The sequence below is a fragment of the Somniosus microcephalus genome, unplaced genomic scaffold (assembly GCF_052327205.1).
Source record: "Somniosus microcephalus isolate GS21.2 unplaced genomic scaffold, FLI_Smic_1.0 unresolved_chr1, whole genome shotgun sequence".
NCBI lineage: Eukaryota > Metazoa > Chordata > Chondrichthyes > Squaliformes > Somniosidae > Somniosus > Somniosus microcephalus.
The window spans coordinates 173343596-173487774 of record NW_028225179.1 but is presented as its reverse complement, the minus strand read 5'-3'; the positions used below and the strand labels follow the sequence as shown (position 1 = coordinate 173487774).

Genomic DNA, 144179 nt, shown 5'->3' with positions numbered 1-144179 from the left:
CTCATCTCAGTTTTGAATGAGCAGCCCCTTATTTTAAGATTATGCCCCCTAGTTCTAGTTTCACCCATCATTGGGAACATCCTCACCGCATCCACCCGATCAAGCCCCTTCACAATCTTATATGTTTCAATAAGATCGCCTCTCATTCTTCTGAACTCCAATGAGTAGAGTCCCAATCTACTCAACCTCTCCTCATATGACCACCCCCTCATCCCCGGGATTAACCGAGTGAACCTTCTTTGTACTGACTGAAGAGCAAGTATGTCTTTTCTTAAGTATGGACACCAAAACTGTACGCAGTATTCCAGGTGCGGTCTCACCAATACCTTGTACAACTGCAGGAATACCTCCCTGTTTTTATATTCCATCCCCCTAGCAATAAAAGCCAACATTCCATTGGCCTTCTTAATCACTTGCTGCACCTGCATACTAACTTTTTGAGTTTCGTGCACCAGGACCCCCAGATCCCTTTGTACTACAGTACTTTCCAGTTTCTTGCCATTAAGATAATAACTTGCTCTATGATTTTTCCTGCCAAAGTGCATAACCTCACACTTTCCAGTATTGTATTCCATCTGCCAAATCTCTGCCCACTTACTTAGCCTGTCTATGTCACTTTGCAGGTTTTTTTTGTCCTCCTCACTCACTACTTTCCGTCCCATCTTTGTATCATCTGCAAACTTTGATATGTTGCACTCGGTCCCCTCCTCCAAATCATTAATATAGATTGTAAAGAGTTGGGGACCCAGCACTGACCCCTGCGGAACACCACTAGTTACTGGTTGCCAATCTGAGAACGAGCCATTTATCCCAACTCTCTGCTTTCTGTTAGAGAGCCAATCCTCCACCCACGCCAGAATATTACCCCCAATCCCGTGATTTTTTATCTTGAGCAATAATCTTTCGTGTGGCACCTTGTCAAATGCCTTTTGGAAGTCTAAATACACTACGTCCATTGGTTCCCCTTTATCCACCCTGTATGTTACTTCTTCAAAAAACTCAAGCAAATTTGTCAAACATGACTTCCCCTTCATGAAACCATGCTGAGTTTGTCCTATTAAATTATGTTTATCCAAATGTCCCGTTACTGTCTCCTTAATAATGGACTCTAACATTTTACCAACCACAGATGTTAGGCTAACAGGTCTATAGTTTCCAGCCTTCTGCCTACTACCCTTTTTAAATAAGGGTGTTACATTAGCAGTTTTCCAATCTGCTGGGACCTTTGCTGAGTCCAGTGAGTTTTGGAAAATTATTACCAATGCATCCACAATCCCTACCGCTACTTCCCTCAAGACCCTAGGATGCAAGCCATCAGGTCCCGGGGATTTATCTGCCTTGAGTCCCATTATTTTACCAAGTACCACTTCCTTAGTGATTTTAATCGTATTTAGTTCCTCCCCCCCTAGAGCCCCCTGTTTGTCCAGTGTTGGGATATTCTTAGTGTCCTCTACTGTAAAGACTGATACAAAATAATTGTTCAGTGTTTTTGCCATCTCCATGTTTCCCACCATTAATTTCCCGGTCTCATCCTCTAAGGGACCAACATTTACTTTAGCCACCCTTTTTCTTTTTATATAACTATAGAAACTTTTACTGTCTCTTTTTATATTTTTTGCTAATTTACTTTCATAATCTATCTTCCCTTTCTTAATCAATCTTTTAGCTATTTTTGCTGTCTTTTAAAGACTTCCCAATCTTCCATCCTCCCATTAGATTTGGCTACCTTATATGCCCTTGTTTTTAGTCGGATACTATCCTTAATTACTTTACTTAGCCACGGATGGCTATCTTTTCTTTTACACCCTTTTTTCCTCAGTGGAATATATTTTTTTTGGAAGTTGTTAAATAACTCCTTAAATGTACACCACTGATCATGTACCGTCTTACCCTTTAATCTATTTTCCCAGTCCACTCTAATTAATTCCGCTCTCATACCTTCATAGTCTCCTTTATTCAAGCTCAGCACGCTTGTTTGAGATCCAACCTTCTCACCTTCCAATTGAATATGGAACTCAACCATGTTATGGTCACTCATTCCAAGGGGATCCTTTACTAGGACATTTTTAATTAATCCTGTCTCATTACACAGGACCAAATCTAAGGTTGCTTGCCCCCTGGTCGGTTCAGTTACATACTGCTCAAGAAACCCATCCCTAATACACTCAATGAACTCTTCCTCAAGGCTGCTCTGCCCAATTTGATTTGTCCAGCTAATATGATAATTAAAATCCCCCATAATTATAGATGTTCCCTTATTACAAGCCTCAACTATTTCCTGATTAATACTCCGCCCAACAGAGTTGCAATTGTTCGGAGGCCTATAGACTACACCCACTAGTGTTTTTTTCCCCTTATTATTCCTTATTTCCACCCAAACTGTTTCACTATCCTGCTCCTTTGACCCAATATCATTTCTCTGTATTATAGTGATTCCTTTCTTTATTAACATAGCCACCCCACCTCCTCTCCCTTCCTGCCTGTCCTTCCTGATTGTTAAATAACCTGGTATGTTTAATTCCCAGTCATGGTCACCCTGCAGCCATGTTTCTGTAATGGCCACAAGATCATACCCATATGTCATTATTTGTGCCATTAACTCATTCATTTTGTTACGAATGCTACGTGCATTCAGATAAAGAACTTTCAAATATGTTTTGTAACACTTAGTTCCTGTTTTTTCCCTTTTTAGTACTTTACTTTTTACTCCATACCTTCTGTCCCTTCCTGACACATTCTGTTTGTTAATTCCCCCACTGCTACCTAAGTCTATGACCTTCTCTGTTGTCATTTCTATTATTTGCTCTCTAGAAACCTTCCCCCCACTAATTAGCTTAAAGCCCTCTCTACAGCCCTAGTTATATGATTCGCCAGGACTCTAGTCCCAGCACTGGCCAAGTGGAGTCCGTCCCAACAGAACAGCTCCCTCCTGTCCCAGTACTGGTGCCAGTGTCCCAAGAAGCAAAACCCATTTCTCCCACACCAGTCTATGAGCCACGCATTTAACTCTTTAATTTTATTTATCCTAGCCAAATTCGCTCGTGGCTCAGGTAATAACCCAGAGATTATTACCCTTGAGGTTCTGTTTTTTAATTTGACCCCTAGCTGCTCATACTCCTTTAACAGAACCGTCTTCCTTGTCCTATCTACGTCGTTTGTACCAACATGGACCACGACAACTGGATCCTCCCCCTCCCACTCCAAGTTTCTTTCCAGCCCAGAAGAGATGTCCTTAACCCTGGCACCGGGCAGGCAACACAGCCTTCGGGACTCCCGCTCTTGACTGCAGAGAACCCTATCTATCCCCCTAATGATACTATCCCCTACCACTACAACATTTCTTTTTACTCCCTCCACTTGAATGGCCCCCTGTACCACGGTGCTGTGGCCAGGTTGCTCATCCTCCCTGCAGTCCCCGCTCCCGCCCTCACAGGGAGTAAGAACCTCGATCCTGCTGGACAAGAACAAGGGCTGCGTCTCCTTCAACACTACATCCTGGATCCCTGTACCTTCCTCACTCGTAGTCACACTGTCCTGTACCTGACCACGGACTACATCTGCAGTAATTAACTTCATAGGTGTGACCATCTCCTGAAACATAGAGTCCAGGAACTTCTCCCCCTCCCTGATGTGTCGCAGTGTCTGAAGCTCGGTCTCAAGCTCCATAACATGGAACTTGAGTTCCTCTAGCAGCAAACACTTGTCGCAGATGTAATCACCGTGAACCTCAATGGGGTTCACCGGCTCCCACATCTCGCAACAGTAACACATCACCTGCTCCATTCTATATAATTAATTAAATTTCTTATTATTAGTTATGAAGACCCAGCCCGATATATATGATAATATCACACGACTATTCAAAGGACTTACCAACTTAAAGGTATAAATGAGAAGAGAAGGAAGAAAACCAAGAAAACCAACCAACCAGCTGATCACCAACCTCCTCCTTGAATACTGTCTGTGGGGCCTGTTTGGTTGACTCATCTCGCTGCTCTGTCTCCGCAGTGCTGTCTAAGCCTGGGAGTGGGGAACAAAACAGAGCAAAAAACACACCCTCACCTCCCACTTATCCGAACTCTCCCACTTAGCAAAACTCCAGCTGCACTCAATGCACAAGGCAGTCCATGCACCACACTAGCCCCTCCCCTTTTATACCCGGATTCTACTTCCGGTTTAAACTGCCCAAGAGTTTAAAAAACCCTTAAAAAATTAAACTTACTTCGAATAATTGACTTCTTAATACACTAAAATTCACAAAATATACTTAAATGATTTTTCTCCCACTTAGCAAAACTCCAGCTGCACTCAATGCACAAGGCACTCCCTACACCACTGCTGATAGCAGAGAGATTCAAGTTCCATAAAAGAAACCAGCACAAAGATGAGAGCAATGCTGACTATCTTACAGAACTACACAAGTTATCGAAGCACTGCCAGTTCGGAGCAGGACTGGCAGACACCTTACGGGATAAGGTTGCCTGTGGGCTCCAGAGTGAAGGAACCCATAAACGACTACTTTCAAAAAAAGGACCTGACGCTAGAACAGGCTTTCAGCATGGCAGTACCCTACGAAGCAGCAGCATGGGGAGCTGTGGAAATACAACAGAAACCACAAGAATACAGCACTAACGAAATGGCGTATGGAGCCGGAAAGTGCTATCACTGCGGCAGAACAACCCATGAGCAGAAGGACTGCTGGGTTAAAGACAAAATATGCAGGCAATGCAGGAAAATGGGACATATAGCAAGAGTCTGCAGGTCGGGAAAGAAGACCAACACGACAAGAACTACTAAGGAACAGTACAGGAAAGTAAAGAAACTGACAGATAGTAGTTCAAAAGATCAGGAGAGTGATAAGGACTCTGGGAGCAGGTGACTAAGTTGTTTAAAGTTACACAACGTGATCGCAAAAGAAGATCACCGAACCATTTGAGTCACCCTCATGATAGCAGGGTCTCCAGTGAAGATGGAATTGGACACAGGATCAGCCCTAACTGTCATGAATCGACGAGACTATGAGCGGCTATTCTCACACATACCCTTAAAGGACACGTTCATTGTATTGACGACATACACGGGGCAGAAGGTCTACCCCAGAGGAAAAATAAGGGTGCCAGTTGAATATAACGGAAAGGAAACACAGAAACTATACATGTATATACTACGAGATGGAGGACCACCATTATTGGGATGTCAATGGATCTGAAGACTACAATTGGATTGGCATTCCATTCTGGCACTAACTGTGACTGACAAAAAAGATGATGACGTCGCACCTGGACGTCTGTCACGAATTCTATCTGACGTGGAAGAGGTGTTCCAACAAGGACTTGGGACTCTAAAAGGAGTAAAGGCAAACATCAAGATTGAGGATAACGCAACCCCAAAATTTTTCATTGCCAGACCGGTGCCATACGCAATACACCCAGCTGTGGAAGCTGAACTGGAGAGTCTGGAGCATTCGGGGGTGCTTTCTAAGGTGGACTGGAGCGAATGGGCCACACCCATCGTTCCTGTAATGAAGAAAGCATTGAGCAGCATGCCTGGGGAGCCAAGGAAGGTTCGCATCTGTGGGGACTTCAAGGTGACTGTGAACCCAGTCCTGCACACAGTACAGTATCTGCTTCCGCGGATAGAAGATATTTTCACCTCACTATCTGAAGGGAAATGTTTTACAAAGATTGACCTGGCTCAAGCGTATCTACAAATGGAGGTGGAAGAAGCATCTAGGAAATACCTCACGATAAACACTCACAAAGGCCTTTACCAGTACAATCGACTGGTATTTGGGGTAGCATCGGCCCCGGCTATGTGGCAGAGGGCAATGGAACAAGTCCTGCAAGGGATCCCGGGGACCCAGTGTTATTGGGACAACATCCTGGTTACGGGCAAAAATGACAATGAACACCTTGCCAACCTGGAACAGGTGCTCACGAGGTTGCAGGAATATGGGCTACGAGCCAACCGTCCCAAATGCGAGTTCTTCAGGAGACAAATCTCGTATTGTGGCCACATAATTGATGAGGAAGGGTTGCATAAGTCGCTGGACAAGATTGAGGCTATAGTCAAGGCTCCAGCACCAGAAAATGTGTCGCAACTGAGGTCGTTCCTCGGGTTGGTGAGCTACTACCATAAGTTCTTGCCGAATTTATCTACAATTCTGCACCCACTGAACGCCCTCCTTCAAACTGGTGTAACGAGGAAATGGAGTGATGAGTGTAAGCGTGCCTTTCAGGAATGTAAATGCCAAATCACTTCAAAAGAAGTATTGCCTACTACAACCCAACACTACCGATTCGGTTGGCATGTGATGCGTCACCTTACGGCATTGGAGCGGTGCTGTCACACAAATTCCGTGATGTTTCAGAGAGGCCAATAGCCTTTGCATCGCACTCGCTAACCTCAGCCGAGTGTAACTATGCTCAGATTGACAGTGCGGCCCTCAGCCTGGTGTGGGGGGTGAAGAAGTTCAATCACTATCTGCACGGGCAGAAATTCACCCTACTGACTGATCATCAACCCCTGGTCTCAATTTTTAACCCAAAGAATGGCGTTCCGGTGATGGCGGCGCAACGGCTGCAAAGATGGTCACTTTTTCTAGGAGCACATCAGTATGACATAGAGTACAAAGGTACAAAACAACATGGAAACGCTGATGGGCTGTCACGCCTACCGTTGCCTATGGTGGAAGAAGCACCTGCAGTGGACCCGCTGGAGATATTCCATGCGACCATTGTCGAATGTTTGCCTGTTACAAATGCAAGTATTGAGAAGGAAACCCGAAATGATCTGATGCTCTCTCGGGTCTATGATTTGACGGTGAAGGGATGGCCAGCATATGGCGACTCACTGTTGCCAGCATTCTCGCCAAGGAGGGAACAGCGTCAGTGTGCTGGGGAACCTTGATGTGTGGATCCCGAGTGGTAATTCCACCCAAGTTGAGAGATAGAGTACTCAATGAGCTTCACGAGGGTCATCTGGGAGGGGTAAAATGAAGAGCCTAGCCAGTGCATTTGTGTGGTGGCCGGGAATCGATAAAGAAATCGAGGATATGACCAAGAGATGCACAGGATGCCAGAAGGTCCAAAACGCTCCACCACAGGCCCCGCTACATCCATGGGCGTGGCCCACATCTCCATGGCAACGGGTACACATTGATTTCGCTGGTCCATTTATGGACTCAATGTTTCTAATTTCTGTGGACGCCCATTCGAAATGGCCAGAGGTCATTAAAATGTCCTCCTCCACCATGGAGAAAACTACTGCAGTCCTAAGAACCATCTTCGCCAGTAATGGGTTGCCAGAACAGATCTGTTCCGACAATGGCCCACAGTTTGTGTCTGAGGATTCCCGGAGGTTCCTGAAGAATAATGGGGTGAAACATTACACATCTGCCCCATATCATCCAGCCACAAATGGATTGGCTGAGAGGTTTGTTCAGACCTTTAAAAAGGCCATAAAGGCAATGTATAATGACGACATACCACTGCAACACAAGGTGGATAACTTCCTGTTTGCTTACCGGAATGCAACACATGCAGTCACCAACCAACCTCCAGCCATACTGTTTTTCATCCGGAGACTAAGATGTCGCTTGGATTTGCTCAAACCAAACATAAGATGAGATGTTGAGGATAAGCAGTTCCAGCACATAAATGAGAAGCCAACCAGGAGCTTCAAGATAGGGCAACCAGTCTTGGCCCGCGACTACTGAACAGATAAATGGCAGCCAGGCATGATATGCACACAGCAGGGACCACTAATGTACACAGTGGACGTTGGAGAGAGCATCGTGAGACGCCATGCTGACCAGATTCTAGAGTCACAGGAACAAGCCAAACCTGTATCACAAGCATGTGCACCTGGTAATGAGCCTAAAGTACAGATTGCATCTACCTCAGAAGCAGGGGCATTGGAAGCTGATGAACCAACCAATGACAATGAGCCAGAATTGACTCCACCGCCAGAACAAGATACTCGAGAAAGGCGCTATCCAGTCCAGATCAGGAAGCCTCCTCAAAGACTGAACTTATAAATGACTATTCCAGTTGATGTATATATTACTGAGAAAATTGTAATTGTAATTAGTTATTATTTAGTCGTTAAATGAATGTTATGTACTGTTTATCTAAAACGGGAGGAATTGTTGTGTATGTCCCTTTAAGGGAATAACTGGTCTTAGACTGCGGTACCGGCAGTGACCACTCCTGTATGGAAGACCCTGGCAGGCTTCTGTGGTTTCAGTTTCAAGCTGCCTCTTGTTCAGTAAAGTAACTGTTAAACTGTTCTCCCGAAGTCCGTGTATTATTGAGGCACGGACTTTACAATTTCTGTATTGTATTTCAGTTTCACAATAAGAATCTTTCAGTAAAGTTTACAAGAAAAGTCAAGCCTTGTGATTTTTATGGGAAGATATCAAGTTGTTAGCTATCTGTCTAGCTCTGCATAGGAACACGCTGCAAGGGCAGAATAGTGAAAAGACAACAGCACAGCGGGCTCAAGCAGAAGAAGATACAACTCAGCTACCATGAGTCTATGCTCAGGAAGACAATATACCATAGAGGACGTCGACCAGCCAACCGAGAAGCATGAGCCTCTTCAAGCAAATGATGCCAACTCACAGTCCTCTAAAGCATCCTCTAGATCATCTCGGCGGTCCAGCAGACCATCGTCATCGACAGCTTCTGCAGCCGCCAAAGCACATGCCAAGGCAAAAGCTGCCCAGACTCAATTGTCCTTCGCTGAAAAAGAAGCTAGTGTGATGAAGCAGAGAGCTGACCTCGACGCCAGTCTCCACATTCTCCAAAGCCAGAGAGCTGCCGCTGCCACTGCCGCTGAAGCTGAAGCTGCAGCTTATGAAGAAGGTGAGGAGAATGAAGGCGGGGAGCACAGCCATGGAGCATACGTTCTAGAACAGCCTCTCAGTCCAGTGCAACGTACAAGTGAGTATGTCCAACAACACTCCAAATTGTTCTTCAAGGAAACATCGAGGTATCTCGATGCAGAACCAGCTACTCACCACAATAACAAACACCCTGTTTTCGGAGACACTGAGCTTAAAAGAGAAGAAACAAGTAAGACTTACCTGCAGAGACCTCCACAGCACTCGGCCAATCCAGCCAAGCAGTCCTCACCCGAGCCACAAGGTGCACAAGACCTCGCTAGGTACCTCATCCGCCGAGAATTGTTAAGTTCAGGTCTTCTAGAATTTGATGACCGCCCTGAAAATTATTGGTCATGGAAAGCGTCCTTCCTGAGTACCACCAAGGACTTGAATATGTCAGCCGGAGAAGAGCTAGATTTGATGACAAAGTGGCTCGGAGCTGAGTCGTCAGAACAGGCGAAGAGAATTCACTCAGCGCACGTCCGCAATCCCACAGCAGGCCTCAACCTGGTTTGGAAACGTCTCGAAGACTGTTATGGGACACCAGAAGTCATTGAACATGCACTGCTTAAGAAGATTGAGGACTTTCCAAAGCTAACCAACAAAGATAATGTCGAGCTTCGAGAACTGGGTGACATTCTCCTCGAACTGGAGTGTGCTAAGGGAGAAGGTTACCTGACAGGCCTCTCGTATTTGGATACAGCTCGTGGGGTAAACCCAATAGTGGAAAAGCTCCCTACAACCTTCAAGAGAAATGGATAGCTAAGGGATCCAAGTACAAGGAGGACTACGGAGTGGCATTTCCCTCCTTCTCTCTCTTCTCCAGGTTCGTCCAACAACAGGCAAAGGTGAGGAATGATCCAAGTTTCACTTTCTCCACCTCCAGCAGTTACGCTCCTTCAAGAACCGAAAAACCCACAAAGTACAGCAACAAAGCCTCTGTGAGCGTGCACAAAACAGATGTTCCAGCCGAACCCTCAGTCAACCAATCCAGTTCTGCTGGGATTAAAGTGGATGACCCAGATTGTCAGTGTCCAATACACAAGAAGCCCCACCCACTCAAAAAGTGTCGAAGCTTTAGAGGCAAGCCTATTGATGAGCGCAAATCATACCTGGAAGAGAATCGCATCTGCTTCAGGTGTTGTGGGTCGACTATGCACATGGCAAAAGGCTGCAAGGCGACAATCAAGTGCTTCGAGTGCAACAGTGAAAAACACATCGCAGCCCTGCATCCAGGTCCTCCTCCTTCGACCACCAAGAGTGCTGCGGTTGACAAAGAGGATAGCGGGGAGCAAAGTGAAAGCACATCTTCTTCAGTCACCTCCAAGTGTACAGAGGTTTGTGGAAATGCAAGCAGCCCACGCTCATGCTCCAAAATCTGCTTGGTTAAAGCATATCCTGCAGGGAGAAAGGAGAAAGCAATCAACAGGTATGCAGTGCTCGATGAGCAAAGCAACAAGTCTCTAGCGAAGACAGAATTCTTCAATCTCTTTGAAGTCAAGGCCAGCACAGCTCCGTACACGCTAAAAACCTGTTCAGGGACAACAGAGACTACGGGTAGGAGAGTTGGCAACTTCATGATCGAGTCCATGGATGGGAAACTACAGCTTCCCCTCCCCACCTTAATTGAGTGTGACATGATGCCAGATGATAGGACGGAAATTCCCTCCCCAGAGGTCACATGCCATCAGCCCCACCTACAGCCAGTTGCCTACAAGATTCCAGCTGTGAGCCCGGACGCTCCAAACCTCCTGCTCTTTAGAAGAGACATCTTAAGGGTGCACAAGGTGCATGAGCAAATCAACAGGCCCCACAATGCTGCTTATGTGCAGCGGCTTGACCTGGGATGGGTCCTCGTGTGTGGAGTTTGCCTGGGAACAGTCCACATACCAGCGGATGTCAACATCTATAAAGCAAACGTGTTGCACAATGGACGCACATCCTTTCTCAGCCCATGCCCAAACAGGATCCAGGTAAAGGAAGACTATGATGGCATGAAGCAGCTTCATAGGTCAACCTCCTCTGCCTGTGAGGAAGAGGCGGGCCTCACTGTGAGCACAGACAGCCTAGAATGCTCAGTGTTTGAAAGGTCCAAGGATGCTGACAAACCAGCACTATCCATGGATGACAAAGCTTTCCTAACCATCATGGGTGAGGAGGTTTACCAGGACGATGGACACAGCTGGGTGGCACCCTTACCATTTCGCTCTCCTAGACGCCGTCTTCCGAGCAACAGGGAACAAGCTATGAAGTGCTTCTGCTCACTCAGGAGAACACTGGAGAAAAGGCTAGAAATGAAGGGCCATTACATAGAGTTCATGCAGAAGATGCTGGACAACGTCCAAGCCGAGCCTGCTCCACCTCTGGAGGAAGGTAAAGAACACTGGTACCTGCCAACATTCGGTGTGTATCACCCAAAAAAGCCAGACCAGTTACGAGTTGTGTTCGATTCAATTGCTGAATGTGAAGGAGTGTCTCTGAACGATGTAGTCCTCAGCGGCCCAGACTTGAACAACACCTTGTTGGGAGTTCTTCTGCGGTTCAGGAAAGAACCTGTAGCCCTGACAGCAGATGTGCAGCAAATGTTTTATTGCTTTCTCGTCCGAGAAGACCACAGGGACTATCTCTGCTACCTCTGGCATGAGGACAACGACATCAACAAGAATGTGGTGGAGTTCAGGATGAAGGTCTACGTGTTTGGAAACAGCCCTTCACCTGCTGTGGCCATCTACTGCATGAGGCGAGCCGCTCAGAAAGGTGAGCAAGAATATGGCTCCGATGCAAAGCATTTTGTTGAGAGACAGATCTATGTTGACGATGGTCTCACCTCGGTTACCACACCTGAAGAAGCAATAGATCTCCTGACAAGAACCAGAGAGATGTTGGCAGAGTCCAACCTGAGACTACACAAGGTAGCATCGAACAGTGGACAGGTGATGGAAGCCTTCCCTGCAGAGGACCGTGCTAATGATCTGAAGGATTTGCACCTTGGAGTGGATCCTCTCCCCCTTCAATGGAGTCTGGGGCTCTCCTGGAACCTGGTAACAGACAGCTTCACATTCCTGGTGTCCCGTGAAGAAAGGCCATTCACACGGAGAGGTGTCCTGTCCACAGTCAACAGTTTGTATGACCCTCTGGACTTCGTAGCTCCCATAACAATGCAAGGGTTTGAAAGGTCCAAGGATGCTGACAAACCAGCACTACCCATCGATGACAAAGCTTTCCTAACCATCATGGATGCAGTTCTGGTCGCCTCACTATAGGAAGGATGTGATTGCTTTGGAGAGGGTGCAGAGAAGATTCACCAGGGTGTTACCTGGGATGGAGCGCCTCAGCTATGAAGAAAGACTAAACAGGCTGGGGTTGTTTTCCTTGGAGCAAAGAAGGCTGAGGGGGGACCTGATTGAGGTGTACAAAATGATGAGGGGCACAGATAGGGTAGATAAAGAGGAACTTTTCCCCTTAGTAGGGGGGTCAATAACAAGGGGGCATAGATTCAAGTTAAGTGGCAGGAGGTTTAGAGGGGATTTGAGGAGGAACTTTTTCACCCAGAGGGTGGATGGAGTCTGGAACTCACTGCCTGAAAGGGTGGTAGAGGCAGGAACCCTCACAACATTCAAGAAGCATTTGGGTGAGCACTTGAAATGCCATTGCATACAAGGCTATGGACCAAATGCTGGAAAATGGGATTAGATTGGACAGGGCTTGATGGATGGCGCAGACACGATGGGCCGAAGGGCCTCTTTCTGTGCTGTATAACTCTATGACTCTATGACTCTATGATTAGTGTGGGAACTCTCATCTGATCAGAGTGAGTGGGATGCTCCACTCCTCTCAGAAAAAGAAGCAAAATGGAACCTATGGAAGAAGTCCATGAAGGCTCTCGAAGACCTGCACATAGAGAGGTGCTACATTCCAGTCTCGCTGTCTTCAACACAGAGAAGAGAGCTGTGCATCTTCTTGGATGCTTCCACAGTAGCAATAGGAGCTGTGGCCTACTTGAGAGCAGCTGACACCGGCGGGAAATACCATGTTGGATTCGTTATGGGGAAGCCCAAGTTGGCCCCTCGGCCTGCCCACACCATTCCACGTCTCGAGCTCTGTGCAGTTGTGCTGGCTGTTCAGCTGTACGAGTTGATCAGAGACGAGATTGACATCGATGTGGGCACTGTCAAATTCTTCACGGACAGCAAGATTGTACTTGGTTACATCCACAACTCCACAAGAAGGTTTTATGTGTATGTTTCCAACCGGGTGACTCATATCAGACGATCCACTCACCCTGACCAGTGGTGCTATGTCTCCACAGATCTGAACCCTGCAGACCATGCTACCAGGTCTATACCAGCAGCACACCTACAGCAAAGCAGTTGGTTCTCGGGCCCCTCTTTCCTGTCTCATGTCAACACAGAGGAGACTCCTGAGTGCAATCTCTTCACCCTTGTGGAGCCTCAAGCTGATACTGAGATTCGGCCTGAAGCTACGACCCTGGCCACCAAAGCCTCAGAATCTCAGTTGGGCTCACAACGCTTCGAGCGATTCTCAAGCTGGAGAACACTCTGTCGAATCACAGCCCGACTCATTCATGTTGCAGCATCCTTCAAGGGGAATTCGGACAACGTAGAATGCAAAGGATGGAAATGTCCTAAAGAAGTATCCAGCACAAGTGAGCTTTCACAAGCCAAAGGTGTGACCATTCGCTCTGTCCAGCATGACGTCTTCAAGGAGGAACTCAAATGTCTTGAAGAGTGATAAACATTCCCCAAGCAAAGCCCACTTAAAAAGCTCAACCCAGTTACAGATGAAGATGGTTTGCTTTGGGTCGCAGGTCGCATATCATCCGCAGACTTGTCAAGAGAAGAAAAGCACCCTCTGATCATCCCACACACCCATCACATTGCCACACTACTCGTGAGATACTATCATGAGCAAGTGGTTCACCAAAGGACGTTTTCTTTAGGTTTTATTTTGTATCTGTAGTGGTACAATGGAATTATACCAAGTGGGAAGTGTGCTGCCTTCCTTTAGGAATTTATGTTTGTTTTCAAGTTAATTAAGGGGTTTATTAAATTTGGGTCGATTCCCATTGTGTGCCGCCACCTAGTGGATATTTGGTACCTAGCAAGTGCAGTAAAGCGCAGTAAAGTGCAGTAAAGTGCTGTAAAGTAAATTGCTGTAGCTCACAAGACATGCAGCTAGACACATGGTGTTGGAAGTTATTTTCCTGTTATGTTTCGGCCTTGGAAACTATTTGTCTGTAAGTACTTGAGAATGTTATAGATGATTAGTGTACACTATATTTTGCAGAAAATGTTTAGTTTTGCAACCTTTCTCTGTAAGCAAACCTACACATCTAGCCATGAATTCCTCGCTCTCTGTATCTAACTTGGTAACTTGTAGCTGTATTTTGATGCACTATGTACAGGGCTAATTTAAAGTGAATGTAAGAGAATGCCTTTCAGTTTGCTAAATGTATATTCACAGTAAGCTGTGTTTTCACGTGTTTTGGTAAGTTACATGACAAATGTACTGTGTTGCTCATGCTTACCTATGTTTGTGTATGCATATCAGTGATGTGCTTGTGTACTAATGTATGCTTCCACTTCTGTATTGTATTTCAGTTTCACAATAAGAATCTTTCAGTAAAGATTACAAGAAAAGTCAAGCCTTGTGATTTTTAAGGGAAGATATCAAGTTGTTAGCTACCTGTCTAGCTCTGCATAGGAACGTGCTGCAAGGGCAGTAAAACTACACAAACCACTCTGGGTCCAGGTGTATTGTGTATCATTAAAACAGTCCGTGACTACACAAACCGCTCTGGGTACAGGTTTATTGTGTATCAGTAAAACAGTCCGTGACTACACAAACGACTCTGGGTCCCGGTGTATTGTGTATCAGTAAAACAGTCCGTGACTACACAAACCACTCTGGGTCCAGGTGTATTGTGTATCAGTAAAACAGTCCGTGACTACACAAACCACTCTGGGTCCAGGTATATTATGTATCAGTAAAACAGTCCGTGACTACACAAACCACTTTGGGTCCAGGTATATTGTGTATCAGTAAAACAGTCCATGACTACACAAACCACTCTGGGTCCAGGTGTATTGTGTATCAGTAAAACAGTCCGTGACTACACAAACCACTCTGGGTCCAGGTATATTATGTATCAGTAAAACAGTCCGTGACTACACAAACCACTTTGGGTCCAGGTATATTGTGTATCAGTAAAACAGTCCATGACTACACAAACCACTCTGGGTGCAGGTGTATTGTGTATGAGTAAAACAGTCCGTGACTACACAAACCACTCTGGGTCCAGGTGTATTGTGTATCAGTAAAACAGTCTGTGACTACACAAACCACTCTGGGTACAGTATATTGTGTATCAGTAAAACAGGTTTATTAAACATTAAACATCCGGTACAAAGAAGTAGTACTTAACAAGAAGATAGTCGCAGTCTCTTCGTTCAAACCCCTGCGTTCCTTCCGAGTGAGCATGGTGCAAGTCTCCTGATGTATCTTGCTCTGTTCCGTTGACCCATGCACGCTTCCTTGGGATCTGGCTGTGTTCTGTTGACCGAAGCTCCTATCAACCTTTGGTTACACGGTGCGCTGCTTTCAATGTTCAAAACCTGTACCTTTATACACTATTCCCTCTCGTTTTGCCGACGTGGCAGTAATTAACCCTCTAACACCTGGTAAAAAGTCTTGCTTCCTCGATACCCATCTTATGACCTTGTTTCATCCTTCTGACTTTTTCTCCATGCATTACAAATTACCCTAATCTCAGATTTTTTGCATCTGTGTTCACTAGGGAGAAGGATGAGGTAGACATAGAAATCGGGCAGGGGGACTGTGATATACTTGAACATATTAGCGTCGAGAGGGAGGAGGTACTAGCAGTTTTAGCAGGCTTAAAGGTGGATAAATCCCCAGGCCCAGACGAGATGAATCTCAGGCTACTATGTGAGGCAAAGGAGGAGATTGCAAAGGCTCTGACAAAAATTTTCAGAAACTCTCTGGCCACAGGGGATGTGCCAGAGGACTGGAGGACAGCTAACGTAGTACCATTATTGAAGAAGGGTAGTAGGGATAAACCAGGGAATTAAAGGCCAGTGAGCCTAACATCAGTGGTAGGGAAATTATTGGAAAACATTCTGAGGGACAGAAATAGTCACCACTTGGTGAGGCAAGGATTAATCAGGGATAGTCAGCATGGCTTTGTCAAGGGAAGATCGTGTCTGCCCAATTTGATTGAATTTTTCGAGGGGGTGACTAGGTGTGTGGATGAGGGTAGTGCAGTGGATGTGGCATACATGGATTTCAGTAAGGCTTTCGATAAAGTCCCGCATAGGAGACTGGTCAAGAAGGTAAAAGCCCATGGGATCCAGGGTGCCTTGGCACGTTGGATCCAAAACTGGCTTAGTGGCAGAAGGCAGAGGGTGATGGTCGAAGGTTGTTTTGTGACTGGAAGCCTGTGTCCAGTGGGGTACCGCAGGGATCGGTGCTGGATCCCTTGCTGTTTGTGGTCTACATGAATGATTTGGATGTGAATGTAAAAGGTATGATCAGTAAGTTCGCAGATGATGCAAAGATTGGTGGGGTGGTAAATAGAGAGGAGGGTAGCCTCAGTCTGCAGGACGATATAGATGGGTTGGTCAGATGGGCAGAACAGTGCCAAATGGAATTTAACCCTGAAAAGTGTGAGGGAGTGCACTTTGGAGTGACTAACAAGGCAAGGGAATACACAATGAATGGTAAGACCCTAGGAAAGACAGAGGATCAAAAGGGCCTTGGTGTGCATGTACATAGATCCCTGAAGGCAGCAGAACAGGCGGATAAGGTGGTTAAAAAGGCATATGAGATACTTGCCTTCATTAGCCGAGGCATAGAATAAAAGAGCAGGGAGGCTATGATGGAGCTGTACAAAACGCTGGTTAGGCCACAGCTGGAATACTGAGTGTAGTTCTGGTCGCCACACTATAGGAAGGATGTGATTGCTTTGGACAGGGTGCAGAGGAGATTCACCAGGATGTTACCTGTGCTGGAGTGCTTCACCTATGAAGAAAGACTGGACAGGCTGGGGTTGTTTTCCATGGAGCAGAGAAGGCTGAGGGGGGACCTGATTGAGGTGTACAAAATTATGAGGGGCATAGATAGGGTCGATAGAAAAGAACTTTTTTCCTTAGTAGAGGGGTCAAAATCAAGGGGGCATAGATTCAATGTAAGGGGCAGGAGGGTTAGAGGGGATTTGAGGAAGAACTTATTCACCCAGAGGGTGGTTGGAATCTGGAACTCACTGCCTGAAAGGATGGTAGAGGCAGGAACCCACACAACATTCAAGAAGTATTTGGATGAGCACTTGAAATGCCATAGCAAACAAGGCTACGGACCAAATGCTCGAAAATGGGATTAGACATGGTTGATGGCCGGCGTGGACGCGATGGGCCGAAGGGCATCTTTCTGTGCTGTATAACCCTATGTTCACTTTTCACAGAGCACTTCCTAGAATGTTGACAAAACAGTCTGTCCATCCGATAGCTGGACCAATGAAGGACATCTCCAACTCTTATTGTAGTGTATGTACCTTTAAGAGCCCCTGTGTACTGTAATACTGGTAGTGACCACTCGGGTATATAAACCTGTATAGTGTCTTGTATCTTTTAGTTCACCTCCAGACTTTGTTCAGTAAACACCTGTTAAACCAACTCCTGCATTCCGTGTCTCCATTAACACACGGATACAACAGTGGCGACGAATTGGAAATGGACTTACCTGCAATTCGGCAGCACCTCAAGGAGATCGATTCCTCAGACGAAGGTCGAAGAAAAAAAAAAAGAAAAAACAAACAAACTGTGGTTTCACCAGCTAGCCAGGCTGGTGGCAGGTACTGCACTAATCCTTCCTGGGTGGCGGGCTGGGGCTCGATCGGGTGGCTCTGCAGCGGGGCCGAGCAGCAAGTCGGAAGGTGGAGGCAAACAGAGATGGAGGGTGGAGCACTCGGGAGACGGCCGGCGCTGCAAAGCAGGTCGGCATTCGGTCAAAGCAGAGGGAGGGAAAAGTCCCAGAGAGTCCCGCGGGAATGAGTCTCCAACTATTAAAAATATCTGTGTAAATAAAAACCACGGAGAACAGCGTTGTCAGCAGCAGCAGCGGCGGGAAAGCGAGGGAGGCGCCATTTTTTCTCAGCAGGGAAGAAAGGAAAGCGCGGGAGGCGCCATTTTTGATTTTCAGGATGCCTAAGACTGGCAATATTACTGCTTTCGATAGTGATATAGAGGATTGGACCACATATGTGGAAAGAGTGGAGGTATATTGCACAGCGAATGAAGTAGAGGATGATAAAAAGGCATCAGTACTTCTAAATCTGATGGGCGCAAGGACATACGGGCTGTTATGAAATTTAATCACTCCAGCCAAACCGATGGCCAAGAATTTTAAGGAGATTGTTGATACCCTACAGGAGCACTTAAACCAAACACCGCTGCTGATAGCGGAACAATTTAAATTCTTCAGGAGGAATCAGCACAAGAATGAAAGTAACACTGATTACCTCACCAAATTAAGGAAGCTGTCAAAGCACAGCCAATTCGGGGCAGGACTGGCAGATTCTCTACGAGACAAATTCGTCTACGGTCTCCTAAGTGAAGGAACACAGAAAAGGCTACTTTCTGAGAAAGATGTGACACTGGACAAGGCTTTCAGTGTGGCTGTATCATATGAAGCAGCAGCAAGAGGAGCTGCAGAGATACAGCAAAAGCCACAGGACTTCGGCACCCATGAAATGACACGGGGTTTCGAGAGATGTAATCGCTGCGGCAGATCCACCCATGACCAGAGGGACTGCTGGTTCAAGGACAAATCATGCAGGCAATGCGGAAAGATGGGACACATTGCACGTGTATGCCGATCTGGACACAAAAAATCCACTGACAGAAAAAAAATCAATAAGGAAAAGTACAGAAAGGTACAAATGATGATGGACAGTAGTTCCGAAGACCAGAAGAGCGATAGCAACTCCGGAAACAAGAGACTAAGCTGTCTCAAATTACATAATGTAATTGCCAAAGAAGATTAACAGACCATTTGGGTTACCGTCACGATAGCGGGGTCCCCAGTTACAATGGAGCTAGATACAGGATCAGCTCTGACCGTTATAAGTCGACGGGATTACGAGCGGCTATTTCCGCATATACCTTTGAAAGACACATCCATTATCTTGAAGACATATACGGGGCAGGAAGTATACCCCAGAGGGAAAATAAGGGTGCCTGTTGTATACAACGGCAAGGAAATACAGAAGTTATATTTATACGTTCTGCAAGATGGTGGTCCACCGCTGTTGGGACGTGAATGGATCAGGAAGATACGTTTGGACTGGCACTCCATTCAGGCACTGACGGTGACCAGTAAGAAAAAAAATGATGATGACGTCATACCTGAACGATTAAAAGACATCTTGGCCAACGCCAAAGAATTGTTTCAACAGGAACCAGGAACCTTGAAAGGCGTCAGCCCCTCAATAAAAGTGGAAGATGTGGCAATTCCCAAGTTTTTTAAGGCAAGGCCGGTGCCATACGCAATTCGACCAGCAGTCGAGGCAGAGCTGGAGAATTTGGAAAAGGCAGGCATGTTATCCAAGGTAGATTGGAGAAAGTGGGCAACACCCATCATCCCGGTCATGAAGAAAACGTTGAATAACGATAAATCTGAAGAACAGAGAAAAATTTGCATCTGTGGGGAACTCAAGGTGACTGTAAACCCGGTCCTTCACATGGTACAGTGTCCTCTTCTGAGGATAGAAGATATTTTCGCCTCACTATCCGGAGGGAAACGTTTCACCAAAATTGACATGGCACAGGCATATCGACAGATGGAGGTTGAGGAGGCCTCTAAAAAGTATCTCATGATAAACACACACAAAGGCCTGTGCCAGTACAATCGATTGGTTTTCGGAGTAGCATCAGCTCCAGCTATCTGGCAAAGAGCTATGGAGCAAGTCCTGCAAGGGATTCCGGGGACTCAATGCTACCTAGATGACATCCTTGTAACAGGAGAAAACGACAACGAGCACCTTGCCAATTTGGAGCAGGTGCTCACTCGGCTGAGAGAACAGGGCCTACGAGCAAATCGCCCCAAGTGCAAATTTTTCCAGAAACAAATTTCATATTGTGGCCATATAATTAACGAAGAAGGGTTGCATAAGTCACATGAAAAAATTGAAGCGGTCATAAAAGCCCCAGCACCTGAAAATGTCTCACAATTAAGGTCGTTCCTGGGATTGATAAATTACTATCATAAATTTTTACGGAACTTGTCAACTGTTCTGCACCCTCTTAATGCACTGCTACAAACGGGAGTAATTTGGAAATGGAGCGAAGACTGTAAACGTGCCTTCCATAAATGCAAAGGCTTGATCACGTCCAAGGAAGAGTTGGCTCATTACAACCCATCACTGCCAATCAGACTGGCGTGCGATGCATCCCCTTACGGCGTAGGAGCGGTATTATTGCATAGATTCCCTGATGGCTCGGAGCGGCCGATAGCTTTTGCGTCATGCTCATTGAACTCAGCTGAGTGTAACTATGCCCAGATCGACAGGGAAGCACTCAGCCTGGTATGGGGAGTGAAGAAATTCAACCATTACCTACACGGACAAAAATTTACCTTGTTGACTGACCATCAACCCCTCGTCTCCATATTCAACCTTAAAAAGGGCGTTCCCATTATGACAGCGCAAAGGCTACAGAGGTTGTCACTTTTCCTAGGGGCACACCAATATGACATAGAACACAAATGATCAAAACAGCATGGGAATGGTGACGGTTTATCACACCTACCATTGCCAATGGTAGAAGAGGCACCTACAGTGCAGATGTTCCACTCAACCATAGTGGAATGTCTACCAGTAACAAATTCTACCATTGAAAAGGAAACGAGAAATGACCCGACTCTCTCACAAGTCTACGATTTAACGGTGAAGAGATGGCCAGCACATGGTGAACCACTGTTGCCAGCATTCTCGCAAAGAAGAGAACAGCTGTCAGTGTGCTGAGGAACCTTGATGTGTGGATCCAGATTGGTGATTCCACCCAAACTCCAGGATAAAGTGCTAAAGGAGCTTCATGAGGGGCATCTGGGAGGAGAGAAAATGAAGAACCTGGCCAGAGCGTTTGTCTGGTGGCCAAGTATCGATGGAGACATCAAAGAAATGACCAAGAGCTGGCTCGGATGCCAGAAGGTCCAAAACGCCCCACCACAAGCCCCTCTACATCCATGGGAGTGGCCCTCATCTCCATGGCAAAGGGTACACATCGACTTTGCTGGTCCATTTATGGACTCAATGTTCTTAATCACGGTTGATGCACACTCCAAGTGGCCGGAGGTAATAAAGATGTCCACCACCACCACGGAAAAAACCATCACAGTATTAAGGACCATATTTGCCAGGAATGGGCTGCCTGAACAGATCTGTTCTGATAATGGACCGCAATTTGTGTCCGAAGAATTCAGGAAGTTCTTAAAAAACAATGGGGTTAAGCACTACATGTCTGCCCCATACCATCCCGCCACCAATGGATTAGCTGAAAGGTTTGTCCAGACCTTCAAGAAGGCCATAAAGGCCATGGGTAATGAAGACATAAATCTACAACATAAGGTAGGTAACTTCTTGTTTGCATACAGGAATGCAACACATGTGGTTACAAACCAAACTCACGCCATGATGTTTTTCAATAGAAGACTAAGATGCTGGATGGATTTGATCAAGCCAAACATCAGAAGGGACGTAGAGAACTGGCAATTTCAAGGCATGAATGAAAGGCCAACGAGAACCTTCCAGATAGGTCAACAAGTTTTGGCCCGGGACTACCGTACCGAAAAATGGCAGCCTGGAACTATTTGCACATGACTAGGACCGCTGATGTATACTGTGGGCATTGGAGAAAGCGTAATAAGGCGCCATGCTGACCAGATCATAGAGTCATCCAAAAAGGGACAACCTACACCACAACTCTATACACCTAATGATGAAGCAGAGATACCCATAGTATCTACCTCCGATCCGGTGATACTGGAACCAGATGAACCCAACACTGGCATTCAAGCCGAATCAACCTTGCCAAAAGAACCTACTACACCACCGAAAACTACTACACCACCGGGCATTATCCGGACCGAGTCAGGAAGCCTCCAGAGAGACTGACTTATAATTGATTAACTGCAGCAAATGTGTAGATTATTGTTCTTGTAAACATGTTAATTAATGATTACTTAAAATGTTATGTACTAATTATCTAAAAGGGGAGGAATTGTACTATATGTACCTTTAAGAGCCCCTGTGTACTGTAATACCGGTAGTGACCACTCGGGTATGTAAGCCTGTATAGTGTCTTGTGTCTTTTAGTTCACCTCCAGACTTTGTTCAGCAAACAGCTGTTAAACCAACTCCTGCATTCCGTGTCTCCATTAACACACGGATACAACACTTATCTATCTCTCTAGTTTTTATCTCTTTAAGCATAATATTGCTGAATTCCTCGTCTCCATAAACTTAGCACAACATTCCGTTACTTCAGTAATTTTAAACAGAGGTTTTTAGTCAGGTTGGCATAATCCCATCCTGCTTTGCTCTCAGCCGTTCTCCATTTTATACAGGCTTTTAGGATCTTAACATACAATTTCACATATTATAGTTATATAAAAATGGTTATCGAATCTTAATAATGTTTACTAAATCCTACAGGTACACCCTATCCTACATATCCCTACCTTGAGGGCGAGGCATTTGCTGACCCCTCAAAACTAAATTCTTACATATGGATTATTTTTCTTCCGTTTTTTGTAACTCTAACATGTTCTGGGCTGTGATCATATTTAAATGTGATTGGGCATTGGACTTTAGGTGTTTCAGGTAGCAGGTGTAGAATAGTAAGCACATCATTACTACAAGTTGGGATATGACCAGTACATGGGAAATTATCCTAATCCAATGAGGAATTTCCATGTTTGTCCCTATGTTGTCTTATTAGTCCTAACAATTTTTGACTCCCTACCTTGTGACATTTGTGTTTAACTGGGTAGATCGTAAACAAACTTCTCATCTTACATCGTTCAAAGTTTTACTACATGGGTTACATATCTCAAATACAAAATCATTACAAGTTGGAGAACAACCAGAGCGTGTGAAATAATACGAGCCTAAGGGCATGCTGATGTATTAAGCCCAATATCCCACCAGTGTGTGTTGTCCCTTCTGCTTTCAATTTCAATATCCATTCTCCAGTTATCTTGCTCCAAAACATAAAAAATGCTTTAGGGAGTAATTCAGTCGTATCATGAGCTCACTGAAACCCTCAAACAATAGGGGAATGTCGGGTCTGAATTGTGCCACATAACTGTGCAGCTCCTACTTAAAAACGTGTTGGTTGATGGGACAGGTCCTGTTAGACCCGTAAACCATGGTAGTTGTGGTAGTGACACAGGAGGCACCACCAAAATCACCTCATACTGGATTTGTACTGGTTTTTCCCACGCTCTGTTACTACAAAACACAATTATTAAAGTCACAGTTAAATTCAGTCTTACAATCATTTTAAGCGACATTAAAGTTTCACATCTACTTCCTGATCTTCCAAGTTGATATCCTTTCTCCCTTCCGTTTTTCAAAATAGCGGCCATGGGATCTTTTACACCCACCTGAGAGGGCAGACGGGGCAGCGGTTTAACGTCACATCCGAAAGATGGCACCTCTGACAGAGCAGCTCTCCCTCAGTACTGCCCTGGAGTGTCAGCCTAGATTATGTGCTCAAGTCTCCAGCGTCGGACTCAAACCCACGACCTTCTGACTCTAGAGGTGAGATTATCACCCACTGAGTCGAGGTTGACCCCTCTTGAACTCTAGCCTAGTTACTGGGGTTATCAGCATCTTCAAACAGCCCCCGCCCCACAACCCCATAATTGCCATTATTAACACAGAATAGTCCTTCATGTGATTAACAGCAGAATGGGACAAGTGCGCTCAGGTGTGAACTTGCTGGTGTCTCAGCAGGTGAGTTGAACTGGTGAATCCCTTTTCACACACTGAGCAGGGGAACGGCCTCTTCCCGGTGTAGGCGAACTGGTGTTTCCGTAGATCGGATGGGCGCGTAAACCTCTTCCCGGAGTGAGAGCAGCCTAACGGCCTCTCCCCGGTGTGGATGCATCGATGCATCTTCAGGTCCTTTGAGCATTTGAAACGCTTGTCGCAGTCGGAACATTTAAACGGCCTCTCGTCAGTGTGAACCAGCTGGTGCAGCTGCAGAGAGGTGAGACGAATGAATCCTTTCCCGCACTCGGAGCAGGTGAATGGCCTCTCATCAGTGTGATCTCGCTGGTGTTCCTGCAGAGTGGAGGGATGAGCAAATCCTTTCCCGCACTCGGAGCAGGTGAACGCCCACTCATCAGTGTGGACTCGCTGGTACAGCCGCAGAGAGGAGGAACGAGTGAATCCTTTCCCGCACTCCGAGCAGGAGAATGGCCTCTCGTCAGTGTGAACTCGCTGGTGTTCCCGCAGAGCGGAGGGATGAGTGAATCCTTTCCCACACTCGGAGCAGGAGAACGGCCTCTCATCAGTGTGAACTCGCTGGTGCAGCTGCAGAGAGGTGTGATGAGTGAATCCTTTCCCGCACTCGGAGCAGGAGAACGGCCTCTCGTCAGTGTGAACCAGCTGGTGTCTCAGCAGGGTGTAGGAGAGAGTGAATCCCTTCCCACACACGGAGCAAGTGAACGGACCCTCCCCGGTGTGAACTCACTGGTGCTGTATCAGTTTGCTGGATCTTCTGAAGCCCTTCTCGCAGTCGGAGCACTGAAAAGGTCTCTCATCGGTGTGAACACGCTCGTGCATCAACAGGTGGCAAGACTGTTTAAACCTCTATTCACAGTGAGAGCAGGCGAACGGCATCTCCCCGGTGTGAACTCGCCGGTGTCTCAGCAGGGCGGATTGTTGAGTGAATCCCTTCCCACACACGGAGCAGGTGAACGGCCATTTCACGGAGTGACTGCGTTGATGAGTCTCCAGCTCGGAGAGGCAACCGAATCCTACGTCACATTCCTGACATTTGCACGGACTCTCCTCGCTTTGGTTACACTTGTGTCTCCCCAAGCTGCACCTTCCGTTGAATCCACGTCCACACACAAGACACGTGTGCAGTTTGTCCGCACTCTGATTGCTGCTTTCCGCTTCCATATGTCGATGATATTCAGGTCCTGATGAATCGAGTGACTCTGTTTAGATCTTTGTGTGAAGTTTGCGTTAAGCTGCCCATCTGCAATTTCATCAAGAGATGGTAAAACAGGTTTATATAAGTAATTAATGTAAATACAGGAGAGAAAATAAAGAAAGACTGGCCTTTATACAGCACCTTTCATGATCAACGGTTTTACAGCCAATGAAGTAATTTTTGAAGTGTAGTCGCTTTTGTAATGTGGGAAACACTGCAGCCAATTTGCATGATAAATAATGGCCAGGACACCGGGGATAACTCTCCTGCCCTTCTTCGAAATAATGGGATCTTTTATGTCCACCTGAACGTCTCTTCCGAAAGACGGCCCTCCGACAGCGCGGCGCTCCCTCAGTACTGCCCCTCCGACAGTGTGGCCCTCCCTCAGTAATGCCCCTCCCATAGTGCGGTGCTCCCTCAGTACTGCCCCTCCCACAGTGCGGCGCTCCCTCAGTACTGCCCCTCCCACAGTGCGGTGCTCCCTCGGTACTGCCCCTTCTACAGTGCGGCGCTCCCTCAGCACCGCCCCTCCGACAGTGCAGCAATCCCTCAGTACTGCCCCTCTGACAGTGCAGCGCTCACTCAGTACTGCCCCTCTGACAGTGCAGCGCTCCCTCAGCACTGCCCCTCCGACAGTGCGGTGCTCCCTCAGTACTGCCCCTCCCACAGTGCGGTGCTCCCTCAGTACTGCGCTCCCTCAGTGCAGCTCCCCCTCAGTACTGCCCCTCCGACAGTGTGGCAGTACCTCAGTACCGCCCCTCCGACTGTGCAGCGCTCTCTCAGTATTGCACCTCTGACAGTGCGGTGCTCCCTCAGTACTGCCCCTCCGACAGTGAAGTGCTCCCTCAGTACTGCCCCTCCGACAATGTGGCACTCCCTCAGTACTGCCCCTCTGACAGTGCAGTGCTCCATCAGTACTGCCCCTCCGACAGTGCGGTGCTCCCTCACACTGCCCCTCCGACAGTGCGGTGCTCCCTCAGCACTGCCCCTCTGACAGTGCGGCGCTATTTCAGTCCTGCCCCTCCGAAAGTGCGGCGCTCCCTCAGTACTGCCCCTCCGACAGTGCGGTGCTACCTCACACTGCCCCTCCGACAGTGCGGTGCTCCCTCAGCACTGCCCCTCCGACAGTGCGGCGCTAATTCAGTCCTGCCCCTCCGAAAGTGCGGCGCTCCCTCAGTACTGCCCCTCCGACAGTGCGGCGCTCCCTCAGTACTGCCCCTCCGACAGTGCGGCGCGCCCTCACTACTGCCCCTCTGACAGTGCAGCACTCCCTCAGTGCTGTCCCTGACAGTGTGGTGCTCCCTCAGTACCGCCCCTCCGACAGTGCGGCGCTCCCTCAGTACCGCCCCTCCGACAGTGCGGCGCTCCCTCAGTACTGCCCCTCCGACAGTGCAGTGCTCCCTCAGTACTGTCCCTCCAATGGAGCAACGCTCCCTCAGCACCACCCCTCCGACAGTGCGGTGCTCCCTCAGTACTGCCCCTCCAACAGAGTGGCGCTCCTTCAGTACTGACCCTCCAACAATGCGGCGCTCCCTCATCACTGCCCCTCCAACAGTGCGGCGCTCCCTCAGTACTGAACCGCCGACAGTGCGGCGCTCCCTCAGTACTGCCCCCCCGACAGTGCGGCGCTCCATCAGTACTGACCCTCCGACAGTCCAGCGCGCTCTCAGTACTGCCCGGCCTACAATGCGGCGCTCTCTCAGTACTGCCCCTCTGAAATGCGGTGCTCCCTCAGTACCGCCCCTCCGACAGTGCTGCGCTCCCTCAGTACTGCCCCTCCGACAGTGCAGCACTCTCTCAGTACTGCCCCTCCGACAGTGCGACGCTCCCTCAGTACAGCACCTCTGACAGTGTGGCGCTACCTCAGTACCGCACTGGAGTGTCAGCCTTGCTTTATATGCTCAAGTCCCTGGAGCGGGATTTGAACCCACAACCTTCTGACTCTGCTATCCACTGAGCCACAGTTGACTCCAGTCTTTTACACAGTTTCAGCATAACTTCCTTGTTTTTTGCACTCTATGCCTCTCCAAAAGCAAGGGAAGTTATGATGAATTGTTAAACAGTTTTTTTTGCAGAGTGACCCAGGCTGTGTGTAGGAAAAAATTGTGCATTTGAAAGAAGCTTGTATTGTATAGCTTGTGCCCCTTTGCCAGGCCCGCTGCCTGCGGCCCCTCTCCCAGATTCCAGCCCCAGCTCTGTGCTGACTGCGGCCCCTCTCCCAGTTTCCAGCCCCAGATCTGTGCTGACTGCGGCCCCTCTCCCAGATTCCAGCCCGAGCTCTGTGCTGCCTGCGGCCCCTCTCCCAGATTCCAGCCCCAGCTCTGTGCTGACTGTTAGATCCGTGTATCTTGATGTTGTGTCCTTCAATAATTAGACAAGAGACTGCAGGGAACAATCAACAGGTGTTTACTGAATGAGGGTCACTCTAAAACTAGCTATACAGATCCCTACTCAGGGTTTATATACAGGTGTGGTCACTGCTGGTACTGCAGTATACAGGAGCTGCAAAAAGTAGTTCTCCCCTTAAATGTACATACACTGCACTGACTGTGGCCCCTCTCCCAGATTACAGCCCCAGCTCTGTGCTGAATGAGCTGCTCTCACCTGGGGACAGCGCGTCAGAATCGGCCCCAGCGCACCTGAGCTGGAGTGGAGGCCCCGCCCCCTTGCCGCGCCGCCATTGGTTGGAGTACCAGGCCGCCCAGTTCAGTCCTCCCAGCTCAGCCCTCTTCCTATTGGTCAGCGCTCCCGTCAGTCAGAATCACATTGCTCCGGCTCACTCCGCCCCCCCCGCGCAGTCAATCCAATCCGTTTGGCGTCCGCGGAGGTCCCGCCCGCCTCTGGTTTTTCTCGTATTTTACTTTATAATCTCGCTCTCCGCTCCCCCCTCACCTCGATTTAAATCGATTCCCCAACACTTTACTTTACCCCAGCCACTGAGCCCACCTCTTCCCCGGGCCCGGCCTTCCGGCTGCTCCCCGGAGGCCCCGCGCAGCCGCACTGGCAGCCTGGTGTTGTGGTGAGGGGGCCGAATGAACATGCGCGGCCCCGCCTCTCCACTTTTAAAGGGACACCCAACCCCTCCACATTTAAAGGGACACCCACCCCCTCCACATTTAAAGGGACACCCACCCCCTCCACATTTAAAGGGACACCCACCCCCTCCACATTTAAAGGGACACCCACCTCCTCCACATTTAAATGGACACCCACCCCCTCCATATTTAAAGGGACTCCCTCCCCCTCTCGTGTGTTCTTCTAATTAAAGGGTTTGTGAGAATTCCCCCAGCCACCGCACTTTAGCAAGGATGTGAAAGATCTTGAGACCCAGCCACTGGCTCAGTTGGGAGCACCCTCGACTCTCAGTCAGAAAGTTGTGGGTTCAAAGTCCCCACTCCAGGGACTCGAGCACATAAACCTAGGCTGACGCTCCAGGGCAGTGCCGAAGGAGCGCTGCACTTTCGGAGGGGCGGTGCTTTGGGGGCACGGCCCTGTCGGAGGGGCGGTACTGAGGGAGCGCTGCACAGTCGGAGGGCAGTACTGAGGGATCGCCACACTGTCGGAGGGGCAGTACTGAGTCAGTGCTGCACTGTCGGAGGGACAGTACTGAGGGAGCGACGCACTGTCGGAAGGGCAGTACTGAGGGAGCGCCGCATTGTTGGAGGGGCAGTACTGAGGGAGCGATGCGCTGTCAGAAGGGCAGTACTGAGGGAGCACCACACTGTCAGAGGGTCAGTACTGAGGGAGCACCACACTGTTGGAGGGGCAGTACTGAGGGAGTGCCGCACTGTCGGAGGACCGTCTTTTGGAAGAGATGTTCAGGTGGACATAAAAGATCCCATTATTTTGAAGAAGGGCTGGAGAGTTATCCCCAGTGTCCTGGCCATTATTTATGATGCAAATTGGCTGCAGTGTTTCCCACATTACAACAGCGACTACACTTCAAAAAGTACTTCATTGGCTGTAAAACCATTGATCGTGAAAGACGCTGTATAAAGTCCAGTCTTTCTTTATTTTCTCTCCTGTATTTACATTAATTACTTATATAAACCTCTTTTACAGTCTCTTGCAAGGGGAGGCATTGCAGACGGGCAGCTTAACGCAAACTTCAGACGAAGATCTGACAGAGTCACTCGATTCATCAGGACCTGAATATCATTGGCATATGGAAGCGGAAAGCAGCAATCAGAGTGCGGACAAACTGCACACGTGTCTTGTGTGTGGACGTGGATTCAACCGAAGGTGCAGCCTGGGGAGGCACAAGTGTTACCAAAGCGAGGACAGTCCATGCAAATGTCAGGAATGCAGGAAGGGATTCAGTTGCCTCTCCGAGCTGGAGACTCATCATCGCAGTCACTCTGTGAAATGGCCGTTCACCAGTTCCGTGTGCGGGAAGGGATTCAGTTTTTCATTCGTCCTGCAGAATCACCAGCGAGTTCAGACCGGGGAGAGGCGGTTCACCTGCTCCGTGTGTGGGAATTCACTCTCTCCTCCACCCTGCTGAGACACCAGCTGCTCCACACTGATGAGAGGCTGTTCACCTGCTCCGAGTGCGGGAAAGGATTCGCTCATCCCTTCTCTATGCGTGAACACCAGCTGGTTCACACTGATGAGAAGCCATTCTCCTGCTCCGAGTGTGGGAAAGGATTCACTCGTCTCACCTCTCTGCGGCTACACCAGCTGGTTCACACTGACGAGAAACCATTTAAATGTTCCGACTGCGACAAAAGTTTCAAATGCTCCAAGGGCCTGAAGATGCATCGACGCATCCACACCGGGGAGAGGCCGTTCAGCTGCTCTCACTGCGGGAAGAGGTTTATGCGCTCATCCGATCTTCAGAAACACCAGTTCACCCACACCAGGAAGAGGCCATTCCCCTGCTCAGTGTGTGAAAAGGGATTCACCAGTTCATCTCACCTGCTGAGACACCAGCGAGTTCACACCTGAGCGCACTGGTCCCATTCTGCTGTTAATCACATGAAGGACTGTTCTGTGTTAATAATAGCAATTACGGGGTTGGGGGGGCGGGGGGCGGTTTGAAGATGCTGATGATAACCCCAGTAACTAGGCTGGGGTTCAAGAGGTGTCAGCCTCGGCTCAGTGGGTGACACTCTCAACCTAGAGTCAGAAGGTCGTGGGTTTGAGTCCCACTCTGGAGACTTGAGCACGTAATCTAGGCTAACACTCCAGAGCAGTACTGAGGGAGAGCTGCTCTGTCAGAGGTGCCATCTTGTGGATGCGACGTTAAATTGAGGCCCCGTCTGCCCTCTCAGGTGTGTGTAAAAGATCCCGTGGCTGTTATTTTGAAAAACGGAAGGGAGAAAGTATCTCGACTCGGAAGTTCAGAAAGTAGAATAAGGAGCGAATGTATATCAAGGGGCAGAAAACACTGGTAGGAGTAGTATATAGGCCCCCTAACCATAGCTAAACTGTTAGACAGAATATTAATCATGAAATAGTAGGAGCTTGCAACAAAAGTAATGCAATAATCTTGGGGGACTTTAATCTTCATATATAAAATTCTAACAGGACTAGACAGACTAGATGCAGGAAGGATGTTCCCGATGGCGGGGGAGTCCAGAACCAGGGTTCACAGTTTAAGGATAAGGGGTAAGCCATTGAGGACTGAGATGAGGAGGAATTTCTTCAACCAAAGAGTGGTGAACCTGTGGAATTCTCTACCACAGAAGGCAGTGGAGGCCAGTTCATTAAATATATTCAAGAAACAGTTGGATATATTTCTTAAGGCTAAAGGGATCAAGGGATATGGGGAGAAGGCAGGGACAGGGTACTGAATTTGGATGATCAGCCATTATCTCATTGAATGGCGGAGCAGGCTCAAGGGCCCGAATGGCCTACTCCTGCTCCTATCTTCTATGTTTCTATAGAATGGACAAATCAAATTGGCAAAGGCAGTCTGGAGGATGAGTTCATGGGATGCATTTGGGACAGTTTCCTAAAACAACATGTCATGGAGCCAACCTGGGAACAGGCTATTTTAGATCATGTGTTGTGTAATGAGACAGGGTTAATTAGCAATCTCATAATAAAGGATCCTCTGGGGCAGAGTGATCATAATATGATAGAATTTTACGTTAATTTTGAGAGCGACTTGCCTCAGTCCAAAACTAGAGACTTAAACTTAAATAAAGCCTATTGCACAGGTATGAGGGGTGAGTTGGCTATGATAGATAGGAAAAATAGATTAAAAGGTACAGCAGTAGATAAGCAGTGGCTAGCATTTAAAGAAATATTTCATAATTCTCCACAAAAATACATTCCATTGGGAAATGAAAACTCCACAGGAAAAGTGATCCAACCGTGGCTAACTAAAGACGTTAAAGGATAGCATTAGATTGAAAGAAGAAGCTTATAATGTTACAAAGAATAATAGTAAGCCTGAGGATTGGGAGTTTCAGAAACCAGTAAAGGTCGACAAAAATTGATAAAAAAAAGGGAAAAAGTAGAATGAGAGAAAACTAGTAAGAAATATAAAAGCAGATTGTAAGAGTTTCTACAAGTATGTAAAAAGGAAAAGAGTAGCAAAAGTAAACATTGGTCCCTCAGAGGCTGAGACAGGAGAAAATATTATGGGGAATAAGAAAATAGCAGAAACGTTAAAAAAATGTCTTCACAGTAGAAGACACAAAAAGCATACCAAAAATCGTGGGGAAAGGTAAATCATGCTTGACTAATCTACTGGAATTTTTTGAGGATGTAACTGGTAAAATAGATAAGGGAGAACCAGTGGATGTGGTGTATTTGGACTTTCAGAAGGCTTTCGATAAGGTCCCGCATAAGAGATTAGCGTGCAAAATTAAGGCACATGGGATTGGGGGCAAGGTATTGACTTGGATAGAGAACTGGTTGGCGGACAGAAAGCAAAGAGTTGGAATAAACGGGTCGTTTTCCGTGTGGCAGGCAGTGACTAGTGGGAACTGCAAGGATCGGTCCTAGGACCCCAGCTGTTCACTATATATTAATGATCTGGACGAGGGAATTGGATGTAATATCTCCAAATTTGCAGATGACACAAAACTGGGTGGGAGGGTAAGCTGTGAGGAGGATGTCGTGAAACTCCAGTACGATTTGGACAGGTTGGGTGATTGGGCAGAAACATGGCAAATGCACTATAATGTGGATAAATGTGAGGTTATCCACTTTGGTGGCAAAAACAGGAAGGCAGATTATTATTTGAATGGCAATAGATTGGGAGAAGGGGAAGTGCAAAGAGACCTGGGTGTTCTTGTGCACCAGTCACTGAAGGTAAGCATGCAGGTGCAGCAGGCGGTTAAGAAGGCAAATGGTATGTTGGCCTTTGTAGCAAGAGGGTTCGAATATAGGAACAAGGATGTCTTGCTACAGTTGTACAGGGCCTTGGTGAGACCACACCTTGAGTATTGTGTGCAGTTCTGGTCACCTTACCTGAGGAAGGACGTTCTTGCCATGGAAGGAGTGCAGCGAAGATTCACCAGGCTGATACCTGGGATGGCAGGAATGACGTATGAGGAGAGATTGTGTTGATTGGGCTTATACTCACTGGAGTTTAGAAGATTGAGAGGGGATCTCATCGAAACCTATAAAATTCTGTCAGGCCTGGACAGACTAGATGCAGGAAGGATGCATCTGATGGCTGGGGAGTCCAGAACCAGAGGCCATAGTTTGAGGATAAGGGGTAAGCCATTTAGGACTGAAATGAGGAGGAATTTCTTCACCCAGAGAGTGGTGAACCTCTGGAATTCTCTGCCACAGAGGGCGGTGGAGGCCAGTTCATTAAATATATTCAAGAAAGAGTTGGATATATTTCTTAAGGCTAAAGGGATCAAGGGATATGGGGAGAAGGCAGGGACAGGGTACTGAATTTGGATGATCAGCCATGATCTCATTGAATGGCGGAGCAGGCTCGAAGGGCTGAATGGCCTACTCCTGCTCCTATCTTCTATGTTTTTTTCTATGAACCAAGGGTGTAATGAGGGTGAGGAACTTAACAAAATTAATATAAGTAGAGAAAAGATACTAGGAAAACTAATAGGACAAAAAGCCGACAAATCCCCTGGACCTGACGGCCTACATCCTAGGGTTGTAAAAGAGGTGGCTGAAGAGATAGTGGATGCATTGGTTTTGATCTTCCAAAATTCCCTAGATTGTAGAATGGTCCCAGCGGATTGGAAGGTCGCAAATGTAACAGGGCCATTCAAGGAAGGTGGGAGAGAGAAAAACGGAACTACAGGCCAGTTAGCTTGACATCAGTGTAGGATAGGGTGTATCTTTAGGATTTAGTAAACATTATTAAGATTCGATAACCATTCTAATATATCAATCTATCTATATATATAAAAGGATCGATCTGTCTGCCTGTCTGTCTGTCTATCTGTCTGTCTGTCTATCTGTCTGTCTGTCTGTCTGTCCTTCGGTGTGCATCTGTCCGGCTATGCACTCGAAAGTTATAGAGCGTACCTACATGTGCGTTACCTCAAAAGAAAGCATACCATTCCAAAACGGTTGAAAGCGTATTTACGTTTCGGCCGGACAACAATTGCGCCCGTGGTATCCAAAAAACGTTCAAAATTCCGCTCATTAGCATCTCATTATCCGCTCATTAGCAATAGAGTGACGTCGAGGTCGACCAATCATACGCCGGGTTCCTGGCGCGTGCGGGCGGGCCCTCCTACAGTCGAGTGACGGGATGATTGACCAATCCTACGCTTCGGTGACCTGACGGTCGACCAATCGGTGCGTGTGTGGGCGGGCCTTATCGTTCTGAACCGACGTGATTCGCCGCCATCTTGATTCCAAACTTTTCATTTCTTTTTCCCGCTTTCTGCGTGTTTCTTTTCAAATCTACATTTCCAGCAAAAAAAAAGTTGCTTTTAAAAGACAAATTGTTTTTTAAAAAAGTTAATTAATTTGTAAATCTTTTGTCTAACCTCTATAATTTTCCTACCTTTCACCGTTTTTCCAGGCCTCAAAGCCTGGGCATCTGTTGACCAGCCACGCCTGAGCTAGGCGCCTACCGTCGCGATCGACAAAAGCCCAGTGGTCGCCGCCATTTTTGTGAAGGCTGGAGGGGGCGGGCTTGAGCCGAGCATTGCCACCGCCGCCATCTTAGTAAAGGCGGGCGGGGCGGGAGTCAGCGTCTGCGTCATCTTCTGCCCAGAGCGCGACTTGAGTCCGGCCGGGCCTCATGCGGTAGGTTGCACACGGCGGCGTCTCTCTGGTCTTGAAGCCGGCTCGGGCGGGGAGCCGGGCTCGAGAGAGCAGGAGGGCGTGGCTCTGGAGAGCGGGAGGGCGGGGGGCGGGGCTCAGGACATCGGCGGGCGAGGCTCGCGACATCAGGAGATCCGGGGGTGGGACACCGGGTGATCGGGGGGTGGGACATCGGGAGATCGGGGGACGGGAGATTGGGAGATCGGGGGTGGGACATCGGGAGATCGCGGGGCGGTTCATCGGGAGATCGGGGGGCGGGGCATCGTGAGATCGCGGGGTGGGACATCGGGAGATCGGGGGACAGGAGATCGGGGGCGGGACATCAGGAGATCGGGGGTGGGGCTCGGGGACTCCCCTTCTCCCCTCCTCTCCCCCTCCCCTCCCCCCTACCCTTCCTCCCTCCCCATCCCACTACACCCCATTCTCCCCCCTCCACCTCCCCCTCCCACTCCCCCCTCCCCGCTCCCCCTCCAACTCCCCCCTCCCCCTCCCCTTTCACTCCACCCTCCCCCCTCCTCCCCCCCTCCCCCCTGATGTTTTTATACCAGGCTCCGACTCACTGCTCCCGCTGGTCCCGACTGGTCTCGGGCCTCCCTGGTCGCGCCGGTTTTTATACCGGGCTCCGACTCACTGCTCCCGCTGGTCCCGACTGGTCTCAGGCCTCGCCTCTCTCCGGTTTTTATACCGGGCTCCGACTCACTGCTCCCGCTGGTCCCGACTGGTCTCGGGCCTCGCCTCTCTCCGGTTTTTATACCGGGCTCCGACTCACTGCTCCCGCTGGTCCCGACTGGTCTCGGGCCTCGCCTCTCTCCGGTTTTTATACCGGGCTCCGACTCACTGCTCCCGCTGGTCCCGACTGGTCTCGGGCCTCGCCTCTCTCCGGTTTTTATACCGGGCTCCGACTCAGTATCAACCACACAGCCGATTTTAGTATCATCTGCAAACTTCTTAATCGTACCGCCTATATTCAAGTCTATATCATTGATATATACCACAGAAAGCAAGGGACCTGGTACTGAGCCCTGCGGAACCCCACTGGAAACAGCCTTCCAGTCACAAAAACACCCATCAACCATTAGCCTCTGCTTCCTGTCTCCGAGCCAGTTTTGAATCCAACTTGACACTTTGCCTTGGATCCCATGGGCTTTGAACTCCATGACCAGTGTGCCATGTGAAACCTTATCAAAAGCCTTGCTAAAGTCCATATACACTACATCAAATGCCCTACCTTCATCTACCCTCCTTGTTACCTCCTCAAAAAATTCAATCAAGTTTGTCAGACACGACCTTCCCTTAACAAATCCGTGCTGACTATCCTTGATTAATCTGTGTCTTTCTAAATGAAGATTTATCCTGTCCTTCAGAATTTTTCCCAATAATTTTCCTACCACCGAGGTTAGGCTGACTGGCCTGTAATTACTCGGTCTATCTTTTTTCTCCTTTTTTAACAAGGATGCCACATTAGCAGTCCTCCAGTCCTCCGGCACCACACCTGAAGCCAGAGAGGATTGAAAAATGATGGTCAGGGCCTCTGCTATTTCCTCTTTTGCTTCGCTTAACAGGCTGGCATACATTTCATTCGGGCCTGGGGATTTATCCACTTTTAAAACTGCTAAACCCCTTAATACTTCCTCTCCCACTATGTTTACTTCATCTAATTTTTCACACTCCTCCCCCCGATAGCAAAGTCTGCTTCGCCCCTCTCCTTTGTGAAAACAGACGCAAAGTATTCATTAAGAACCCTATCGACATCTCCCGCCTCCACACACAGATTACCCTCATGATCTCAAATAGGCCCTACCCTTTCTTTAGTTATCCTCTTACTCTTAATATATTTATAAAACATCTTTGGGTTTTCCTTGATTTTACTTGCCAAGAATTTTTCATGCTCTCTCTTTGCTTTCCTAATATCCTTTTTAATTGCACCCCTGCACTTTCTGCACTCCTCTAAAGATTCTGGAGTATTTAGCCCTCGGTATCTGTCATACGCCTCCCTTTCTTCCTTTATCCTACCCTGTATGTCCCTAGACATCCAGGGAACTCTAGATTTGTTCAGAAGTCCAGAAACCTTGTTGGGCTTGCTACATACTGACTAAAAAAGTTCTCCTGGATGCATTTTAGGAATTCCAAACCCTCTATACCCTTCATACTAATTTTATCCCAGTTAATACTGAAGTACTTGAAATCCCGTACTATTACTGCCCTATAGTTTATGCACTTCTCAGAAATTTGCCTATATATTTGTTCTATCTCCCTCTCACTGTTTGGGGATCTGTAGTACACACCCAGCAGTTACTTCATGAATGAAGTTTTATTCCCATCGAGGTTCTGGATGTCACTATGGGGGAATGGAACATTTTAGATAAAGAGTAAAGCAACCTCTACACTGTCCCATCAAATACTCCCAGGGCAGGTACAGCACGGGTTGGAATACAGAGTAAAGCTCCCTCTACACTGTCCTATCAAACACTCCCAGGGCAGGTACAGCACAGGTTAGATACAGAGTAAAGCTCCCTCTACACTGTCCCATCAAATACTCCCAGGGCAGGTACAGCACGGGTTAGAATACAGAGTAAAGCTCCCTCTACACTGTCCTATCAAACACTCCCAGGGCAGGCACAGCACAGGTTAGATACAGAGTAAAGCTCCCTCTACACTGTTCCATCAAACACTCCCAGGGCAGGTACAGCACGGGTTAGATACAGAGTAATACTCCCTCTACACTGTCCCATCAAACACTCGCAGGGCAGGTACAGCACGGGTTAGATACAGAGTAAAGCTCCCTCTACACTGTCCGATCACACACTCCCAGGGCAGGTACAGCATGGGTTAGAATCAGAGTAAAGCTCCGTCTACACTGCCCCATCAAACATTCCCAGGGCAGGCACAGCATGGGATAGATACAGAGTAAAGCTCCCTCTACACTGTCCCATCAAACACTCCCAGGGCAGGTACAGCACGGGTTAGATACAGAGTAATGCTCCCTCTACACTGTCCCATCAAACACTCCCAGGGCAGGTACAGCACGGGTTAGATACAGACTAAAGCTCCCTCTACTCTGTCCCATCAAACACCCCCAGGGCAGGTACAGCACGGGTTAGATACAGAGTAAAGCTCCCTCTACACTGTCCCATCAAACACTCCCAGGGCAAGTACAGCACGGGTTAGATACAGAGTAATGCTCCCTCTACACTGTCCCATCAAACACTCCCAGGACAGGTACAGCATGGGTTAGATATAGAGTAAAGCTCCCTCTACTCTGTAAAATACCCTTGTCGTGTATACATATATCTGTAGGATTAGGGTTTGGTTTAATCTCATGTGATGAAGGTTTTTCTGCTTTCTGTTGACTTGTGGATTTGTGCTGTGGTAGAAATGATGAAATGGTTAAATTTTTCATTCCCAGGATGTTTCCGGGTTTGATAATATCCGTTCACAATTGAGCCGACAGTGCTGCTTGCTTCCTGCTGAAGTCCAGGATGTCTGATCCCTGCCTGTTTGACCACAACTTTGTCAACACAATGGGCTGAAGACAGCGACAGGAAGTGGGACAATGGGCCCTGGATGATCAACAAGTTGGCATCTGGTGTTTTGTCAGGAAGTCCCTCATTTCCGGGCCTCTTTTTCACAAACTCTGTTCAGGCCCCAATAAATCATCTGGGAACGTAGGCCTGACTAGAGGCCTTTGTTCTGGAGCAACAGGATTGAAAAGCAGAGAAGTGATATTAACCTCAGATACAACCTTGGTTAGACTGCACTGAGGATACTGGGCCCAGTTCTGGTCTCCACATTAAAACAAGGAGATTGAGGCACTGGAGAAGTTGCAGAAAAGATTGACAAGAATGATACCAGAACTGAAAGGTTATAACTATCAGGAAAGACTGCACAGGCTGGGGCGCTTGGCTGAGGGGGTTTGATAGGGTCGAGGGAGAGAAGATATTTCTGCTGGTGGGGGAGTCTAAAACTAGGGGTCATAAATATAAGATCATCACTAATAAATCCAATAAGGAATTCAGGGGAAACTTCTTTAACATAGAAACATAGAAGATAGGAGCAGGAGTAGGCCAATCGGCCCCTCGAGCCTGCTCCGCCATTCAATGCGATCATGGCTGATCATCCAAATTCAGTACCCTGTCCCTGCCTTCTCCCCATATCCCTTGATCCCTTTAGCCTTGCGAAATATATCCAACTCCTTCTTGAATATATTTAATGAATTGGCCTCTACTGCCTTCTGTGGTAGAGAATTCCACAGGTTCACCACTCTCTGGGTGAAGAAATTCCTCCTCATCTCTGTCCTAAATGGCATACTCCTTATCCTTAGACTGTGACCCCTGATTCTGGACTCCCCGACCATCGGGAACATACTTCCTGCATCTAGTCTGTCCAGTCCTGTCAGAATTTTATAAGTTTCAATGAGATCCCCTCTCATTCTTCTAAACTCCAGCGAGTACAAGCCCAATCGACCCAAACTCTCCTCATACGTCATTCCTGCCATCCCAGGTATCAGTCTGGTGAATCTTCGCTGCACTCCCTCCATGGCAAAAACATCCTTCCTCAGATAAGGCGACCAAAACTGCACACAGTACTCAAGGTGCGGTCTCACCAAGGCCCTGTACAACTGCAGCAAGACATCCTTGTTCCTGTACTCGAACCCTCTCACTATGAAGGCCAACATTACCCAGAGAGTGGTGAGAATGTGGACCTCGCTACCACAGGAGTGGTTGAGGCGAATAGCAAAGGTACATTCAAGGAGAAGCTAGATAAAGAGGAGGGTGAAAGGAATAGAAGGATGTGTTGACGGGGTTCGATGAAGAAGGGTGGGAGGAGGCTCGTGTGTAGCAGAAACACTGGCACGGATCTGTTGGGTCGAATGGCCCGTTTCTGTGCTGTGAATTAGATGGAATGACAACCTGTTGTGCAAACCTGCTGACAACAACAACAACTTGCGTTTATGGAGCGCCTTTAATGCAGTGAAATGTCCCCCGGCACTTCACAGGAGCGTTATCAAACAAAACTCGAGACTGAGCCACACAAGGAGATGTGAGGACTGATGACAAAAAGCCTGGTCAAAGAGGTAGGTTTTAAGGAGCATCTTAATGGAGGAAAGCGAAGTGGAGAGGTGGAGAGGTTTAGGGAGGGAATTCCAGAGCTTCGGGCCCAGGCAGCTGAAGGCACAGCCACCAATGGTGGAGCGATTAAAGTCAGGGATGCTCAAGAGGCCAGAATTGGAGGAGCGCAGAGATCTGGAAGGTTTGTGGGGCTGGAGGAGGTTACAGAGATAGGGAGAGACCGAGGGCCAAGGAGGGATTTGAGAACAAGGATGAGATCGCTGGACCGGGAGCCAATGTAGGTCAGCGAGCACAGGGTGAACGGGACTTGGTGCGAGTTAGGACACGAACAGTTGAGTCTGGAGGTAACAAAGGTTTGGATGAGGGTTTCAGGCAGGAAACGTGGCAGTGAATTCACTCACACCAAGCTCGCACAGATAGCAGTGTGATAATGACCAGATAATCTGTATTGGTGATGTTGGGTGAGCGATAAATATTGGCCCAGGACACAGGGAGAACTCCCCCGGCCCTTTTTAGTTTTTTAAACTGTCATTCAAGTTTCCCGCCCTCTATTGTGAAGGGTGGGTATCCGCTGGGATACAGTCCCACAGTCACTGGTTGCCTTCTAGTGCCCCTCCGAGTGGCCAATGTGTGAGGGTGTGCAGTGACTTGGCAGCCTATTCAACCTTGGGGGCATCACAGACAAAATCAAGCCCACTTTGCAGACTCGGCCTTTGCTGCCGGGGTGACTGGACAGTGATCAGTACCAGGAGCCCAAGGGCACTGAGGCTAACTGCAGTCTCCCCCCAACTGCATCCCAGGCCGGGATCAGCTGAGCACCCCCACAGTGAGCAGCTGGAATGTGCAACCTATCCTGGGGAGCGGGGGAAAGGGAGGTCAAGGGTCAGCACAGAATGTCAGTCGACCTTGACCCCCAGACTCCCTCGCTCATAGAATCATAGAAATTTACAGCACAGAAGGAGGCCATTCGGCCCATCTTGTCCATGCCGGCCGACAAAGAGCTCTCCACCCTAATCTCACTTTCCAGCTCTTGGTCCGTAGCCCTGTAGGTTACAGCACTTCAGGTGCATATCCAAGTACTTTTTAAATGTGACGAGGGTCTCTGCCTCTACCACCCTGTCAGGCAGTGAGTTCCAGACCCCCACCACCCTCTGGGTGAAAACATTTCTCCTCAAATCCTCCCTAAACCTTCAACCAATTACTTTAAATCTATGCCTCCTGATTATTGACTCTTCTGCTAAGGGAAATAGGTCCTTCCTATCCACTCTTATCTAGGTCCCTCATAATTTCATACACGTCAATCAGGTCTCCCCTCAGCCTCCTGTGTTGCAAAGAAAACAACCGCAGCCTATCCAATCTTTGCTCATAGTTAAAATTCCCCAGCCCAGGCAATATACTCGTAAATCTCCTCTGTACCCCCTCTAGTGCAATCACATCCTTCCTGTAATGTGGTGACCAGAACTGCACACAGTATTCTAGCTGCGGCCTAACTAGTGTTTTATACAGTTCAAGCATAACCTCCCTGCTCTTATATTCTACGCCTCGGCTAATAAAGGCAAGTATCCCATATGCCTTCTTAACCACCTTATCTACCTGTCCTGCTACCTTCAGGGATCTGTGGACATGCACTCCAAGGTCCCTCTGATCTTCTGCACTTCTCAGTGTCCAACCATTTATAGTGTATTTCCTTGTCTTGTTAGCCCTCCCCAAATGCATTACCTCGCACTGGTCCAGGTGGAATTCCATTTGCCACTGTTCTGCCCAGCTGACCAGTCCATTGATATCTTCCTGCAGTCTGCAGCTTTCTTCTTCATTATCAACCACACAAACAATTTTTGCATCATCTGCAAACTTCTTAATCATACCCCCTACATTCAAGCCCAAATCATTGCTCTCGACCACACAGAAAAATAAAGTTGTGCATGACGTCATGACATCTGCACCTTTTATGACATCAAGACGTCCCAGTGCGCGTCACCCGCTGCCCGCCCACTGCTCCCATGATTGCTCTCCCTATTGGTCGGCGGTCACATCAATCCTGCCCGCTGCCCATGGTCACGTGCCCCTGAGGCGCTCTCCGGCTCCGCCCGAGTGAAGTCGCTCCATTCGGTGCCTGCGGAGCCCTCGGACTCTCAGGTTTGGATTCCCCTTTATTCTCTCCCCTCCTCTGATCTCAATCGGATCTGGGGTAAAACTCACTTTCCCTCACTGATTGCAGCTGTTCACCAACACCGACTTTACAAAGAAAGCCCCACGCGGCAGGCCTGGAGCTCAGGGGCCCAGCACGCAGGTGCAGGGGAGGATGATTGTCAGGGGCTGAGGGTGTGATCTAAGCATGCGCGGTGCGGGCCAGGCGCCTGTGGAGCAGGAGAGGGTGGGGCCATGGGGCGCATGTGTGGGGTCAGCCACACCTCAGCGCAACAGCCGGAGTGCTTTCTGGAGCGCAGGGGCTTGTGGGGATTGCAGCCGCCATTACTATTGATCCTTTCAACCAACCTGTGCAGCAACTGGGGCCTGAAAATCAGCTTCACTGCCCCTGGGCTGGAAAAGGGCGACATGAGGCAACATTCTCCCTCTTACCCCTTTCTACACTCTTTTTACAGGGTTTTAGAAGTGGAGCATTTATAGACAGGAAGCTCAAACCAAACATCACGTCAGGATCAGACAGAGTCACTCGATTGATCAGGACCTGAATATCATCAGCCTTTGCACATGGAAGGAGAGAGCAGTGATCGCAGCGCTGACAAACCGCACACGTGTTCCGTGTGTGGACTCGGATTTAGCCGATCGCCTGACCTGGCGAGACACGTGCACCGTCACACCGGGGAGAAACCGGGTAAAGGTGGGGACGGCAGAAAGGGATTCAGTTCCCCGTCTGCGTCGGAAGTTCATCGGCGCAGTCACACTGGGGACAGTGCATTCACGTGCTCCATGTGTGGAAAGGGATTTGTTTATCCATCTCACCTGCTGAGACACCAACTTGTTCACACTGACAAGACACTGTTTAACTGTTCTTACTGTCGGAAGAGCTTTAAATGCTCTGGGACTCTGCAGGAACACCAGCTAATTTACACCGATGAGAGGCCATTTACGTGTTCTGACTGTGGGAAGAGCTTTAAAAGCTCTCAGAATCAGATGACACACCAGCGAGTTCACACTGGTGAGAGGCCATTCACCTGCTCTGAGTGTGGGAAGGGATTCACTCAGTCATCCAACCTGTTGGCACACTGGCAAGTTCACACTGGGGAGAGGCCGTTTAAATGTTCTGACTGTGGGAAGAGGTTTAAAAGGTCCGGAGATCTGAAGGGACACCAGCGTACTCACACTGGGGAGAAGCTGTTTACCTGCTCCATGTGTGGGAAGCGATTCACTGATTCATCCAACATGCTGACACACCAGCGAGTTCACACTGGGGAGAAGCCATTTAAATGTTCTGACTATGGAAAGAGGTTTAAAAGGTCCAGAGATCTGAAGGGACACCAGCGTACTCACACTGGGGAGAGACCGTTCACCTGCTCCGTGTGTGGGAAGGGCTTCACTCAGTCATCCAACCTGTTGACACACCAGCGAGTTCACACTGTTCTGTAGCGCAGGGCCCTGGAGACAGCTGGGGTGACATGAACGTGGAATGGATGAATGTTTTACAATTTCTTGTACTGTTGTTTAATCTTTCAATCTGTTATGCTGATGATTCCCTTGATTTGACTGTTCATAGTGTTACATACAATGTACAGCACAGAAACAGGCCATTCGGCCCAACTGGTCCATGCCAGTGTTTATGCCCCACACCCACCCTACTTCAATTAACCCGATCAACATATCCTCCCATTCCGTTCTCCCTCATGTAGCTTCCTCATAAATGCATCTATGCTGTCCACCTCAACCACTCCCTGTGGTAGCGAGTTCCCCATTCTAACCATTCCCTGGGTAAAGACAGTTCTCCTGAATTCATTACTGGATTTATAAGTGACTATTATATTTATGGCCCCTTAAATATGATGAGATTCTGTTAAGCTGACCAGTATGTTGTTGTACTTTATCTTTGTCTGATGAATGAAACATTACTGAGCCCCTGTACCCATGTTATGGGATGAAGTGCCAGACAAGTGAAGGCACAACGTCTGGGTGTGAATCTAATAATAACCTCATGGACCGTATAGGTGTGATAACCAGACGGGCTTGTGGTTATAGTCTGGTCACAGATGGACCAAATTCCCTGAATTAGCAGGAGTTCAGGAGGCGGTCAACAGACGGGTCCAAACAATCCCATTTCCTGAGCGGTAACCAAGCTTGTGTATAAGAACAGGCCACTTAAGTCGTTGTCAGTTGGAACAGACTCAAGAAGATCGCGCGCGAATCCACTGTACTTCTATTCTCCAGATTGAGGGAATTATCACCGATCTGTGTTATGCAGCACTCTTAATAATGCTTGGAGAGACAATTTGTGTTCCTGTGAGCTTGATTATCTGGAATCTGAAACCCTGGGACTCCCGATCATTAGAGTCAACCTCAGTGTGTGGAAAGGGATTCCCTGGTGTATCCCACCCGCTGACACACCAGAGTGTCCACATTGTGTCTCAATTTCTCTGCTCTCCTCACTCACTCCAACCTACCTCCCTCTGAGCTTGCAGTATCCCGTTCTCTCCGATCCAACCCTAACATTGTTATTAAACCTGCTGACAAGGGTGGTGCTGTTGTTGTTTGCCAAACCAACCTCTACTGTGCGGAGGCTGAACACCAACTCTCTGACACCTCCTCCTACCTCCCCCTGGACCATGACCCCACTACCACATCAAGCCATTGTTTCCAGGACTGTCACTGACTTCATCTCCTCTGGAGATCTTCCCTCCATGGCTGTCAACCTCATAGACTCCCAACCCCGCACAGCCTGCTTCTACCTCCTTCCCAAGAGCCACAAACATGGTTGCCCTGGTAGACCCATCAATTCAGCCTCTTCTTGCCCCACGGAACTTATCTCTTCCGATCTCAACTCTATTTTTTCTCCTCTTGTCCTGTCTCTTCCTATCTACATTCATGGGAACTAGATGTAATACCTCCAAGTGTGCAGATGACACGAAGCTGGGTGGGCGTGTGTGCTGTGAGGAGGATGCCGAGAAACTCCAGTATGATTTGGACAGGTTCGGTGACTGGGCAGAAGCATGGCAGATGCAGTATAATGTGGATAAATGCGAGGTTATCCACATTGGTGGCAAAAACAGGAAGGCAGATTATTATCTGAATGGCAATAGATTGGGAGAAAGGGAAGTGCAACGAGACCTGGGTGTTCTTGTGCACCAGTCGCTGAAGGTAAGCATGCAGGTGCAGCAGGCGGTTGAGTAGGCAAATGGTATGTTGGCCTTCGTAGCGAGAGGGTTCGAGTACAGGAACAAGGATGTCTTGCTGCAGTTGTACAGGGCCTTGGTGAGACCACACCTTGAGTATTGTGTGCAGTTTTGGTCGCCTTATCTGAGGAAGGATGTTCTTGCCATGGAGGGAGTGCAGCGAAGATTCACCAGACTGATACCTGGGATGGCAGGAATGACGTATGAAGAGCGATTGGGTCGATTAGGCTTATATTTGCTAGAGTTTAGAAGAATGAGAGGGGATCTCATTGAAACTTATAAAATTCTAACAGGACTAAACAGACTAGATGCAGGAAGGATGTTCCCAATGGCGGGCGAGTGTAGAACCAGGGGTCACAGTTTAAGGATAAGGGGTAAGCCATTTAGGACAGAGATGAGGAGGAATTTCTTCACCCAGAGAGTGGTGAACCTGTGGAATTCTCTACCACAGAAGGCAGTTGAGGCCAATTCATTAAATATATTCAAGAAGGAGTTAGATATATTTCTTAAGGCTAAAGGGATCAAGGGATATGGGGAGAACGCAGGGACAGGGTACTGAATTTGAATGATCAGCCATGATCTCATTAAATGGCAGAACAGGCTCGAGGGGCCAAATGACCTACTCCTGCTCCTATCTTCTATGTTTCTATGACTCTTCCGACGCCCTCTGCCACTTTAACAGTTTCCAGTTTCCTGGCCCCAACCGTCTCCTTTTCACTATGGACGTCAAATCCCTCTACACCTCCATCCCCCACCAGAATGGCCTGAGGGCGCTCCGCTTCTTCCTTGAACAGAGGCCCAACCAGTCCCCATCCACCATCACCCTCCTCTGCCTGGCTGAGCTTGTTCTCACATTGAACAACTTCTCCTTTGACTCCACTCACTTCCTCCAAATTAAAGGTGTTGCTATGGGAACCGCATGGGCCCTAGCTAGGCCTGCCTTTTTGTGGGATATGTGGATCATTCTTTAAGAACATAAGAAATAAGAGCAGGAGTCGGCCATACGGCCCCTCGAGCCTGCTCCGCCATTCAATAAGATCATGGCTGATCATCGACCTCAACTCCACTTTCCCGCCCGATCTCCATATCCCTCGATTCCCCTAGAGTCCAAAAATCTATCGCTCTCAGCCTTGAATATACTCAACGACTGAGCCTCCACAGCCCTCTGGGGCAGAGAATTCCAAAGATTCACAACCCTCTGAGTAAAGAAATTCCTCCTCACCTCAGACCTAAATGGCCTACCCCTTATCCTGAGATTATGTCCCCTATTTCTAAGCACTCCAGCCAGGGGAAACAACCTCTCAGCATCTACCCTGTCAATCCCCTTCAGAATCTTGTATGTTTCAATGAGATCACTTCTCATTCTTCTAAACTCCAGAGAGTATCGGCCCATTCGACACAATCTCTCATCATAGGACAGCCCTCTCATCCCAGGAATCAATCTAGTGAACCTTTGTTGCACTGCCTCCAAGGCAAGTATATCCTTCCTTAGATAAGGAGACCAAAACTGTGCACAGTACTCCAGGTGAGGTCTCACCAAGGCCCTGTACAATTGTAGCAAGACTTCCTTACTCTTATACTCCAACCCCTTTGCAATAAAGGCCAACATGCCATTTGCCTTCCTATTGCTATCTGTACCTGCATGCTAGCTTTGTTCCAGTCCTACTCAGGTCCCCTCCCTCACCTCTTTTTCTGGTACATTGATGACTGTATTGGTACCGTTTCCTGATCGCGCCCTGAACTACAACATTTCATTCACTTTGCTTCCAATTTCCACCCTTCCCTCACCTTCACATGGTCCATCTCTGACTCTTCCCTTCCCTTCCTCGACTTCTCTGTCTCCATTGCAGGGGATAGGCTATCGACCAACAACTACTATAAGCCCACTGACTCCCACAGCTACCTGGACTATACTTCCTCCCACCCCGCTTCCTGTAAGGACTCTATTCCATTCTCCCAGTTTCTCCATCTCCGCCGCATCTGCTCTAATGATGCCACCTTCCATACCAGTATTTCCGACATGTCTTCCTTTTTCCTCAACCAAGGATTCCCCTCTACTGTGGTTCAACACCAGGTTATAGTCCAACAGCTTTATTTGAAATCACAAGCTTTCGGAGCGCTGCTCCTTCGTCAGGTGAAGTGGAGAAATGCATAAAGACACAGCTTATATAGTCAGAGAATCATGTCAGATGTTTACAGGTAATGTTTCCAACTGCCATTTATCACACCTCGACAGAGAGATAATCACAGCAATCAAAGGTGTAAATGGTGTCCAAACAGGTCAGTCAGGAAAACATTACATCAAAGAACAATGAGGTGGGGTCACAAGGGGTCAAATATTGCAGATGCTGGGGTCTGTATGAAAAACAAAAAAACAGACAAAAAACATTTTTTTTGGTGGAAATCACAGCAGGTCCGGCCGCATCTGTGTAGAGAGAACAAGCCAGTGTCGACTCGAGTCTGGATGACCCTGCGTCCGGTGGGGTTACATGTAGCGTGACATGAACCCAAGATCTCGGTTGAGGCCGTCCTCATGGGTGCGGAACTTGGCTGTCAGTTTCTGCTCGACGATTTTGCGTTGTCGTGTGTCTCGAAGGCCGCCTTGGAGAATGCTTACCCGAAGATCGGAGGCTGAATGTCCTTGACTGCTGAAGTGTTCCCCGACTGGGAGGGAACACTCCTGCCTGTTGATTGTTGCACGGTGTCCGTTCATCCGTTGTCACAGTGTCTGCATGGTCTCGCCGATGTACCATGCTCCGGGGCATCCTTTCCTGCAACGTATGAGGTAGACAACGTTGGCCGAGTCACATGAGTATGTACAATGTACCTGGTGGGTGGTGTCCTCATGTGTGATGATGGTATCTGTGTTGATGATCTGGCATGTCTTGCAGAGGTTGCTGTGGCAGGGTTGTGTGGTGTCGTGGTCGCTGTTCTCCTGAAAGCTGGGTAATTTGCTGTGAACGATGGTCTGTTTGAGGTTAGGCGGCTGTTTGAAAGCGAGTAGTGGAGGCGTGGGGATGGCCTTAGCGAGGTGTTCGTCATCATCAATGACATGTTGAAGGCTGCGAAGAACATGACGTAGTTTCTCCGCTCCGGGGAAGTACTGGATGACGAAGGGTACTCTGTTGGTTGTGTCCCGTGTTTGTCTTCTGAGGAGGTCTATGCGATTTTTCGCTGTGGCCCATCGGAACTGTCGATCGACGAGTCGAGCGTCATATCCCGTTCTTACAAGGGCAAGATCATCAACACAGATACCATCATCACATGTGAGGACACCACCCACCAGGTACATGGTACATACTCATGTGACTCGGCCAACGTTGTCTACCTCATACGTTGCAGGAAAGGATGCCCCGGAGCATGGTACATCGGCGAGACCATGCAGACACTGCGACAACGGATGAAAGGACACCGCACAACAATCACCAGGCAGGAGTGTTCCCTCCCAGTCGGGGAACACTTCAGCAGTCAAGGACATTCAGCCTCCGATCTTCGGGTAAGCATTCTCCAAGGCGGCCTTCGAGCCACACGACAACGCAAAATCGTCGAACAGAAACTGATAGCCAAGTTCCGCACCCATGAGGACTGCCTCAACCGAGATCTTGGGTTCATGTCACGCTACATGTAACCCCACCTGACGCAGGGTCATCCAGACTCGAGTCGACATTGGCTTGTTCTCTCCACACAGATGCAGCCGGACCTGCTGTGATTTCCACCAAAAAAATGTTTTTTGTCTGTTTTTTTGTTTTTCATACAGACCCCAGCATCTGCAATATTTGACCCCTTGTGACCCCACCTCATTGTTCTTTGATGTAATGTTTTCCTGACTGACCTGTTTGGACACCATTCACACCTTTGATTGCTGTGATTATCTCTCTGCCGAGGTGTGATAAATGGCAGTTGGAAACATTACCTGTAAACATCTGACATGATTCTCTGACTATATAAGCTATGTCTTTATGCATTTCTCCACTTCACCTGATGAAGGAGCAGCGCTCCGAAAGCTTGTGATTTCAAATAAAGCTGTTGGACTATAACCTGGTGTTGTGAGACTTCTTACATTTGTCCACCGCAGTCCAACTCCGGCATCTCCACACCATGTCTACTGTGGTTGACATGGCCCTTGACCGTGTCCGTTCTATTTCCCGCACTTCTGCTCTCACCCCTTCCCCTCCCTCCCAGAACCTCGATAGGTTTCCCCTTGTCCTCACCTTTCACCCCACCAGCCTGCACATTCAACGGATCATCCTGCGCCATTTCCGCCACCTCCAACGTGATCCCACCACCAAACACATCTTCCCCTCAACTCCCCTTTCAGCATTCCGAAGGGACCGCTCCCTCCACAACACCCTGGTCCACTCCTCTATCACCCACAGCACCCCTTCCCCTTTGCTCGGCACCGTCCCGTGCAAGCACAGGAGATGCAACACCTGCCCTTTTACCTCCTCCCTTCCCACTGTCCAGGGCCCCAAACACCCCTTCCAGGTGAAACAGCGATTTACTTGTACTTCTTACAATCTAGTATACTGTATTCACTGCTCACAGTGCGGTCTCCTCTACATTGGGGAGACCAAACGCAGATTGGGTGACTGCCTTGCGGAACACCTCCATTCAGTCTGTAAGGGTGACCCCGAGCTTCCGGTCGCCTGTCACTTTAATTCTCCGCTCCACTCCCTCTCTGTCCTTGGCCTTTACACTGTTCCAACGAAGCTCAACGTCAGCTCGAGGAACAGCACCTCATCTTTCTATTAGGCACTTTACAGACTTCTGGACTTAACATCGAGTTCAACAATTTCAGACTATAACCTGTATTTCTTGATATATTTTAATATTTTTCTCTTGTTTTCTCACATGGTAGCTGTTAATGTTGCTGCCATCATCGTTCACACCTCATCTAGAGCCATCTTTTGTTTCTTAACTTGTCCCATTACCTCTCCTTTTGCCTCATACCATCATCCCTTTTGTCAGTCAATCTCCCCTGCCTTCCATCCTATCACAGACCTTCCCTTTGTTCTTCCATCCTATCACAGACCTTCCCTTTGTTCTTCCATCCTATCACAGACCTTCCCTTTGTTCTTCCATCCTATCACAGACCTTCCCTTTGTTCTTTCCTCCCCTCCTCCCTGCCCCTGCTTAAAAATCTCTCTTCTCTGACGTTTTCCAGTTCTGACGAAGGGTGCTCGACCCGAAACGTTGACTCCGTTTCTCGCTCCTTGATGCTGCCTGACCTGCTGAGTGTTTCCAGCATTTTCTGTTGGTATTTCTATCTTGATACTATTCGACTGCCTGGGGCTGCATGTAGGCCTCTCTGTTCTTATCCACTAGTCATTGATCATCCCGTCCCCAAGCTGGCTCTGTATTAACACCTCAGATGAGCCTCAACCTGTTCTCCCGGTTACAGAACCAGTTTGCCTATCTCAGGAATCTGCAAGGCTCTGTTATCTGGGCACCAACTCACTCGTGACCTCACATGATGCAACAAGTCTGCTGCCTGAGCAGTTTGCAGTGTTATTAGGTCTGTGGGTCTTTTAGCAACCACCTCCCTTATCTAGGCAAAGGGCTCATCTCCTAACTTTGACTGTTATCATTCCAAACTTCAGCATTCTCTGTCTTTTAGCTTCAATCTGTCTGTATCCACCCAGTGACAACACTGAGCTCCTCCCTCCAAATACTGACACTCCCCCTCTTGCTGAGAAAGACTTGCATTTCTATAGCGCCTTTCACAACCTCAGGACCTCCCAGAGCGCTTTACAGCCAATGAAGAACTTCTGAAGTGTAGTCACTGTTGTAATGTAAGAAACGCAGCAGCCAATTGGCGCACAGCAAGCTCCCACAAACAGCAACGTGACAATGACCAGATGATCTATTTCAGTGATGTTGATTGAGGGATAAATATTGGCCCCAGGACACCGGGGAGAGCTCCCCTGCTCTTCTTCAATGTAGTGCCATGGGATCTTTCACATCCACCTGAAAGAGCAGACGGGGGCCTCGGTTTAACATCTCATCCGAAAGACGGCACCTCTGACAGTGCAGCGCTCTCTCAGTACTGGAGTGTCAGCCTAGATTTTTATGTTCAAGTCTCTGGACTGGGACTTGAACCCATGACATTCTGACTCAGAGGTGAGAGTGCCGCCCACTGAGCTAAAGTGCTTGGAACTAAGCCAGCTGGGATACTTGACATAGGCTGTACAGCACAGAAACAGGCAGATTATTATCTGAACAACAATAGATTGGGAAAAGGGGAAGTGCAACGAGATCTGGGTGTCCTTGTGCACAAGTCGCTGAAGGTAAGCATGCAGGTGCAGCAGGTGGTTAAGAAGGCAAATGGTATGTTGGCATTCGTAGCGAGAGGATTTGAGTGCAGGAGCAAGGATGTCTTGCTGCAGTTGTACAGGGCGTTGGTGAGACCACATCTTGAGCGTTGTGTGCAGTTTTGGTCACCTTATCTGAGGAAGGATGTTCTTGCCATGGAGGGAGTGCAGCGAAGATTCACCAGACTGATACCTGGGATGGCAGGAATGACATATGAAGAGAGATTGAGTCGATTAGGCTTATATTCGCTGGAGTTTAGAAGAATGAGAGGGGATCTCATTGAAACTTATAAAATTCTAACAGGACTAGACAGACTAGATGCAGGAAGGATGTTCCCAATGGCGGGGAAGTCCAGAACCAGGGGTCACAGTCTAAGGATAAGGAGTAAGCCATTTAGGACTGAGATGAGGAGAAATTTCTTCACCCAGAGATTGGTATTCCTGTGGAATTCTCTACCACAAAAGGCAGTTGAGGCCAACTTATTAAATATATTCAAGAAGGTGTTCGATATATTTCTTAAGGCTAAAGGGATCAAGGGATATGGGGAGAAAGCAGGGACAGTGTACTGAATTTGGATGATCAGCCATGATCTCATTAAATGGCGGAATAGGCTCAAGGGGCCGAATGGCCTACTCCTGCTCCTATCTTCTATGTTTCTATGTTTCATTCGGCCCAACCAGTCTTTGCCGGTGTTTATGCTCCACTCGAGCCTCCTCCCGTCTTTCCTCATCTAAATCTATCAGCATAACCCTCTATTCCCTTCTCCCTCATATGCTTGTCTAGCCTCCCCTTAAATGCATTTATACTATTCGCTTCAACCACTCCCTGTGGCAGCGAGTTCCACATTCTCACCACTCTTTGGGTAAAGAAGTTTCTTCTGAATTCCCTATTGGATTTCTTGGTGACTATCTTATATTGATGGCCTTTAGTTATGCTCTTCCCCCCCAAGTGGAAACACACTCTCTGTATCCACTCTATCAAAATTTTTCATAATTTTAAAGACCTCTATTAGGTCACCCCTCAGCCTTCTTTTTTCAAGAGAAAAGAGACTCAGCCTGTTCATCCTTTCCTGATATGTATACCCTTGTGGCAAAGCCACCAAGAGACTCTTGCAGTAATGTATATAATTGCTTTTAATAGGGGCTTGTTACCTTTAAGTGTTTGCTCTGTATAAACAGTGCCGGTTCGGTAAAACGGCAATCCTGCACGATGACGTCATCACGCAGGTCACGTGACGTTCCCAACAGCGGGAAACGTGATGACCTGTATAGAGTTTCTCCTGCGTTTTTGTTTGTAACTTTTACTAGTGCATCAAACCACGTTTGGTTAACTGCTAGTTTCAGTCTCAGTACTTTCGTTAGGAGTTCAAGCAGTCCTACATTGGTGACCCTGAATCCTCGCGGACGTTCTTCATGGCGGAAACGGAACGCAGGGCCATGATGAAGCCAACGCAGTGGCTTTGAAGCTCCCCCAATTTTGGGAACAACAGGCGGCCTCCTGGTTCGTCCAAGCGGAGGCACAATTCGAGCTCCGCAACGTCGTGCAGGATCAGACCCGTTATCTTTAAGTGGTCTCCGCACTCGACAGCATCGAGGATAATCAGCCTATTGGAGAACCCCCTGGCCACCGACAAGTATGTCGCCATTAAGGCCCTGCTAATGCAGCTATTCTGCCTTACGAAGGCGGAGCGCGCACGCCACCTACTCACGCTACCCGGGTTAGGAGACTCCAAACCTTCGGAGCTGATGAGCCAGATGCTCACCCTCCTGGGGTCTGAGCCACAATGTTTCCTGTTCCGTGAACTGTTTCTCAGTCAACTGCCCGAACAGGTGCAAGCGGCCCTCGCCAGAATGGACGCCGGAGATTGCATAGCGCTCTCCGAAGAGGTGGATAAAATCTATGCGGTCTGACAACCAAACTGCACCATCGTGAGACGCCCCGTCCCAAAGGGCCCTGCCTCGATGCCTCCAACAACTGGGTTCTGTTATTACCACACTCGGTTTGGCGGGAAGGCCAGAAGCTGCCGTCCACCTTGCAGATTTGTGCCCAGAACACCGACCAAGCAACTGCGCGTCAAGCACACCGACTCCGGGATGGGCCCCGCGGCCACGATGACGACCGGCGATTCCAGGAATTTAGGAGTCGTTCAAACAGGCTTGGCCGACCTCCTCTGCGATTGACTTTCCTTATTAAAGACAATTCTGGGCGGGCGTATGTGGCAAAGCCACCAAGAGACTCTTGCAGTAATGTATATAATTGCCTTTAATAGGGGCTTGTTACCTTTAAGTGTTTGCTCTGTATAAACAGCACGGGTTCGGTAAAACGGCGATCCTGCGCGATGACGTCATCATACAGGTCACGTGATGTTCCCAATGGTGGGAAACGTGATGACGTCATGACGTCAGAGGGGAGAGGCGTTTTCATTCAGTCCTCGTGGAACCAGTTGGTGTACAGACCTGGATAGAGTTTCTCCTGCGTTTTTGTTTGTAACTTTTACTGGTGCATTAAACCACATTTGATTAAATGCTAGTTTCAGTCTCAGTACTTTCGTTAGGAGTTCAAGCAATCCAACACCCTCGCATTTCTGGTATCATCCTTGTAAATCTTCTCTGCACCCTCTCCATTGCCTCTATATCCTTGTTATAATGTGGCGACCAGAACTGTACGCAGTACTCTAAGTGTGGTCTAACCAAGCTTCGATACAGGTTTAGCATAACTTCACTACTTTTCAATTCTATCCCTCGAGAAATAAACCCTAGTGCTTGGTTTGCTTTTTTCATGGCCTTGCTAACCTGTGTCGCAACTTTCAATAATTTGTGTATTTGTACTCCGAGATCCCTTTGTTCCTCTACCCCACCTCGACTCGCACCCTCCCAGTGATAAGTGACCTCCCCATTCTTCCTACCAAAATGTAATACCTCACATTTATCTGTTCAGCCTTGGTCACTCTGCAAAAACTCTGAGATGATTAATAATGAAATCAGGGAGTCAAAAAGCTCAGGTGAGGCAGTTTAAAAAGACAGTCCCTGCCCAGAGATTGCTAGATGCTGACACTCAGTGCTCATGAGGATAGAATGTCGCATTCCCCAGGCACGGACATCCAGCACCTCGATCACAGCAACAATTCACAAAACAATGGCAATATAACTTGGAGCAGAGATGGTTAAATGGAGCTGTGATCGAGGTGCTCAAAATTATGAGGGGTTTTGATCGAGCAAACAAGGAGAAGCTGTTATCACTGGCAGGAGAGTCGGTAACGAGAGGACACAGATTTCAGATCATTGGCAAAAGAATCTAGAGAGGAAATGAGGAGAATTTTTTTACAAAGCGAATTGTGATGATCTGGAATGCACTGCCTGAATGGGAGGTGGAAGCAGATTCAATAGTAACTTTCATAAGAACATAAGAAATAGGAGCAGGAGTAGGCCAATCGGCCCCTCGAGCCTGCTCCGCCATTCAATAAGATCATGGCTGATCTGATCCTAACCGCCAATCTACTATCACAGAACCATCTCCTGAATCTAACAGAATTAGACACACGAAATAGGAGCAGGATCAGGCTACATGGCCCCTGGGACAGCTCCGCTACCCACAGGGCCATGACCGATCCGAACCTAGACTCATGTCCAAATTCCTGCCCGCTCCCCGTAACCCTTAATTCCCTTTACTTCTAGGAAACTGTCTATTTCTGTTTTAAATTTATGTAATGATGTAGCTTCTACAGCTTTTTGGGGCAGCATATTCCATGGACCTACCACCCTCTGAGTGAAGTAGTTCCTCCTCATCTCAGTTTTGAAAGAGCAGCCCCTTATTCTAAGACTATGCCCCCTAGTTCTAGTTTCACCCATCATCTGGAACATCCTCCCTGCATCCACCCGATCCAACCCCTTCACAATCTTATATGTTTCAATAAGATCGCCTCTCATTCTCTTGAACTCCAATGAGTGGAGTCCCAATCTACTCAACCTCTCCTCATATGTCCATCCCCTCATCCCTGGGATTAACCGAGTGAACCTTCTTTGTACTGACTCGAGAGCAAGTATGTCCTTTCTTAAGTATGGACACCAAAACTGTACGCAGTATTCCAGGTGCGGTCTCACCAATACCTTGTACAACTGAAGCAATACCTCCCTATTTTTATATTCTATCCCCCTAGCAATGAAAGCCAACATTCCATTGGCCTTCTTAATCACTTGCTGCACCTGCATACTAACCTTTTGAGTTTCGTGCACCAGGACCCCCAGATCCCTTTGTACTTCAGTACTTTCCAGTTTCTTGCCATTAAGATAATAACTTGCTCTACGATTTTTCCTGCCAAAGTGCATAACCTCACACTTTCCAGTATTGTATTCCATCTGCCAAATCTCTGCCCACTTACTTAGCCTGTCTATGTCCGCTTGCAGGTTTTTTATGTCCTCCTCACTCACTACTTTCCCTCCCATCTTAGTATCATCTGCAAACTTTGATATGTTACACTCGGTCCCCTCCTCCAAATCATTAATATAGATTGTAAAGAGTTGGGGACCCAGCACTGACCCCTGCGGAACACCACTAGTTACTGATTGCCAGTCTGAGAATGAACCATTTATCCCAACTCTCTGCCTTCTGTTAGATAGCCAATCCTCTATCCATGCCAGAATATTACCCCCAATCCCGTGATTTTTTATCTTAAGCAATAGTCTTTTGTGTGGCACCTTGTCAAATGCCCTTTGGAAGTCTAAATACACTACGTCCACTGGTTCCCCTTTATCCACCCTATATGTTACTTCCTCAAAGAACTCCAGCAAATTTGTCAAACATTCAAAAGGGAATTGGATATATACTAAAAGCAGAAATTTGCAGGGCTGTGGGGAAAGAGCAGGGCAGTGGGACTAATTGCATCGCTCTTTCAGAGAGCTGGCACCAGCACGATGGGCCGAAAGGCATCCTACTGTGCTCTATGATTCTATAACATCAGCTTCTCTCTGCTCACTAGTACTGAGAGAACAGGGAATAATCTTTAAATCCAGCCCAGTTATTGGGAGCTCTTAACATTAACAAGCCCCAGTTGTCTGAATTAACATGGTTCAGTCCTGGATGTGATTAAAGGCATCGGAAACAGTGGAATCGACCCCCCGCATTCACACTGTGGACACACTGGTGTGTCAGCGGGTGGGATACACCAGGGAATCCCTTTCCACACACTGAGGTTGACTCTAATGAACGGGAGTCCCAGGGTTTCGGATCCCAGATAATAAAGCTCACAGGAACACAACTTGTCTCTCCAGTCTTTATTAAGAGAGCTGCATAACACAGATTGGGTGATAATTCCCTCAATCTGGAGAATAGAAGTACAGTGGATTCACGCGTGATCTTCTCGAGTCTGTTCCAATTGACAACAGCTTAAGTGGCCTGTTCTTATACACAAGCTTGGCTACCGCTCAGGAAATGGGATTGTTTGGACCCGTCTGTTGACCGCCTCCTGAACTCCTGCTAATTCAGGGAATTTGGTCCATCTGTGACCAGACTATAACCACAAGCCCGTCTGGTTATCACACCTATATGGTCCATGAGGTTATTATTAGATTCACACCCAGACATTGTGCCTTCACTTGTCTGGCACTTCATCCCATAACATGGGTACAGGGGCTCAGTAATGTTTCATTCATCAGAAAAAGACAAAGTACAACAACATACTGGGCAGATTAACAGAATCTCATCTTATTTAAGGGGCCATCAATATAAAATAGTCTCTGATTGATCAAGTGGGGAATTCAGGAGAAATATATTTACCCAGAGAGTAACAGAATGGGGAACTCGCTACCACAGGGAGTAGTTGCAGTGAACAGCACAGATGCATTTATGGGGAAGACACATGAGGGAGAAAGGAATGGGAGGATATGTTGATAGGCTGAATTGAAGTAGGGTGGGTGTGGGGCATAAACACTGGTATGGACCAGTTGGGCCGAATGGCCTGTTTCTGTGCTGTACATTCTATGTAACACCATGAACAGTCAAATCAAGGGAATCATCAGCACAGCAATCTTAAAGATTAAACAGAATTTCTAAAACATTCATCCACTCCATGTTCATGTCGCCCCACCTACAGAACAGTGTGAACTCGCTGGTGTGTCAGCAGGTGGGATGACTGAGTGAATCCCTTCCCGCACACGGAGCAGGTGAATGGCCTCTCCCCAGTGTGAACTCGCTGGTGTGTCGTCAAATTGCTGGAGCTTTTAAAGCTCTTCCCACAGTCAGAACATTTAAACGGTCTCATCAGTGTGAACTCGCTGGTGTTCCAGCAGGTTGGATGACAGAGTGAATCCCTTCCCACACGCGGAGCAGGTGAACGCTCTCTCCCCAGTGTGAACTCGCTGGTGTTCGAGCAGAGTCGTGGACTGAGTGAATCCCTTCCCACACACGGAGCAGGTGAAAGGCCTTTCATTAGTATGAAGTCGCTGGTGTCTCAGCAGGTTGGATGACCAAGTGAATCCCTTCCCACACACGGAGCAGGTGAACGGCCTCTCCTCAGTTTGAACTTGTTGGTGTTCCAGCAGTCTCGAGGACAGAGGCAATCCCTGCCCACACACGGAGCAGGAGAACGGCCTCTCCCCAGTGTGAACAAGCTGGTGTGTCGTCAAATGTCCAGAGCGTTTAAAGCTCTTCCCACAGTCAGAACATTTAAATAGTCTCTCATCAGTGTGAACTCGCTGGTGTCCTTTCAGATCCCCAGAGCTTTTAAAGCTCTTCCCACAGTCAGAACACTTTAATGGTCTCTCATCAGTGTGAACTCGCTGGTGTCTCAACAGATAGGATGACCGAGTGAATCCCTTCCCACAAACGGAGCAGGTGAACGGTCTCTCCACAGTGTGAACTCGCTGGTATGTCAGTAGGTGGGATGGCCGAGTGAATCACTTCCCACACATGGAGCAGGTGAATGGCCTCTTCCCTGCTATCTCCAGCTGGTGTCTCTTCAGCTCCTGGGACCTGTTAAAGCTTTTCCCACAGTCAGAATGTTCCACCAGCCTCTCCTCAGTGTGAACTCGCTGGTGTGCCAGCAGATTCGAAGACCGAGTGTATCCCTTCCCACACACTGAGCAGATGAACATAATCTCCCCTGCTCTCTGCAGCTGGTGTCTCTTCAGGTCCTGGGACCTTTTAAAGCTCTTCACACACTCAGAACATTTAAAAGGTCTCTCATTAGTGTGAACGCGCTGGTGTGCCAGCAGATTGGAGGAGCGATTGAATCCGGTCCTGATGAATCGAGTGACTCTGTCTGATCTTGACTAGATGTTTGGTCTGAGCTTCCTCTCTGTAAATGCTCCACTTCTAAAACCCTGTAAAAGGAGTACAGAAAGGGGTAAGCGGGAGAATGTTGCCTCATGTCCCCCTTTCCCAGCCCAGGGGCAGTGAAGCTGATTTTCAGGCCCCAGCTGCTGCACAGGTTACAAGCAAACATACGAATTAGGAGCAGGAGTCGGCCGCTCGGCCCCTCGAGCCAGCTCCGCCATTCAATAAGATCATGGCTGATCTGATTACTCCACATTCCCGCCTATCCCCGATAACCTTTCACCCACTTGCTTACCAAGAATCTATCTACCTCTGCCTTAAAAATATTCAAAGACTCTGCTCCCACTGCCCTCTGAGGAAGAGAGTTCGAAATACTCACGACCGTATGTGAGAAAAAAATTCTCCTCATCTCGGTCTTAAATGGGCGACCCCTTATTTTTAAACAATGACCCCTAGTTCTAGATTCTCCCACAAGAGGAAACATCCTCTCCACACCCACCCTGTCCAGACCCCTCAGGATCTTATATGTTTCAATCAAGTCACCTCTTACTCTTCTAAACTCCAGCGGATACAAGCCTAGCCTGTCCAACCTTTCCTCATAAGAAAACCCGCCCATTCCAGGTGTTAGTCTAGTAAACCTTCTCTGAACTGCTTCCAACACATTTACATCCTTCCTTAAATAAGGAGACCAATACTGTACACAGTACTCCAGATGTGATCTCACCAATGCCCTGTATAACTGAAGCATCACCTCCTGACCTTTGTATTCAGTTCCCCTCGCAATAAACGATAACATTCTATTAGCTTTCCTAATTACTTGCTGTACCTGAATACTAACCTTTTGCGATTCATGCATTAGGACACCCAGATCCCTCTGCATCTCAGAGCTCTGCAATCTCTCACCAGTTAGATAATATGCTTTTTTATTCTTCCTGCCAAAATGGACAATTTCATATTTTCCCACATTATACTCCATTTACCAGATCTTTGCCGACTCACTTAACCTGTCTATATCCCTTTGAAGCCTCCTTATGTCCTCTTCACAATTTACTTTCCAACCTATCTTTGTGTCATCAGCAAATTTAGCAACCATACCTTTGGTCCCTTCATCCAAGTCATTTATATAAATTGTAAAAATTTGAGGCCCCAGCACTGATCCCTGTGGCACACCACTCGTTACATCTTGCTAACCAGAAAATGGCTACTCTCTGTTTCCTGTTAGCTAGCCAATCTTCTATCCATGCCAATATGTTACCCCCTACACCATGAGCTTTTATTTTCCGCAATAACCTTTGACGTGGCAACTTATAAAATGCCTTCTGGAAATCTAAGTACAGTACATCCACTGGTTCCCCTTTATCCACAGCACATGTTACTTCCTCAAAGAACTCCAATAAATTAGTTAAACATGATTTCCCTTTCACAAAACCATGTTGACTCTGCCTGATTACCTTGAACTTTTCCAAGTGCCCTGCTATAATGTCTTTAATAATAGATTCTAACATCTTCCCCATGACAGATGTTAAGCTAACTGGCCTGTAGTTTCCTGCTTTCTCTCTCCCTCTCTTTTGAATAAAGGAGTTACATTGGCTATTTTCCAATCTAATGGAACCTTCCCCGAATCTAGGGAATTTGGGAAAATTAAAACCAATGCATCAACTATCTCACTAGCCACTTCTTTTAAGACTCTAGGATGAAGTCCATCAGGACCCGGGCAATTGTCAGCCCGCAGCTCCAACAATTTGCTCAGTAGCACTTCCCTGGTGGTTGTCATTTTCTTGAGTTCCTTCCTCCCTTCCATTTCCTGATTTACAGCTATTTCTGGGATGTTACTTGAATCCTCTATAGTGAAGACCGATGCAAAATACCTGTTCAATTCAACTGCCATCTCCTTATTTTCCATTATTAATTCCCCAGACTCACTTTCTATAGGACCAACGCTCACTTTGTTAACTCTTTTCTTTTTTAAATATCTATAGAAACTCTTACTATCTGTTTTTATATTTCCAGCTAGCGTCCTCTCGTGCTCTAATTTTTCTCTCCTTATTAATCTTTGAGTCATTCTTTGCTATTTTTTATATTCTGTCCAATCTTCTGACCTGCCACCCATCTTTGGACAATTATATGCTTTTTCTTTAAGTTTGATACTATCTTTATCTTCTTTAGTTAACCACGGATGGTGGGACCTCCCCTTGGAATTTTTCATTCTCGTTGGAATGTTTCTATTCTGTGTATTCTGAAATATTCCCTTAAATGTCTGCCACTGCAACTCTATTGAACTATTCCTTAACCTAACTTGCCAGTTCACTTTAGCTAGCTCTGCTTTCATGCCCTCATAATTGCCCTTATTTAAGTTTAAAATACTAGTCTTGGACCCACTCTTCTCTCCCTCCAACTGAATGTAAAATTCAATCATATTATGATCGCTGCTACCTAGGGGCGCCTTCACTATGAGGTCATTAATTAATCCTATCTCGTTGCACAATACCAGGTCTAGTATAGCCTGCTCTCTGGTTGGCTCCAGAACGTACTGTTCTAAGAAACTGTCCTGAAAACATTCTATGAACTCTTCATCTAGGCTACCTTTGCCCATCTGATTTTTCCAGTCTACATGTAGATTAAAATCCCCCATGATTATTGCCATACCTTTCTGACAAGCTCCCATTATTTCTTCCCTTATACTCCATCCTACCATGTGGTTACTGTTAGGGGGCCTGTACACCACTCCCACAAGTGACTTCTTGCCTTTATCATTTCTCATCTTAACACGCAGGTGCAGCAAGCAATTAGGAAAGCAAATGGTACGTTAGTCTTTATTACAAGAGGATTGGAGTATAAGAGTGAAGAAGTCTTACCACAATTATATAGGGCCTTGGTGAGACCACACCTGGAGTATTGTGTACAGTTTTGGTCTCCTTACCTAAGGAAGGATATACTTGCCATAGAGGGAGTGCAACAAAGGTTCACCAGACTGATTCCTGGGATGGGGGAATTGTCCTATGAGGAGAGATTAAGTACACTAAGCCTATATTCCCAGGAATTCTGAAGAATGAGAGGTGATGTCATTGAAGCATACAAAATTCTTACAGGGCTGGACAGGGTAGATTCTGGGAGACTGTTTTCCCTGGCTGGGGAGTCTGGAACCAGGGGTCACAGTCTCAGAATAAGTGGTCGGCCATTTAGGACTGAGATGAGGAGAAGTTTCTTCACCCAGAGGGTGGTGAATCTTTGGAATTCTCTACACCAGAGGGCTGTGGAGGCTCAGTCATTGAGTATAATCAAGGCTGATTCACTCATGGGGAATCGAGGGATATGGGGATTGGGCGGGAAGGTGGAGATGAGGTAGAAGATCAGCCATGACCTTATTGAATGGCGGAGCAGGCTCGAAGGGCCGAATGGCCTGCTCCTGCTCCTATTTCTTATGTTCTTAAGAAAGCTGTTTGCTATAGCCTGCTGCCCCACGACTAATACACAGAGGATTTCAGTTACGTGGAGAGACTGGAGAAGCTGGGATTGTTCTCCTTGGAGCAGAGAAGGTGCAGCAGAGATTTAATAGAGGTGTTCAAAACATGAAGGGTTTTGATAGAGTAAATAGGAGCATGGGAACAGGAGGAGGCCATTCAGCCCCTCCAGCCTGTTCCACCATTCAATGAGATCATAGCCGATCTGTGTCTTAGCTCCACCTACCTGCCTTGGCTCCATATCCCTTTGCTCCCTTGCCTCTCCCCAGTGTGAACTTGCTGGTGTCTGGTCAGAGCCCCGGAGCTTTTAAAACTCTTCCGACAGACAGAACATGTAAACACTCTCTCATTGGTGTGAACAAGCTGGTGTTGCTTCAGGTCCCCAGAGTATTTAAAGCTATTCTGACAGACAGAGTATTTAAACGCTCTCTCATCAGTGTGAACTCGCTGGTGTGTGGTCAGAGCCCCGGAGCATTTAAAGCTCTTCCCACAGTCAGAACATTTAAACGGCCTCTCATCGGTGTGAACAAGCTGGTGGTCCTTCAGATCCCTGGGGCATTTAAAGCTCTTCCCACAGTCAGAACATTTAAATGGTTTCTCATCAGCGTGAACAAGCTGGTGTGTCAGCAGCTGGGATGAATAAACAAATCCCTTCCCATACAGGGAGCAGGTGAACGGACTGTCCTTGGGATGACTGCGCCGATGAACATCTGGCGTAGACGGGGAACTGAATCCCTTCCCGCCGTCCCCACCTTTACCCGGTTTCTCCCCGGTGTAACGGTGCACATGTCTCGCCAGGTCAGGCGATCGGCTGAAGGCGAGTCCACACATGGAACACATGTGCGGTTTGTCCGTGCTGCGATCGCTGCTCTCTCCTTCCATGTCCAAAGGCCGATGATATTCAGGGCCTGATGAATCGAGCGACTGTGTCAGATCTTGACGTGATGTTTGGTTTGAGCTTCCTGTCTGTAAATGCTCCACTTCTAAAACTCTGTAAAAGGAGTGTAGAAAGTAGTAAGAGGGAGAATGTTGCCTCATGTCCCCCTTTCCCAGCCCAGGGGCAGTGAAGCTGATTTTCAGGCCCCAGCTGCTGCACAGGTTGGTTGAAAGAATCAACAGTAAAGGCGGCTGCAATCCCCACAAGCGCCCACGCTCCAGAAAGTGCTCCGGCCTCCGCGCTGAGTTGCGGCTGACCCTGCACATGCGCCCCATGGCCCCGCCCTCTCCTGCTCCACAGGCACCCGGCCCGCACCGTGCATGCTCAGCACACACCCTGGGCCCCTGTCAATCATCCTCCCCCATGCCTGCACGCTGGGCCCCTGAGCTCCAGGCTGCTACGCGGGGCTTTCTTTGTAAAGTCGGTGTTGGTGAAGAGCCGCAATCAGTGAGGGAAACATAGAAACATAGATGATAGGAGCAGGAGTAGGCCATTCGGACCCTCGAGCCTGCTCCGCCATTCAATGAGATCATGGCTGATCATCCAAATTCAGTACCCCGTTCCCACCTTCTCTCCAAATCCCTTGATCCCTTTAGCCTTAAGAAATATATCCAACTCCTTCTTGAATATATTTAATGCATTGGCCTCTACTGCCTTCTGTGGTAGAGAACTCCACAGGTTCACCACTCTCTGGGTGAAGAAATTCCTCCTCATCTCAGTCCTAAATGGCTTACCCCTCCATCCTTAGACTGTGACCCCTGGTTCTGGACACCCCGGCCATCGGGAACATCTTTCCTGCATCTAGTCTGTGTAGTCCTGTTAGAATTTTATAAGTTTCAATGAGATCCCCTCTCATTCTTCTAAACTCCAGCGAGTATAATCCCAATCGACCCAATCTCTCCTCATACGTCATTCCTGCCATCCCAGGCATCAGTCTGGTGAATCTTCGCTGCACTCCTTCCATGGCAAGAAAATCCTTCCTCAGATAAGGCGACCAAAACTGCACACAATACTCATGATGTGGTCTCACCAAGGCCCTGTACATCCTTGTTCCTGTACTCAAACCCTCTCGCTACGAAGGCCAACATACTACTTGCCTTCTTAACCGCCTGCTGCACCTGCATGCTTACCTTCAGCGACTGGTGCACAAGGACACCCAGGTCTCGTTGCAATTCCCCTTCTCCCAATCTATTGCCATTCAGATAATAATCTGCCTTCCTGTTTTTGACACCAAAGTGGATAACCTCGCATTTATCCACATTATATTGTATCTGCCATGCTTCTGCCCAATCACCCAACCTGTCCTAATCATATTGGAGTTTCTCGGCATCCTCCTCACAGCACACACGCCCACCCAGCTTTGTGCTGTCTGCAAACTTGGAGATATTACATCTAGTTCCCTCGTCTAGATCATTAATATATATTGTGAATAGCTGGGGTCCAAGGACTGATCCCTGGGTACCCCACTAGTCACTGCCTGCCACTCGGAAAAAGAGCCATTTATTCCAACTCTTTGCTTTCTGTCTGCCAACCAGTTCTCTATCCAAGTCAATACCTTACCCCCAATCCCATGTGTCTTAACTTTACACGCTAATCTCTTATGCGGGTCCTTATTGAAAGCCTTTGGAAAGTCCAAATACACCACATCCACTGGTTCTCCCTTATCTATTTTGCGAGTTACATCCTCAAAAAATTCCAGTAGATTAGTCAAGCATGATTTACCTTTTGTAAATCCATGTTGACTTTGTCCGATCCTGTCACTGCTTTCCAAGTGCTCTGCTATTACATCTTTTATAATGGACACTAGCATTTTCCCCACTACCGATGTCAGGCTTACCGGTCTGTAATTCCCTGTTTTCTCTCCACCACCTTTTTTGAATAGTGGGGTAACATTAGCTACCCTCCAATCCATGGGTACTGTTCTAGAGTCTATCGAATGTTGGAAAATGACCAGCAATGCATCAACTATTTCTAGGGCCACTTCCCTGGTGATTGTAATTTTCTTGAGTTCCTTCCTCCCTTCCATTTCCTGATTTACAGCTATTTCTGGGATGTTACTTGAATCCTCTATAGTGAAGACCGATGCAAAATACCTGTTCAATTCAACTGCCAACTCCTTATTTTCCATTAGTAATTCCCCAGACTCACTTTCTATAGGACCAACGCTCACTTTGTTAACTCTTTTCTTTTTTAAATATCTATAGAAACTCTTACTATCTGTTTTTATATTTCTAGCTAGCTTTCTCTCGTACTCTAATTTTTCTCTCCTTATTAATCTTTGAGTCATTCTTTGCTGTTTTTTATATTCTGCCCAATCTTCTGACCTGCCAGCCATCTTTGCGCAATTATATGCTTTTTCTTTATGTTTGATATTTTCTTTAACTTCTTTAGTTAACCACGGATGGTGGGTCCTCCCCTTGGAATTTTTCATTCTCGTTGGAATGTATCTATTCTGTGTATTCTGAAATATTCCCTTAAATGTCTGCCACTGCAACTCTATTGAACTATTCCTTAACCTAACTTGCCAGTTCACTTTAGCTAGCTCTGCTTTCATGCCCTCATAATTGCCTTTATTTAAGTGTAAAATACTAGTCTTGGACCCACACATCTCTCTCCAACTGAATGCAAAATTCAATCATATTATGATCGCTGCTACCTAGGGGCACCTTCACTATGAGGTCATTAATTAATCCTATCTCATTGCACAATACCAGGTCTAGTATAACCTGCTCTCTGGTTGGCTCTAGAACGTGCTGTTCTAAGAAACTATCCCGAAAATATTCCATGAACTCCTCATCTAGGCTACCTTTGCCCACCTGATTTTTCCAGTCTATATGTAGATTAAAATCCCCCATGATTATTGCCATACCTTTCTGACAAGCTCCCATTATTTCTTCCTTTATACTCCATCCTACCGTGTGGTTACTGTTAGGGGGCCTGTACACCACTCCCACAAGTGATTTCTTGCCTTTATCATTTCTCATCTTAACACGCAGGTGCAGCAAGCAATTGGGAAAGCAAATGGTATGTTAGTCTTTATAACAAGAGGATTGGCGTATAAGAGTAAAGAAGTCTTACTGCAGTTATATAGGGCCTTGGTGAGACCACACCTGGAGTATTGTGGACAGTTTTGGTCTCCTTACCTAAGGAAGGATATATTTGCCTTAGAGGGAGTGCAACAAACATTCACCAGACTGATTCCTGGGATGGGGGGATTGTCCTATGAGGAGAGATTGAGGAGACTAGGCCTATATTCCCTACAATTTCGAAGATGAGAGGTGATCTCATTGAAACATCTAAAATTCTTACATGGCTTGACAGAGTAGATGCTGGGAGACTGTTTCCCCCTGGCTGGGGAGTCTAGAACCAGGGGTCACAGTCTCAGAATAAGGGGTCGGCCATTTAGGACTGAGATTAGGAGACATTTCTTCACCCAGAGGGTGGTGAATCTTTGGAATTCTCTGCCCCAGAGGGCTGTGGAGACTCAGTCATTGAGTATAATCAAGGCTGAGACATAGATTTTTGGACTCATGGGGAATCGAGGGATATGGGGATTGGGTGGGAAGGTGGAGATGAGGTAGAAGATCAGCCATGATCTTATTGAATGGCGGAGCAGGCTCGAAGGGCCGAATGGCCTGCTCCTGCTCCTATTTCTGATGTTCTTAAGAAAGCTGTTTGCTATAGCCTGCTGCCCCACGACTAATACACAGAGGATTTCAGTTATGTGGAGAGACTGGAGAAGCTGGGATTGTTCTCCTTGGAGCAGAGAAGGTGGAGCGGAATTTAATAGAGGTGTTAAAAACAGGAAGGGTTTTGATAGAGTAAATAGGAGCATGGGAACAGCAGGAGGCCATTCAGCCCCTCCAGCCTGTTCCACCATTCAATGAGATCATGGCCGATCTGTGTCTTAACTCCACCCACCTGCCTTGGCTCCGTATCCCTTTGCTCCCTTGTCTAGCAAAAATCTATCGCTCTGGGATTTAAAATGATTAATTGAGCTGGCATCGACTGCTTTCTGTGGGAGAGGGTTCCACACTTCTACCACCCTTTGTGTGAAGAAGTGTTTCCCAACTTCTCTCCTGAATGGCCTGGCTCTGATTTTAAGGTGATGTCCCCTTGTCCTCGACTCCCCCACCGGCAGCAAAAGTTTCTCTCTATCTACTCTACCAATTCCTTTCAAAATCCTAAAATCCTCAATCACTCCTTAACCTTCTAGATTCCAGGGAATACAAGCCTAGTTTATGTAATCTCTCCTCATAATCTAACCCTTGGAGCCCGGGTAACATTCTGGTCAATCTGCGCTGCACTCCTTCCAAGGCCAGTATATCCTTTCTGAGGTGCGGTGCCCAGAACTGTACACAGTGCTCCAGGGAGTTCCTGGGAGTTAATGTGCGTAGGTCCCTGAAGGAGACAGGACATATTGAGAGAGTGGTTAACAAAGCATATGGGATCTTGGGCTTCATAAATAAAGGAATTGAGTACAAAAGTAGAGAAGTTATGCTGAACCTTTATAAAGCGCTGGTTAGGTCACAACTGGAGTATTGCATCCAGTTCTGGTCACCAAACTTTAAGAAGGGTGTGAAGTCCCTTGAGAGGGTGCAGAGGAGATTTACCAGAATGGTTCCGGGGATGGGGGATCTTAGCTACAAGGACAGGTTGGAGAAGCTGGATTTGTTTTCATTGGAGCAAAGGAGGTGATTTGATAGAGGTGTACAAGATTATGAGGGGTTTGGATAGGCTAGACGGGGAAAGGCTGTTCCCACTAGTTGATGGTAGAAGGACTAGGGGACACAGATTTAAGGTTTTGGGCAAGAGATACAGGGGAGGGGTGAGGAAAAACTTTTTTACGCAGCGAGTGGTGAGGACCTGGAACTCGCTGCCGACGGAAGTGGTGGAAGCGGAGACACTCAATGTTTTCAAGGGGAGGCTGGATAGGCACTTGAGGGAAATAAACTTGCAGGGCTACGGGGATAGAGCGGGGGAATGGGACTGACTGGATTGCTCTACAGAGAGCCGGCACGGACTCGATGGGCCGAATGGCCTCCTTCTGTGCCGTTATGACTCTATGACTCTCTGGGGACTAACCAGGGCTTTGTATAGCCGTAGCTTATAAGGAGAAACTGGTTCCAGTGGCAGGAGGGTCGGTAACCAGAGGACACAGATATAAGGTCATTGACAAAAGAACCAGAGGCGAGGTGAGGAGAATTTTATTTACGCAGTGAGTTGTGATCTGGAATGCGCTGCCTGAAAGGGCGGTGGAAGCAGATTCAATAATAACGTTCAATGGGGATTTGGATAAACACGTGAAGGGGAAAAATTTGCAGCACTATGGGGACAGAGCAGGGGAGTGGGACTAAATGGAGAGCTCTTTCAAAGAGCCGGCACAGGCACGATGGGCTGAATTGCCTCCTTCTGTGCTGTATGATTCTAGGAGCCACTCCTAGAGCGGAGTGGTGCCCGCAGGGATCGCTTGGCAGGAAATTGGAAGTAGGTGGTTCACACGCAGACAGCACCTGATTTCGAGATGCTGTCCTTTTAAAATTGGCCCTCCAAAGGCAAGGAGGGACTCGGTCCCTTTAATGAAAATCACATTGAAAAGGAGAGTCCCTGTCCCTTTAAGAGCCCTCTGCCCACCATTCCCACCTTTTTCTTAAAGTCTTTGAAATTATCATAAAAGTTCATGCAGAAAAAATGTGAGTGTGTGACTGTATTTTTGTGAGTATCTGTGTCTGTGTCTGTCTGACTGTATGTGTGTGTGTCTGTGTAGAATAGCATCATAGAATGATACAGTACAGAATCTCCTCTTAATCTTCTCTGCTCCAAGGAGAAGAACCCCAGCTTCTCCCGTCTCTCCACAGAACTGAAGTCCCTCATCCTTGATCAAATTCTCCTAAATTTATTCTGCACCCTCTCAAGGCCTTGACATCCTTCCTAAAGTGTGGTGCCCAGCGGAAGCCTAGCCAGTGTTTTATAAAGGCTTAGCATAACTTCCTTGCTTTTGTACTCTATTCCTCTATTAATAAAGTCAAGGATCCTGTTTGCTTTATTAACAGCCTTCTCAACTTGTCCTGCCACCTTCTAAGATTTGTGTACATACCCCCCGAGGCCTCTCTGTTCCTGCACCCTCTTTAAAACTGGACCATTTAGTTTATATTGCCTCTCCTCATTCTTCCTACCAAAGTGAATCACTTCACACTTCTCTACGTTAAATTTAATCTGCCACGTTTCTGCCCATTTCACCAGTCTGGCTACTTCCTCCTGAAGTCTATTACTATCCTCATTGTTTGCTACATTTAAAAGTTTTGTGTCATCTGTAAACTTTGAAATTATGCCCTGTATACCTGATAGGCAATAAGCAAGCTGTAAAGCCATAAAAGGCGTTCCGCCCTTCGTCCAATCAGGATGCAACAGCGAGTAACTCGCTGTCACAGCATGACAACTCAATGCTGCACCGGGAGGCCAATCACAGCACGACAACTCAAGGCCAATCACAGCATGACAACTCAATGCTGCATCGGGAGGCCAATCACGGCATGACAACTCAAGGCCAATCACAGCGTGACAACTCAAGGCCAATCACAGCATGACAACTCAAGGCCAATCACAGCATGACAACTCAACTCAAGGACAATCACAGCATGACAACTCAACTCAAGGCCAATCACAGCATGACAACTCAAGGCCAATCACAGCATGACAACTCAAGGCCAATCACAGCATGACAACTCAATGCTGCACCGGGAGGCCAATCACAGCACGACAACTCAAGGCCAATCACAGCATGACAACTCAATGCTGCATCGGGAGGCCAATCACGGCATGACAACTCAAGGCCAATCACAGCGTGACAACTCAAGGCCAATCACAGCATGACAACTCAAGGCCAATCACAGCATGACAACTCAACTCAAGGACAATCACAGCATGACAACTCAACTCAAGGCCAATCACAGCATGACAACTCAAGGCCAATCACAGCATGACAACTCAAGGCCAATCACAGCATGACAACTCAAGGCTGCACCGGGAGGCCAATCACAGCACGACAACTCAAGGCCAATCACAGCATGACAACTCAAGGCCAATCACAGCATGACAACTCAAGGCCAATCACAGCATGACAACTCAAATAGCTGATGCCAAAGGCCAATTACAATGTAAGAACTGGGTGTGCTCAAAAGAATCAAACTGTATCGAAACTGAAACTGTAAGGGTGATTATTGTAATGAAGATCTGAAGCAATAAAGATCACCTGAATCTACTACCGGACTTCAAATCTCATTTAAGAACTAAGAGATCTATCAATACCTAAATCCAGGTCAGTAATATATACCAAAAAAAGCAGTGGTCCGAATCAATGTTTACGTTACTGCATGGTCACAAAGCGATCTGGAGGTCCAGCGCAGCCGGCTCACCGCCATATAAATAGAAAAAACGCGCCTGTGCGGAAATTTCAATGTGCCGCACAGCCCGTTAAAGGGGCCACGCACTTAAAAAAAATTAGAGGGAACATTGGTCCTAATACTGACCCCTGGGGAACGGGTTCTTTAGGAACCCATTTTATGCCTGCAAAACAGATGTGGTCCATTCAAATTTGTAGACCATGATTTGATCTCTCTCTCGTTAAAAGAACCAGTGCAGCATCTGTCACATTCCTGACGGGAAGTTGGGAGGAACTGAGCCTTATCCCCAAAATGTAACTAAATAAAAGCAGGGACCATTCAATCCAACAGGTTTACTAATCAAGTAAAAGCAGCAGCCATTTGATGCAACAGGCCTCCCATCACAACACAATTTTAATTGGTCAATTAAAAGCTGTTTACCTCCCTCCAGTCTGAAAAGAAACCGTTCACCAGAAAATGGCAGAAAATTGGGAGGGGCGAGAGCAAGCCACCTGATTTCTTGCCAAGTACTCACGGGAGCAGGGGATTTGCCCTACTTTAAATGTCAAGTCTCTTACATATACATTATAAAAAGGGAGACGCTGTCCCTTTAAAATCAGTCATCTGTGGGGACACGGTCCCTTTAATGAAAAATCACATAAAAGAGAGCGCCTGTCCCTTTAAGAGAACCCACACCACTCCCATATTTCTCTTAAAGTGCTTGAAATTAATAATTAAAAATGCTGAAAATTAATATTAAAAGCATTAATACAGGGAGAAAAAATATTTTTACTCACAAGTATTTGCTCCTCAGGTTTTCTAGTTTCATCAATGTAAAAACAACTTTTTTTTAAAAAGTATCTTCTGCAAAACAAAATTAGTTTGAGCTGTAAAATGTGAAAGGAACATTAAAAATAAACTTTCCCAGGCTCACAGATTCTGACCAGGCCCCTTTACAAAATGGCTGCAGGCCGATCCGTCCAATGAGCCGGTTCCAGGTGCCGCCTCCTCCTTCGCCGTGATTGGTTGGAGGACCAAAGCCCCTCGGTCGGTCCTCCAGGCTCAGCCTCCCCTCGCTCATTGGTGGAGAGCTCAGTGTCAGTCAGTGCACGCCGGCGACTCCGTGACGTTGCAGGGTGGGCAGTTGGAGCAGGCGGGAAATTAATTTAAAATTAGAACCTCCCGTCAGCCTCCTCTGTCCCAATCAGCTGGCGCAAGTCCCACCCCTCAGACTCCCCGATTGGTTGGAGGACCCGCCGCCGGCTCACTCTTCCAGCCCCGCCCCACTCACTCCCTATTGGTCAGAAACTCCCATCAATCAGGCTCTGGGCCCGGGTTACGTGTCCCTGGAGCGCGCTCCGCCAAACTGAAGAAGCTCCGCTCGGGGCCCGGATCCGCGGACTTTCAGGTTTGGATTCCCCTTTATTCTCTCCCCTCCTCTGATCTCAATCGGATCCGAGGGAAAACTCACTTTCCCTCACTGATTGCAGCTCTTCACCAACACCGACTTTACAAAAAGATCCCCGCGTGGCAGCCTGGAGCTCAGGGGCCCAGCGCGCAGGCGCGGGGGAGGATGATTGACAGGGGCCCAGGGTGTGTGCTGAACATGCGCGGTGCAGGCCGGGCCCCTGAGCTCCAGGCTTTCTGGAGCTTTCTGGAGCGCTTATGCTTGTGGGTATGGCAGCCGCCATTACTATTGATTCTTTCAACCAACCTGTGCAACAACTGGGACCCGAAAATCAGCTTCTCCATCTCCGCCGCGTCTGTTCTGACGATGCCACCTTCCATACCAGTGCTTCCGACATGTCTTCCTTTTCCCTCAACCGAGGATTCCCCTCTACTGTGGTTGACATGGCGCTTGACCGTGTCCGTTCTATTTCCCACACTTCTGCCCTCACCCCTTCCCCTCCCTCCCAGAACCATGATAGGGTTCCCCTTGTCCTCACCTTTCACCCCACCAGCCTCCACATTCAACGGATCATCCTGCGCCATTTCCGCCACCTCCAACGTGATCCCACCACCAAACACATCTTCCCCTCACCTCCCCTTTCAGCATTCCGTAGGGACCGCTCCCTCCGCGATACCCTGGTCCACTCCTCAATCACCCCCAACAGCCCCGCTCCTTCACCTGGCACCTTCCCGTGCAAGCGCAGGAGATGCAACACCTGCCCTTTTACCTCCTCCCTTCCCACTGTCCAGTGCCCCAAATACCCCTTCCAGGTGAAACAGCGATTTACTTGTACTTCTTGCAATTTAATATACTGTATTCGCTGCTCACGATGCGGTCTCCTCTATATTGGGGAGACCAAACGCAGATTGGGCGACCGCTTTGCGGAACACCTCCGTTCAGTCCGTACGGGTGACCCTGAGCTTCCGGTTGCCCGTCACTTTAATTCACCGCTTCACTCCCACTCTGATCTCTCTGTCCTCGGCCTATTACATTGTTCCAATGAAGCTCAACGTAAGCTCGAGGAACAGCACCTCATTTTTTGATTAGGCACTTTGCAGCCTGCCGGACTCAACATCGAGTTCAACAATTTCAGATCATTATCCCTGCCCCCATTTTTCATGCTGTATGATTTTTGCCATTCCCATTTGCAACATTTTATCTTTCCTGCCTCTTGCAAAGGTACAGGATGTTTTTTCAATTCCTTCCACCCCTCCTAACACCTGGTCTCTGCACCTGCTTAATGTCTGTTACATCTCCAGCTTTTTCCAGTTCTGATGAAGGGTCCCAGACCTGAAACGTTAACTCGGTTTCTCTCTCCATGTTTCTCTCTCCACAGATGCTGCCTTGCCTGCTGAGTATTTCCAGCATTTTCTGGAATATGCAGCCTTGTTTTTCCAATAGTTCAACAGACGCCTTTGTTACGTCTCACCTTTCACAACTCTCACCAGATTGTGTAAGCTTTGACCTTGAACAGTCGAGCAGGCCACAGTCAGTCTGCCCTCCTGTTCCGTTCTGGGCACGGCCCCTCAGGAAGGATATACTGGCCTTGGAGGGACGCAGCACAGATTCACCAGAATGATACCGGAGCTGAAAGGGTTAAATTATGAGGACAGGTTGCGCAGACGAGGCTGGTATTCCCTCGAGTATAGGAGATTAAGGGGTGATCTAATTGTGGTGTTTAAGATGACTAAAGGATTTGATAGGGTCGAGAGAGACCAACTATTTCCTCTGGTGGGGGGGCGATTCTAGAACAAGGAGGGGCACAACCTTAAAATTAGAGCTTGACCGTTCAGGGGTGATGTCAAGAAGCACTTCTTCTCACACAGGGTGGTGGAAATCTGGATCACACTCCCACAAAAAGCTGTTGAGGCTGGGGGTCAACTGAAAATATCAAAATGGAGATTGATAGAATTTGTTGGTTATGGGTATTAAGGCTTACAGAGCCAAGGCGGGTAGATGGAGTGAGATACAGATTAGCCGTGATCTGATTGAATGGCGGAATTGGCTCGAGGGGCTGAATGGCCCCGCCCTGTTCCTAGGTTCCTTCCCCACCCTGTGCAGATTGTGAATCTCCATCACCTGTTGTAGAGGTGAGTAAAGGGGATTTAGTCCATCTGTGACCAGACCATAACCACAAGCCCGTCTGGGTATCACACCTATACGGTCCGTGAGGTTATTATTGTGGTGTATGTGCCTTTAAGAGCCCCTGTGTACTGTAATGCCGGTAGTGACCACTTGGGCTATATAAGCCTGTATAGTGTCTTGTATCTTTTAGTTCACCTCCAGACTTTGTTCAGTAAACACCTGTTAAACCAACTCCTGCATTCCGTGTCTCCATTAACACACGGACACAACAGTGGCGACGAATTGGAAACGGACTTACCTGCAATTCGGCAGCACCTCAAGGAGATCGATTCCTCAGACGAAGGTCGAAGAAAAAAAAAAAGAAAAAACTGTGGTTTCACCAGCTAGCCGGGCTGGTGGCAGGTACTGCAATAATACTTCCTGGGCGGCGGGCTGGGGCTTGATTGGCTGGCTCTGCAGCGGGGCCGAACAGCGAAGGCGGAGGCAAACAGAGAAGGAGGGTGGAGCACTCGGGAGACGGCCAGCGCTGCAAAGCAGGTCGGCGTTCGGACCAAGCAGAGGGAGGGAAAAGTCCCAGAGAGTCCGGCGGGAACAAGTCTCCAACTATTAAAAATATCTGTATAAATAAAAACCGCGGAGAACAGCGTTGTCAGCAGCGGCAGCGGCGGGAAAGTGCGGGAGGCGCCATTTTTTTCCGCAGGGAAGAAAGGAAAGCACGGGAGGCGCCATTTTTTTTCAGGATGCCTAAGACTGGCAATATTACTGCTTTCGATAGTGATGTAGAGGATTGGACCACATATGTGGAAAGAGTGGAGGTATATTGCACAGCAAATGAAATAGAGGATGATAAAAAGGCATCGGTACTTCTAAATCTAATGGGCGCAAGGACATACGGGCTGTTACGAAACTTAATCACTCCAGCCAAACCAATGGACAAGAATTTTAAGGAGATTGTTGATACCCTACAGGAGCACTTAAATCCAACACCACTGCTGATAGCTGAATGATTCAAATTCTTCAGGAGGAATCAGCACAAGAATGAAAGTAACGCTGATTACCTCACCGAATTAAGGAATCTGTCAAAGCACTGCCAATTCGGGGCAGGACTGGCAGATTCTCTTCGAGACAAATTCGTCTGCGGTCTCCTAAGTGAAGGAACACAGAAAAGGCTACTTTCTGAGAAAGATTTAACACTGGACAAGGCTTTCAGTGTGGCTGTATCATACGAAGCAGCAGCAAGAGGAGCTGCAGAGATACAACAAAAGCCACAGGACTTCGGCACCCATGAAATGACACAGGGTTTCGAGAGATGTTATCGCTGCGGCAGATCCACCCATGACCAGAGGGACTGCTGGTTCAAGGACAAAGCACGCAGGCAATGCGGAAAGATGGGACACATTGCACGTGTATGCCGATCTGGAAACAAAAAATCCACTGACAGAACAAAAATCAATGAGGAACAGTACAGAAAGGTACAAATGATGGCGGACAGTAGCTCCGAAGACCAGAAGAGCAATAGCGACTCCGGAAACAAAAGACTAAGCTGTCTCAAATTACAAAATGTAATTGCCAAAGAAGATTACCAGACCATTTGGGTTACCCTCACGATAGTGGGGTCCTCAGTTAAAATGGAGCTAGATACAGGATCAGCTCTGACCGTCATAAGTCGACGGGATTACGAGCGGCTATTTCTGCATATACCTTTGAAAGACACATCCATTATCTTGAAAACATATACGGGGCAGAAAGTATACCCCAGAGGGAAAATAAGGGTGCCTGTTGTATACAACGGCAAGGAAATACAGAAGTTGTATTTATACGTTCTGCAAGATGGTGGTCCACCGCTGTTGGGACGTGAATGGATCAGGAAGATACGTTTAGACTGGCGCTCCATTCAGGCACTGACGGTGACCAGTAAGAAAAAAAATGATGATGACATCATACCTGAACGATTAAAAGACATCTTGGCCAACGCCAAAGAAGTGTTTCAACAGGAACTAGGAACCTTGAAAGGCGTCACCGCCTCAATAAAAGTGGAAGATGTGGCAATTCCCAAGTTTTTTAAGGCAAGGCCAGTGCCATACGCAATTCGTCCAGCAGTCGAGGCAGAGCTGGAGAATTTGGAAAAGGCAGGCGTGCTATCCAAGATAGATTGGAGCGAGTGGGCAACACCCATCGTCCCGGTCATGAAGAAAACGTTGAATAATGATAAATCTGAAGAACAGAGAAAAATTCGCATCTGTGGGGACTTCAAGGTGACTGTAAACCCAGTCCTTCACACGGTACAGTATCCTCTTCCAAGGATAGAAGATATTTTCGCCTCACTATCCGGAGGGAAACATTTCACCAAAATTGACTTGGCACAGGCATATCTATAGATGGAGGTTGAGGAGACCTCTAAAAAGTATCTCACGATAAACACACACAAAGGCCTGTAGCAGTACAATCGACTGGTTTTCGGAGTAGCATCAGCTCCAGCTATCTGGCAAAGAGCTATGGAGCAAGTCCTGCAAGGGATTCCGGGGACTCAATGCTACCTAGACGACATCCTTGTAACAGGAGAAAATGACAACGAGCATCTTGCCAATTTGGAGCAGGTGCTCACTAGGCTGAGAGAACGGGGCCTACGAGCAAATCGCCCCAAGTGCGAATTTTTCCAGAAACAAATATCATATTGTGGCCACGTAATTAACGAAGAAGGGTTGCATAAGTCACCTGAAAAAATTGAAGCGGTCATAAAAGCCCCAGCACCTGAAAATGTCTCATAATTAAGGTCGTTCCTGGGATTGATAAATTACTATCATAAATTTTTACCGAACTTGTCAACTGTTCTGCACCCTCTTAACGAACTGCTACAAACGGGAGTAATTTGGAAATGGAGCGAAGGCTGTAAACGTGCCTTCCATAAATGCAAAGGCTTGATCACGTCCAAGGAAGTTTTGGCTCATTACAACCCATCACTGCCAATTAGACTGGCGTGCGATGCATCCCCTTACAGCGTAGTAGCGGTATTATCGCATAGATTCCCTGATGGCTCGGAGCGGCCGATAGCTTTTGCGTCACGCTCATTGAACTCAGCTGAGCGTAACTATGCCCAGATCGACAGGGAAGCACTCAGCCTGGTATGGGGAGTGAAGAAATTCAACCAGTACCTACACGGTCAAAAATTTACCTTGTTGACTGACCATCAACCCCTCGTCTCCATATTCAACCCTAAAAAGGGCGTTCCCATTATGACAGCGCAAAGGCTACAGAGGTGGTCCCTTTTCCTAGGGGCACACCAATATGACATAGAATACAAAGGATCAAAACAGCATGGAAATGCTGACGGTTTATCGCATTTACCGTTGCCAACGGTAGAAGAGTGGAGATGTTCCACTCAACCATAGTGGAATGTCTACCAGTTACAAATTCTACCATTGAAAAGGAAACGAGAAATGACCCGACTCTCTCACGAGTCTACGATTTAACGGTGAAGGGATGGCCAGCACATGGCGAACCACTGTTGCCAGCATTCTCGCAAAGAAGAGAACAGCTGTCAGTGTGCCGAGGAACCTTGATGTGTGGATCCAGAGTGGTGATTCCACCCAAACTCCAGGATAAAGTGCTAAAGGAGCTTCACGAGGGGCATCTGGGTGGAGTGAAAATGAAGAACCTAGCCAGAGCGTTTGTGTGGTGGCCAGGTATCGATGGAGACATCGAAGAAATGACCAAGGGCTGTCTAGGATGCCAGAAGGTTCAAAACGCCCCACCACAAGCCCCTCTACATCCATGGGAGTGGCCCTCATCTCCATGGCAAAGGGTACACATCGACTTTGCTGGTCCATTTATGGACTCAATGTTCTTAATCGCGGTTGATGCACACTCCAAGTGGCCGGAGGTAATAAAGGTGTCCTCCACCACCACGGAAAAAACCATCACAGTATTAAGGACCATATTTGCCAGGAATGGGCTGCCTGAACAGATCTGTTCTGATAATGGACCGCAATTTGTGTCCGAAGAATTCAGGAAGTTCTTAAAAAACAATGGGGTTAAGCACTACACGTCCGCCCCATACCATCCCGCCACCAATGGATTGCCTGAAAGGTTTGTCCAGACCTTCAAGAAGGCCATAAAGGCCATGGGCAATGAAGACATAAAGCTACAGCATAAGGTAGATAAGTTCTTGTTTGCATACAGGAATGCAACACATGTGGTTACAAACCAAACTCCCGCCATGATGTTTTTCAATAGAAGACTAAGATGCCGGCTGGATTTGATCAAGCCAAACATCAGAAGGGACGTAGAGAACCGGCAATTTCAAGGCATGAATGAAAGGCCAACTAGAACCTTCCAGATAGGTCAACAAGTTTTGGCCTGGGACTACCGTACCGAGAAATGGCAGCAGCCTGGAACTATTTGCACACGACTAGGACCGCTGATGTATACCGTGGACATTGGAGAAAGCATAATAAGGCGCCATGCTGACCAGATCATAGAGTCATCCGAAAAGGGACAACCTACACCACAACTCTATACGCCTAATGATGAAGCAGAGATACCCATAGTATCTACCTCCGATCCGGTGATACTGGAACCAGATGAACCCGACACTGGCATTCAAGCCGAATCGACCTTGCCAAAAGAACCTACTACACCACCGAAAACAATACACCACTGAGGCATTATCCGGCCCGAGTCAGGAAGCCTCCAGAGAGACTGACTTATAATTGATTAAGTGCAGCAAATGTGTAGATTATTGTTCTTGTAAACATGTTAATTAATGATTACTTAAAATGTTATGTACTGGTTGTCTAAAAGGGGAGGAATTGTGGTGTATGTGCCTTTAAGAGCCCCTGTGTACTGTAATGCCGGTAGTGGCCACTCGGGCTATATAAACCTGTATAGTGTCTTGTATCTTTTAGTTCACCTCCAGACTTTGTTCAGTAAACACCTGTTAGACCAACTCCTGCATTCCGTGTCTCCATTAACACACGGATACAACAATTATTAGATTCACACCCAGATGTTGTGCCTTTACTTGTCGACCTATTCTATGCGATAACATGAACAGTCCACCGGCATGCTCGAGGCCTTCCACGACCGGTGGGTACCGGAGGGACTGGCGTGCATCATCACCACCGAAAATAGAATTTAAATTTCATTTGTTAAGTTCCCTTTAAACTTTTTTTTGTTATGTTACAGGTTTTATTGGTTGTGCCCCTTTAAAAAGGGGGCACATGGTTGACTTTTAATAGGCATTTGCCTGTGATAAGGGAAAAAAATAACATGAACAGTCAAATCAAGGGAATCATCAGCACAACAGATTGAAAGATTAAACAAAAGTACAGGAATTTATAAAACATTCATCCATTCCATGTTCATGTCGCCCCAGCTGTCTACAGGGCCCTGCGCTACAGAACAGTGTGAACTCGCTGGTGTCTCAGAAGGTTACTGGAGTGTTTAAAGCTCTTCCCACAGTCAGAACATGTAAACGGTCTCTCATCAGTGTGAACAAGCTGGTGTCCCAGCAAGGTAGATGAATCACTGAATCCCTTTCCACACATGGAGCAGGTGAACTCCCTCTCCCCAGTATGAACTCGCTGGTGTCTCAGCAGGTTATTGGAGTGTTTAAAGCTCTTCCCACAGTCAGAACATGTAAACGGTCTCTCATCAGTGTGAACAAGCTGGTGTCTCAGCAGGTGATTGGAGTATTTAAAGCTCTTCCCACAGTCAGAACATGTAAATGCTCTCTCATCAGTGTGAACAAGCTGGTGTCCCAGCAGGTGATTGGATCTTTTAAAGCTCTTCCCACAGTCAGAACATGTAAACGGTCTCTCATCAGTGTGAACAAGCTGGTGTTGCTTCAGGTCCTCGGTGCATTTAAAGCTCTTTTGACAGACAGAACATTTAAAGGGTCTCTCATCAGTGTGAACTCGCTGGTGTTGCTTCAGATCCTTGGAGCATTTAAAGCTCTTCCCACAGTCGGAACATTTAAACGGCCTCTCATCAGTGTGAACTTGCTGGTGTGTCAGCAATTTAGATGAATCAGTGAATCCCTTTCCACACACAGAGCAGGGAAATGGCCTCTCCCCAGTGTGAACTCGCTGGTGTCTGGTCAGAGCCCCGAGGCTTTTAAAACTCTTCCCACAGTCAGAACATTTAAAGGGTCTCTCCCCAGTGTGAACAAGCTGGTGTTGCTTCAGGTCCCCGGAGCTTTTAAAGCTCTTCCCACAGTCAGAACATTGAAATGCTCTCGCCCCAGTGTGAACAAGCTGGTGTTGCTTCAGGTCCCCGGAGCTTTTACAGCTCTTCCCACAGTCAGAACATTGAAATGCTCTTTCCCCAGTGTGAACAAGCTGGTGTTTCAGCAGGTTGTATGGATCAGTGAATCCCTTTCTACACACGGAGCAGATGAACGGACTGTCCCCAGGGTGACTGTGCGGATGAACTCCTGACGTAGACGGGGAACTGAATCCATTCCCACCATCCCCACCTTTACCCGGTTTCTCCCCGGTGTGATGGTGCACGTGTCTCGCCAGGACAGGCGATCGGCTGAATCCGAGTCCACACACAGAACACGTGTGCGGTTTGTCTGCGCTGCGATCGCTGCTCTCTCCTTCCATGTGCAAAGGCCGATGATACTCAGGTCCTGATGAATCGAGCGACTCTGTCTGACCCTGATTTGATGTTTGGTCTGAGCTTCCTGTCTGCAAATGCTCGACTTCTAAAACCCTGTAAAAGGAGTATAGAAAGGGGTAAGAGGGAGAATGTTGCCTCATGTCACCCTTTCCCAGCCCAGGGGCAGTGAAGCTGATTTTCAGGCCCTAGCTGCTGCACAAGTTGGTTAGCCTTCCATCAGTAGTAGGGAAAATGCTAAAGAGTCTATTATAAAGGATGTGATAACAGGGCACGGTGGCATAGTGGTTAGCACTGTTGTCTCACAGCGCCAGAGACCCGGGTTCGAATCCGGCCTCGGGCGACTGTCTGTGTGGAGTTTGCACATTCTCCCTGTGTTTGCGTGGGTTTTCTCCGGGTGCTCCGGTTTCCTCCCACAGTCCAAAGATGTGCGGGTTAGGTTGATTGGCTATGATAAATTGACCCTTAGTGTTAGGGGGATTAAATACATGGGGTTACAGGGATAGGGTGGGATATGTGTTGGTGTAGGGGTTACGGGGATCGTGTGGGATATGTGTCAGTGCAGGCTCGATGGGCCGAAATGGCCTCTATCTGCACTGTGGGGTTTCTGTGAAAATATCAACGGGATTAGACAAAGTCAGCATGGATTTATGAAAGGGAAATCGTGTTTGACAAACCTACTGGAGCCTTTTGAGGATGTAACTGGTAGAATAGATAAGGGAGAACTGGTGGAAGTGGTGTATTTGGATTTTCAAAAGGCCTTTGATAAAGTCCCACATAAAAAGAGGTTAGTGTGCAAAATTAAGGCAATGGGATTGGGGGTAATATACTGGCATGGATTGAAAATTGGTTGACAGACAGGAAACAGAGAGTAGGAATAAATGGGTCTTTTTCAGGGTGGCAGGCGGTGACTAGTGGGGTACCGCAGGGAGCAGTGCTTGGGCCCCAGCTATTCACAATATATATCAATGATTTGGATGAGGGAACCAAATGTAATATTTCCAAGTTCACTGATGACATGAAACTAGGTGGGATTGTGAGTTGTGAGGAGGATGCAAAGAGGCTTCAAGGCGATTTAGACAAGTTGAGTGAGTGGGCAAATACATGGCAGATGCAGTATAATGTGGATAAATGTGAAGTTATCCATTTCAGTAGGAAAAACAGAAAGGCAGAGTATTATTTAAATGGTGATAGATTGGGAAATGTTGATGTACAAAGGGACCTGGGTGTCCTTGTACACCAGTCACTGAAAGCAAACATGCAGATGCAGCAAACAGTTAGGAAGGCAAATGGTATGTTGGCCTTCATTGCAAGAGGATTTGAGTACAGGAGCAAGGATGTCTTACTACAGTTATACAGGGCCTTGGTGAGACCACACCTGGAGTACTGTGTGCAGTTTTGGTCTCTTTACCTAAGAAAGGATATACTTGCCATAGAGGGAGTGCAGCGAAGGTTCACCAGACTGATTCCTGGGATGGCAGGACTGTCGTATGAGAGATTGGGTCGACTAGGCCTGTATTCACTAGAGTTTAGAAAGATGAGAGGGGATCTCGTGGAAACGTATAAAATTCTGACAGGGCTAGACAGACTGGATGCAGGGACGATGTTTCCCCTGGCTGGGGGGTCTAGAATGAGGGGTCACAGTCTCAGTATACGGGGTAGGACATTTAGGACTGAGATGAGGAGAAATTTCTTCACTCAGAGGGTGGGGAACCTGTGGAATTCTCTACCACAGAAGGCTGTGGAGGTCAAGTCACTGAATATATTTAAGAAGGAGATAGATAGATTTCTAGACACAAAAGGCATCAAGGGGTATGGGGAGAGAGCGGGAATGTGGTATTGAGATAGAGGATCAGCCCTGATCATATTGAATGGCGGCGCAAGCTCAAAGGGCCGAATGGCCGACTCCTGCTCCTATTTTTCGACGTTTCTATGAAAGGATCGACAGTCCGAGGGCTCCGCAGGCACAGAATGGAGTGCCTCAGGGGCACGTGACCACGGGCAGCGGGCGGGCGGGATGGACGTGTCCGCCGACCAATAGGGAGCGAGATCGCGGGAGCAGTGGGCGGGCGATACGCGCTGGGACCCCGTGACGTCAACACCACTTGGTTGACTGACATTCGGTGCTGACCCTTGACCTCCCTTTCCCCCGCTCCCCAGGATAGGTTGCACATTCCAGCTGCACACTGTGGGGGGGCTCAGCTGATCCCGGCCTGGGATGCAGTTGGGGAGACTGCAGTTAGCCTCAGTGCCCTGGGCTCCTGCTACCGATCACTGTCCAGTCACCCCCAGCAGCAAAGGCCGAGTCTGCAAAGGGGGCTTCATTTTGTCTGTGATGCCCCCAAGGTTGAATAGGCGGCCAACAATCACTGCAACCAGTGACTGTGGAACTGTATCCCAGTGCCTACCTGCCCTTTACAATTGAGGGGGTGAAACTTGAATGACAGTTAATAAAACTAAAAATCACAATTTATCTCGCGCCTGTAACTGAGTCAAATGTTCCAAGGCGCTTCACTGGAGTGTTAGCAAACACAATCTGACCCCGAGACACATAAGGAGATATTCGGCAAATCACCAAAAGCTTGGTCAGAGAAATCGGTTTGAAGGAGCATCTTCAAGCAGGAAAGAGAGGTGGAGAGGTTTAGGGAGCGAATTCCAGAGCTTAGAAACTTTGAAACATAGAAGATAGGAGCAGGAGTAGGCCATTCGGCCCCTCGAGCCTGCTCCGCCATTCAATGCGATCATGGCTGATCATCCAAATTCAGTACCCTGTTCCTGCCTTCTCTCCATATCCCTTGGTCCCTTTAGCCTTAAGAAATATATCCAACTCCTTCTTGAATATATTTAATGAATTGGCCGCCACTGCCTTCTGTGGTAGAGAATTCCACAGGTTCACCACTCTCTGGGTGAAGAAATTCCTCCTCATCTCTGTCCTAAATGGCTTACCCCTTATCCTTAGACTGTGTCCCCTGGTTCTGGACTCCCCGACCATTGGGAACATCCTTCCCGCATCTAGTCTGTCTAGTCCTTTTAGAATTTTAGAAGTGTCAATGAGATCCCTTCTCATTCTTCTAAACTCCAGCGAGTATAAGCCCAATTGACCCAATCTCTCCTCATACGTAATTCCTGCCATCCCAGGTATCAGCCTGGTGAATCTTCGCTGCACTCCCTCCATGGCAAGAACATCCTTCCTCAGATAAGGCGACCAAAACTGCACACAATAATCAAGATGTGGTCTCACCAAGGCCCTGTACAACTGCAGCAAGGCATCCTTGTTCCTGTACTCAAACCCTCTCGCTACGAAGGCCAACATACTATTTGCCTTCTTAACCGCCTGCTGCACCTGCATGCTTACCTTCAGCGACTGGTACACAAGGACACCCAGGTCTCGTTGCACTTCCCCTTCTCCCAATCTATTGCCATTCAGATAAAAATCTGCCTTCCTGTTTTTGACACCAAAGTGGATAACCTCGCATTTATCCACGTTATATTGCATCTGCCATGCTTCTGCCCAATCACCCAACCTGTCCAAATCATACTGGAGTTTCTTGGCATCCTCCTCACAGCACACACGTCCACCCAGCTTTGTGTCATCTGCAAACTTGGAGATATTACATTTAGTTCTCTTGTCTAGATCATTAATATATATTGTGAATAGCTGGGGTCCAAGGACTGATCCCTGGGTACCCAGCTAGTCACTGCCTGCCACTCGGAAAAAGAGCCATTTATTCCAACTCTTTGCTTCCTGTCTGCCAACCAGTTCTCTATCCAAGTCAATACCTTACCCCCAATCCCATGTGCTTTAACTTTACACGCTAATCTCTTATGCGGGACCTTATCGAAAGCCTTTTGAAAGTCCAACTAAACCACATCCACTGGTTCTCCCTTATCTATTTTACCAGTTACATCCCCAAAAAATTCCAGCAGATTAGTCAAGCACGATTTACCTTTGTAAATCCATGTTGACTTTGTCTGATCCTGTCACTGTTTTCCAAGTGCTCTGCTGTTACATCTTTTATAACGGACTTGAGCATTTTCCTCACTACCGATGTCAGGCTGTAATTCCCCGTTTTCTCTCTACCACCTTTTTTGAATAGTGGGGTAACATTAGCTACCCTCCAATCCATGGGTGCTGTTCCGGAGTCTATTGAATTTTGGAAGATGACTAGCAATGCATCTACTATTTCTAGGGCCACTTCCTTAAGTACCAGGAATTCCAGGAATGACGTATGAGGAAAGATTGGGTCGATTGGGATCCGTCTGTCCCTTTCTCCCTTTTTAAACAGTGGTACCACGTTAGCAGTCCTCCAGCACCACACCTGTAGCCAGAGAGGATTGGAAAATGATGGCCAGAGCCTCTGCTATTTCCTCTCTTGCTTCTCTTAACAGCCTGGGATACATTTCATCCGGGCCTGGGGATTTATCCACTTTCAAAGATGCTAAACAATACTTCCTCTTTCACTATGATTATTTCACCTAATATTTCACACGCCTCCTCCCTGATTGCGATGTCTGCATCATCCCTCTCTTTTGTGAAAACAGACACAAAGTGTTCATTTCGGACCATACCCATGTCTTCCGCCTCCACACATAGATTACCTTCATGGTCTCTAATAGGCCCTACTCTTTCTTTAGTTATCCTCTTGCTCTGAATGTATTTATAAAACATCTTTGGGTTTTCCTTGATCTTACCTGCCGATATTTTTTCATGCTTTCTCTTTGCTAATTTCCTTTTTAATTTCCCCCCTGCCCTTTCTCCACTCCTCTGGGGATTCTGTGGGATTGAGCCCTCAGGGACTGTCAGAAGCCTCCCTTTTGTTCTTTATCCTACCCTGTGTGCCCCTTGACATCTAGGGGGCTCTAGACTTGTTGGTCCCACCCTTTTTCTTTAAGGGAACATACTTTCGCTGAGCCCTCACTAGCTCCTCCCACTGCTCTGACACTGATTTACCTTCAAGTAGCTGCTTCCAGTCCACTTTGGCTAAATCACATCTCAGCTCAGTAAAATTGGCGTTTCCCCAATTGAGAACTTTTATACCTGGTCTATCTGTGTCCTTTTCCAGAACTACCCTAAATCTAACTGAATTATGATCACTACCCCCACAATGCTCTCCCACTGATACCCCTTCCACCTGTCCGGCTAAGGTTAATGGGAGATCTGATAGAGGGGAAGTTGGCTGTGGTTGTTGGAGGTCATTCATCTCAATCACATGACATCACTGCAGGAGTTCCTCAGGGCAGTGTCCTAGGCCCAACCATCTTCAGCTGTTGCATCAATGACCTTCCCTCCATCATAAGGTCAGAAGTGGGGATGTTTGCTGATGATTGCACACTGTTCAGCACCATTCGAGACTCGGCAGATACTGACGCAGTCCGTGTCCATATGCAGCAGGACCTGGACATCATTCAGACTTGGGCTGACAAGTGGCAAGTAACATTCGCACCACACAAGTGCCAGGGAATGACCATCTCCAACAAGCGAGACTCTAACCATCTCCCCTTGACATTCAATGGCATTACCATCGCTGAATCCCCCACCATCAACATCCTGGGGGTCACCATTGATCAGAAACTGAACTGGACCAACCATATAAATACTGTGGCTACAAGAGCAGGCCAGAGGCTGGGAATTCTGCGGCGAGTGTCTCACCTCCTGACTCCCCAAAGCCTTTCCACCATCTACAAGGCACAAGTCAGGAGTGTGATGGAATACTCTCCACTTGCCTGGATGAGTGCAGCTCCAACAACACTCAAGAAGCTCGACACCATTCAGGATAAAGCAGCCCGCTTGATTGGCACCCCATCCACCACCTTAAACATTCACTCCCTCCACCACTGGCGCACTGTGGCTGCAGTGTGCACCATCTACAAGATGCACTGCAGCAACTCGCCAAAGCTCCTTCAACAGCACCTTCCAAACCCGCGACCTCTACCACTTAGAAGGACAAGGGCAGCAGACGCATGGGAACATCACCACCTACAAGTTCCCCTCCAAGCCACACACCATCCTGACTTGGACCTGTATCGCCGTTCCTTCACTGTCGCTGGGCCAAAATCCTGGAACTCCCTTCCTAACAGCATTGTGGTTGTACCTACACCATATGGACTGCAGCGGTTCAAGAAGGCGGCTCACCACCATCTTCTCAAGGGCAATTAGGGATGGGCACTAAATGCAGGCCCAGCCAGCCAGCGACGCCCACATCCCATCAATGAATAAAAAAAAACCATGAAGGGTTTGGATGGAGTAAATAAGGAGAAACTGTTTCCAGTGGCAGAAGGGTCGGTAACCAGAGGACACAGATTTCAGGCAAAAGAACCAGAGGCGACACGAGGAAACAGATTTTAAACACAGCCAGTTGTGATCTGGAATGCGCTGCCTGAAAGGGCGGTGGAAGCAGATTCAATAGTATCTTTCAAAAAAGAAGTGGGTAAATACTTGAAGGGGAGACATTGACAGGGCGAGGGGGAAAGAGCAGGGGGGAGTGGGACTAATTGGAGAGCTCGTTCAAAGAGCCGGCACAGGCACGGTGGGCCAAATGGCCTCCTTCTGTGCTGTTTCATTCGATGGTTCCGTCCCCATAATGAGACCTTCTCAGCCCCAGTGTCCTCCTGGTGAATCTGCCCAGCAGCCCCTCCGAGGCCAGTGTGTCCCTTTCTGAGGTGCGGTGCCTAAAACTGAAGGCAGTCCTCCAGATGGGGCCTGAGCAAGGCTCTGGACAGCTGAAGCATGGCTGTGTATATCTGGAGTTGTGGTGTAGACAGTCTGACCTTGTCAAGTTAAGTGGGTGGCAATCAGGAGCAGGTGCCCTTTCCTCCCAGGGTGCTGTCACACTAACTTAGGGCTCATAGGATTGGGGGTAATATTAGCATGGATTGAGGATTGGTTAATGGTCAGAAAACAGAGAGTAGGAATAAACGGCTCATTTTCAGGCTGGCAGGCTGTAACTAGTGGGGTCCCGCAAGGATCAGTGCTGGGGCCACAGCTATTCACAATCTCCATCAATGACTTAGATGAGGGGACCGAGTGCAATGTATCCAAGTTTGCTGACGATACAAAGCTAGGTGGGAAAATAAGTTGTGAGGAGGACACAAAGAGGCTGCAAAGGGATATAGACAGGTTCAGTGAATGGGCAAGAACATGGCAGATGGAATATAATGGGCAGCACGGTGGCATAGTGGTTAGCACTGTTGCCTCACAGCGCCAGGGACCCGGGTTCGAATCCGGCCTCAGGTGACTGTCTGTGTGGAGTTTGCACATTCTCCCCGTGTTTGCGTGGGTTTCCTCCGGGTGCTCCGGTTTCCTCCCACAGTCCAAAGATGTGCGGGTTAGGTTGATTGGCTATGATAAAAATTGACCCTTAGTGTTAGAGGGATTAAATACATGGGGTTACGGGGATAGGGTGGGGGTAGGGGTTACGGGGATCGGGTGGGATATGTGTCGGTGCAGGCTCGATGGGCTGAAATGGCCTCTATCTGCACTGTGGGGTTTCTGTGATTCTGTGATTCTGTGGAGAAGTGTGAAGTGATCCGCTTTAAACACAAGTACATAAGAAATAGGAGCAGGAATCGGCCACTTGGCCTCTCGAGCCTGCTCCGCCATTCAATAAGATCATGGCTGATCTTGGGCTCAAAGCCACTTCCCTGCCCGCTCCCCATAACCCTTCACTCCCTTATCTTGCCAAAATCTGTCTATCTCCACCTTAAATGTATTTAATGACCCGGCCTCCACAGCTCTCCGGGGCAGAGAATTCCACAGATTTACGACCCTCAGAGAAGAAATTCCTCCTCATCTCAGTTCTAAAAGGGCGACCCTTTATTCTGAAACTGTGCACCCGAGTTTTAGATTTCCCCACGAGGGGAAACATCCTCTCTGAATCTACCTTGTCGAGCCCCCTCAGTATCTTATATGTTTCAAAAAGATCACCTCTCATTCTTCTAAATTCCAGTGAGTATCGGCCCAGCTTGCTCAACCTTTCCTCATAAGTCAATCCCCTCATCTCAGGAATTAATCTAGTGAATCGTCCCTGAACTGCCTCCAATGCGAATATATCCTTCCTTAAATACGGAGACCAAAACTGTACGCAGTACTCCAGGTGTGGTCTCACCAATACCCTGTACAGTTGTAGCCGGACTTCCCTGCTTTTATACTCCAACCCTCTTTGGTAGGAAAAATAGAAAAGCAGAGTATTTTTTAAATGGTGAGAGATTGGGAAATGTTGTTGTTCAGAGGGACCTGGGTGTCCCTGTACACGAGGCACTGAAAGTTAACACGTAGGTGCAGCAAGCAATTAGGAAAGCAAATGATATGTTAGTCTTTATAACAAGAGGATTGGAGTATAAGAGTGAAGAAGTCTTACTGCAGTTATATAGGGCCTTGGTGAGACCACACCTGGAGTATTGTGGACAGTTTTGGTCTCCTTACCTAAGGAAGGATATACTTGCCTTAGAGGGAGTGCAACAAAGGTTCACCAGACTGATTCCTGGGATGGGGGGGATTGTCCTGTGAGGAGAGATTGAGGAGACTAGGCCTATATTCCCAAGAATTGTGAAGAATGAGAGGTGATCTCAGTGAAACATTTAAAATTCTTACAGGGCTTGACAGGGTAGATGCTGGGAGACTGTTTTCCCCTGGCTGGGGAGTCTAGAACCAGGGGTCACAGTCTCTGAATAAGGGGTCGGCCATTTAGGACTGAGATGAGGAGAAATTTCTTCACCCAGAGGGCGGTGAATCTTTGGAATTCTCTGCCCCAGAGGGCTGTGGAGGCTCAGTCATTGAGTATAATCAAGGCTGAGATCGATAGATTTTTGGACTCATGGGGAATCGAGGGATATGGGGATCGGGCGGGAAGGTGGGGATGAGGTAGAAGATCAGCCATGATCTTATTGAATGGTGGAGCAGGCTCGAAGGGCCGAATGGCCTGCTCCTGCTCCTATTTCTGATGTTCTTAAGAAAGCTGTTTGCTATAGCCTGCTGCCCCACGACAAATACACAGAGGATTTCAGTTATGTGGAGAGACTGGAGAAGCTGGGATTGTTCTCCTTGGAGCAGAGAAGGTGCAGCGGAATTTAATAGAGGTGTTCAAAACATGAAGGGTTTTGATAGAGTAAATAGGAGCATGGGAACAGGAGGAGGCCATTCAGCCCCTCCAGCCTGTTCCGTCATTCAATGAGATCATGGCCGATCTGTGTCTGAACTCCACCCACCTGCCTTGGCTCCATATCCCTTTGCACCCTTGTCTAGCAAAAATCTATCGCTCTGGGATTTTAAATGATTAATTGAGCTGGCATTGACTGCTTTCTGTGGGAGAAGGTTCCACACTTCTACCACCCTTTGTGTGAAGAAGTGTTTGCCAACTTCTCTCCTGAATGGCCTGGCTCTGATTTTAAGGTGATGTCCCCTTGTCCTCGACTTCCCCACCGGCAGCAAAAGTTTCTCTCTATCTACTCTACCAATTCCTTTCAAAATCCTAAAATCCTCACTCACTCCTTAACCTTCTAGATTCCAGGGAACACAAGCCTAGTTTATGTAATCTCTCCCTCATAATCTAACCCTTGGAGCCTGGGTAACATTCTGGTCAATCTGTGCTGCACTCCTTCCAAGGCCAGTATATCCTTTCTGACGTGCGGTGCCCAGAACTGTACACAGTGCTCCAGGGAGTTCCTGGGAGTTAATGTGCGTAGGTCGCTGAAGGTGGCGGGGCATATTGAGAGAGTGGTTAACAAAGCATGTGGGATCTTGGGCTTCATAAATAGAGGTATTGAGTACAAAAGTAGAGAAGTTATGCTGAACCTTTATAAAGCGCTGGTTAGGCCACAACTGGAGTATTGCGTCCAGTTCTGGTCACCACACTTTAGGAAGGGTGTGAAGGCCCTTGAGAGGGTGCAGAGGAGGTTCACCAGAATGGTTCCGGGGAAGGAGGATCTTAGATACAAGGACAGGTTGGAGAAGCTGGATTTGTTTTCATTGGAGCAAAGGAGGTAGCGGGGTGATTTGATAAAGGTGTACAAGATTATGAGGGGTTTGGATAGGCTAGACAGGGAAAGGCTGTTCCCACTAGTTGATGGTACAAGGACTAGGGGACACAGATTTAAGGTTTTGGGCAAGAGATACAGGTTGGACGTGAGGAAAAACTTTTTTACGCAGCGAGTGGTGAGGACCTGGAGCTCGCTGCCAATGGAAGTGGTGGAAGTGGAGACACTCAATGTTTTCAAGGGGAGACTCGATAGGCACTTGAGGGAAATAAACCTGCAGGGCTACGGGGATAGAGCGGGGGAATGGGACTGACTGGATTGCTCTACAGAGAGCCGGCACGGACTCGATGGGCCGAATGGCCTCCTTCTATGCCTCTATGACTCTATCACTCTCTAGGGTCCAACCAGGGCTTTGTATGATTTTGAGCAACTCTATCAAATCTCCTCTTAATCTTCTCTGCTCCAAGGAGAACAACCCCAGCTTCTCCCGTCTCTCCACGTAACTCAAGTCCCTCATCCCTGGTCCCATTCTCGTCAATTTATTCTGCACCCTCTCTAAGGCCTTGACATCCTTCCTAAAGTGTGGTGCCCAGCGGGAGCCTAGCCAGTGTTTTATAAAGGCTTAGCATAACTTGCTTGCTTTTGTACTCTATTCCTCTATTAATAAAGTCAAGGATCCTGTTTGCTTTTTAACAGCCTTCTCAACTTGTCCTGCCACCTTCTAAGATTTGTGTACATACCCCCCGAGGCCTCTCTGTTCCTGGACCCTCTTTAAAACTGGACCATTTAGTTTATATTGCCTCTGCTCATTCTTCCTACCAAAATGAATCACTTCACACTTCTCTACATTAAATTTAATCTGCCACGTTTCTGCCCATTTCACCAGTCTGGCTATGTCCTCCTGAAGTCTGTTACTATCCTCATTGTTTGCTACATTTTCGTGTCCTCTGCAAATTTTGAAATTATGCCCTGTATCCCCAAGTCCAGGTCATTAATATATATCAATAATAAAGCAGTGGTCTGAATCAATGTTAACGTTAACGGATGTTGCCTGGCCTGCTGAGTTTTTCCAGCATAGAAATACAAGTTGTTGTTGTTCACATTGTTGTAGGTGAGCTCTGAACAGGCCCCGCCCCTCCCCCTCCCCCTACTCCGCATGCGCCGCTCCAAGGGCAGTGCGGGCTCTGAACAGGCCCGGCCCCCTTCTCCGCATGTGCCTCTCCAAGGGGAACGCAGGGTCCGAAAAGGCCCCGCCCCGCCCCCACCCCTACTCCGCATGCGCCGCTCCAAGGTGAGCGCGGGCTCTGAACAGGCCCCGCCCCTCGCCCTACTCCACATGCACCACTCCAAGGTGAGCGCGGGCTCTGAACAGGCCCCGCCCCTCCCCCTACTCCGCATGCGCCGCCCCAAGGTGAGCGCGGGCCCTGAACAGGCCTCGCCCCCTCCCCCTACTCCGCACGCGCCGCCACAAGGTGAGCGCGGGCTCTGAACAGGCCTCGCCCCTCGCCCTACTCCACATGCACCACTCCAAGGTGAGCGCGGGCTCTGAACAGGCCCCGCCCCTCGCCCTACTCCACATGCACCACTCCAAGGTGAGCGCGGGCTCTGAACAGGCCCCGCCCCTCCCCCTACTCCGCATGCGCCGCCCCAAGGTGAGCGCGGGCCCTGAACAGGCCTCGCCCCCTCCCCCTACTCCGCCACAAGGTGAGCGCGGGCTCTGAACAGGCCCCGCCCCCTCCCCCTACTCCGCACGCGCCGCTCCAAGGTGAGCGCGGGCTCTGAACAGGCCCTGCCCCCTCCCCCTACTCCGCATGCGCCGCTCCAAGGTGAGCGCGGGCTCTGAACAGGCCCTGCCCCCTCCCCCTACTCCGCATGCACCGCCGGGCCCCGCTCCCGAGGATGAGCCGCTACCGCGCCTGCACAGGGCCTCACATTCTGGGTCGACCCGAGCAACCGCGAGAGTCCGGATCACTGGCGGAAAGTGAGTTTTATCAGGGTTTTGTATATATAGCGGAGAGAAGTGCGGGCGGGGAGATAAATAAAAAGAAAATACAAACCGCACCGTGCCAGCGCCCTCATGGCACCGAGCAGAGCGGCTTGAGCGGCCGCAGCCCCTTGTCTTCTGCAGGGAGCCGGACTGGGCCACGTCATCAACTCCACGGCGGTGACTGACGGGAGCTCCGACCAATAGGGAGAGAGCGGGTGGAGCTCGGAGGACTGAGGTGGCGGCGGGTCCTCCAACCAATCGGGGTGGCCGAGGGGCGGGACCTCCGCCGCCTGCTTCTCCCGCTGCTGAGACAAGTGGAATGCAGCAGAGGGCGCTCTTCTGAGTTTGGGGCTCAGGCCTGTTAGTGGAGTAGTGCAGAGGGAACTTTACTCTGCACTGGGCTTTACTCCCTCAGCACTGCACTGGAGGGGCAGCACAGAGTTTTAGACTCCAGTCTCTGGAGTGGGACTTCAACCCACAACCTTCTGACTCAGAGGAGAGAGTGCTGCCACCTGAGCCACGGCTGACACTCTGTATCTAACCCGTGCTGTACCTGCCCTGGGGGTGTTTGATGGGACAGTGTAGAGGGAGCATTACTCTGTATCTAACCTGTGCTGTACCTGCCCTGGGAGTGTTTGATGGGACAGTGTAGAGGGAGCTTTACTCTGTATCTAACCCGTGCTGTACCTGCCCTGGGAGTGTTTGATGGGACAGTGTAGAGGGAGCATTACTCTGTGGCCATCCCCCTCTCAAACAGGTATACCGATTTGGATACTGTTGAGGGGGATGACTTACCAGAGGAAGGCAGCAGCAGCCAACTTCCTGGCACCAGGGGTGCTTCTGCTGCTCAGGAAGGGAGGAAAAAGAGTGGGAGAGCAATAGTGGTAGGGGATTCTATCATAAGGGGAACAGATAGGCGTTTCTGTGGCCGTAGACGTGACTCCAGGATGGTTTGTTGCCTCCCTGGTGCCAGGGTCAAGGATGTCACTGAACGGCTGCAGGGCATTCTGAAGAGGGAGGGTGAACAGTCAGAGGTCGTGGTTCACATTGGGACCAATGACATGGGTAGGAAGAGGGATGAGGTCCTGCAGCAAGAATTTAGGGAGCTAGGTAGCAGATTAAAGAGCAGGACCTCAAAGGTTGTAATCTCTGGATTACTCCCGGTGCCACGTGCTAGTGAGTATAGGAATAGGAGGATAGAGCAGATGAATGCGTGGCTAAAGAGTTGGTGCAGGAGGGAGGGCTTTAGTTTCCTGGATCACTGGGCCTGCTTCTGGGGGAGGTGGGACTTGTACAAGTCGGACGGGTTGCACCTGAACCAGAGCGGGACAAATATCCTTGCGGGGAGGTTTGCTTGCACTGTTCGGGGGGGTTTAAACTAAAATGGCAGGGGGTTGGGAACCTGAGCAGGGAGACAGAGGAAAGGGAAACAGGGATAAAAGCAAAAGATAGGAAGGAGAAAAACAAAAGTGGCAGTCAGAGAAATCAATGGTTTAAATCAAACGTGGCCACAGTAAATAATTCTAATAGGTCTAAGAGCGTTAAAAAAACAAGCCTGAAGGCTTCGTGTCTGAATACAAGGAGCATTTGTAATAAGGTGGATGAATTGGCTGCGCAAATAGAGATAAACGAATATGATTTGGTTGGGATTACGGAAACGTGGCTCAAGGATGGCCAAGACTGGGAACTCAACATCCAGGGGTATTCGATATTCAGGAAAGATAGGCAAAAAGGAAAGGGAGGTGGGGTAGCATTACTGGTTAAAGAAGGGATTCATACAATTGTAATGAAGGATATTAGCTCTGATGATGTGGAACCTGTATGGGTAGAATTGAGAAATACTAAGGGGAAAAAAACATTAGTGGGAGTGGTATATAGACCTCCCAACAGTAAGGCGGAGGTTAGGGATGGCATGAAAAGGGAAATTAAAGAAGCGTGCAATAAGGGCACAGCAGTCATCATGGGTGACTTTAATCTACATATAGATTGGGCCAACCAAATTAGTAACAATAATGTGGAGGAGGAATTCCTGGAGTGTTTACGGGATGGTTTCCTGGACCAATATGTCGAGGAACCAACCAGAGATCAGGCCATCTTAGACTGGGTATTATGTAACGAGAAAGGATTAATTAGCAATCTTGTTGTACGAGGCCCCTTGGGTCGGAGCGATCATAATATGATCGAATTCTTCATTAAGATGGAGAATGAAGTAGTTGACTCAGAGGCTAGGGTCCTCAATTTAAATAAAGGAAACTACGATGGTCTGAGGAGCGAGTTGGGTAGGATTGATTGGGGAATGGCAGTCAAAGGGTTGACGGTGGATAGGCAATGGCAAACATTCAAAGACCGAATGGATGAGCTACAGAAGTTGTTCATCCCAGTTTGGCGTAAAAATAAAACAAAAAAGGTGACCCAACCGTGGCTAACAAGGGAAATTAGGGATAGCATAAGATCCAAGGAGAAGACATATAAATTGGCCAGAAAAAGCAATAATCCTGAGGATTGGGAGCAGTTTAGGATTCAACAAAGGAGGACAAAGGGATTAATTAAGAAAGGGAAAATAGAATATGAGAGTAAGCTAGCTGGGAACATAAAAACTGACTGTAAAAGCTTTTATAGCTGTGTGAAGAGAAAAAGATTGGTGAAGTCAAGCGTAGGTCCCTTGCAGTCAGAATCGGGGGAATTTATAATGGGAAACAAAGAAATGGCAGACCAACTAAATTCATACTTTGGTTCTGTCTTCACAAAGGAGGACACAAATAACCTCCCAGAGATGCCGGGGAACATCGGGTCTGATGAAAGGGTGGAACTGAAAGAAATCAGTATTTGTAGGGAAATGGTGTTAGGAAAATTGATGGGACTGAAGGCCGATAAATCCCCAGGGCCTGATAATCTACATCCCAGGGTACTTAAGGAAGTGGCCCTAGAAATAGTCGATGCATTGCTGGTCATCTTCCAGAACTCGATAGACTCTGGAACAGTACCCATGGATTGGAGGGTAGCTAATGTTACCCCTCTATTCAAAAAAGGTGGTAGAGAAAAAGCGGGGAATTATAGACCGGTAAGCCTGACATTGGTAGTGGAGAAAATGCTCGAGTCTATTATAAAAGATGTAATAGCAGAGCACTTGGAAAGCAGTGACAGGATCGGACAAAGTCAACATGGATTTACAAAAGGTAAATCGTGCATGACTAATCTACTGGAATTTTTTGAGGATGTAACTGGTAAAATAGATAAGGGAGAACCAGTGGATGTGGTGTATTTGGACTTTCAGAAGGCTTTCGATAAGGTCCCACAAAAGAGATTAGCGTGCAAAATTAAGGCACATGGGATTGGGGGCAAGGTATTGACTTGGATAGAGAACTGGTTGGCGGACAGAAAGCAAAGAGTTGGAATAAACGGGTCGTTTTCCGAGTGGCAGGCAGTGACTAATGGGGTACCGCATAGATCGGTCCTAGGACCGCAGCTGTTCACAATATATATTAATGATCTGGACGAGGGAATTGGATGTAATATCTCCAGATTTGCAGACGACACAAAGCTGGGTGGGAGGGTAAGCTTTGAGGAGGATGTCGTGAAACTCCAGTACGATTTGGACAGGTTGGGTGATTGGGCAGAAACATGGTAAATGCACTATAATGTGGATAAATGTGAGGTTATCCACTTTGGTGGCAAAAACAGGAAGGCAGATTATTATTTGAATGGCAATAGATTGGGAGAAGGGGAAGTGCAAAGAGACCTGGGTGTTCTTGTGCACCAGTCGCTGAAGGTAAGCATGCAGGTGCAGCAGGCGGTTAAGAAGGCAAATGGTATGTTGGCCTTCGTAGCAAGAGGGTTCGAGTACAGGAACAAGGATGTCTTGCTACAGTTGTACAGGGCCTTGGTGAGACCGCACCTTGAGTATTGTGTGCAGTTTTGGTCGCCTTACCTGAGGAAGGACGTTCTTGCCATGGAAGGAGTGCAGCGAAGATTCACCAGGCTGATACCTGGGATGGCAGGAATGACGTATGAGGAGAGATTGTGTCGATTGGGCTTATACTCACTGGAGTTTAGAAGATTGAGACGGGATCTCATCGAAACCTATAAAATTCTGTCAGGCCTGGACCGACCAGATGCAGGAAGGATGTTTATGATGGCCGGGGAGTCTAGAACCAGGGGTCATAGTCTAAGGATAAGTGGTAAGCCATTTAGGACTGAAATGAGGAGGAATTTCTTCACCCAGAGAGTGGTGAACCTGTGGAATTCTCTGCCACAGAGGGCGGTGGAGGCCAGTTTATTAAATATATTCAAGAAAGAGTTGGATATATTTCTTAAGGCTAAAGGGATCAAGGGATATGGGGAGAAGGCAGGGACAAGGTACTGAATTTGGATGATCAGCCATGATCTCATTGAATGGCGGAGCAGGCTCGAAGGGCCGAATGGCCTACTCCTGCTCCTATCTTCTATGTTTCTATGTTTCTATGTATCTAACCCGTGCTGTACCTGCGCCGGGAGTGTTTGATGGGACAGTGTAGAGGGAGCTTTACTCTGTATCTAACCCGTGCTGCACATACCCTGGGAATATTTGATGGGACAGTGTAGAGGGAGCTTTACTCTGTATCTAACCTGTGCTGTACCTGCCCTGGGAGTGTTTGATGGGACAGTGTAGAGGGAGCTTTACTCTTTATCTAACCCGTGCTGTACCTGCCCCAGGCGTGTTTGATGGGACAGTGTAGAGGGAGCTTTACTCTGTATCTAACCCGTGCTGTACCTGCCCTGGGCATGTTTGATGGGACAGTGTAGAGGGAGCTTTACTCTGTATCTAACCTGTGCTGTACCTGCCCTCACGAGCAAATTTGGCGAGGGTAAATAAAATCAGAGAGTTAAATGCGTGGCTCAAAGACTGGTGTGGGAGAAATGGGTTTTGCTTCTTGGGACACTGGCACCAGTACTGGGACAGGAGAGAGCTGTTCCGTTGGGACGGACTTCACTTGGCCAGTGCTGGGACTAGAATCCTGGCGAATCGAATAACTAGGGCTGTAGGGAGGGCTTTAAACTAATTAGTTGGGGGGAGGGTTCAAGAGAGCAAAAAATAAAAATGTCAGCGGAGAAGGCAATAGAGCAAGGGGTAATTAAAAACCAGAGCGTGTCAGGAAGGGACAGAATATATAAAGATAAAGGTAAAGTAGTAAAGGGGGTAAAAGCAGGAATAAATTGTCACAAAACATAGTTAAAAGTTCTTTATCTGAATGCACGCAGCATTTGCAACAAAATAGACGAGTTGACGGTACAAATAACTACACATGGGTATGATCTGGTGGCCATTACGGAGACATGGCTGCAGGGTGACCATGACTGGGAACTAAACATCCAGGGGTATTTGACTATTAGGAAGGACAGAAGGGAAAGAAAAGGAGGTGGGGTGGCTGTGTTAATAAAGGATGGAATCACTGCAATAGTGAGAAATTATATTGGATCAAAGGATCAGGATAGTGAAACGGTTTGGGTGGAAATAAGGAATAAGGGTTTAAACTAACTTGGCAGGGGGATGGGGAACAGAGTGGAGCTATAGTAGGGGGTGATTTACAGCCAAATACAGAGGGAAAAACAAGTCAGCTGGGAAGGCAGAGCAAATATGTGAAGGCAAAAGAGAATATGGCAAGGCTGGAAGGCATTTATTTTAATGCAAGGAGTCTTGCAAATAAGGTGGATGAACTGAAGTTGTTGTTGAACACATGGGAGTACGATATTGTTGCTATCACGGAGACATGATTGAGGGAGGGTCAGGACTGGCAGCTCAATATTCCGGGGTATAGAATCTTCAGGCGAGACAGAGGGGGGTGTAAAAGGGGAGGGGGTGTTGCAATATTAATTAAGGAGTCAATTACTGCTGTAAGGAGGGATGATATATTTGCAGGTTCCTCTAATGAGGCCATATGGGTAGAACTTAAAAACAAAAAGGGGGCAAGCACTTTGCTGGCAGTGTACTATAGGCCCCCAAACAGTCAGGGGGAGATAGAGGAACAGATATGTAGGCAAATCTCAGAAAAGTGCGAAAATAATAGGGTAATAATCGTGGGGGATTTCAACTTCCCCAATATAAATTGGGATAGTCAGAGTGTGAAAGGCTTAGAGGGTGCGGAATTCTTAAAGTGCATCCAGGAGAGCTTTTTGAGCCAACATGTAGAAAGTCCTACAAGAGAGGGGGCGGTACTGGACCTAATTCTAGGGAATGTAGCCGGGCAAGTGGTGGAAGTGTCAGTAGGAGAGCATTTTGGCGACAGTGACCATAATTCGGTGAGATTTAAGGTGGTCATGGAAAAGGACAAAGACGGCCCGGAAATAAGGGTTCTAAATTGGGGGAAGGCCGATTTTAATATGATAAGGCAGGATCTGGCCAAAGTGGACTGGGAGCAGCTACTTATAGGAAAATCCACATCAAAACAGTGGGAGACTTTCAGAAGGGAAATAGAGAGAGTACAACGCCAACATGTTCCTGTAAAGGTCAAAGGTGGGACCAACAAGCAAAGGGAACCTTGGATGACAAGGGATATACAAAAATGCATTAGGAATAAAAGGGGGGCTTTTGGCAGTTACAAAAGACTAAAGACGGAAGAAGCCCTAGAGGAGTATAAAAAGTGCAGGGGCGTACTTAAAAAAAGAAATTAGGAGGGCGAGGAGGGGCCATGAAATAACATTGGCGAGCAAAATAAAGGAAAATCCTAAGATGTTTTATAAGTATATTAAGGGCAAGAGGATAACCAGGGAAAGGGTAGGGCCCATTAGGGACCAAAGTGGCAATCTGTGTGTAGAGCCAGATGAGGTAGGCGGGGTTTTAAATGAATTTTTTGCATCTGTGTTCACTATGGAGAAAGACGATGCAGACATAGAAATCGGGCAAGGGGACTGTGACATACTTGAACATATTAGCATCGAGAGGGAGGAGGTGCTAGCGGTTTTAGCAGGCCAAAAAGTGGATAAATCCCCAGGCCCGGACGAGATGTATCCCAGGCTGCTGTGGGAGGCAAAGGAGGAGATTGCAGGGGCTCTGACACAAATTTTCAGAACCTCTCTGGCCACAGGGGATGTACCAGAGGACTGGAGAACGGCTAACGTAGTACCATTATTCAAGAAGGGTAGCAGGGATAAACCAGGTAATTACAGGCCAGTGAGCCTAACATCTGTGGTAGGGAAATTATTGGAAAAAATTCTGAGGGACAAAATTAGTCTCCACTTGGAGAGGCAAGGATTAATCGGGGATAGTCAGCATGGTTTTGTCAAGGGTAAATCATGTCTGACCAATCTGATTTAATTTTTCGAGGGGGTGACTAGGTGTGTGGATGAGGGAAATGCTGTGGATGTGGTTTACATGGACTTCAGTAAAGCTTTTGACAAAGTCCCGCATAGGAGGCTGGTCAAGAAGGAAAGAGCCCATGGGATCCAGGGTGCCTTGGCACGTTGGATCCTAAACTGGCTGAGTGGCAGGAGGCAGAGGGTGATGGTCGAAGGTTGCTTTTGTGACTGGAAGCCTGTGTCCAGTGGGGTACCTCAGGGATCGGTGCTGGGTCCCTTGCTGTTTGTGATCTACATAAATGATTTGGATGAGAATGTAAAAGGTATGATCAGTAAGTTCGCAGATGACACGAAAATTGGTGGGGTGGTAAATTGCGAGGAGGAAAGCCTCAGGCTACAGGACGATATAAACGGGTTGGTCAGATGGGCGGAAAAGTGGCAAATGGAATTTAACCCTGAAAAGTGCGAGGTGATGCATTTTGGACGGACAAATAAGGCAAGGGAATACACAATGAGTGGTAGGACCCTAGGAAGTACAGAGGGTCAGAGGGACCTTGGTGTACATGTACATAGATCCCTGAAGGCAGCGGAACAGGTAGATAAGATGATTAAAAAGGCATATGGGATACTTGCCTTCATTAGCCGAGGCATAGAATATAAGAGCAGGGAGGTTATGATGGAGCTGCACAAAACGCTGGTAAGGCCACAGCTGGAGTACTGTGTGCAGTTCTGGTCGCCTCACTATAGGAAGGATGTGATTGCTTTGGAGAGGGTGCAGAGAAGATTCACCAGGATGTTACCTGGGATGGAGCGCCTCAGCTATGAAGAAAGACTAAACAGGCTGGGGTTGTTTTCCTTGGAGCAAAGAAGGCTGAGGGGGGACCTGATTGAGGTGTACAAAATGATGAGGGGCATAGATAGGGTAGATAAAGAGGAACTTTTCCCCTTAGTAGGGGGGTCAATAACAAGGGGGCATAGGTTCAGGGTAAGGGGCAGGATGTTTAGAGGGGATTTGAGGAGGAACTTTTTCACCCAGAGGGTGGTTGGAGTCTGGAACTCACTGCCTGAAGGGGTGGTAGAGGCAGGAACCCTCACAACATTCAAGAAGCATTTGGATGAGCACTTGAAATGCCATTGCATACAAGGCTATGGACCAAATGCTGGAAAATGGGATTAGATTGGACAGGGCTTGATGGATGGGCGGCGCGGACACGATGGGCCGAAGGGCCTCTTTCTGTGCTGTATAACTCTATGACTATGACTCTATGAATGTGGAGAAGTGTGAAGTGATCCGCTTTGAACATAAGAAATAGGAGCAGGAATCGGCCACTTGGCCTCTCGAGCCTGCTCCGCCATTCAATAAGATCATGGCTGATCTTGGGCTCAAAGCCACTTCCCTGCCCGCTCCCCATAACCCTTCACTCCCTTATCTTGCCAAAATCTGTCTATCTCCACCTTAAATGTATTCAATGACCCAGCCTCGACAGCTCTCCGGGGCAGAGAATCCCACAGATTTACGACCCTCAGAGAAGAAATTCCTCCTCATCTCAGTTCTAAAAGGGCGACCCTTTATTCTGAAACTGTGCACCCGAGTTTTAGATTTCCCCACGAGGGGAAACATCCTCTCTGAATCTACCTTGTCGAGCCCCCTCAGTATCTTATATGTTTCAAAAAGATCACCTCTCATTCTTCTAAATTCCAGTGAGTATCGGCCCAGCTTGCTCAACCTTTCCTCATAAGTCAATCCCCTCATCTCAGGAATTAATCTAGTGAATCGTCCCTGAACTGCCTCCAATGCGAATATATCCTTCCTTAAATACGGAGACCAAAACTGTACGCAGTACTCCAGGTGTGGTCTCACCAATACCCTGTACAGTTGTAGCTGGACTTCCCTGCTTTTATACTCCAACCCTCTTTGGTAGGAAAAATAGAAAAGCAGAGTATTTTTTAAATGGTGAGAGATTGGGAAATGTTGTTGTTCAGAGGGACCTGGGTGTCCCTGTACACGAGGCACTGAAAGTTAACACGTAGGTGCAGCAAGCAATTAGGAAAGCAAATGGTACGTTAGTCTTTATTACAAGAGGATTGGAGTATAAGAGTGAAGAAGTCTTACTGCAGTTATACAGGGCCTTGGTGAGACCACACCTGGAGTATTGTGGACAGTTTTGGTCTCCTTACCTAAGGAAGGATATACTTGCCTTAGAGGGAGTGCAACAAAGGTTCACCAGACTGATTCCTGGGATGGGGGGATTGTCCTGTGAGGAGAAATTGAGGAGACTAGGCCTATATTCCCAAGAATTGTGAAGAATGAGAGGTGATGTCATTGAAACATCTAAAATTCTTACAGGGCTTGACAGGGTAGATGCTGGGAGACTGTTTCCCCTGGCTGGGGAGTCTAGAACCAGGGGTCACAGTCTCAGAATAAGGGGTCGGCCATTTAGGACTGAGATGAGGAGAAATTTCTTCACCCAGAGGGTGGTGAATCTTTGGAATTCTCTGCCCCAGAGGGCTGTGGAGGCTCAGTCATTGAGTATAATCAAGGCTGAGATCGATAGATTTTTGGACTCATGGGGAATCGAGGGATATGGGGATTGGGCGGGAAGGTGGGGATGAGGTAGAAGATCAGCCATGATCTTATTGAATGGCGGAGCAGGCTCGAAGGGCCGAATGGCCTGCTCCTGCTCCTATTTCTGATGTTCTTAAGAAAGCTGTTTGCTATAGCCGGCTGCCCCACGACTAATACACAGAGGATTTCAGTTATGTGGAGAGACTGGAGAAGCTGGGATTGTTCTCCTTGGAGCAGAGAAGGTGCAGCGGAGATTTAATAGAGGTGTTCAAAACATGAAGGTTTTTGATAGAGTAAATAGGAACATGGGAACAGGAGGAGGCCATTCAGCCCCTCCAGCCTGTTCCACCATTCAATGAGATCATGGCCGATCTGTGTCTTAACTCCACCCACCTGCCTTGGCTCCATATCCCTTTGCTCCCTTGTCTAGCAAAAATCTATCGCTCTGGGATTTTAAATGATTAATTGAGCTGGCATCGACTGCTTCCTGTGGGAGAAGGTTCCACACTTCTACCACCCTTTGTGTGAAGAAGTGTTTCCCAACTTCTCTCCTGAATGGCCTGGCTCTGATTTTAAGGTGATGTCCCCTTGTCGACTCCCCCACCGGCAGAAAAAGTTTCTCTCTATCTACTCTACCTTTCAAAATCCTAAAATCCTCACTCACTCCTTAACCTTCTAGATTCCAGGGAATACAAGCCTAGTTTATGTAATCTCTCCCTCATAATCTAACCCTTGGAGCCCGGGTAACATTCTGGTGAACCTGTGCTGCACTCCTTCCAAGGCCAGTATATCCTTTCTGAGGTGCGGTGCCCAGAACTGTACACAGTGCTCCAGGGAGTTCCTGGGAGTTAATGTGCGTAGGTCCCTGAAGGTGGCGGGACATAGTGAGAGAGTGGTTAACAAAGCATGTGGGATCTTGGGCTTCATAAATAGAGGTATTGAGTACAAAAGTAGAGAAGTTATGCTGAACCTTTATAAAGCGCTGGTTAGGCCACAACTGGAGTATTGCGTCCAGTTCTGGTCACCACACTTTAGGAAGGATGTGAAGGCCCTTGAGAGGGTGCAGAGGAGATTTACCAGAAAGGTTCCGGGGATGGGGGATCTTAGCTACAAGGACAGTTTGGAGAAGCTGGATTTGTTTTCATTGGAGCAAAGGAGGTTGCGGGGTGATTTGATCGAGGTGTAAAAGATTATGAGGGGTTTGGATAGGCTAGATGGGGAAAGGCTGTTCCCACTAGTTGATGGTACAAGGACTAGGGGACACAGATTTAAGGTTTTGGGCAAGAGATACAGGTTGGACGTGAGTAAAAACTTTTTTATGCAGCGAGTGGTGAGGACCTGGAACTCGCTGCCGACGGAAGTGGTGGAAGTGGAGACACTCAATGTTTTCAAGGGGAGACTGGATAGGCACTTGAGGGAAATAAACTTGCAGGGCTACGGGGATAGAGCGGGGGAATGGGACTGACTGGATTGCTCTACAGAGAGCCGGCATGGACTCGATGGGCCGAATGGCCTCCTTCTATGCCTCTATGACTCTATCACTCTCTAGGGTCCAACCAGGGCTTTGTATGATTTTGAGCAACTCTATCAAATCTCCTCTTAATCTTCTCTGCTCCAAGGAGAACAACCCCAGCTTCTCCCGTCTCTCCACGTAACTCAAGTCCCTCATCCCTGGTCCCATTCTCGTCAATTTCTTCTGCACCCTCTCTAAGGCCTTGACATCCTTCCTAAAGTGTGGTGCCCAGCGGAAGCCTAGCCAGTGTTCTATAAAGGCTTAGCATAACTTGCTTGCTTTTGTACTCTATTCCTCTATTAATAAAGTCAAGGATCCTGTTTGCTTTTTAACAGCCTTCTCAACTTGTCCTGCCACCTTCTAAGATTTGTGTACATACCCCCCGAGGCCTCTCTGTTCCTGCACCCTCTTTAAAACTGGACCATTTAGTTTATATTGCCTCTCCTCATTCTTCCTGCCAAAGTGAATCACTTCACACTTCTCTACATTAAATTTAATCTGCCACGTTTCTGCCCATTTCACCAGTCTGGCTACTTCCTCCTTAAGTCTCTTACTATCCTCATTGTTTGCTACATTTAAGAGTTTCGTGTCATCTGCAAATTTTGAAATTATGCCCTGGATCCCCAAGTCCAGGTCATTAATATATATCAATAATAAAGCAGTGGTCTGAATCAATGTTCACGTTAACGGATGTTGCCTGGCCTGCTGAGTTTTTCCAGCATAGAAATACAAGTTGTTGTTGTTCACATTGTTGTAGGTGAGCTCTGAACAGGCCCCGCCCCTCCCCCTCCCCCTACTCCACATGCACCGCTCCAAGGGCAGCGCGGGCTCTGAACAGGCCCGGCCCCCTTCTCCGCATGTGCCTCTCCAAGGGGAACGCAGGGTCCGAAAAGGCCCCGCCCCTCCCCCTACTCCGCATGCGCCGCTCCAAGGTGAGCGCGGGCTCTGAACAGGCCCCGCCCCTCGCCCTACTCCACATGCACCACTCCAAGGTGAGCGCGGGCTCTGAACAGGCCCCGCCCCTCGCCCTACTCCACATGCGCCGCTCCAAGGTGAGCGCGGGCCCTGAACAGGCCTCGCCCCCTCCCCCTACTCCGCACGCGCCGCCACAAGGTGAGCGCGGGCTCTGAACAGGCCCCGCCTCCTCCCCCTACTCCGCATGCGCCGCCCCAAGATGAGCGCGGGCCCTGAACAGGCCTCGCCCCCTCCCCCTACTCCGCCACAAGGTGAGCGTGGGCTCTGAACAGGCCCCGCCCCCTCCCCCTACTCCGCACGCGCCGCTCCAAGGTGAGCGCGGGCTCTGAACAGGCCCCGCCCCCTCCCCCTACTCCGCATGCGCCGCTCCAAGGTGAGTGTGGGCTCTGAACAGGCCCTGCCCCCTCCCCCTACTCCGCATGCACCACCGGGCCCCGCTCCCGAGGATGAGCCGCTACCGCGCCTGCACAGGGCCTCACATTCTGGGTCGACCCGAGCAACCGCGAGAGTCCGGATCACTGGCGGAAAGTGAGTTTTATCAGGGTTTTGTATATATAGCGGAGAGAAGCGCGGGCGGGGAGATAAATAAAAAGAAAATACAAACCGCACCGTGCCAGCGCCCTCATGGCACCGAGCGGAGCGGATTGAGCGGCCGCAGCCCCTTGTCTTCTGCAGGGAGCCGGACTGGGCCACGTCATCAACTCCACGGCGGTGACTGACGGGAGCTCCGACCAATAGGGAGAGAGCGGGTGGAGCTCGGAGGACTGAGGTGGCGGCGGGTCCTCCAACCAATCGGGGTGGCCGAGGGGCGGGACCTCCGCCGCCTGCTTCTCCCGCTGCTGAGACAAGTGGAATGCAGCAGAGGGCGCTCTTCTGAGTTTGGGGCTCAGGCCTGTTAGTGGAGTAGTGCAGAGGGAACTTTACTCTGCACTGGGCTTTACTCCCTCAGCACTGCACTGGAGGGGCAGCACAGAGTTTTAGACTCCAGTCTCTGGAGTGGGACTTCAACCCACAACCTTCTGACTCAGAGGAGAGAGTGCTGCCACCTGAGCCACGGCTGACACTCTGTATCTAACCCGTGCTGTACCTGCCCTGGGGGTGTTTGATGGGACAGTGTAGAGGGAGCATTACTCTGTATCTAACCCGTGCTGTACCTGCCCTGGGAGTGTTTGATGGGACAGTGTAGAGGGAGCTTTACTCTGTATCTAACCCGTGCTGTACCTGCCCTGGGAGTGTTTGATGGGACAGTGTAGAGGGAGCATTACTCTGTGGCCATCCCCCTCTCAAACAGGTATACCGATTTGGATACTGTTGAGGGGGATGACTTACCAGAGGAAGGCAGCAGCAGCCAACTTCCTGGCACCAGGGGTGCTTCTGCTGCTCAGGAAGGGAGGAAAAAGAGTGGGAGAGCAATAGTGGTAGGGGATTCTATCATAAGGGGAACAGATAGGCGTTTCTGTGGCCGTAGACGTGACTCCAGGATGGTTTGTTGCCTCCCTGGTGCCAGGGTCAAGGATGTCACTGAACGGCTGCAGGGCATTCTGAAGAGGGAGGGTGAACAGTCAGAGGTCGTGGTTCACATTGGGACCAATGACATGGGTAGGAAGAGGGATGAGGTCCTGCAGCAAGAATTTAGGGAGCTAGGTAGCAGATTAAAGAGCAGGACCTCAAAGGTTGTAATCTCTGGATTACTCCCGGTGCCACGTGCTAGTGAGTATAGGAATAGGAGGATAGAGCAGATGAATGCGTGGCTAAAGAGTTGGTGCAGGAGGGAGGGCTTTAGTTTCCTGGATCACTGGGCCTGCTTCTGGGGGAGGTGGGACTTGTACAAGTCGGACGGGTTGCACCTGAACCAGAGCGGGACAAATATCCTTGCGGGGAGGTTTGCTTGCACTGTTCGGGGGGGTTTAAACTAAAATGGCAGGGGGTTGGGAACCTGAGCAGGGAGACAGAGGAAAGGGAAGCAGGGATAAAAGCAAAAGATAGGAAGGAGAAAAACAAAAGTGGCAGTCAGAGAAGTCAATGGTTTAAATCAAACGTGGCCACAGTAAATAATTCTAATAGGTCTAAGAGCGTTAAAAAAACAAGCCTGAAGGCTTTGTGTCTGAATACAAGGAGCATTTGTAATAAGGTGGATGAATTGGCTGCGCAAATAGAGATAAACGAATATGATTTGGTTGGGATTACGGAAACGTGGCTCAAGGATGGCCAAGACTGGGAACTCAACATCCAGGGGTATTCGATATTCAGGAAAGATAGGCAAAAAGGAAAGGGAGGTGGGGTAGCATTACTGGTTAAAGAATGGATTCATACAATTGTAATGAAGGATGTTAGCTCTGGTGAGGTGGAACCTGTGTGGGTAGAATTGAGAAATACTAAGGGGAAAAAAACATTAGTGGGAGTGGTATATAGACCTCCCAACAGTAAGGCGGAGATTGGGGATGGCATGAAAAGGGAAATTAAAGAAGCGTGCAATAAGGGCACAGCAGTCATCATGGCTGACTTTAATCTACATATAGATTGGGCCAACCAAATTAGTAACAATAATGTGGAGGAGGAATTCCTGGAGTGTTTATGGGATGGTTTCCTGGACCAATATGTCGAGGAACCAACCAGAGATCAGGCCATCTTAGACTGGGTATTATGTAACGAGAAAGGATTAATTAGCAATCTTATTGTACGAGGCCCCTTGGGTCGGAGCGATCATAATATGATCGAATTCTTCATTAAGATGGAGAATGAAGTAGTTGACTCAGAGGCTAGGGTCCTCAATTTAAATAAAGGAAACTACGATGGTCTGAGGAGCGAGTTGGGTAGGATTGATTGGGGAATGGCAGTCAAAGGGTTGACGGTGGATAGGCAATGGCAAACATTCAAAGACCGAATGGATGAGCTACAGAATTTGTTCATCCCAGTTTGGCGTAAAAATAAAACAAAAAAGGTGACTCAACCGTGGCTAACAAGGGAAATTAGGGATAGCATAAGATCCAAGGAGAAGACATATAAATTGGCCAGAAAAAACAATAATCCTGAGGATTGGGAGCAGTTTAGGATTCAACAAAGGAGGACAAAGGGATTAATTAAGAAAGGGAAAATAGAATATGAGAGTAAGCTAGCTGGGAACATAAAAACTGACTGTAAAAGCTTTTATAGATATGTGAAGAGAAAAAGATTGGTGAAGTCAAGCGTAGGTCCCCTGCAGTCAGAATCAGGGGAATTTATAATGGGAAACAAAGAAATGGCAGACCAACTAAATTCATACTTTGGTTCTGTCTTCACAAAGGAGGACACAAATAACCTCCCAGAGATGCCGGGGAACATCGGGTCTGATGAAAGGGTGGAACTGAAAGAAATCAGTATTTGTAGGGAAATGGTGTTAGGAAAATTGATGGGACTGAAGGCCGATAAATCCCCAGGGCCTGATAATCTACATCCCAGGGTACTTAAGGAAGTGGCCCTAGAAATAGTTGATGCATTGCTGGTCATCTTCCAGAACTTGATAGACTCTGGAACAGTACCCATGGATTGGAGGGTAGCTAATGTTACCCCTCTATTCAAAAAAGGTGGTAGAGAAAAAGCGGGGAATTATAGACCGGTAAGCCTGACATTGGTAGTGGAGAAAATGCTCGAGTCTATTATAAAAGATGTAATAGCAGAGCACTTGGAAAGCAGTGACAGGATCGGACAAAGTCAACATGGATTTACAAAAGGTAAATCATGCATGACTAATCTACTGGAATTTTTTGAGGATGTAACTGGTAAAATAGATAAGGGAGAACCAGTGGATGTGGTGTATTTGGACTTTCAGAAGGCTTTCGATAAGGTCCCACAAAAGAGATTAGCGTGCAAAATTAAGGCACATGGGATTGGGGGCAAGGTATTGACTTGGATAGAGAACTGGTTGGCGGACAGAAAGCAAAGAGTTGGAATAAACGGGTCGTTTTCCGAGTGGCAGGCAGTGACTAATGGGGTACCGCATAGATCGGTCCTAGGACCGCAGCTGTTCACAATATATATTAATGATCTGGACGAGGGAATTGGATGTAATATCTCCAGATTTGCAGACGACACAAAGCTGGGTGGGAGGGTAAGCTTTGAGGAGGATGTCGTGAAACTCCAGTACGATTTGGACAGCTTGGGTGATTGGGCAGAAACATGGTAAATGCACTATAATGTGGATAAATGTGAGGTTATCCACTTTGGTGGCAAAAACAGGAAGGCAGATTATTATTTGAATGGCAATAGATTGGGAGAAGGGGAAGTGCAAAGAGACCTGGGTGTTCTTGTGCACCAGTCGCTGAAGGTAAGCATGCAGGTGCAGCAGGCGGTTAAGAAGGCAAATGGTATGTTGGCCTTCGTAGCAAGAGGGTTCGAGTACAGGAACAAGGATGTCTTGCTACAGTTGTACAGGGCCTTGGTGAGACCGCACCTTGAGTATTGTGTGCAGTTTTGGTCGCCTTACCTGAGGAAGGACGTTCTTGCCATGGAAGGAGTGCAGCGAAGATTCACCAGGCTGATACCTGGGATGGCAGGAATGACGTATGAGGAGAGATTGTGTCGATTGGGCTTATACTCACTGGAGTTTAGAAGATTGAGACGGGATCTCATCGAAACCTATAAAATTCTGTCAGGCCTGGACAGACCAGATGCAGGAAGGATGTTTATGATGGCCGGGGAGTCTAGAACCAGGGGTCATAGTCTAAGGATAAGGGGTAAGCCATTTAGGACTGAAATGAGGAGGAATTTCTTCACCCAGAGAGTGGTGAACCTGTGGAGTTCTCTGCCACAGAGGGCGGTGGAGGCCAGTTTATTAAATATATTCAAGAAAGAGTTGGATATATTTCTTAAGGCTAAAGGGATCAAGGGATATGGGGAGAAGGCAGGGACAAGGTACTGAATTTGGATGATCAGCCATGATCTCATTGAATGGCGGAGCAGGCTCGAAGGGCCGAATGGCCTACTCCTGCTCCTATCTTCTATGTTTCTATCTTTCTATGTATCTAACCCGTGCTGTACCTGCGCCGGGAGTGTTTGATGGTACAGTGTAGAGGGAGCTTTACTCTGTATCTAACCCATGCTGTACCTGCCCTGGGAGTGTTTGATGGGACAGTGTAGAGGGAGATTTACTCTGTATCTAACCCGTGCTGTACCTGCCCCGGGAGTGTTTGATGGGACAGTGTAGAGGGAGCTTTACTCTGTATCTAACCCGTGCTGCACATACCCTGGGAATATTTGATGGGACAGTGTAGAGGGAGCTTTACTCTGTATCTAACCTGTGCTGTACCTGCCCTGGGAGTGTTTGATGGGACAGTGTAGAGGGAGCTTTACTCTGTATCTAACCCGTGCTGTACCTGCCCTGGGCATGTTTGATGGGACAATGTAGAGGGAGCTTTACTCTGTATCTAACCCGTGCTGTACCTGCCGTCACGAGCAAATTTGGCTAGGGTAAATAAAATCAGAGAGTTAAATGCGTGGCTCAAAGACTGGTGTGGGAGAAATGGGTTTTGCTTCTTGGGACACTGGCACCAGTACTGGGACAGGAGAGAGCTGTTCCGTTGGGACGGACTTCACTTGGCCAGTGCTGGGACTAGAATCCTGGCGAATCGAATAACTAGGGCTGTAGGGAGGGCTTTAAACTAATTAGTTGGGGGGAGGGTTCAAGAGAGCAAAAAATAAAAATGTCAGCGGAGAAGGCAATAGAGCAAGGGGTAATTAAAAACCAGAGCGTGTCAGGAAGGGACAGAATATATAAAGATAAAGGTAAAGTAGTAAAGGGGGTAAAAGCAGGAATAAATTGTCACAAAACATAGTTAAAGGTTCTTTATCTGAATGCACGCAGCATTCGCAACAAAATAGACGAGTTGACGGTACAAATAACTACACATGGGTATGATCTGGTGGCCATTACGGAGACATGGCTGCAGGGTGACCATGACTGGGAACTAAACATCCAGGGGTATTTGACTATTAGGAAGGACAGAAGGGAAAGAAAAGGGGGTGGGGTGGCTGTGTTAATAAAGGATGGAATCACTGCAATAGTGAGAAATTATATTGGATCAAAGGATCAGGATAGTGAAACGGTTTGGGTGGAAATAAGGAATAAGGGTTTAAACTAACTTGGCAGGGGGATGGGGTACAGAGTGGAGCTATAGTAGGGGGTGATTTACAGCCAAATACAGAGGGGAAAAACAAGTCAGCTGGGAAGGCAGAGCAAATATGTGAAGGCAAAAGAGAATATGGCAGGGCTGGAAGGCATTTATTTTAATGCAAGGAGTCTTGCAAATAAGGTGGATGAACTGAAGTTGTTGTTGAACACATGGGAGTACGATATTGTTGCTATCACGGAGACATGGTTGAGGGAGGGTCAGGACTGGCAGCTCAATATTCCGGGGTATAGAATCTTCAGGCGAGACAGAGGGGGGTGTAAAAGGGGAGGGGGTGTTGCAATATTAATTAAGGAGTCAATTACTGCTGTAAGGAGGGATGATATATTAGCGGGTTCCTCTAATGAGGCCATATGGGTAGAACTTAAAAACAAAAAGGGGGCAAGCACTTTGCTGGGAGTGTACTATAGGCCCCCAAACAGTCAGGGGGAGATAGAGGAACAGATATGTAGGCAAATCTCAGAAAAGTGCGAAAATAATAGGGTAATAATAGTGGGGGATATCAACTTCCCCAATATAAATTGGGATAGTCAGAGTGTGAAAGGCTTAGAGGGTGCGGAATTCTTAAAGTGCATCCAGGAGAGCTTTTTGAGCCAACATGTAGAAAGTCCTACAAGAGAGGGGGCGGTACTGGACCTAATTCTAGGGAATGTAGCCGGGCAAGTGGTGGAAGTGTCAGTAGGAGAGCATTTTGGCGACAGTGACCATAATTCGGTGAGATTTAAGGTGGTCATGGAAAAGGACAAAGACGGCCCGGAAATAAGGGTTCTAAATTGGGGGAAGGCCGATTTTAATATGATAAGGCAGGATCTGGCCAAAGTGGACTGGGAGCAGCTACTTATAGCAAAATCCACATCAAAACAGTGGGAGACTTTCAGAAGGGAAATAGAGAGAGTACAACGCCAACATGTTCCTGTAAAGGTCAAAGGTGGGACCAACAAGCAAAGGGAACCTTGGATGACAAGGGATATACAAAAATGCATTAGGAATAAAAGGGGGGCTTTTGGCAGTTACTAAAGACGGAAGAAGCCCTAGAGGAGTATAAAAAGTGCAGGGGCGTACTTAAAAAAGAAATTAGGAGGGCGAGGAGGGGCCATGAAATAACATTGGCGAGCAAAATAAAGGAAAATCCTAAGATGTTTTATAAGTATATTAAGGGCAAGAGGATAACCAGGGAAAGGGTAGGGCCCATTAGGGACCAAAGTGGCAATCTGTGTGTAGAGCCAGATGAGGTAGGCGGGGTTTTAAATGAATTTTTTGCATTTGTGTTCACTATGGAGAAAGATGATGCAGACATAGAAATCGGGCAAGGGGACTGTGACATACTTGAACATATTAGCATCGAGAGGGAGGAGGTGCTAGCGGTTTTAGCAGGCCAAAAAGTGGATAAATCCCCAGGCCCGGACGAGATGTATCCCAGGCTGCTGTGGGAGGAAAAGGAGGAGATTGCAGGGGCTCTGACACTAATTTTCAGAACCTCTCTGGCCACAGGGGATGTACCAGAGGACTGGAGAACAGCTAACGTAGTACCATTATTCAAGAAGGGTAGCAGGGATAAACCAGGTAATTACAGGCCAGTGAGCCTAACATCTGTGGTAGGGAAATTATTGGAAAAAATTCTGAGGGACAAAATTAGTCTCCACTTGGAGAGGCAAGGATTAATCGGGGATAGTCAGCATGGCTTTGTCAAGGGTAAATCATGTCTGACAAATCTGATTGAATTTTTCGAGGGGGTGACTAGGGGGGTGGATGAGGGAAATGCTGTGGATGTGGTTTACATGGACTTCAGTAAAGCTTTTGACAAAGTCCCGCATAGGAGACTGGTCAAGAAGGTAAGAGCCCATGGGATCCAGGGTGCCTTGGCGCGTTGGATCCTAAACTGGCTGAGTGGCAGGAGGCAGAGGGTGATGGTCGAAGGTGCTTTTGTGACTGGAAGCCTGTGTCCAGTGGGGTACCTCAGGGATCGGTGCTGGGTCCCTTGTTGTTTGTGATCTACATAAATGATTTGGATGAGAATGTAAAAGGTATGATCAGTAAGTTCGCAGATGACACGAAAATTGGTGGGGTGGTAATTGCGAGGAGGAAAGCCTCAGGCTACAGGACGATATAAACGGGTTGGTCAGATGGGCGGAAAAGTGGCAAATGGAATTTAACCCTGAAAAGTGTGAGGTGATGCATTTTGGACGGACAAATAAGGCAAGGGAATACACAATGAGTGGTAGGACCCTAGGAAGTACAGAGGGTCAGAGGGACCTTGGTGTACATGTACATAGATCCCTGAAGGCAGCGGAACAGGTGGATAAGGTGGTTAAAAAGGCATATGGGATACTTGCCTTCATTAGCCGAGGCATAGAATATAAGAGCAGGGAGGTTATGATGGAGCTGTACAAAACGCTGGTGAGGCCACAGCTGGAGTACTGTGTGCAGTTCTGGTCGCCTCACTATAGGAAGGATGTGATTGCTTTGGAGAGGGTGCAGAGAAGATTCACCAGGATGTTACCTGGGATGGAGCGCCTCAGCTATGAAGAGAGGCTGGACAGGCTGGGGTTGTTTTCCTTGGAGCAAAGAAGGCTGAGGGGGGACCTGATTGAGGTGTACAAAATGATGAGGGGCATAGATAGGGTAGATAAAGAGGAACTTTTCCCCTTAGTAGGGGGGTCAATAACAAGGGGGCATAGATTCAGGGTAAGGGGCAGGAGATTTAGAGGGGATTTGAGGAGGAACTTCTTCACCCAGAGGGTGGTTGGAATGTGGAACTCAATGCCTGAAAGGGTGGTAGAGGCAGGAACCCTCACAACATTCAAGAAGCATTTGGATGAGCACTTGAAATGCCATTGCATACAAGGCTATGGACCAAATGCTGGAAAATGGGATTAAACTGGACAGGGATGGATGGGCGGCGCAGACACGATGGGCCGAAGGGCCTCTTTCTGTGCTGTAAAACTCTATGACTCTATGACTCTAATAATAAGGGGAAAAAGTCACTAGTGGGCATAGTCAAAAGGCCTCCTAACAGTTGCAACTCTATTGGTCGGAGTATAAATCAGGAAATAGTTGGGGCTTGTAATAAGGGAACAGCTATAATCATGGGAGATTTTAACTTTCATATTGACTGGACAAATCAAATTGGGCAGGGCAGCTTCGAGGAAGAGTTCATAGAGTGCATTAGGGACGGGTTCCTTGAGCAGTCTGTAACTGAACCAACCAGGGGGCAGGCAATCTTAGATCTGGTCCTGTGTAATGAGACAGGATTAATAAAAAATGTCCTAGTAAAGGATCCCCTTCGAATGAGTGACCATAATATGGTTGAATTCCAAATTCAGTTTGAGGGTGAGAGAGTCGGATCTCAAACCAGCGTACTGAGCTTAAATAAAGGAGACTATGAAGGTATGAGAGCAGAGTTGACTAAAGTGGACTGAGGAAATAGATTAAGGTGTAAGACGGTACATGAGCAGTGGTGTACATTCAAGGAGATATTTCACAACTTTCAAGAAAAATATATTCCACTGAGGAAAAAGGGGCGTAAAAGAAAAGACAGCCATCTGTGGCTAAGTAAAGTAAAAAAGGATAGTATCCGACTGAAAACAAGGGCATATAAAGTATGAGCAAAGGGAACAAGCAAAGGGAACCTTGGATGACAAGGGATATACAAAAATGCATTAGAAATAAAAGGGGGGCTTTTGGCAGTTACAAAAGACTAAAGACGGAGGAAGCCCTGGAGGATTATAAAAAGTGCAGGGGCATACTTAAAAAAGAAATTAGGAGGGCGAGGAGGGGCCATGAAATAACACTGGCGAGCAAAATAAAGGAAAATCCTAAGATGTTTTATAAGTATATTAAGGGCGAGAGGATAACCAGGGAAAGGGTAGGGCCCATTAGGGACCAAAGTGGCAATCTGTGTGTAGAGCCAGAGGATGTAGGCGGGGTTTTAAATGAATTTTTTGCATCTGTGTTCACTATGGAGAAAGACGATGCAGACATAGAAATCGGGCAAGGGGACTGTGACATACTTGAACATATTAGCATCGAGAGGGAGGAGGTGCTAGCGGTTTTAGCAGGCCAAAAAGTGGATAAATCCCCAGGCCCAGACGAGATGTATCCCAGGCTGCTGTGGGAGGCAAAGGAGGAGATTGCAGGGGCTCTGACACTAATTTTCAGAACCTCTCTGGCCACAGGGGATGTACCAGAGGACTGGAGAACAGCTAACGTAGTACCATTATTCAAGAAGGGTAGCAGAGAATTACAGGCCAGTGAGTCTAACATCTGTGGTGGGGAAATTATTGGAAAAAATTCTGAGGGACAAAATTAATCTCCACTTGGAGAGGCAAGGATTAATCGGGGATAGTCAGCATGGCTTTGTCAAGGGTAAATCATGTCTGACAAATCTGATCGAATTTTTCGAGGGGGTGACTAGTGGGGTGGATGAGGGAAATGCTGTGGATGTGGTTTACATGGACTTCAGTAAAGCTTTTGACAAAGTCCCGCATAGGAGACTGGTTAAGAAGGTAAGAGCCCATGGGATCCAGGGTGCCTTGGCGCGTTGGATCCTAAACTGGCTGAGTGGCAGGAGGCAGAGGGTGATGGTTGAAGGTTGCTTTTGTGACTGGAAGCCTGTGTCCAGTGGGGTACCTCAGGGATCGGTGCTGGGTCCCTTGTTGTTCGTGATCTACATAAATGATTTGGATGAGAATGTAAAAGGTATGATCAGTAAGTTCGCAGATGACACGAAAATTGGTGGGGTGGTAAATTGCGAGGAGGAAAGCCTCCGGCTACAGGACGATATAAACGGGTTGGTCAGATGGGCGGAAAAGTGGCAAATGGAATTTAACCCTGAAAAGTGCGAGGTGATGCATTTTTGACGGACAAATAAGGCAAGGGAATACACAATGAGTGGTAGGACCCTAGGAAGTACAGAGGGTCAGAGGGACCTTGGTGTACATGTACATAGATCCCTGAAGGCAGCGGAGCAGGTAGATAAGGTGGTTAAAAGGCATATGGGATACTTGCCTTCATTAGCCGAGGCATAGAATATAAGAGCAGGGAGGTTATGATGGAGCTGTACAAAACGCTGGTGAGGCCACAGCTGGAGTACTGTGTGCAGTTCTGGTCGCCTCACTATAGGAAGGATGTGATTGCTTTGGAGAGGGTGCAGAGAAGATTCACCAGGGTGTTACCTGGGATGGAGCGCCTCAGCTATGAAGAGAGGCTGGACAGGCTGGGGTTGTTTTCCTTGGAGCAGAGAAGGCTGAGGGGGGACCTGACTGAGGTGTACAAAATGATGAGGGGCATAGATAGGGTAGATAAAGAGGAACTTTTCCCCTTAGTGGGGGGGTCAATAACAAGGGGGCATAGATTCAGGGTAAGGGGCAGGAGATTTAGAGGGGATTTGAGGAGGAACTTTTTCACCCAGAGGGTGGTTGGAATGTGGAACTCACTGCCTGAAAGGGTGGTAGAGGCAGGAACCCTCACAACATTCAAGAAGCATTTGGATGAGCACTTGAAATGCCATTGCATACAAGGCTATGGACCAAATGCTGGAAAATGGGATTAGACTGGACAGGGATGGATGGGCGGCGCAGACACGATGGGCCGAAGGGCCTCTTTCTGTGCTGTAAAACTCTATGACTCTATGAAAACAAGGGCATATAAAGTAGCCAAATCTAGCGGGAGGATAGAAGATTGGGAAGCATTTAAAAGCCAGCAAAGAATAACTAAAAGATTAATTAAGAAAGGGAAGATAGATTATGAAAGTAAACTAGCAGAAAATATAAAAACAAATAGCAAGAGTTTCTACAGTTATATAAAAAGAAAAAGGGTGGCTAAAGTGAATGTTGGTCCCTTTGAGGACGAGACTGGGAAATTAGTAGTGGGGAACATGGAGATGGCAAAAACGCTGAACAAATATTTTGTATCAGTCTTTACATTAGAGGACACTAAAAATATCCCAACACTGGACAAACAGGGGGCTATGGGGGGGGGGGGAGGAGCTAAACACGATTAAAATGACTAAGGAGATGGTACTCGGTAAGATAATGGGACTTAAGGTGGATAAATCCCCCGGACCTGATGGGTTACATCCTAGGGTCTTGAGAGAGGTAGCGGTGGGGATTGCGGATGCATTGGTGGTAATTTTCCAAAACTCCCTGGATTCAGGCAAGGTCCTAGCAGATTGGAAAACTGCTAATGTAACGCCCTTATTTAAAAAGGGAGGTAGACAAAAGGCTGGAAACTATAGGACAGTTAGCCTAACATCTGTGGTTGGTAAAATGTTGGAGTCCATTATTAAGGAAACAGTAACAGGACATTTAGATAAACATAATTTAATTGGACAGAGTCAGCGTGGTTTTATAAAGGGGAAGTCATGTTTGACAAATTTGCTCGAATTCTTTGAGGATGTAACAAACAGGGTGGATAAAGGGGAACCAGTGGATGTAGTGTATTTGGACATCCAAAAGGCATTTGACAAGGTGCCACACAAAAGATTACTGCACAAGATAAAAAATCACAGGATTGGGGGTAATATACTGGCATGGGTGGAAGATTGGCTATCTAACAGAAAACAGAGAGTTGGGATAAATGGTTCATTCTCGGGTTGGCAATCAGTAACTAGTGGTGTTCCGCAGGGGTCAGTGCTGGGACCCCAACTCTTTACAATCTATATTAACGATTTGGAGGAGGGGACCGAGTGCAACATATCCAAGTTTGCCGATGATACAAAGATGGGAGGGAAAGCAGTGAGTGAGGAGGACATAAAAAACCTGCAAAAGGACATAGACAGGCTAAGTGAGTGGGCAGAAATTTGGCAGATGGAATATAATGTTGGAAAGTGTGAGGTTATGCACTTTGGCAGAAAAAAATCAAAGAGCAAGTTATTATCTAAATGGAAACGACCTGCAAAGTGCTACAGTACAAAGGGATCTGGGGGTCCTGGTACATGAAACACAGAAGGTTAGTATGCAGGTACAGCAGGTGATCAGGAAGGCCAATGGAATCTTGGCTTTTATTGCAAGGGGGATGGAGTATAAAAACAGGGAAGTCTTGCTTCAGTTATACAGGGTACTGGTGAGGCCACACCTGGAATACTGCGTACAGTCTTGGTTTCCATATTTAAGAAAAGATATACTTGCTCTCGAGGCAGTTCAGAGAAGGTTCACTCGGTTGATTCCGGAGATGAGGGGGTTGACTTATGAGGAAAGGTTGAGTAGGTTGGGCCTCTACTCATTGGAGTTCAGAAGAATGAGAGGCGACCTTATTGAAACCTATAAGATTGTGAGGGGGCTTGATCAGGTGGATGCGGGGAGGATGTTTTCACTGATGGGTGAGACTAGAACTAGGGGGCATAATCTCAGAATAAGGGACTGCCCTTTCAAAACTGAGATGATGAGAAACTTCTTCACTCAGAGGGTGGTAAATCTATGGAATTTGCTACCTCAGATAGCTGTGGAAGCTGCGACATTAAATAAATTTAAAACGGAGATAGACAGTTTCCTAACTGATAAGGGAATTAGGGGTTATGGGGAGCGGGCAGGGAAGTGGATATGAGACTAGGTTCGGATCAGCCATGATCCTATTGAATGGCGGAGCAGGCCCGAGGGGCCGTATGGTCTACTTCTGCTCCTACTTCTTATGTTCTTTTTCTCTTCACATATCTATAAAAGCTTTTACAGTGAGTTTTTATGTTCCCTGCAAGCTTACTCTCATATTCTATTTTCCCCTTCATAATTAATCCCTTTGTCCTCCTTTGTTGAATCCTAAACTGCTCCCAATCCTCAGGTTTACTGCTTTTTCTGGCCAATTTATATGTCCTCTCCTTGGATCTTATGCTATCCCTAATTTCCCTTGTTAGCCATGGTTGAGTCACCTTTTTTGTTCAATTTTTGTGCCAAACTGGGATGAACAACTTCTGTAGTTCATCCATGCGGTCTTTGAATGTTTGCCATTGCCTATCCACCGTCAACCCTTTGAGTGACATTCCCCAATCAATCCTAGCCAACTCGCTCCTCAGACCATCGTAGTTTCCTTTATTTAAATTTAGGACCCTAGTCTCTGAGTCAACTACTTCATTCTCCATCTTAATGAAGAATTCGATCATATTATGATCACTCCGACCCAAGGGGCCTTGTACAACAAGATTGCAAATTAATCATTTCTCGTTACATAATACCCAGTCTAAGATGGCCTGATCTCTGGTTGGTTCCTCGACATATTGGTCCAGGAAACCATCCCGTAAACACTCCAGGAATTCCTCCTCCACAGTACAGGACATGAGTGGGGGGGGAAGGGAGTCCCTTTAAATGTGGAGGGGGTGGATGTTCCTTTAAATGTGGAGGGGGTGGGTGTCCCTTTAACTGTGGAGGGGGGGTGGGCGTCCCTTTAAATGTGGAGGGTGGTGGGTGTCCCTTTAAATGTGGAGGGGGTGGGAGTCCCTTTAAATGTGGAGGGGTGGGAGTCCCTTTAAATGTGGAGGGGATGGGTGTCCCTTTAAATGTGGAGGGGTGGGTGTCCCTTTAAATGTGGGTGGGTGTCCCTTTAAATGTGGAGGGCGTGGGAGTCCCTTTGAATGTGAAGGGGATGGGTGTCCCTTTAAAATTGGAGGGGGTGGGTGTCCCTATTAAATGTGGAGGGGTGGGAGTCCGTTTAAATGTGGAGGGGTGGTGTCCCTTTAAATGTGGAGGGAGTGGATGTCCCTTTAAATGTGGGGGGGTGGGTGTCCCTCTAAATGTGGAGGGGGTGGGTGTCCCTTTAAATGTGGAGGGGGTGGGTGTCCCTTTAAATGTGAAGGGGGAGGGTGTCCCTTTAAATGTAGAGGGGGTGGGTGTCCCTTTAAATGTGGAGGGGGTGGGAGTCCCTTTAAATGTGGAGGGGGTGGGTGTCCCTTTAAATGTGGAGGGGGTGGGTGTCCCTTTAAATGTGGAGAGGCGGGACCACGCATGCTCATTCGGCCTCTCACGACAACACGAGGCTGCCAGTGCGCCTGTGCGGGGCCTCCGGGGAGCAGCAGGAAGGCCGGGCCCGGGGAAGAGGCGAAATCAGCGGCCGGGGTAAAGTGTTGGGGAATCGATTTAAATCGAGGTGAGTGGGGAGCGGAGAGCGAGATTATAAAGTAAAATACGAGAAAAACCAAACCTGAGAGTCGAGCGATCGGGACCTCGGCGGACTCCGAATGGAGCGGATTGAGCTGCGCGGGTGGGCGGAGTGAGCCGGAGCAATGTGATTCTGAATGACGGGCGTGCTGACCAATAGGAAGAGGGCTCACCTGGGAGGACTGAACTGGGCGGCCTGGTCCTCCAACCAATGGTGGCGCGGCTAGGGGGCGGGACCTTCCCTCCCGGCGCTGAGGCTGGGGCCGGGTTCTGACGTCATCACAGGAAGAGGTCTAATCAGGTGGATGGAGGCCCGGCCTGTGACTGACGGGAGCTCTGACCAATAGGACGAGGGCTGAGCTGGGAGAACTGAACTGGGCGGCCTGGTCCTCCAAGCAATGGCGGCGCGGCAAGGAGGCGGGGCCTCCTCTCCGGCTCAGGTGCGCTGGGGCCGATTGTGACGCGCTGTCCCCAGGTGAGAGCAGCTCAATCAGCACAGAGCTGGGGCTGGAATCTGGGAGAGGGGCCGCAGGCAGCACAGAGCTGGGGCTGGAATCTGAGAGAGGGGCCGCAGGCAGCACAGAGCTGGGGCTGGAATCGGAGAGGGGCCGCAGGCAGCACAGAGCTGGGGCTGGAATCTGGGAGAGGGGCCGCAGGCAGCACAGAGCTGGGGCTGGAATCTGGGAGAGGGGCCGCAGGCAGCACAGAGCTGGGGCTGGAATCTGGGAGAGGGGCCGCAGGCAGCACAGAGCTGGGGCTGGAATCTGGGAGAGGGGCCGCAGGCAGCACAGAGCTGGGGCTGGAATCTGGGAGAGGGGCCGCAGGCAGCACAGAGCTGGGGCTGGAATCTGGGAGAGGGGCCGCAGGCAGCACAGAGCTGGGGCTGGAATCTGGGAGAGGGGCCGCAGGCAGCACAGGGCTGGAATCTGGGAGAAGGGCCGCAGTCAGCACAGGGCTGGGGCTGGAATCTGGGAGAGCGGCCGCAGTCAGCACAGAGCTGGGGCTGGAATCTGGGAGAGGGGCCGCAGTCAGCACAGGGCTGGGGCTGGAATCTGGGAGAGGGGCCGCAGTCAGCACAGAGCTGGGGCTGGAATCTGGGAGAGCGGCCGCAGGCAGCACAGAGCTGGGGCTGGAATCTGGGAGAGGGGGCCGCAGGCAGCACAGAGCTGGGGCTGGAATCTGGGAGAAGGGCCGCAGTCAGCACAGAGCTGGGGCTGGAATCTGGGAGAGGGGCCGCAGTCAGCACAGAGCTGGGGCTGGAATCTGGGAGAGGAGCCGCAGTCAGCACAGAGCTGGGGCTGGAATCTGGGAGAGGGGCCGCAGTCAGCACAGAGCTGGGGCTGGAATCTGAGAGAGGGGCCGCAGTCAGCACAGGGCTGGGGCTGGAATCTGGGAGAGGGGCTGCAGGCAGCGGGCCTGGCAAAGGGGCACAAGCTTCACAATACAAGCTTCTTTGAAATGCACAATTGTTTCCTACAGACAGCCTTGGTCACTCTGCAAAAAAAACTGTAACAGTTCATCATAACTCCCCTGCGTTAGGAGAGGCGTAGAGTGCAAAAGCAAGGAAGTTATGATGAAACTGTGTAAAAGACTGGAGTCGGCTGTGGCTCAGTGGATAGCAGAGTCAGAAGGTTGTGGGTTCAAATCCCGCTCCAGGGACTTGAGCATATAAAGCAAGGCTGACACTCCAGTGCGGTGCTGAGGGAGCGCTGCACTGTCAGAGGGACAGTGCTGAGGGAGCGCCGCACTGTCGGAGGGGCAGTACTGAGGGAGCGCCGCGCTGTCGGAGGGGCAGTACTGAGGGAGTGCCGCACTGTCGGAGGGGCAGTACTGAGGGAGCGCCGCGCTGTCGGAGGGGCAGTACTGAGGGAGTGCCGCACTGTCGGAGGGGCAGTAATGAAGGAGCGCTGCAGTTTCGGATAAGCGGTCTTACGGATGAGACGTTAAACCGAGGCCCCCGTCTGCTCCCTCAGGTGGACGTAAAAGATCCCGTGGTGCTATTTCGAAGAGGTTATCCCCAGTGTTTAGAGCCCACTATTTATCCCTCAATCAAAATGACGAAAAAGCAGATTATCTGGTCATTATCACATTGCTGTTTGTGGGAGCTTGCTGTGCGCAAATTGGCTGCCGCGTTTCCCACATTACAACAGTGACTACACTTCAAAAGTACTTCATTGGCTGTAAAGCACTTTGAGACGTCCGGTGGTCATGAAAGGCGGTTAAGAAGGCAAATGGTATGCTGGCCTTCATTACAAGAGGATTTGAGTACAGGAGTAAAGAAGTCTTACTCCAATTATATCTTGTACGATAGCAAAATACTGCGGATGTTGGAAATCCGAAATAACAACAGAAAATGCTGGAAAAACTCAGCAGGTCAGGCAACATCTGTGGACAGAAATTTGAGTTGACGTTTCGGGTCGAATCCTTTGAAGAGTTTTGAAGAAGGGTTCGACCCGAAACGTCAACTCAAATTTCTGTCCACGGATGTTGCCTGACCTGCTGAGTTTTTCCAGCATTTTCTATTGTTATTTCCAATTATATCTTCTTCTTAGGCAGTCCCTCGGAACTGAGGATAACTTGCTTACACATTAAAAATGAGTTCTCAGGTGACTGATGAGTTCACGCAGGTGGGGCAGACGGCAGTTGAAGGGGCGGGTGGGTGGGGTGCTTGGGTTGACGTGCGCTCCTTGCGCTTGGCTTCCGCTTGCTCCCGGCAAAGAGACTCGAGGTGTTCGGCGCCTTCTCGGATGCTTCTTCTCCACTTTGTGCGGTCTTGGGCCAGGGATTCCCAGGTGTCGGTGGGGATATTGCACCTTTTCAAGGAGGCTTTGAGGGTGTCCTTGAAGCGTTTCCTCTGCCCACCTGGGGCTCTCTTGCCTTGCCGGAGCTCCGAGTAGAGCACTTGTTTTGGGAGTGCTCTATCGGGCATGAGGACAATGTGACCCGTCCTTCGGAGCTGATCGAGCGTGGTCAAAGCTTCGATGCTGGGGATGTTGGCCTGAGTCCGAACACTGACGTTGGTGCGTCTATCCTGCTGTTAGAACCGGGTTTTCCTGGTCCTCGTCTTGAGTTCCGTAGTACGAAGAATGATTTCAGGCTCGAGGGTTCGGAGAGTTAAAACAACATTTTATTACTTCCAACTGTTCGCAGTGGTCACACAGTATATTGAGGTCTTTTACAGTACATTCGTGTCCCGAGAGTCACACCGGGTTAGGCACGTGTTGCCAGCATTTACGTCCCCGGGAGGTGTCTGACTCTCTTGATGATCCACATGTCTTCTGGCTAAGAGCGAATACCGGTAGGGAAGCCCCTTTTATACAGTGGGACAAGGGTCATTACATCACTTCCCTGGCAACAAGCGTTCTCCAATGGGGATCACTTAAGCCCTTTCAGTTTGGCCATGATCTGGTCTTCAGTCTGGCGGGCAAGTCCTGACTTGTCTCACTGCTGCATATGCCTTCCTGAAGTACCGGATCGTGATTGGGCACCGCACAATAGCTAGTCAATCATCTTCTAGCTAGCAGTTAAGCCCTTTCAGTGACCTTTATTGCTCGTTAACACTTGGCCGCAGGCTGGGGCAGGTGTCTCTCTTTTCTGCTAGCTTTGCACTTTGCAAAGCTGGGGCTGTTCTTTAATCTAATCTAGACTTTCCTTGTGCGAAGCCATTTTTGTAAGCCAATTCATCGTCCATTTTATTCACATTTCCACGCTGCCAATGAATTTGCAGGATCTTGCGGAGGCAGCATTGGTGGTACCTCTCCAGTGCACCTCAAAGCACTGGAGGGGTACCACCAACGCTGCCTCCAATTATATAGGGCCTTGGTGAGACCACACCTGGAGTACAGTGTACAATTTTGGTCGTCTTACCTAAGGAAGGATATACCTGCCATTGAGGGAGTGCAACAAAGGTTCACGAGATCCTGGGATGGCGGGACTGTCGTATTAGAAGAGATTGAGTAAACTAGACCTGTATTCTCTTAAATTCAGAAGAATGAGAGGGGATCTCATTGAAGCATACAAAATTATACATTAATTTGGGCTAACCAAATTAGTAACAATATTGTGGAGGAGGAATTCCTGGAGTGTTTACGGGATGGTTTCCTGGACCAATATGTCGAGGAACCAACCAGAGATCAGGCCGTCTTAGACTAGGTATTATGTAACGAGAAAGGATTAATTAACAGTCTTGTTGTACGAGGCCCCTTGGGTCAGATCGACCATAATATGATAGAATTCTTCATTAAGATGGAGAATGAAGTTGTTGACTCAGAGACTAGGGTCCTGAATTTAAATAAAGGAAACTACGATGGTCTGACGCGCGAGCTGGGTAGGATAGGGAGGTATTGCTTCAGTTGTACAAGGTATTGGTGAGACCGCACCTGGAATACTGCGTACAGTTTTGGTGTCCATACTTAAGAAAAGACATACTTGCTCTCGAGTCAGTACAAAGAAGGTTCACTCGGTTAATCCCGGGGATGGACATATGAGGAGAGGTTGAGTAGATTGGGACTCTACTCATTGGAGTTCAGAAGAATGAGAGGCGATCTTATTGAAACATATAAGATTGTGAAGGGGTTGGATCGGGTGGATGCGGGGAGGATGTTCCCGATGATGGGTGAAACTAGAACTAGGGGGCATAGTCTTAGTTTTGAAAGAGCAGCCCCTTATTCTGAGATGAGGAGGAACTACTTCACTCAGAGGGTGGTAGGTCCATGGAATATGCTGCCCCAAAAAGCTGTAGAAGCTACATCATTACATAAATTTAAAACAGAAATAGACAGTTTCCTAGAATTAAAGGGAATTAAGGGTTACGGGGAGCGGGCAGGAATTTGGACATGAGTCTAGGTTCGGATCGGTCATGGCCCTGTGGGTAGCGGAGTGGGCCCAGGGGCCGTGTAGCCTGATCCTGCTGCTATTTCATGTGTCTAATTCTGTTAGATTCAGTAGATGGTTCTGTGATAGTAGATTGGCGGTTAGGATCAGATCAGCCATGATCTTATTAAATGGCGGAGCAGGCTCAAGGGGCCGATTGGCCTACTCCTGCTCCTATTTCTTATGTTCCCTGTCTGCCCATTCGAAAGGCTCCTTTCTCTCTCTCTCTGCCCATCCGACATTCTCTTTTCCCTCTCTGTCTGCCAATCCGACAACTCATTTCACTCTCTGTCTGACCATCCAACAGTGTATTTTCCCTATCTCTCTGCCAATCCATCAGCCACTTTTCTCTCTCTGTGCCAATCCGACAGCATCTTTTCCTTTCTTCCTGCCAATCTAACAGCCTCGTTTCCCTCTCTGTCTACCCATCCAACAGTCTATTTTCCCTCTCTGTCTGCCAAACCGACAGTCTAATTTTCCTCTCTGTCTGGCCAGCCTTCAGCCTATTTTACACTGCTGTCTGCTCTTCTGACATTCTCTTTTCCCTCTCTGTCTGCCTGTACGACAGTGCCGTTTCCCTCTCTCTCTGCCCGTCAGACAGCCTCTTTTCCCTCTGTCTGCCCATCCAACATTCTCTTGTTGCTCTGTCTTTGCCTGTACGACAGTGGCGGTTCCCTCTCTGTCTGCCCATCTGACAGCCCATTTTCCCTCTCCGTCTGCCCGCCTGACACTAAATTTTCCCACTCTGTCTGCCCACCCGAAAGGCTCTTTTCACTGTCTGTCTGCCCATCCAACATTGTCTTTCCCCTCTCTGCCTGCGGATCCGACAGCCTCATTTCACGCTCTGCCTGCCCATCCAACAGTCTATTTTCCCTGTTCCTGTCAATCCAACAGTCTCATTACCCTCTCTGTCTGCTCGGCTGACAATCATAAGAACATAAGAAATAGGAGCAGGAGTAGGCCAATCGGCCCCTCGAGCCTGCTCCACCATTCAATAAGATCATGGCTGATCTGATCCTAACCGCCAATCCACTATCACAGAACCATCTCCTGAATCTAACAGAATTAGACACACGAAATAGGAGCAGGAGCAGGCTACACGGCCCCTGGGCCCGCTCCGCTACCCACAGGGCCATGACCGATCCGAACCTAGACTCATGTCCAAATTCCTGCCCGCTCCCCGTAACCCTTAATTCCCTTTTAATTCTAGGAAACTGTCTACTTCTGTTTTAAATTTATGTAATGATGTAGCTTCTACAGCTTTTTGGGGCAGCATATTCCATGGACCTACCACCCTCTGAGTGAAGTAGTTCCTCCTCATCTCAGTTTTGAAAGAGCAGCCCCTTATTCTAAGACTATGCCCCCTAGTTCTAGTTTCACCCATCATCGGGAACATCCTCCCCGCATCCACCCGATCCAACCCCTTCACAATCTTATATGTTTCAATAAGATCGCCTCTCATTCTTCTGAACTCCAATGAGTAGAGTCCCAATCTACTCAACCTCTCCTCATATGTCCATCCCCTCATCCCCGGGATTAACCGAGTGAACCTTCTTTGTACTGACTCGAGAGCAAGTATGTCCTTTCTTAAGTATGGACACCAAAACTGTACGCAGTATTCCAGGTGCGGTCTCACCAATACCTTGTACAACTGAAGCAATACCTCCCTATTTTTATATTCTATCCCCCTAGCAATGAAAGCCAACATTCCATTGGCCTTCTTAATCACTTGCTGCACCTGCATACTAACCTTTTGAGTTTCGTGCACCAGGACCCCCAGATCCCTTTGTACTTCAGTACTTTCAAGTTTCTTGCCATTAAGATAATAACTTGCTCTACGATTTTTCCTGCCAAAGTGCATAACCTCACACTTTCCAGTATTGTATTCCATCTGCCAAATCTCTGCCCACTTACTTAGCCTGTCTATGTCCCCTTGCAGGTTTTTTATGTCCTCCTCACTCACTACCTTCCCTCCCATCTTAGTATCATCTGCAAACTTTGATATGTTACACTCGGTCCCCTCCTCCAAATCGTTAATATAGATTGTAAAGCGTTGGGGACCCAGCACTGACCCCTGCGGAACACCACTAGTTACTGATTGCCAGTCTGAGAATGAACCATTTATCCCAACTCTCTGCCTTCTGTTAGATAGCCAATCCTCTATCCATGCCAGAATATTACCCCCAATCCTGTGATTTTTTTATCTTCAGCAATAATCTTTTGTGTGGCACCTTGTCAAATGCCTTTTGGAAGTCTAAATACACTACGTCCACTGGTTCCCCTTTATCCACCCTATATGTTACTTCCTCAAGGAACTCCAGCAAATTTGTCAAACATGACTTCCCCTTCATAAAACCATGCTGACTTTGTCCTATTAAATTATTATCCAAATGTCCTGTTACTGTCTCCTTAATAATGGACTCCAAAATTTTACCTACCACAGATGTTAGGCTAACCGGTCTATAGTTTCCAGCCTTCTGTCTACTGCCCTTTTTAAATAAAGGTGTTACATTAGCAGTTTTCCAGACTGCCGGGACCTTTGCCAAGTCCAGAGAGTTTTGGAAAATTATTACCAATGCATCCACAATCCCTACCGCCACTTCCCTCAAGACCCTAGGATGTAAGCCATCAGGTCCAGGTGGTTTATCCGCCTTGAGTCCCATTATTTTACCGAGTACCACTTCCTTAGTGATTTTGATCGTGTTTAGCTCCTCCCCCCCCCCCCCCCCTTTAGCCCCCTGTTTGTCCAGTGTTGGGATATTCTTAGTGTCTTCTACTGTAAAGACTGATGTAAAATATTCATTCAGTGTTTTTGCACTTTGATATGGAACAGTTTAAGAATTGAATGGGTTTGAATCACCCCATTACTCAGACAATAGGGCAGTTGTATCCCTTTTTGTTTTAGCCAGAGGGCTCCGGATGTGGGCGGGAACATTTCGGCCCCAGAACGAAGACACATCCAAACCCCTCCAAGCCTGTTTGAGTCAGCCAACCATGGCATTTCTCTTGTGTATTCGAACTTTTTGGCGCGAATTTTGCACACCGACCCTTTCAGTGCCAAACAGCAGGAGTTCGCAGGATATAATGATAGCTCCTGAGAAGCTATCTCTCCCTCCTATTTCCTTGGACTGCAGGTGAGCAGGTTTCTCACTCCTCAGCAAGGCAATCTAGTAAGGAGTTAGAGGGTGGTAATTTAGGGGAAATTGCTAAGATTGTTTAATTAACATTGTAGCCATTCATCCCTCATTTTGCCATCTGCCTTCCCCTATTTAAGCAATTTTTCATTAATTACTGTAATCCTGTGGTGTAGTTTTCTTTAGTTTAATATAAAGTTGGACTTTCTCATATCCAGACCAGTTGTCCATCTTTAATATATCATTATTTATAAGTTCCTCCAGTTAGAACTGGAAGGTCAGGTTTAGCGATTCGAATCCGCTGTTTGGGATTGGTTAGAGGTGCAGTGGCAAAAGGCTGCCTGACCAGGAGAATTACCGTAAACCAGGTAAAAGATTGGAATTGGTCACAGTGCAGGCAAAGGCTGCTGACCAGGTAAATTACCGTAAACCGCAGAAAAGAAGCCCCCTACAAATTGGCGACCACGGCAGGACTGGAGGCAGTTTTTGATATGATACATGGTCTGGATCTGGAGAAAGCATCAGCTCTTGCTTTTCTTGCTTTCAGTCTGTGGGTAGCCCTGCAGATGTTAGCAGCAGTGTGTAAGCTGACCTATTATAGTATAGGTGGCTGGGTTAAGAAGGGTGAGATGACGAAGCAGGAGCAGGTGACAGAGACCAAGAATCGGGAGTCAGAGTTGGAAAAATGCCAGGCAGAGATAGAGCGCCTTGTGCAGGAAGCCACTGAGGCCAGAGATAGCGAGATGAGGCTGCGGGAAGAAAATGTCCACCTCATCTCAGAGGTTACAGCAGCTTATATGCTGGCCTGCGACCAAAGGTTTAGTGAAGCAGATCATGGCCCCTGTAGGGCAGAGATAGAAAGCCTTAACATGGCTTTAAAAGGAGCTAGGGGGATGATTTGCCTGATCGGCACAAAGGCAGGTCAGCTGGATTCTACCAGCAGCACAAATCAAACCGCCCCACAGGCAACACCCAGGGAAAGGCTGGCTAGGGAATTAGAGATCCCAGGACAGCAGCCCGCAGCTCCGGGTTTTGAGGAACTCTGGCAGCAAGAAGGGGTGGACAATGGGGTGCTAGGAGAACGCCAGCAGGTCCCGCTAGGCAGGCGGGGACCAGGACCAGTGTACCACCTCCGACAACAGAAGTACGGTCCGCCCATGAGCGATACTAACCCAGGGGATGTTCAGCATACCTATCTGGTACCCTATGATACCCAACAGCTCCGAGGCCTGGAGAAACATATTCCCATGCTCTCTGAAAAGGGAGACCCCTCAATGCACTTCCAACAAGTAGAACTGGCAGCCGGTGCTAACGGCTGTGATGATGAAGAGAAAGCCAAAATGTTGCTTTTCTCTGTGGATAGAAACATAGAAGATAGGAGCAGGAGTAGGCCATTCGTCCCCTCGAGCCTGCTCCGCCATTCAATGAGATCATGGCTGATCATCCAAATTCAGTACCCTGTCCCTGCCTTCTCCCCATATCCCTTGATCCCTTTAGCCTCAAGAAATATATCCAACTCTTTCTTGAATATATTTAATGAACTGGCCTCCACCGCCCTCTGTGGCACAGAATTCCACAGGTTCACCACTCTCTGGGTGAAGAAATTCCTCCTCATTTCAGTCCTAAATGGCTTACCCCTTATCCTTAGACTATGACCCCTGATTCTGGACTCCCCGGCCATCAGAAACATCCTTTCTACATCTAGTCTGTCCAGACCTGACAGGATTTTATAGGTTTCGATGAGATCCCCTCTCAATCTTCTAAACTCCAGTGAGTATAATCCCAATCGACGCAATCTCTCCTCGTACGTCATTCCTGCCATCCCAGGTATCAGCCTGGTGAATCTTCGCTGCACTCCCTCCATGGCAAGAACGCCCTTCCTCAGGTAAGGCGACCAAAACTGCACACACTACTCAAGGTGCGGTCTCACCAAGGCCCTGTACAGCTGCAGCAAGACATCCTTGTTCTTGTACTCGAACCCACTTGCTACGAAGGCCAACATACCATTTGCCTTCTTAACTGTCTGCTGCACCTGCATGCTTACCTTCAGCGACTGGTGCACAATAACACCCAGGTCTCTTTGCACTTCCCCTTCTCCCAATCTATTGACATTCAAATAATAATCTGCCTTCCTGTTTTTGCCACCAAAGTGGATAACCTCACATTTATCCACGCTATAGTGCATCTGCCATGTTTCTGCCCAATCACCCAACCTGTCCAAATCGTACTGGAGTTTCACGACATCCTCCTCACAGCATACCCTCCCACCCAGCTTTGTGTCGTCTGCAAATTTGGAGATATTACATCCAATTCCCTCGTCCAGATCATTAATAGATATTGTGAACAGCTGGGGTCCTAGGACCGATCCTTGCGGTACCCCACTAGTCACTGCCTGCCACTCGGAAAATGACCCGTTTATTCCAACTCTTTGCTTTCTGTCCGCCAACCAGTTCTCTATCCAAGTCAATACCTTGCCCCCAATCCCATGTGCCTTAATTTTGCACGCTAATCTCTTATGTGGAACCTTATCGAAAGCCTTCTGAAAGCCCAAATACACCACATCCACTAGTTCTCCCTTATCTATTTTAGCAAGCTCTATCAGACCCTTTCAGATGAGGCTAAGACAGGGCAGAAGGGTTTTGAGGACCTGAAGGAGGAAATACTGGAAGCCATGGGTGCGAACGACGGCAATCCATTTGATCGCGTAGGGAAAAACCTGCAGAAGGAAGGGGAGACCCACAAGCATTTGCAGACAAGCTGTGGCCCGTCTACAACAGTGCCTGTACAGTGGGACAAAGTAGTGCACAACTGAACGAGCGGCAGCGGACCCAATGGCTTCATTGCCTGGTGTCCAATTGCCTACCCCAGATAAAAGTAAAGGCTGATACTTGGTTTGACCACCGAGACCCCCAAGTAACCAAAGAGACTGTAATCCGGCAGCTCACGGTAGCATATAGGAACGGGAGGAATAGTGGGACCCCCGAGCAACAGGGTAAGGTCCACGAGGTTATACCTGGGGCACTTTACAAGAAAGAGTGGCGCCAGGAGGGGAGCTGTCCCTCCCAGAACAAGGTCACTTGTTACAGGTGCGGGGAGGATGGCCATTGGCGCAGGTATTGTAAAAAGCCTGGGAGAGACAATAAAGCCAGGACCCCCGCAGCCCCAACTCAGAAGGCAGAGACAGAAACTCCTCCCGATACAGTCAAGTCCGTCCTGGAATCGTTAAATTCTCTCCTCAGGGCCAATCAGGGAAAGGTAGCAGCTATCAGTGGTGCTGCAGCCCCCTCGCCCACCTCTGTCTCCCCACAATGACTGGCCGATTTGCTGGTCAAGGAGCATGCACGTGGAGGCACTTTCTGGGACCCATATGAGTCCGGGCCAGTGGCAGCGATTACAGGCAGGGATGGGACACAGGGAAAATCAGGTAAATTATATAAATCTGACAAGGCAAGTTCAAGTTCACAGCCTGTAAAGATAGGTGCTGTGGCTTGTTTCCAGGGAAAAGTTGTCCAGCCCACAAATTGGGACACTTCCCTGCCCCAGTGGGATCTAAGTTTTGGCTAAAGCTTAAATTTGAACAAGTTATGTGGCTCAGAAACAGAGAAACAGCAACCTGAGATTAGAAATCTGCAGACTGCTGCAAGTCCATTCATGGAAAGACTGCCCACGCATGCTCAGTCGCTGGTCTGGAGACAGGAATTCCCTAGACTTTTGAACGAGATGTTCGCGCAGGGGCAGTCGCGTGCCTGAGGGGAGAGGTTTCCTAAGACCAGGTTCACAGAGGTGTGGTTCCCCAGCCCGTGGCCCAAGCAGCTCTTACTCAGTTTTCCCACGCAGGCACAGTCGCGCGCCTGAGAGGAGAGATTTGCCAACACTGGGTTTGCGCAGGTGTGGTTGCGCGCCTGAGGGGAGAGGTTTCTCAATACCAGGTTTGCGCGGGCGCAGTTCCCCAGCCCGTGACCCAAGCAGCTCTTCCTCAGTTTTCCCATGCAGGAGCAGTCACGCGCCTGGGAGGAGAGGTTTCCCAAGACCAGGTTCGCACAGGCGCAGTCGCGGACACGGAACCCAAAGCGAGTCTTTTTCTCTGTGAGGCCGAGCGCGCAGGCACAGTCGGCCGTTTAAAGGTCCCTGTTTCCCAATCTATACACGCAGGGGCAGTAGCCTGCTTGGAAGACCCAACGGTTCTTCCTACCCTTTTTAGAGAGATTGTATACGCCGGCGCAGTTGCCTGCGGGACCCCAGCAGCTCCTCCTCGGTTTTCCCACGCAGGAGCAGACACCTGTTTAAAGACAGAGGTTTCACAGCCTCTGCAGCGGGACTGCGGGGAAGAGATTCGCGCAGGCGCAGTTCCCGAGCCTATAAACCCAGTGGCTCCTCTTCGGTTTTCCCGCGCAGGCACAGTCGCCTGTTTGAAGACAGAGGCTTCACAGCCTCTGCCGTGGGACGCCGGGGAGGAGGTTTGCGCAGGCGCAGACGCTTGTTTGAGTACAGAGCTTTCACAGCCTCTGCAGGGGGACTGCGGGGAAAAGATTCGCGCAGGCGCAGTCGCCTGTTTAAAGGAACGAGCTTCCCAGCCCACTTCTAGAGTGGTCCCCCACATGATTTGGGACCCTGGGGAGGCAGGGATAGCAATCCCTCTTGCAGGGGACATAGGGAAGGAGCGGGCACCAGGTTTTGGACCTGGGGAAGAAGATTTTCAGCCACCAGCAGCAGGTGGTGAGGGAATACCTGCCCCCAGTACAGGGGTGGGTAGGGAAGAGGAGACAAATCCGGAGTGCCGGCAGGCTGCCAGGCATATTATACCATCTGGGCTGTTTGCACCAGGGGGAGAAGTATCCCAGCCAGCTAGGGCTGCGACTCAGGCTCAGGGTACACCAGCCAAAGTTTCCCCCACAGAGCCGCCCCTCGGAAGGTCTCAGCGGGTCCGCAAGCCCAAGAAAAGATGGTCACCAGAGTACCTGCCACGGAGAGCAATCTCCCGAGCCCGGGAGGAAACAGATCACAGAGGTCCCCAATCAGCAGCCATAAGCTGCAAGGGACCGGAAGCAGGAGGCAGTCCAGCTTCGCTGCAGGCAGCAGTAATCTGCGACAGTGCCAGAGATTAGCCTGGCTGTCCGGAGATGGGCGGCATTTGTATTATAGCTTTGTGATAATTTACATTGTATAGCTTGTTTGTAAGGTGCTTGAATTTTAAGTTTTGATATAACTAGTAGGTTTTAAAGTTTAAGGCCTAGAAATTCGGTTGATAGCGCCACCGATTAGCGCCAAAAAAAGCATTAAAAGGGGCTATAAGCAATTTCAGGCGGGTCGCAGGGAGTTTAGCACCACGTCCCATATTGGCTATGGGTTTAGCGCTGGCGCTAAATCCTAGCGTGCGCCCTTGGGCGCACGCTGGCCATGACGTAATTTCAAGGTGCAATGCCTCTTTAATGCCCCCGCTGAAAATTGGGTAGCGCCAGAACTTTTAGCGCCTGGCACTATTAGTGACAGCTCAAGGGAACGTTACCAAGGCACTCTCGCCATCCAGTGGTGCTATTTAAAGGGGACACCACTGCTGTGAGAAGGTCAGCCCTTCTGTGAGCACAATCTGTTGGGTGCCTACATCTTGTGGCGCTTCTGCATTGGGAGATCCTTACAGCCATTGACCCAGCGGCGCCAGAGGATCTTTGGCCCTGTGAGCAGCACCTAGCTGCTGGTAAGACATTTAAAAGGTCCCTTATTCACTGGTATGATGGGGGCTGCTTTGGAAGGGAACCTGCTTCTGCTGGGGCATTTTTAGAGTGCACAGAGACGGATGGAGAGAGGCCCAGGAGTGGGCAGACGGAGGAGGTCCAAAAGACGTCGCCACACCATGCCTTACACAGCGAGGGTTTTCAGAGACCACTTCCACTACAAAAACATGTCGGAGGAGCAGTTTGTCAGAAGGCTCCTGTTCCATTAGGAAGTACTGACTGAGCTGTTCCAACTGCTTCAGGATGATCTTCTGCCACGCATACGGTGCAGGACATCTCTGTCGGTGCCTGTAAAGGTTCCCCTTTAAGAACTGGCCGGCTACTGACTTTCTCGTGATCATCGATGACTGACTGCACCCAGCCGCCCCAATATTCGGTAGCGCCACCATGTTAGCACCTTAAGTCGACCGTGCAATGCCAGAATTAGCGCCATGATCACTTTTTAGGCGTGCTACAACCCAATATCATGGTAGATGGCGCTAATTTTCAAATGGCGCTAAAAATTAGCCCTGCGCCATCTCCAGCACCCCACTGGAGGCTATAACCAATTTCTAGGCCTAAGTTTGAGTGTGCCGAATGCTTTTATTTTGGTCCGAGGTCGAGGGACTCGACCATGTCTCCACCTAAGGCAGCAGGTCAGTGAGAGACCTGGCTGCATGTCCTTTTAAGTTCTTTTACAGGAGAGTGGACCAAGGAGTAGCCCTGTTCGCCCAGCCTGAGCTGGGCATCGAATGAAGATATGGATACAGAATGTTGGGGATCGCCTCGCCACTGGACGAATCCAGGAGGAGACCCCGCAGTAGCCTTCGGGAAAACCGGACAGGGTCCGGAAGAACTTGCCTACTCATCCTACGCAAAAGAGATGGTCCCAGCTGGGTGGGACATGGCCCCAACCCAGCACTATCCTGACCGAATTTCGCTTGCGGGAGACCTCGCTATTGGGGATTCATGGTGGGGAAGCGCGGGCTCCTTGTCAAATAGGGCTGCGTTCCCCGGGAGTGGGTGATGATGGCCTGGGAAAGATTGTAAAGGGGAGGGGGAGAACCAAGAGTCGCATGGGTGCGTTCAGGGAAGGGAGGAACTCACCCGGGGCCCAGGGGCAAAGTTGGAATGTAAGTGTGGCTGGGAGGGATGAGTGGGTGGCCGGATCTGGGATCCAAGTTTGAGTGTGGGGCCAGTGAGAGCCACCACACAGGCACCCATCATTCTCTCCAGCTAGTTGAGGGAAGATGGGAGGGCGAGGGACTGGGAGTCGCGATCCCATACTCTCCGGTCTCCGTCTATGAATCATGAGGCATACCCGCCTCCACAAAGGGACAAGGGAACGGTTCGGGGCTGGCGGATCAGACTGTTGTGTAAAATCCATTCTCTGTGGTTTTTAAGTTTAAGACCATTAAAGGGGGGGGGGGTGGAAGGAACATTTACTGCCCGGGTGGGAGGAGCAATACCCACTCGAATTACGTGACCCATCATTGGCACGTGATGGTTGGGGGTTTATTTTAAATGTTTAATGGAGATTCTTGTATTTTGTGTTACAGTTCCAAGCTCTGCAGAGGTGTAGGATCCTGTCCGTGCTTGGGATCATTTTGATTACATTGTATAATGAAGATTGCAACATTTTGTAATATGTTATGATGTAACAAGTGATGCAGGGGTATGAGATGCCTTTTTGTAAACTGACGTATCTGTAGATGCCTACTGTTCGGTTTTTCTCGAATTTGAGGGGAATAGACGGGTCAGGGGATCAGTGGTAGGTAGCTATTAGGTAAATACAGGGGATGGTTGTTTGTCGGGGGTCAGAAAATTTTGCTCACTTCTTCGAGTGGATACTACAAGCAAGTAGGAAGTATCCAAAGGGATGAATGTAGGGGTTCACAAAAAATCCCTCAACCCCGAAGCTACTGGAGATATTAATCTACATCGTGGAAATTGTCTCTGGGTTGGACAATGTTTTAAAAGGTGCCCAGAACCGCAAAAGGCTGTGTTGAGCTGGACAGCATGTGAACAACAGCGGAATCGAGAAACTTCGTGGAAAAATTTGCACACTTCAAGACAGTACATTTTATTAATAAAACTTCCCTGGAGTTTGGTAAATTGCAAAGGGGTTTAAAAATGGCCGTCAGAAAGCATGGCCAGGACAATGGGGCTTGGAATAACAGCTCGCAGCTCGTGGGTGTCTGTGAAAAGTGGGAGGGTCAAGCAGTGGCAGCCAGATTCTGTCAATCAAAAACAGGATTTTCCCTTCCCTGCTGACAATCGATGTTTATTTACTGAGACTGCTGTCTTGTTGCCATAAGGGATTAAACCACTTGAGCAGTGATCACAATGAATGGGTTTCTGTTTACATAGTAATCCAACCCCATTCAAAATCCCTTACACACAACGAGACAAACCGAAACTACGGAAAGGACTTTGATAGGGAACAGTTTAAGAATTGAATGGGTTTGAATCACCCATTACTCAGACAACAGCCAAGGCATTGAATATAAGAGCAAGGAGGTTATGATGGAGCTGTATAAAACACTGGTTAGGCCACAGCTGGAATACTGTGTGCAGTTCTGGTCGCCACACTACAGGAAGGATGTGATCGCATTAGAGAGGGTGCAGAGGAGGTTCACCAGGATGTTACCAGGGCTGGAGCGCTTCAGCTATGAAGAGAGACTGGGCAGATTGGGTTTGTTTTCCTTGGAGCTGAGGAGGCTGAGGGGGGACATGATTGAGGTGTACAAAATTATGAGGGGCATAGATAGGATGGATACTGAGGAGCTTTTTCCCTTAGTAGAGGGGTCAATAACTAGGGGGCATAGATTCAAGGTAAAGGGCAGGAGGTTTAGAGGGGATTTGAGAAAGGACTTTTTCACCCAGAGGGTGGTTGGAGTCTGGAACTCACTGCCTGAAAGGGTTGTGGAGGCAGGAACCCTCACAACATTTAAGAAGCATTTGGATGAGCACTTGAAATGCCATAGCATACAAGGCTACGGGCCAAATGCTGGAATATGGGATTAGATTAGACAGGGCTTGATGGCCGGCGTGGACACGATGGGCCGAAGGGCCTCTATCCGTGCTGTATGACTCTATGACTAATAGGGCAGTTGTATCCCTTTTGTTTTAGCCAGAGGGCTCCGGCTGTGGGCGGGAACATTTCGGCCCCAGAACAAAGACACATTCAAACCCTTCCAAGCCTGTTTGAGTTAGCCAATCATGGCCTTTCTCTTGTGTATTCGAACTTTTTGGCGCGAATTTTGCACACAGACCCTTTCAGTGCCAAACAGCAGGAGCTCGCAGGATATAAAGATAGCTCCTCAGAAGCTAGCTCTCTCTTTCTTATTTCCTTGGACTGCAGGTGAGCAGGTTTCTGACTCCTCAGCAAGGCAACCTAGTGAGTTAGAAGGTGGTAATTTAGGGGAAATTGCTAAGATTGTTTAATTAACAATGTAGCCATTTATCCCTCGTTTTGCCTTCTGCCTTCCCCTATTTAAGCAATTTTTCAGTGATTACTGTAATCGTGTGGTGTTTTTTTTAGTCTAATAAAGTTTGACTTTCTCACATCCAGACCAGTTGTCCGTCTTTAATATACCATTAATTATAAGTTCCTCCAGTTAGAACTGGAAGGTAGGGTTTAGCGATTCGAAACTGCTGTTTGGGATTGGTCAGAGGTGCAGTGGCAAAAGGCTGCCTGACCAGGTGAATTATCATAAACCAGGTAAAAGATTGGAATTGGTCACAGTGCAGGCAAAGGCTGCTGACCAGGTAAATTACCGTAAACCCCAGAAATGATGACTGCCTACAGTCTGCCCATCCATCAGTCTCAGTTAACTGTCTGTCTGCCCATCCGACAGCCCATTTTCCCTCTCTGTCTAGCTGGCCGACAGCATATTTTCCCTCTCTGCCAATCCGACAGCCACTTTTCTCTTTCTGTCTGTGAATCCGTTAGCCTCTTTTCCCTCGCTGTCTACCCATCCGACTGTCTCTTTCCATCTCTGTCTAGCCATCCGACAGCCTCTTTTCTCTCACAGTCTGCCAACCTGACAATCTCTTTCTCCACTCTGTCTGCTGACCCGACAGTCTATTGTCTCTCTCTGTCTAACAGTCAGACAGCCACTTTTCCCTCTCTGTCTATCCAAATCGACGTTAATTTTTCCCTGTCCACCTGGAAGTATGACAGTGGCGTTTCCCTCTCTGTCAGACCATCCAACACTAGATTTTCCCTCTCTGTCTGCCAATCTGAAAGGGAGAAGGGGAAGTGCAACGAGACCTGGGTGTTATTGTGCATCATTCCCTGAAGGAAGCATGCAGGTGCAGCAGGCTGTTAAGAAGGCAAATGGTATGTTGGCCTTCATAGCGAGTGGATTCGAATACAGGAGGAAGTATGTCTTGCTGCAGTTCTACAGGGCCTTGGTGAGACCACATCTTGAGTATTGTGTGCAGTTTTGGTCATCTTATCTGAGGAAGGATGTTCTTGCCATGGAGGGAGTGCAGCGAAGATTCACCAGACTGATACCTGGGATGGCAGGAATGACGTATGAGGAGAGATTGGGTCGATTGGGCTTATATTCGCTGGAGTTTAGAAGAATGAGAGGGGATCTCATTGAAACTAATAAAATTCTAACAGGACTGGACAGACTAGATGCAGGAAGGATGTTCCCGATGGTGGGGGAGTCCAGAACCAGGGGTCACAGTCTAATGATAAGGGGTAAAACATTTAGGACAGAGATGAGGAGGAATTTCTTCACCCATAGTGGTGAACCTGTGGAATTCTCTACCACAGAAGGCGGTGGAGGCCAATTCATTAAATATATTCAAGAAGGAGTTAGATATATTTCTTAACGCTAAAGGGATCAAGGGATATTTGGAGAAAGCAGGGACAGGGTACTGAATTTTGATGATCTGCCATGATCTCACTAAATGGCCGAGCAGGCTCGAGGGGCCGAATGGCCTACTCCTGCAACTATCTTCTACGTTTCTATGTTTCTTTTCCCTCTCTGTCCGTCAGGCAGCCTTTTTTCCCTCTCTATCAGCCTGTCCAACACTACATTTTCCCTCTCTGTCTGCCCATCCGACATTCTCTATTCCCTCTCTGTCTGCCAATCCGTCAGTCTCATTTCCCTCTCTGTCAACCCATTCTTCAGTCTCTTTAGACTCTCTCTCTGCACGTGAGGCAGTCCCTTTTCCCTCTCCTTCTATCTGTCCAACAGCCTCTTTTCCCTCACTTTCTGCCCGTCCGACGGTCTCCTTTGCCACTCTGTATGCCAATACGACATTCTCTTTTCCCTATCTGGCTCCCCATCCATCAGCCTCTTTTCCCTCTCTGGATTCCCGTCTGACATTCTCTTTTCCCTCTCTCTCTACCCGTCAGACAGTCTCTTTTCCCTCTGTGCCTGCCTGCCTGACTGATTCTTTTCCTCTCTGTCTGCACATCCGACAATCACATTTCCATCTCTGTCTTGCCGAACGACAGTGTATTTTTTCTCTCTGTCTACCCGTCAGACAGTCTCTTTTCCCTCTCTGTCTGGCAATCCATCAGTCTCATTTCCCCCTCTGTCTGTCAATCCGGCATTCTCGTTTTCCTCTCTGTCTGCCCATCCATCAGTCTCTTTACCCTCTCTCTGCACGTCAGAGACTTTCTTTTCCCTCTCTGTCTAGCTGTCCGATAGCCTTTTTACTCTCTCTGACTGACAAACCGAGAGTCTCTTTTCCCTTTCTGTCTGCATGTCAGAGAGTCCCTTTTCCCTCTTTCTCTTGCCGTCCGATAGCGTTTTTTCTCTCTCTGTCTGACAAACCGACAGTCTCCTTACGTAGAAACATAGAAACATAGAAGATAGGAGCAGGCGTAGGCCATTTGGCCCTTCGAGCCTGCTCCGCCATTCAATGAGATCATGGCTGATCATCCAAATGCAGTACCCTGTCCCTGCCTTCTCCCCATATCCCTTGATCCCTTTAGCCTTAAGAAATATATCCAACTCTTTTTTGAATATATTTAATGAACTGGCCTCCACCGCCCTCTGTGGCAGAGAATTCCACAGGTTCACCACTCTCTGGGTGAAGAAATTCCTCCTCATTTCAGTCCTAAATGGCTTACCCCTTATCCTTAGACTATGACCCCTGGTTCTGGACTCCCCGGCCATCAGAAACATCCTTCCTGCATCTAGTCTGTCCAGGCCTGACAGAATTTTATAGGTTTCGATGAGATCCCCTCTCAATCTTCTAAACTCCAGTGAGTATAATCCCAATCGACACAATCTCTCCTCATACGTCATCCCTGCAATCCCAGGTATCAGCCTGGTGAATCCTCGCTGCACTCCTTCCATGGCAAGAACGTCCTTCCTCAGGTAAGGCGACCAAAACTGCACACAATACTCAAGGTGTGGTCTCACCAAGGCCCTGTACAACTGTAGCAAGACATCCTTGTTCCTGTACTCGAACCCTCTTGCTACGAAGGCCAGCATACCATTTGCCTTCTTAACCGCCTGCTGCACCTGCATGCTTACCTTCAGTGACTGGTGCACAAGAACACACAGGTCTCTTTGCACTTCCCCTTCTCCCAATCTATTGCCATTCAAATAATAATCTGCCTTCCTGTTTTTGCCACCAAAGTGGATAACCTCACATTTATCCACATTATACTGCATTTGCCATGTTTCTGCCCAATCACCCAAGCTGTCCAAATCGTACTGGAGTTTCACGACATCCTCCTCACAGCTTACCCTCCCACCCAGCTTTGTGTCGTCTGCAAATTTCCAGATATTACATTCAATTCCCTCATCCAGATCATTAATATATATTGTGTACAGCTGGGGTCCTAGGACCGATCCTTGCAGTGCCCCACTAGTCACTGCCTGCCACTCAGAAAATGACCCGTTTATTCCAACTCTTTGCTTTCTGTCCGCCAACCAGTTCTCTATCCAAGTCAATACCTTGCCCCCAATCCCATGTGCCTTAAATTTGCACGCTAATCTCTTATGTGGGACCTTATCGAAAGCCTTCTGAAAGGCCAAATACACCACAACCACTGGTTCTCCCTTATCTATTTTACCAGTTACATCCTCAAAAAATTCCAGTAGATTAGACAAGCATGATTTACCTTTTGTAAATACGTGTTGACTTTGTCCGATCCTGTCACTGGTTACCAAGTGCTCTGCTATTACATCTTTTATAATAGGTTCTAGCATTTTGCCCACTAACAATGTCAGGCTTACAGGTCTATAATTCCCCGCTTTTTCTCTACCACCTTTTTTGAATAGTGGGGTAACATTAGCTACCCTCCAATCCATGGGTGCTGTTCCAGAGTCTATCGAGTTCTGGGAGATGATGAGCAATGCATCTACTATTTCTAGGGCCACTTCCTTTAGTACCCTGGGATGTAGATTATCAGGCCCTGGGGATTTATCGGCCTTCTGTCCCATCAATTTTCCTAACACCATTTCCCTACCAATGCTGATTTCTTTCAGTTCCACCCTTTCATCAGACCCGATGTTCCCCGGCATCTCTGGGAGGTTATTTGTGTCCTCCTTTGTGAAGACAGAACCAAAGTATGAATTTAGTTGGTCTGCCATTTCTTTGTTTCCCATTATAAATTCCCCTGATTCTGACTGTAAGGGACCTACGCTTGACTTCACCAATCTTTTTCTCTCCACCTATCTAAAAAAGCTTTTACAGTTAGTTTTTATGTTCCCTGCAAGCTTACTCTCATATTCTATTTTCCCTTTCTTAATTAATCCCTTTGTCCTCCTTTGTTGAATCTTAAACTGCTCCCAATCCTCAGGATTATTGCTTTTTCTGGCCAATTTATATGTCGTCTCCTTGGATGTTATTCTAACCCTAATTTCCCTTGTTAGCCATGGTTGAGTCACCTTTTTGTTTTATTTTTATGCCAAACTGGGATGAACAAATTCTGTAGCTCATCCTTTCCTTCTTTGAATGTTTGCCATTGCCTGTCCACCGTCAACCCTTTGAGTGCCATTCCCCAATCAATCCTACCCAACTCGCTCCTCAGACCATCGTAGTTTCCTTTATCTAAATTGAGGACCCTAGTCTCTGAGTCAACTACTTCATTCTCCATCTTAATGAAGAATTCGATCATATTATGATCGCTCCGACCCAAGGGGCCTCGTACAATAAGATTGCTAATTAATCCTTTCTCGTTACATAATACCCAGTCTAAGATGGCCTGATCTCTGGTTGGTTCCTCGACATATTGGTCCAGGAAACCATCCCGTACACACTCCAGGAATTCCTCCTCCACAGTGTTGTTACTAATTTGGTTGGCCCAATCTATATGTAGATTAAAGTCAGCCATGATGACTGCTGTGCCCTTATTGCACGCTTTTTTAATTTCCCTTTTAATGCCATCCCCAACCTCCGCCTTACTGTTGGGAGGTCTATATACCACTCCCACTAATGTTTTTTTCCCCTTAGTATTTCTCAATTCCACCCATACAGATTCCACATCATCAGAGCTAATATCCTTCATTACAATTGTATTAATCCCTTCTTAACCAGTAATGCTACCCGACCTCCCTTTCCCTTTTGCCTATCTTTCCTGAATATCGAATACCCCTGGATGTTGAGTTCCCAGTCTTGGCCATCCTTGAGCCACGTTTCCGTAATCCCAACCAAATCATATTTGTTTACCTCTATTTGCGCAACCAATTCGTCCACCTTATTACAAATGCTCCTTGCATTAAGACACAAAACATTCAGGCTTGTTTTTTTAACGCTCTTACACCTATTAGAATTATTATTTACTGTGGCCACGTTTGATTTAAACCGTTGATTTCTCTGACTGCCACTTTTGTTTTTCTCCTTCCTATCTTTTGCTTTTATCCCTGTTTCCCTTTCCTCTGTCTCCCTGCTCAGGTTCCCAACCCCCTGCCATTTTAGTTTAAAACCCCCCGAACAGTGCTAGCAAACCTCCCCACAAGGATATTTGTCCCGCTCTGGTTCAGGTTCAACCCGTCCGACTTGTACAAGTCCCACCTTCCCCAGAAGCAGGCCCAGTGATCCAGGAAACTAAAGCCCTCCCTCCTGCACCAAATCTTTAGCCATGCATTCTTACACTTACTCTCCCTGTCTGCATTTCTGAGAGACTCATTTCGTGCTCTCTCTGCCCATCCAACATTCACTTTATCCTCATTATCTGCCTGTCTTACAGCCTCTTTTTCCTCTCTGCCTGCCATCCTATATTTTCTTTTCCCTCTCTGTCTGCCTGTCCATAGTCATTTCCCCTTCCCTGTCTGCCCATCCGGCAGCCTCTTTTCAATCTCTGTCTACCCATCCGACAGACCCTTTTTCCTCTCTGTCCACCCATCTGACAGTCTATTTTCCGCCTCTGTCTGCCCGTTCATCAGACTCTTCTCCCTCCTTCTCTGCCGTTCCGACAGTCACTTTTCCCTCTCCAACTGCCCGTCCGACATTCTCTTTTCCCTCGCTGTTTGCCCATCCGACAGCCTCTTATCTTTCTCTGTCTGCTGATGTTAAAGTCTTTTTTCTCTCTCTGTCTGCCTGTCCGACAGTCATTTTTCCCTCCCTGTCTGCACATCCGACAGCAACTTTTCCTTCTCTGTCTGCCAGTCCGACGGTCTCATTTGCTTCTCTGTCTGCCAATCCGACATTCTCTTTTCCCTCTCTGTCTGCCAATCCGACATTCTCTTTTCCCTCTCTGTCTGCCAATCCGACAAACTCCTTTCCATCTCTGTCTGCCCGTCCGACAGCCACATTTCCCTCTCTGGCTGCCCATCTGACAGTCTCTTTTCCTTCTCTGCCTCGATGTCTGACAGTATTTATTGCTCTCTAATCACCAATCGGACAGCATCTTTTCGCTCACTGTCTACCCGTCCGGCAGTCTCTTTTCCCTCTCTGTCAGCCCATCTGACAGTGAATTGCCTCTCTTTGCCTGCCCATCCGAGAGCCTCTTTTCTCTCTTTGTCCGCCCATCCAAGAGTCTATTTTCCTTCTCTGTCTGCCAATCCGACAGCCTCAATTACCTTTCTGTCTGCCCATCCGACAGCCTGTTTTACCTCGCTACCCATTCTTCCGACAGCCACTTTTATCTCTCTGGCTGCCAATCCAACAGCCACTTTCCCCTCTTTGTCTGCCCATCCAACAGTCTCTTTTAACTCTCTGTCTGCCAAATTGACAGCCTCTCTGTCTACCATACCGAGACCCTGATTTCCTTCTTTGTCTGCCAATCCGATAATCGCTTTAATCTCTCTTTCTGCCCATCCAATGGCCACTTTTCCCTCTCTGTCTGCCAATCCAACAGTCTCTTTTTTCTCTTTGTCTGACCATCCGAAAGCATCTTCTGTCTCTTTGTCTCCCCATCCGACAGCCTCTTTTCCCTCACTGTCTTACCTTCTGACATTCTCTTCCCCCTCTCTGTCTGCCCATCTGAGTTTTTGTTTTCCCACTCTGTCAATCTGGCAGCCACTTTTCCCGCTCTGTCTGCCTGTCCAACAGTGGCATTTCCCTCTCTGTCTGCCAATCCGACAGCCACATTTCCCTCTCTGCCTGCCCGTCTAACAAACTCTTTTCCCGCTCTCTCTGCCGTTCTGGCAATCTCTGTTCCCTCTCTGCTTCCCATCCAGCAGCCTCTTTCCCCCCTCTGTCTACCCGACCGAGAGCCTCTTTTC

At 48.1% G+C, this 144179-nt stretch overlaps 3 protein-coding genes across 3 annotated transcripts; 1 reads left to right on the top strand and 2 right to left on the bottom strand.

Annotated features, from left to right (window-relative positions):
* Positions 1-42071: 42071 nt before the first annotated feature.
* LOC147096583 (uncharacterized) lies at positions 42072-43580 on the top strand. Its single transcript, XM_085975382.1, has one exon. The coding sequence runs from the start codon at positions 42138-42140 to the stop codon at positions 43011-43013; it is 876 nt and encodes a 291-aa protein (XP_085831508.1). The 5' UTR covers positions 42072-42137; the 3' UTR covers positions 43014-43580.
* Positions 43581-56315: 12735 nt separating this feature from the next.
* Positions 56316-119966, bottom strand: LOC147096581 (uncharacterized). The gene is made up of 3 exons (XM_085975384.1): positions 119857-119966; positions 79075-80377; positions 56316-57684 (listed from the first exon to the last, which is right to left on the bottom strand). The coding sequence occupies exons 2-3, from the start codon at positions 80266-80268 to the stop codon at positions 57322-57324; spliced, it is 1557 nt and encodes a 518-aa protein (XP_085831510.1). The 5' UTR covers positions 80269-80377; positions 119857-119966; the 3' UTR covers positions 56316-57321.
* LOC147096582 (uncharacterized) lies at positions 57879-71880 on the bottom strand. The gene is made up of 3 exons (XM_085974185.1): positions 71843-71880; positions 62036-62620; positions 57879-58395 (listed from the first exon to the last, which is right to left on the bottom strand). Exons 1-3 carry the CDS (start codon positions 71878-71880, stop codon positions 58227-58229), a joined length of 792 nt encoding a protein of 263 aa, XP_085830311.1. The 3' UTR covers positions 57879-58226.
* Positions 119967-144179: the final 24213 nt, after the last annotated feature.

Excerpts from the sequence above, each read along its gene's own strand:
- LOC147096583 (XM_085975382.1), top strand. The coding sequence starts at position 42,138 with ATGGAAGGAGAGAGCAGTGATCGCAGCGCTGACAAACCGCACACGTGT.
- LOC147096582 (XM_085974185.1), bottom strand. The coding sequence starts at position 71,880 with ATGGAGAAGCTGATTTTCGGGTCCCAGTTGTTGCACAG. Across the intron at positions 62,621-71,842 it reads GGGTCCCAGTTGTTGCACAG|CCGATCGCCTGACCTGGCGA; the intron begins GTTGGTTGAAAG and ends ACTCGCCTTCAG. Across the intron at positions 58,396-62,035 it reads GGGATATGGAGCCAAGGCAG|GGTTTTAGAAGTGGAGCATT; the intron begins GTAGGTGGAGCT and ends CTCCTTTTACAG.
- LOC147096581 (XM_085975384.1), bottom strand. The coding sequence starts at position 80,268 with ATGGAAGGAGAGAGCAGCGATCGCAGCGCAGACAAACCGCACACGTGT. Across the intron at positions 57,685-79,074 it reads ACCTTCTGAGACACCAGCGA|CTTGTTCACACTGGGGAGAG; the intron begins GTTCACACTGTT and ends ACGACACACCAG.